Raw genomic sequence first — 144179 nt, forward strand, 5'->3', positions numbered from 1 at the left:
GCTTAACCTGGGACAATCAGAGGCTAAATAGGGGTTCCAGCTACCACTGTTAGGAGAATGGCTTTTATTTCTGATAACCATTGCTAGCAGCCAGATTAGTGAGACTCATTCTAATTTTAAAGTCTTTAACTTTTGTTGACTGAAGCATGGTGCTTTGTGCAAAGCAGTACTTGAAATATAAAAACAGAAGTGCAGGTACTCAGTACACCAGAGTGCATGCTTCCTCCTGGGAAGCGCTGCACTCTTCCATTAAATGTATTCCAATGTACAACCTTTGTTCTATCATAGTGTGACAAACTAGCATGGGCGAAAAATTCAGGACAATGAGTGTAAAAATTCAGGACAAAGGTTCAAAATTCAGGGCAAAAATTCAGGACAGGAGGTCAAATTCAGGACAAAACCTGGGGACAAATGGTAAGTTTTACATCCACATCAGAGGAGGTCAATCAATTGTATAAAGGTAGGTAAATAGACAACCACTTAAGTACAAGTCACAATAAGTTTGTATTAGGTTGAGACAATCATGCACTTCACAGTTACAGTATGTGTGCAGCTTTGAGCAACTGTGCAGGTCTTTTTGTGGTATTTCTTATGATAATAATCTATTTATATGGTTACTGCACTTGATTGTCCAGTCTGATATCATGTTTACAATTCATGGTCATGAGCAAGCATGTTTGGTGAGAGAAATGGTCGGGAAATTCTGCTTGGATAGACATTGTGAGATGTAAAATGGCACGCATAGGATGCAGCTAATTGGGACCTGCAGTGCTGGACTAGAGTGGAGTCGTCCGAGTGACCAGTTTTATGTGTCAAATTGATTCAGGTGTTCCATTTCTGTTCAGCTGGTCATGACTTGTATTGGGGCTGGTACAGTACGGAGTGATAGAGAAGACCCATAGCGCACAGGTCTTGTGTGAGGTTAAGAGCATTAGGCAGGAAAAGGGAGTTATTAACCAGTCTGCAGGAGCAATAATTGGCTGCACACTGCTGAGTGTTATTGGTATTATTGTGGGTCAGAGTGGTTAGATGGGAGTTGACATTACTATATAATGACCTGGCTAGTGGCTAGCCATACACCAGCCCTCCTTATTTTATCTCTATATTGGAAATAGTATACTGCTTGGGCTGTTAGATTTCTGTGAGCTTTACACTGCAGATTCTCACTGATGCACAGAAGTGTGCTACAGACCAGAAACTGTATACATTGTTGAGGCATTATTGTAGGGCAGAAGGAGGCACTGTCTTCTACATACAGAAAATGTTCTATTGAAATGGAAGGAAAATGCCAACATGCAGTTTTACTGATAAAACTATATAGCGCACAAATACTAATGTGTGAAAATGTGGTTTCGGCAAATATGTATAATTCGAACATTACCAAGTAAAGTGCCTTGATTGTTTTGATCCTATTAAAACTATGTTTCCAGCAGACTTCTGAATTACAATTAAGTCGTCCATTTGTGGTTTCCTGTCTGCTGATATGTTTTGAAACATTTGCACAGTTTATTTACAGATATTTAAAAGTTGTTGTGTGTTACAAACAGACTGAAAGCTTTACATCCTTTGTTTTTGCACTCCCAAAAATATTTGGGAAGACATGGTGCATTCTACAACACATTTGTCATTATATGTCAATTACATTAGCTCCTAAAGCATAGTAAATAATGACTTTACTGTGCACGAGAATACAACAATCTTTGATTGGGCTCTTCGATGATTCCCTCACTATCACCAACAGTGCCTCTCATCTCTTCACAGCCCCTCTCTCATATGCATTTCATTTGTTAGGTAGCCCTTCTCGTACCAGTATACAATGTCATATCACTTTACATCACACACACATACAGAGACACATGTGTAAAACATTTTATAGAACATGTTACATATTGCAAAGGGCACTACAAGGTATAAGATGCACATGCCACTTATACTGGTAGGCATTTCTTGGCCAGAAGGACAAACTCAGGATTCAGAACATGACACAGTGTCTAGGATTATCTTTAAAGAAAGGAATGTATTCCTACCCTAACAAACATCAGGATACTGAAAGACTGGGAAGAAAACATTACTTTGTACCCTGTACCATGCAGCTTGCATGCAGCTCTTTGATGGCGGTTCATAGCTGACTGTGCTAGATTACGCAGGTAACTTATGAACTGCACTGTAACAAAAGAATCTCAGTGACAAAAGTAGTAAGACACTGAGTTATTCACATAAAATACTGTTCTTTGATATGCATTGTACACATTCTTTGCAACAGGCATATTAACCTTCTCTGCTACTTTAGATGATTCAAAACTCCCATCTCACTCCAGCAGGTACATTAGTCACCAGACATCAGTGAACCACACCTGAATTTAAGTGAGGCTGCTTTTATTGTTGCCTGAAAACTGCTGGATATAGAAGGAACATTGCAATGCCAGACTCCACTAACAAACTCGCCCCACCCCCTTTCCAGCCTCCCAGGGAAACGCCCGATGCTCTGTCCAGCCAGTCTGACCTTGCTACCACCCTCAATGGTGCCCCTCATCTTCCCAACTACCTTCTCTCATGTGTATTTAATTTCTTTTATAGTGCTATTCATCACAAGTATGTAGGGCAGGGTGTCGGAGTGTGTTTCATCGCACGCATGTGATATAGAGACAATGACTCCTATAAATGCGAAAGTCAATGTATAGGAAATGTTACTTAAGATAATGGGGACTACAAAGTGTAATCATTCTTTCATCCATCATTCAGTCTTTCACCATTCATTCTGTCCTTCCATCTGTGTGCCCACCCATATCTGACCATATTCAACCATTTCCAAACCTATCTATCACGTATCCTTCGATACATCCTATCACTCATCCATCCGTCCATCCACCCTTTCACTCATCCAACATTTATCCATCCATTCGCCCTTTCACCCTATCCACCCATACACTCATCCATCCATTCTTCCATCCATTCATCCATTCAATCATACATCCAGACATTTACCCTTTCACCATTCCAGCCATCCTTTCACTTACTCATCCATTCACCCAGCCACTCATCCGTCCACCCATTCACCCTTTCAGTCATCCATCCATCCTCCCTTTCTCTCTCTATCCCCCTTTCACTTAGCCACCCATCCTTCTATCCTCCCACCCATCCATCTACTCATCCATTCATGAATCCATCCAATGACACTTTCACTCATCCACCCTTTCATTCATCCATCCTTTCTCTCATTCATCCACCCTTTCACTCCTTCATTCATCTAATCATCCTTTTGTCCATTTACCCTCCTTTCACTCACTCATCCATCCATACATCCACCCTTTCACACATCCGTCCATCCATTCACCCTTTCACTTATCAATTATTCAATCCAGCCATCATTTCACACATCCATCCGCTCATTCACTCACCCCTCATCCACTCTTCACTCATTCATCCATCCTTCACTCATTCATCCATCCTTTTACCCATCCATCTAACATTCCACCCATACATCCATCTATTTACCTTTTCTCTCAACCATCCTTCCACTCACTCATCTATTCATCCTTTCTCTCATTGTCGATCTATTCACCATTTCACTAATCCATCCAGCCATCCACACACCCTTTCACTTACTCACTCACCCACCTTTTCACATTAATTATGAGCTGAGCCTTTGTCTGCAGAGCTGCAGACAGAAGAGGCCCATCAAGAACGTCACCCTTTCTGTAGTTCCTAAAGCATGGGGTGGGGTGGAGGGGAGGGTTCACTATGCCCCTGCACATAGGCAGTCTGAAAAAGTGGAAGTCACGAGTCATGCATGATGCACAGAGCGAGGACGTGAGGTGACAGTGACATGGTGTTGTTTCCAGGGCTTTAACTGGGTTGAAAAAACTTGGGAGTCTCGCCAAAGGGGGTGTGCGATGTAATTAAGGGCGTGCTTAAAAATCTGTGAGCTAAAAATCTGTGCTGAGCATAGTGTGCCCCTGAGTGGCATTCTGCTACTTCTCTTATTACATCCAGATATATAATACATTACACCTACAACAAGCAAGGACTATTAGTTTTGTCAATGGTTGTTAGTTGCATGAAATAAAAAAGCAGCAACTATGGCTTTGGTGTATATAATATTGAAAATGCTTCCGTTCTAAAATGATGAGACTGTGAAAGAACTATAACCCCTTCCTTTTGACTTCTTTTGCTGGCTTCTTTTCACAAACTGGACTATCACTTAGCAGCATGGGTGTTTTTGTACATTTCTTCCATCTGACAGAAAGCCCTGCCCAAGGACGAGGCAGGAGGAGGCCCACCACATGCTGTAACTGCTCAGACTGGCCCATTGTCATTCAGTAAGTGACAATCAGCTGGCAGACAGAATGACAGTAGGCGGACGGGACTACTCTTGTGCTCAGAGGATGAGTGTGAGGGGGCCCCATCAGGAGCTGAGGCTTCTTGCAGGGGAACAGTGCGGCGCCCCACAATGTCCAAAATGACAGACAAAAGGCATCCGTAAAAGGAATCATCATGGACAACGAACGTGAGATCCAAATCATGGATGGTCCATGAAATTTACGGACGGTTGGTCACCCTATTCTACCATGATGAACTAGTGCAGACTTATAAAAACATATATAGAAAAGTGCCTTCTCCCTTACATTCAAATTCTGAATCCATCCAAACAGGCTTTGAGACTCAACCCCTGTTATGAGTATAGCTTTATAACATAAATACATTTGGATAACCACCGGTCAGTGCAGGTGCTGAAGTCACATATGAGTAAGGCTTTCTGTTTTCCATTTTTACTGATTTTTACAGATAAATACAGACAGAAAACATTAATTTTCTTGTCTGTATTCATTTTTAAATGTGGATAAAAATGAAAATTGGGTTACTTTTTAAATAATTCTAAATACTGTCTGCCCTGCCTGCCAGGCCAATAGAAGTGTGGATTAACAAATAAGGAAGTTAAAAAAGAATGAACTTTTAGTAAAGAGGCTTTAACTGCAATAGATATGCTTAGGGTTGATACTGAAATGCGCATATTTTCATTTAAGTGCAATGATTTATCTGGGTGTTCACAGCACTGAAACCTGGCAGACATTCAAGCAAAAGTGCATATTTATTGGTAAAATAAATGTGGAAATATACTAATTTCAGCTAAATTTTTCCACAATTCCCAAAATAAATATTGATCAGTAAAAATAAAATTAGCAAAAAATAAATATGGATAAATACAGACGGAAATTGCAAAAAAATAAATACCATAAAACCGGAAGCCCTACATATGAGTTAACTGCAAAACCTAAGATCTCCATTGTTTCCGCTGATGCAAATCAAGCAGAGAAGAAAGGCAGGCTTTGTGCTCTGTTTGCAGCTATTCGTCTCCACGTGAGAGTGCAGAATGTGCTGTTGTGACACGCGCACAATCGAGAAACGTTCTCTGAAAAGAACCACTGCGCTCCTGTAACATTTAGACTGGAATATTACACGGAAGTACATCCTGTCCCTGGGTTCCACATCGAAAGTAAATTAATTGGGTGGGGCCTGTTCACCTCCGCATAACCAATTGAAAACAAAGTAGATTTCACACATTTAATAAGTGAAGTGAGTACTCATGACAATGTCTTCATGGGTGTAGCCAGTGCAATGGGGCACACGCAACATTTATTCAAGGTAGAGGGGCACGATGTGTAAACTGGCAGTTCCAATGTTGCACTATTGATATATATTTTTATGGCAAATCAGTAAAAACTGAAGGTTAAAGTTCAGAAAAACAATAGGAGGAAGAACAGTCACTTACAGTGTAGATGCGCATGTTGTTGCCACTGAGTGCAATAATGTTCGTTCTACTAAGGCCGCAAGCTCAGGTTTCACACAAACACCTTATACAAGCATTTGCAATGCGGGTGCCGTGCTCAAACATAACACTTGGCACCCATGTTGTAAACATAAAAGCGGGCACCATGCTAAAACATAAAGCGCGGCGCCCATGCATATTTAAGTTATGTGCACCGTGGCCCGTGACGCTTGCGCTATGCCGATAAAAAAAACGATACTGGGCACCATACTAGAACACCATTAGCACAACACAAAAGAAGCAGTCCCTAAATAAAACATAATAACACTTGAAGTGTTACAAAATTTGAGTTGGCCAGTGCTCATTGCAATACAACGGAAGTGATGTATCGGGAGCACCAATCAATAAGGAGCCAGGCAAGCAAAAGCAACGGAGGAGTTAACCAATGGCAAGCAGCAGGCGGGATTACACCCTGTATACTGCTTGCACCAGGCCTTGCAAACAGCGCAGGCGCTGCCTACACTCGAACTAACAAGCATTTGCAATGCAATAGGTCTCGCATTAGGAAAGTTTGAGCTATTGGTATTGTAAATGACAATTTTTTTATTTATGTGTTGGTTTTGAAAATAGCAAAATTAATAGCTTTGTCATTTACAATGCCAATAGTTTTAACTTTTGCAAATGTGACACCTATAGAATTTGTAATGCAATATGTGTTTTATTTACGTGACTTAGATGTATCGTTATTACAAATAACAATGACTTTTATTTTTTTAACATAATTAATACTTAAAAGTTATTGTAATTTATAATGCCAATAGCTTAAACTTTTGTAAATAACTTTTGTGAAGATTATGTTCAGTGTACTTTATTGTCACGAAAATACAAAAACAGAAGTGAAATATTCATATCTTTTTTATAAGAAAGCTATGGTAACAGGGAAAGAAAGATAGTATCCAGGCCGAAAGAGACAGACAGAAAACCTGACTAGCCTGTCCCTTAGTGTTCTTTGCATGTGGTGAGATTCTAGTTATGTTACAGGAATCTTAAGTGCACATATGCCAATAAGGTCCCCTGGAGCCAGGAAGATAACAGCATCAGACTGCCAGCCTCTCATAAATAATAATCGGTACATTTTGATCAACATAAGTGTCAGATCTACAGCCTCCTCATAGGTCAGGTTCCAGGCTCCAAGAATATCTGGCACTGGCACCCACCCATCCGACTGGACTCTAGCTGCCCCTTTCTATAAAAATGTACATTGATATCTCCTCAGGGGCCCTGAAGTAATGGCGAGGTAACATGTAGCAGTTTACAAAACTCCTAAAAATTCTAATAGTCAGCTGCGTGCTACTCGCCGAAAAAAGCGCTTCGACGCCTGGTCAGAGTTAGTTAGCGCTATATTAATGCAATTACTATTACTGCAAAACAAATAGTCTTTCCTCTCTCCCACACACACACCACAATGTATCTGTACTGAAGAGCCACCCACACCAAATACCACACGAGCCTGGCAGGCCTCGCTCCGGCCCTGCTCAAGCGGTTGATGGCCTGTCATGGAGGCGGCACAGCCGCCTACGGTACATACGTGGCTTCAAGAAACTCAAAGCACCTCACACTGGGACCCTGTCGGTTACAGTACACAAGGTTGGGTTGATTTCTTTTGGGGGATGAGGGTGGGAGTTACAGGAGATTAAGAGGGTGGCCAAAAATCACAGGACGTTCAGCAGCATTGATCGGTTATTTGAACCCTTTATCAAGCCCTCCTCCGAGAACTTCCTCCCCCTCCTCCACCGATGCAGGCAAGATGAAAGAGGAAAAAAAACAAAAGAAAGCAGGCTTCCTCGTCATGTACTAAGACAGTGGCCCAAAAGTAAACATTTCGGCATTTTCTTCAATTAAGAAAACTAAACAAAAACAAGCAGAACGCCTGCACTGCATTAATCTCTGGAGGAGAGGCTGATGTCACTGAAGTCCTGGAGAGCTGCAGCCAATCCCGGCGCAGCCCTCTGATGACGCGGCGGCAATGGCTGAAACTATTCTTTTTTCAGACAATATTTTTGTTACCCATGTTCTGAAGTACTTCCTTCGTTTTCATATGACTGTGATTGTGTTTGCTATCTGGTTGCTTTAATACTTGCACATGTGGAGTGAGACATTCAGATTCAGGCACCCGATTGTGGAACTTTTGTCTTCACAGCCTGCATTTCATCACAAATAGAACTACCTTTAAAAACGAGTCCTCACCGCCTTCCCTCGGACGGTCCTGGTGGGCAAAATCCAAGTCACAGGGGCAGTCCGAGCCTGGAGAAGCGAGCTCCGTGTGCCGGCGCCGCTGAAAGCTGATCTTGCGGCGACCCGGAAGCTCTTGCCCGGCCGGCCAATCCGCTCGCGGCCGACCGGAAGTCCCGCCTCCCGAGGTCCGCGAGCTGCGAGCTGCCGGCGCATGGAGGGCCCTGCCGTCCGGGGTAGCCTGGGTCCCCAGGAGGGGGCCGGGGAGAAGGAGGAGTGTGGCGCCTGTTGCGGGGCTCCTCTGACCTGAGGGAGCCCCGATTTAGAGGATGAGACGCGCCGCGCCGTGAGGAGCCCCGCCGGAAGAGCGCAGTCGGTGAGTGGGGCCCAGGGCTGATGTGAAGTGCGTGCTTGCCTGTGTGTATGCCTGGGTGGGTGGGGGGTGGGGGGGAGTGTGTGCGCGCGCGCGTGTGTGCGCGAGGGAATGTGTGTGTGCATGCGTGACTGTGTGTGATTGAGAGAGAATGCGAGGTAGGGGATAGTGTGCCTGTATGTGTGCCTGTATGTGTGCCGTATGCCTGCGTGTGCATGCGCGCGCCTGTGTGTGTGTGTGTGCGTGCGTGCGTGCATGCAGAGGGGTGGGGGCTGCATGTGTCTGTGTGAGAGCCAGGGCTTGCACCGCGCATGTGCAGCTATCAGACGCTCGCTCCCGAGGTGAAATCCGACCTCGTCAAAGCGCGCGTCTGGTAGCTGTCCACTCTCCTAAATACGGGCAGCATAAGTTGTCGAGCTGATGCATTCATGCTTCGCATGAATGCCACATCAGCTCGACCTAAAAAGGTAGACTGCACGTTGCACCAAGAAAGAACACCACCTCAAGGTAGGCGTAACATTTGAGAAAGCGTTTTCGTTTCTCAAAACTTTTCTAACTTAGCATGTGCGCTCAACTGAACCACACACATACAAAGTTGGAAAAGTTTTAAATGATGTCTAACAATCATATTTGTAACTGGAAGGGTATCCTTGCAGTACAAAACCTAAGCTGGACATCACACATACACTCCTGCACTATGGTGCAAGGCAGTGTGCGTCGCTTAGGCAGCCAGAAGAACAAAATCACACTGGCAGGGAGCAACAGACCTAAATTAATAGGTATGGCGCTGACTTGCCTCTATATATAATTCCTGCAACCCTCCGCAATGCCCCCTACAGCTTCCAGCCATCACTCTCAAACTATCTTATCCATTCATCTTATGTCCACTAGTCTTCATGAAACTTTACTTAACAATAATCTGAGCTACTTCTGTCCCTTTACTCCATGTGCACGTCTGTGCCTTCAACCGAAACTTAAAGCTTTCTTATCTGGCTTATTCTTCTAAACATTTCACTCTCCCTCTCCCATTTATATCCAGATGTTACTGCCATCCGTGATATCTCTCCCATTCATTTTTTCCCATATATTGCAAAAAAAATTTCAGCCCATTCTAAGCTCTCGCTCATTTTCATTCTTGACTTACATGCACCTTAATTTCTCGTTTTCGTCAATTTGCTTTCCTTCCACACAATTACACATCAGTCGCCATGGTGACGTTTTTATAAAAATTTGTTATTCACCTTGCAGATGTTTGGGGACAAATCTTCCAAGTATAAATTTGTTTCATTACAGTTGTTGCTTCTAAAAAGTATTGCTAGCATGTTTTAAAAAGCCTACTATGTCACAACAATAAAAAGAAAACACAACTATTTACATCTTCAATAGTAAATGTACATTTTTTGCAGTGTTATACAGAGAGAACTCGACCCAAAGGTATTGAGGCGCTGAATATGGACACATTTATTTCTAGGTCGAACCTGGGCATCGCATACGCTGCTCTATAAGGCATGCTGGACATGGGCTTTAAGCACCGCCCATCTTTTCCATTGGCTTCCTCTTACTGTTGTTTGTAAATAACCGCTTGTGATTGGTCAACAGGCTTAGTAGTCCCTCCTTTTGAACTTTCGTATCCTCCAATGAGGACTGCCCCTGTTACATGTGTTTTTACGCTTCACATTATTTCTCAAACTTCAAGCAAACTCTTTTTAGGTTGCCCTGCTTCTGCTCATGTTCCTGCCATGAAACCTTCATGGCTGCTTCATTTTTTGGCTCCCGCTGTGCCGCTCTTACTCTCCCCATGCCCTTCCCCACACCACCTCACCCCTGCCACAACAATGCATCCCGTTCTTCACTCCTGTGGGTTTCGAGGAAAACCCCATGCTTGATTTGTGTTATAATCTGTCTACCATGTATGCATCAACAAGCATGCCACGGGGCACCGGCTTCAGCAGACCTCGTTCATCAATGGAACTCAATCTCCATGAATGAAAGAGCATTGCGTCTATTATCGCGCCAGGATCTTATGACCTCGGATATAGTTTGTCGATACCAGGTAGAATGTCATGAACTCCGCCACAAGGAATCAATTAAACATGCCATTGCGTGTGCCTGTCAAAGACAACATCCAGCGCCGTGCAGGTTTGGCTGGACACAGCAGGGCACTCCACAACCTCCTTTGGAAATAAACTGATTGGGTTTGCGTTACCTTACTCCTGGGCCAGACGTTGGCTGGGACAGCTCCAACACCACTCTGAGGTCACTGCTTCTTCTGACTCATGGGGGTGCTTCTTTGGCTTTGGTGCCTGCTGTGTTGTCTCGCCCATTGCTGCTTTTAAGGCAGCAAAATCCCTAGCATGTGTTTGTTCCCTAGTGCTATGACCCTCCCCTACACGCTTTTGGAGACAGGAGACCGCTACAAACCTCAGTCACGCCATTGGCATTTAACCAGCCAGCTACTGAGAGGAGGGCTTCACCACTGCCTCCTAAAAGGAAATTTGAAAAGCAAGTGCTTTTAAAGCTGGGGTTCTACATAATAAGTAGAATACATTTCCAGTGCAACACCAACAGCTCTAACTCTAAAACAATACGAGATCTATTGCATTGCAAATTTTTGTTTTGTTTAGGTGCAGGGATTGAGTGACTTACCCAGAACCACAGGATGTTGAGCTAATGAAAAGACTCGAACTTGGATCTCCAACTCCAAAGTTGGCATCTCCAGCAGCTAGACCACATCCTCTCTGAAATGTTAACATCTTAAAAAAGTGCATTTGTAAAATAGATACATCACATGCATCAAACATAATATGTCAAACACAATAAAACCCAATGCTGATATTCTATGAAAAAGGCGTTCAGATTGAATAACACAAATTATTACATAATGCACAACATTTTAAGGAAGAAAGTAGTTACGGATAAATGTAGCATTTGTATAGCGCAGATCTAGCTGAAATGCAGTGGAACATATCTCTTCTTGCAGATCCTCTCTTCTCCAGATTTCTAACACTAAAAACACTGCTTGCATCTCATCTAGACCTTATAATCCAAACCTGGCTCAATGACAAGATTCTTGATGGCTTCAAAACCCAGCTTTCGCACAGTAGCAAGTCACTTGGATCCATCTTCTGCGTCAACCTCACCCTCAAGGGACACACTGCCAAGAAAGCAAAGGCATCTTATTGGGCCTTATATCCCTCCCACATATTTCTCCATTTGTACAGTTCACTGTTTTTCAGTAGCCCGAACGATACTCCATGTATTAATTTGTGTTTTGTACGCGCGCTTTCCACTTTAGACATTATCTACCCGCTATGATATGTAAAAAGAAATACATCATTGGCTTATTATTTGAAAATGATAAATAAAGTTTAAAAAAAAAAGAAAGCAAAGGCAGCCAGGGACTGTCTCTCTTGGCTAAAGATAGTGAGCTGTTCCTCTGAGAATGTGATTTCAGAATTAAATTTGAAGCCGTTGAATACTCTCACATATCGATGGGGGAAGCGCCCTATGCTATGGCCTCTCACAACGCACACTGATCCCCTTCAGAGCATCCTTTATACCGTGGCACATCTCGTCAAGTGTATAAAGAAATATTAGCACATTCCCTCCATCCTGATGGAACTCCACTGGCCCCCAATTCAAGCTCAGACCATCTTCAAAACCAAATGTATCATCTACAAAGCCATCACAGCCAGCACCACCATGTAGCTGGTTGATCATCTCACTGTCTCTCAAATGACACACCATTTGATTGTACACAAAAAAGTGTTAAAAAGAGATAAAAACATGGAAGCAGACGTGTACTGTTCATTCACCCAGGATCTGGATCTCTGCATCCTCCAGGATCACCACAACCCTGCTCCAATTAAGGAAAGAGTTGAATAACTATCTCTTTAAAACACTGCATCATGAAGCAGTCATGGTATACTTTTGCTCCCAGATACCAGCTCCTACTCTAATCACTCCCTGGCTGTATCTTTGCAGTTGACCAGTTCTTCCGCCTTTTTGCTGGGTTTGTACTATACAAATAACTCATCTGTCCATACATACTTACCTAGCTACCTAAAGAGAGCACTGTACAGGGCCACTGGCGAAGATGCAGTCAAACAGTGACTGAAGGGATAGGTTCTGAGAGTGGTAGTTGACTGTTACTTCACTGTGACGCAAAACTCTTTAACCACATGTATCATTAGTTCCTTCTTAATTGAATGCAGGGTTGGGATGGTCCTGATGGATATGGAATTTCATCCAAATCTTCAGAGCTTAGATGGAAAAGCCATGCTGCTTTATTTTTCCGTTTGTGCATTTCTTCGTCTCCGGTCTGATGGGGTGTCGAGAGCCACCAGAAGTGGTGATCTTGTCACTCCGATGGGTGACTGATTCTGGTCATTGTGGCCTTGTAGATACTGCTGTTAGTACTGAATAGGGTGCATGTCACTAGGAGAGAAAACAGAGTTCTATCTGGGGCGGGGGTGGGTGTAGTCATATTTCTTCAGACTTTTGATGAGGGACATTGGGATGTCTGGGTGGTCAAGGAGCATGGAGTTGCCACCATCTAAATGCAAAAGCAGGAGGGATAGAATAGCATTTAGGGTGTTGCATTCTTGGAGGAACGGTTTCACTTCCTTTAGTCGAGGAAGATGGAACCAGCCCATCATGGTTTTCTTGGTGAAAAGTTCCTGCAGGGTGAGTTCAGTGCCTAGGGTGAACCTGGGTCCCACGGCACGGGGTGAACGTTTAGATACAAATTCATTAAGGTTCATGTCATCGACTATATTTTGATATAAATGCTCAGTAAAACTTCTCTTTAAGGGATTCTGAGAATCTTTGTACTCAATTGGGAAAGGTATTGGTGTAGGACGCCATAAAGCGATCAATGCAAAATGGTCTTTACTCGAGAGTCAGTTCAGTTCAGTTCAGAAATCTTTATTCGAATTACAGAAATTCATAAAAGCACATATCTTAATACATAATTCATAAAAACCTATGTTCCATAGTAAAAACAATCAATCGGACGAAAATATTATTTTAGGCATTTTCCATCATCTTACGTGCATGAACAGCAATTATTAAAAAGTACGACAGATTATTTCCTCATTATCAAGTGTTAACACCGCCTGATAAGATTGGTCCAAAGTGATAGGTCTATATTTTTTTTAGAAAGGTATTAAAAGCCATTTTGTATATATCCTCGAGAGTCAATGTTAATCCACTAATGCTCTGATGAGCAACCTTGATACATTTCTTGAGGTTTGGATAAATAAGGGTATTTTTGACAAGGACACGAGAACATTTCTATTTATGAAATCTCCGACGGTCTCTACAATCTATTTCCTTTCCAAGATTAAAAAATCCATGTCTAGACCCCGGTGGGGATCTAATGTTAGTAAAATAGTATCCCTCACTGAGAACATATATATTTATTGGTTCAAAACTCTAATGGTATATGTAACATTGCTACCATCGTAAGTGCAGAATTCTGGTGATCTGATCAGGGATTGGAAGGTCTGCAATGGAAGAGGGGTTGTTATTGGTGACACTCGATGTAATATGCACTATATACATCTATAAAACACCTTGGTAAATTGGAAGTATTAAAATACATTTTGCTTGTAGCTCAGTTTTATAATTAGACAATCAATACTAAATGCATCATGAGATGGCCAAGTTCATCACACTGAAAAATTAATTATGTTTACCGGAGAATATTTCCTCCACATTGTCGTACAAATATGACTCTTTGTTCAGACTCCTGCACCAAATTCTAAGTGTCCAGCACGCTATATGAAGCTAGTCACAATTCCACTCCTTATACATTGCAGAACATTTGAAGACTCTAAGACATACATTTATTCAAATACAGGGACTCCAAAGATTCAGAGACAGTCAGATTCTCTGTACATCCTTTTCAGGATAAGCCAGCTCTCTATGGCCAACATTTAGCTCCACTTAATCTCCAAGAGCCTTCAGGAAATAACTTAAGACTCTTTCATTTAACATTACATAAATCAAGCATTTGAAAGCCTATAGCTCAGGCTCATGTAATGGGTGTTTGAAAACAGATGGATGACTTTGTGTTTGTTACCCCAGCTGTCCTAAATTAATTTTTCTTACAATGAAGCACATTTTAAACTGCAACACTTTAGACACTGGAAGAAGTGACCATTTGCTAAGCAGAATTAACATCTGCCTGCAAAGAACGTTTTATGAAAAAAAAGTCAGAAAATGAGTTTTGCATTTCAAGTGGTAGACTTAAAAGTCTTGCACAGCAATATATTAGACAGTAGTTAGTTTTGAGGGTGGGCTAGTTTTTCATGGCATCTGTAAGAAAGACAAGTGCACATATCGTTACTTTGTGAACAAAAAAGTGGTAAATCCAATAAAATGACCGCAAATAAAACATATGCATGCACAAAGGCAACTAGTCAAACGCACTTGATTTAAATTGGGGTGAGCAGTCATCTGACTGTCAAGGGGGCAGAGGTAATGACCTCCGTTGCCCAGGCCGACTACCACCTGCCATATTTACAGACCCTCCTCCCCCACGGCAGCTCCTTTGTAGGCATTCAAAGTTTGAGAAGCAGCCGCCATGTTTCATGCGGTAGCTCAGCAAAAAAGGTTATTTTACCAAAAGCAAAGCGGGAGTTTGTTTTCCTAAAACAACAAAGAAAATAACCTTGACACCCTGACAGTTTTCTTCCAGCGTGTCAGGGAATTTTTCTTTTTCCTTCTTTGTGACCACCAGGTTTTTCCTGGCGTCCCAAAGAAGAAACAAGCATTTGTAAATGCATTCGATTTCATTAATAATAAGCTGTTTTTTGTTGTATGTTTTTGCTTGCTGAGTAGTTGTAGAATATAAGTTACAGAAAGTCTGTTAAAGTCTTTCAACTTGTTTATGTAAAAAAGGCAACATATTGTGCTGTTACTAGTGGTGTAGTGCCGGTAAGTAATAGACTTTTTTTTAATGAAATGAAAGAGGGAAATAATAGAAATACTTATGTAATAGCAATTTTATGTTTTAGACTAGTTCTGACAACTTTTGGGCCTAGTGCGACTGCACCTGTTGCACCATCCAAGTCATGCCCCTAGTCCCTGCAAGATACCTGCATTTGTGACTGCCTGTTATTAGTAAAACATAGCCATGTTTGCAGTTTAGAGGAGTGATAACAACTTTTGCACCTGGTGCCACAGCACCTACTGCACCTGCTGCACCATTCAAATCATTACCCTATTGCTTGTAAGGTAACTGCGCTGGTGACTACCTATTTAGTAGGAAAATATTGCAATGTTTGGTGTTTGGAGGGGTTCCTAGAGCTTTGGGCGCCCATGTCCCTGCACCTGCTGCACCATTGAAAGCATGAACCTATCGCCTGCAAGGTAATTGCACTTGTGACTCCTTAATTAGTAGTTAAAAATAAAAATATTTGGTGTTTAGAGGAGTCCTCACAACTTTTGACCCCTGTGCCACTAGACCTGCAGCACCATTGAAATCATGTCCCTAGTGCCTGCTAGATAACTGCCCTTGTGAATGCCTGTTTACTAATAATGTTTGTCAATATTCTGCATTTACTGGGGGCCCTAGACTTTCTGGCTCCTGCAAACTACAGCTGCTGCACCATTCAAATCAAGCCCCTTTTAACTGCAAGAAAACTGCAATTGTGTTTTCCTGTATAGTAGTAAAACGTAGCAATATTAGTTGTTTCGAGGAGGTAATGACAAATTTTGGACCGAGTGCCACTGCACCTGCTGCAGCATAAAAATCATGGCCCTGTTGTCTGCAAGGTAACTGGACTTGTGACTGCCTGTTTAGTAGAAAAAATATAGCAATATTAGGTGTTGAGTGGGGTGCCCAGAGCCTTTGGTCCTGCTGCTACTGCACGTGCTGCACCGTTCATATCATGACCCTATTGCCTGCTACATCCGCGGTCCGCAGTAGGAGTTCCTGCAGGGCGGTGACGTGGGGAAGGGAAGAGGCAGGGTGGGGGGTAGTAATGTATGGATTATGGAGTTTAACAGGTAAGTAAACATATAAATAAATAAAATTAATTTCGTTGCGTGCACTGCATCACCAAATGCGATGCAGTGCGCGCAATGATATTCGTTTTATTTATTTATATGTTTACTTACCTGTTAAACTCCATAATCCATACATTACTAACTCCCACCCCGCCCCTCCCCACGTCACCGCCCTGCAGGAACTCCTACTGCCGACCGCGGCTGGCCTGCTAGATAAATGCACTTGTGTCTGTCTTGTTGAGCAGTAATATTCTGCAATAATCTGGGTTTTTGGCCCCAGTGCCACTACACCTGGAGCGCAATTGAAACAAGTTTCTTTTAACTGCAAGGTAACTGCAGTTGCGCCTGCCTGTTTAGTAGTCAAATATAGCAATATTATGTCTTTAGAAGAGTTCCGACAACTTTTGGGCACAGCTACTGTACCTGCTGCGCCATTCAAATCAGGACCCTGTTGTCTGCAAGGCACCTGTATTTGTGTTTGCCTGGTTAGGAATAAAATATAGCAACATTAGGTGTTTAGCGAGGTGCCTTGAGCTTTTGGTCCCGGGGCCACTGCACCTCCTGCACTATTGAAATCATGAATCTAGTGCCTGCTAGACAACTGTGCTTATGAGTACCTGTTTAGTTGTAAAATATGGCAACATTTGGTGTTTAGAGGAGTTCTGCCAACTTTTGGGCCCTGTGCCACTGCACCTGCTGCACCATTCAAATCATGACCCTGTTGTATGCAAGGTAACTAACTGCCTGTTTAGTGGAGTTATGACAACTTTTGGCCACAGTGCCACTGCACCTGCTGCACCATTTAAATCAAGCTCCTTTCAACTGCAAGGTAACTGCAATTATGACTGCCTCTTTAGTAGTAAAATATAGCAATATTAGGTATTTAGATGAGTTCTGACAACGTTTTGGCCGTTGCACTGCACCTGCTGCACCACTCAAATCATGACCTAGTGCCTGAAAAATAATTGTACTTGTGACTGCCTGTTTCGTTGTAAAATATAGAAATAATCAATGTTACATGGGGTGCCTGGCACTTTCAGTCCCGGTGCCACTGCACCTGCTGCATTATTGTAATCATGACTTATGACCCTAGTGCCTGCTGGATAACTACTCAAATGACTGCCTGTTTAGTAGTAAAATATGGCAATAAGTGGGGTGTTTACAGGAATTACAACAACTTTTGGCCAAGGTGCCACTGCACCTGCTGCACCATTTAAATCAAGCCTTTTTTAACTGCAAGGTAACTGCAAATGTGACTGCCTATTGAGCAGTCAAATATAGCAATGTTTTGTGTTTAGAGGAGTTCTGACAAATTTTGGGCCCGGTGCAACAGCACCTGTTGCATCATCCAAATCATAACTCTGTTGTCTACAAGGTAACTGCATGTGTGCCTGCCTGTTTAGTAGTACATTATAGCATAACTCTTGTAAATTACCTTTATTTTTAACAAGCAATGTTTATTACAACATTTAGAATTTGATCATAATGACTCAATAAATTAAGTTGAAAAAAATCAATCCGATAATGTCTACAAAGTTAAGAAAGGTACTGAGGCATGCTTAGGAAATGCCACAAGCGTTCTAAGGCTAAAGCATCTGTGTAACACAACTAAGTAATACAAAGCAAGCATACTGTTAGAAGCTGTTTGCCTTTTCCATGGGAAGAGATCTTATCTTGACAGTGAGTGTGGCTTAAACAGTGTGAACAGCTTTAATTGAAGTATCGTAAATGCGTGCAGCCAGGGGAAGTTTAAAAAAAAAGTACAATTCAATCAACAAGAGAGTAAGGGTTGGAATCAACACTCCCATGCCCCTCCTCAAATCAATATTTCAAACAACAAGAGAGTGTTAATACAAAACATCCAACTCAGTAGGCAAGCAAAGAGTTTATTCAGGCACTACTGAACTTGCGGAAGAGAATGTTATTATCAGTGTGAGAAAATAGAGTGCACGTGCTCAAAGAACTAGCTAAAAAAGAACCCTCAGGCCCCAGTGGAACACTGGTAGCCAGTTGTCTTCATTGGGTTCCCATTATTAGCTAGAGAAGGTGAAAGTGAATTAAAAAGAGTGTGGACTACTCCTCGAAATTAGTTTAATAGGAGGGTAGCTCTAACTCTATTAAAAACTGTGTTTAGAAAACGTGACAATTTTCCGGACTAATACAAGGTTGTGCAAGTTAGAACCAATCAGTCCCTTAATAAAGTGAAAAAGACAAAGCTAAAAAATATGGTCAACATGTTTCTGCTTTATGAGCATTACTCCGCTCAGCATTCGTCAGGACCAGGTATGAAAAATAATACCGCTCACTGATCAGAGCACGCTAAAGCGCTCGGACCCAGTGGTGGTTGTAAGGACCAATACGACCTGTAATTGTCGAAGCTCCTTTAGGAAATTCTTCCTCAGTTTGAACACACTCCTTATTGTAGGAGAGACGGTAATAATCTGTATGGGATGGATAAAAAACATCCAAATTGTGACCCCTTGAAAAAATGCATTTACGCAGATAAGCTCTAAACATGTGCACACATCTATATAAGACAATATATATACACAAACTATAGTTATTGCCTGTCCCCTTTCTTTTAGAATTATTTGAAAGGAGCATGCCAGTCATATATGTATTATTCATATTAGAAATACAACCAACATTATTCATTGTCTATGGTGCTTGGATATATATCAGGAGTGAATGATTGTATAAAAACAGTGCTCGATTCACCAAATGAATGGTGAGGGACTCGAAGTATTAACTCCTAAGGACACTTCTATAAGAAGCATATGGGGCGCAGCATACTACAAAAAAGGGGGGAATCCGCCCAGCACCTACTATCTATCATCAAGTGGTGTGCCCCATGGGCATAGCGGCTGGAGGAGCTCTTCACGTTTGGCTCTCTATCGTAAAGACAAAGAGAGCATATCAGTGAAGGTTTCAAATCCCACTATTAGTGCAAAACTGGGCTCTCATAGAGACCAAGACGAGACTTACTTGTCTCCAAACGGCTCCCCGCTGTAAAACCTACACGCGGCCACGTCCGCCGCCCGTAGCAACAAACGCGGAATGGGAGCCGCGTTCGATATAAACAAAAAAGGGGGAGGGTTGCGTGTGACGCGGAGCGTGTAATCACGTGTCTTTGGTCAATCGCGTCAAGATCTTAAAGGCGCCTGTTTGTTTTTTTGTATATGCACGCCACCGGGCACATTTAAGTCGGACTATTAAAGCAACTCAAAGCACCCAATATTTGGTGAATGAATGTAAATAGCAAATTAGAGCAATTCCTTGAAATAAAATAAGCAGATGAAATTCCTTGACTATAAAGGACCGTGTATTAGGAATATGGTCACCTGATTGTCGATCAACCCCTTAGTCCACACATTGGGGGAAAAGATCAGTTTTTGTTGCTGTGTCCCCAAACTATGAGACCACGGACAGTAGAAAGACAATATAACAGATGAAATTCCCTACCTCTAAAGGACATTGTACTAGGAATATGGTCACCTCATTCTCAATCATAACCTTAGTGCACATCTAGGGGAGGGAAAGGAATCAGTTTTTATTTCAGAGTCCCCAGGCTGTGAGGCCAAAGGCTGTAGAAAGACATTTTAACTGGGGTGGTAAGGTTGTCTATCTACGCATGACGGATCCCCATGGGATATCGTCGTTTAGGCCATATTTATGGGTAGAAAGGCGGTATACCCATCGCTGCTCCTTTTCATATAGCGTACCTTCATTGTTAGTGCTCAGCTGTTCAATTATAACCCATTTAACATCATTTGGGCAGTGGCCTTGCTCCAGGAAATGGGTGGTCAGTTTTGTAGTGTTCCTACCACATCGAATATTACTACGATGTTCTCCTATTCTAGTTTAAATTTTTCTGGTGGTCATCCCTACGTACCTGAGACCACACGGACAAGTAATTAAGTAGATGACGTTACATGAATTACAGTTGGTGTGGCCTCGTAGGTGCCATGTTTTGCCCTCTTCTAATTGTAGTGTTTTAGTGGATGACGTGAGATGGCATACACTACATCCCCCACAGGGGAAATGGCCAGTAACTGAAGGCAAACCCCAGGCATTTAGAACAGATGCATCATGTGGTAAATGATTTGTTCTTGGACGAGTATGTACTAGCGCATCATGCAGCCTCCTATCTCTTTTGTACGAAAAGAGTGGCTTCTGCCAATTTCTTCCATTACTAGTCAGGATCTGCCAGTGTTTTCCAATGCAGCGACTTACAGAGTTAGAAATGTTATTATAAGTTGTAACACAGGTCAGGGGGACCTCAGATTCACTTTCTTTTTCATTGTCTTCCAACAGAGCTTCTCTGTTGTTATTTCTCGCTCTCTTACGACTCTTTTTTAGGATTCTTTTGGGATATCCTCTCTGTTCTAATTTGGTTGTTAAGTCATCCGCTTGTTTGTTGAAGTCCGCGGTGTTACTACAATTTCTACGTACACGTAGATATTGGCCGAATGGAAGATTTTCGCGTAATGAGCGCGGGTGAAAACTGGAGAAATGAAGGAGGTTATTCCTACAGGTGGGTTTGTAGTAGGTTTTGCTCGTTAATCGATTCCCAGTTTTAGTAAGTGTGACATCTAGAAAGACAATGGATGTTAAATCATATTGGTGTGTGAATCTTAAATGGGGATCACAAGTATTGACCCAATCAAAAAAGGAAAGTAAACTTTCCTCCGACCCTTTCCAGATTAAAAGCACATCATCAATGTACCTCTGCCACAGGATAACATTGAGAGCATAGGGATTGGAATTTGCTAGGATGTGAGTTTTCTCGAAATTGTAAACATACAACCCCGCTATACTGGGGGCAAAAGTACTGCCCATCGAGGTACCAGTCTTCTGTAAGTAAAACGTATTCTGGTATTGGAAGAAATTCCGTTTTAATGCCAGGGTGGCGCAGTCCATTACAAAGGTCTTGGAGGTGTTGTACGACCAAGTGGTTTGGTCCAGGATATCTGCCAAAACCCCTACTTTTACACTCTTCCCGAAACCCATAAAAATCGTATACCACCTCCGGGAAGACCTATAGTGTCAGGGATTGGGTCCCAGTTGCAACCACTCTCTAAGTATTGTGATTTTTTCTTCAAACCTTTAATTCAATCAACCAGTACCTACATCAAGGATACAAAAAGTCTACTTTCAATGTTGCTTAATGTACAACTGCCTGAGGAACCATGCTACCTAGTGTCCTTTGACATTGAAAGTTTATATACATGTATCCCCCAAGACGCTACTTTAAAGGTTTTGGCAGATATCCTGGACCAAACCACTTGGTCGTACAACACCTCCAAGACCTTTGTAATGGACTGCGCCACCCTGGCATTAAAACGGAATTTCTTCCAATACCAGAATACGTTTTACTTACAGAAGACTGGCACCTCGATGGGCAGTACTTTTGCCCCCAGTATAGCGGGAGTGTATGTTTACAACTTCGAGAAAACTCACATCCTAGCAAATTCCAATCCCTATGATCTCAATGTTATCCTGTGGCAGAGGTACATTGATGATGTTCTTTTAATCTGGAAAGGGTCGGAGGAAAGTTTACTTTCCTTTTTTGATTGGGTCAATACTTGTGATCCCCATTTAAGATTCACACACCAATATGATTTAACATCCATTGTCTTTCTAGATATCACACTTACTAAAACTGGGAATCGATTAACGAGCAAAACCTACTACAAACCCACCTGTAGGAATAACCTCCTTCATTTCTCCAGTTTTCACCCGCGCTCATTACGCGAAAATCTTCCATTCGGCCAATATCTACGTGTACGTAGAAATTGTAGTAACACCGCGGACTTCAACAAACAAGCGGATGACTTAACAACCAAATTAGAACAGAGAGGATATCCCAAAAGAATCCTAAAAAAGAGTCGTAAGAGAGCGAGAAATAACAACAGAGAAGCTCTGTTGGAAGACAATGAAAAAGAAAGTGAATCTGAGGTCCCCCTGACCTGTGTTACAACTTATAATAACATTTCTAACTCTGTAAGTCGCTGCATTGGAAAACACTGGCAGATCCTGACTAGTAATGGAAGAAATTGGCAGAAGCCACTCTTTTCGTACAAAAGAGATAGGAGTCTGCATGATGCGCTAGTACATACTCGTCCAAGAACAAATCATTTACCACATGATGCATCTGTTCTAAATGCCTGGGTTTGCCTTCAGTTACTGGCCATTTCCCCTGTGGGGGATGTAGTGTATGCCATCTCACGTCATCCACTAAAACACTACAATTAGAAGAGGGCAAAACATGGCACCTACGAGGCCACACCAACTGTAATTCATGTAACGTCATCTACTTAATTACTTGTCCGTGTGGTCTCAGGTACGTAGGAATGACCACCAGAAAAATTAAAACTAGAATAGGAGAACATCGTAGTAATATTCGATGTGGTAGGAGCACTACAAAACTGACCACCCATTTCCTGGAGCAAGGCCACTGCCCAAATGATGTTAAATGGGTTATAATTGAACAGCTGAGCACTAACAATGAAGGTACGCTATATGAAAAGGAGCAGCAATGGGTATACCGCCTTTCTACCCATAAATATGGCCTAAACGACGATATCCCATGGGGATCCGTCATGCGTAGATAGACAACCTTACCACCCCAGTTAAAATGTCTTTCTACAGCCTTTGGCCTCACAGCCTGGGGACTCTGAAATAAAAACTGATTCCTTTCCCTCCCCTAGATGTGCACTAAGGTTATGATTGAGAATGAGGTGACCATATTCCTAGTACAATGTCCTTTAGAGGTAGGGAATTTCATCTGTTATATTGTCTTTCTACTGTCCGTGGTCTCATAGTTTGGGGACACAGCAACAAAAACTGATCTTTTCCCCCAATGTGTGGACTAAGGGGTTGATCGACAATCAGGTGACCATATTCCTAATACACGGTCCTTTATAGTCAAGGAATTTCATCTGCTTATTTTATTTCAAGGAATTGCTCTAATTTGCTATTTACATTCATTCACCAAATATTGGGTGCTTTGAGTTGCTTTAATAGTCCGACTTAAATGTGCCCGGTGGCGTGCATATACAAAAAAACAAACAGGCGCCTTTAAGATCTTGACGCGATTGACCAAAGACACGTGATTACACGCTCCGCGTCACACGCAACCCTCCCCCTTTTTTGTTTATATCGAACGCGGCTCCCATTCCGCGTTTGTTGCTACGGGCAGCGGACGTGGCCGCGTGTAGGTTTTACAGCGGGGAGCCGTTTGGAGACAAGTAAGTCTCGTCTTGGTCTCTATGAGAGCCCAGTTTTGCACTAATAGTGGGATTTGAAACCTTCACTGATATGCTCTCTTTGTCTTTACGTTAGAGAGCCAAACGTGAAGAATTCCTCCAGCCGCTATGCCCATGGGGCACACCACTTGATGATAGATAGTAAGTGCTGGGCGGATTCCCCCCTTTTTTGTAGTATGCTGCGCCCCATATGCTTCTTATAGAAGTGTTCTTAGGAGTTAATACTTCGAGTCCCTCACCATTCATTTGGTGAATCGAGCACTGTTTTTATGCAATCATTCACTCCTGATATATATCCAAGCACCATAGACAATGAATAATGTTGGTTGTATTTCTAATATGAATAATACATATATGACTGGCATGCTCCTTTCAAATAATTCTAAAAGAAAGGGGACAGGCAATAACTATAGTTTGTGTATATATATTGTCTTATATAGATGTGTGCACATGTTTAGAGCTTATCTGCGTAAATGCATTTTTTCAAGGGGTCACAATTTGGATGTTTTTTATCCATCCCATACAGATTATTACCGTCTCTCCTACAATAAGGAGTGTGTTCAAACTGAGGAAGAATTTGCTAAAGGAGCTTCGACAATTACAGGTCGTATTGGTCCTTACAACCACCACTGGGTCAGATCGCTTTAGCGTGCTCTGATCAGTGAGCGGTATTATTTTTCATACCTGGTCCTGACGAATGCTGAGTGGAGTAATGCTCATAAAGCAGAAACATGTTGACCATATTTTTTAGCTTTGTCTTTTTCACTTTATTAAGGGACTGATTGGTTCTAACTTGCACAACCTTGTATTAGTCCGGAAAATTGTCACGTTTTCTAAACACAGTTTTTAATAGAGTTAGAGCTACCCTCCTATTAAACTAATTTCGAGGAGTAGTCCACACTCTTTTTAATTCACTTTCACCTTCTCTAGCTAATAATGGGAACCCAATGAAGACAACTGGCTACCAGTGTTCCACTGGGGCCTGAGGGTTCTTTTTTAGCTAGTTCTTTGAGCACGTGCACTCTATTTTCTCCCACTGATAATAACATTCTCTTCCGCAAGTTCAGTAGTGCCTGAATAAACTCTTTGCTTGCCTACTGAGTTGGATGTTTTGTATTAACACTCTCTTGTTGTTTGAAATATAAAAAAATAAAAAAAAAGTACCACACAAAAGCTAATGAACACAGAAATTCGGCTTTTGGGAACTGATAAAAGCCCCCTTTTAAGCCATATCAAATATAAAAGATATTACGCTGAGCAGGTGAAACCTAAAAAGTGCATAAGCCCATCTCCTTTGTGCAAGTTCATCAGGTCATCAGTATGAGGTGCATAGGGAGATCGGTAGTGTTGTATCCAAAATGGATAAAACCGCACATACACAAATGATAGTGAAATGGACAATAAGGCGTCATTATCGTGTGGTGCCATATGTAACATTATAGCCTCTAAACCCTTTCGAGGCGACGCTACAGCAGTTTGCCATCACGCTTGCGCTGTGCTTCATTTGCTATAAATATCCCGATTCAGGACTTGGCTATTCGACCAACTATGGAATATTACTTGTGCACTCCTTACAGGGAGCCTGAATTGTTCACTCCCATTGAAAACACCTCTAAACATATGAGGGGATTGTTTATGATTTGCTGAGCTCGAGTTGGTACTTTGTTCTGCCATATTCCATACTATTACACTCCGGATGATCTTATTGGATGATATGGACCCTTGTTCTTTACTTTGATTCCTGAGTCTTACTGTTACTGTCATATGCATATGACATGAGGTTACATGCGCCGGGATATTCCTTCTTTATAGCCTTGAAAAAGTCTGAGTACTGATTGATAGTACTGACGAAACACGTGTCGGCTGTTTTTCATCAACTCTAAATTTTATGGATCTTCAAATAAAGAAAATGACAATATGAACATGAACTTTATCTGCTCCTTTGTCTTGTCCTAAAATTGAAATTACAGAATATACACAGCTTAAGTATTGTGGATACTATATGACCCATTAGTCTTTCATGTACATGTGTCCCAGGATTGTGCTCTCTTTGACCTCTTCTCGTTGGTTGTATCAATGTGAGGTGTCCGCCAGCAAAAACATCCATGAAACACCATCCAAGCAATGGCAACCCTAGAGAGACAGTGCCAGACGGGGTTGGCCCAAATGCCAGTCTTTCTCTCTACTTATTGTAGTTTTTTGATGATGTGAGGTCCTCCAGATAACTTAAGTGAACTGTTGCCATGCCTAAAAACAAGTATGCATCAACACGTAACTCTATGGCCTTTAATTTATTATCCTTCATAATTGGCCTCAAAATGTCCTCTAATCCATTCTGCCTAAATCACTACATTTCTAAAATTGTTCACAGACATCTTTTCTGTTAGATTCTACGTGTACGGTGGCCTGTGTAAGAAACAGGAGAGGTTCCTTTCTTGTAATACCCTCTTTAAGCTACTCTTCTGATCTCAGGGACTTTAATAGATATAGACAACACTAAATAAATGAAATCCTACCAGTGGCCGGTATCATCCCCATCATGATGTGATGGAAGGAGAACAAACAGCATGTAAAGGTCAATGGAGTGCCTTCATGCTTTTACTTATGGTAAGAATGGTACCCAATCTTAGACAACTCTCTATGTTTGAGCAGCTTTGTTTTTCCCTTCCAGCTTTTTCTATCTTAGAACTCTTTGGGTTTACCTTTCTTAGTGCGCAATTAGATATCATATGTATATCATCACTATAACAGTTTACTAAACTTTTGCTGATACTTTTTTCTGTTAATCTATTTATAAAACTCAATAAAATATTTTGAACTAAAAAAAGGAACTCTTGGGGTTTGCAGCCTCCCCTGTGGTGGGAATGTTACCCTGCCTGTTGCAATTGCAGCAGGCACACACATTTATAAAGTGGTAATAAATCCCATTTTATTAATGTGTTCCAGGCTTGTGCTGTTACAACGCAATGGCAGGGGGCGGGGCTGATTAGTGCAAGTTCACTGTTACTGCAGCCCCCTGACAGTGCGCATGTCAGATTGACCGGTTGCCTACAGCCTACCAATCTGACCTGCGCACTTTAGAGCCTGCAATCCCAAGGCTGAGAATTAGCTGAGGGACTGCAGCTGCAGGCCCAAGCCTCAAAATGAGCGCTGGGTAAGCCTGCTCCAACCAATCTTGGAGCTGCCGTGCAGTGCCAGGATTGGTTGGTTTGGGGTTTTACAAGGAAGGAAGTCGCTCCCTTTCCGCATTCAGACCCTGCCTGTGGCTCATGCCCTGTTGTCGACATATTTGAGACTACATACACACAAAACTTCCCTTATGTTTGATGAACAGCCTTTGATTGTTGCAGGCTCTTTGTGTTGCTGCCACTTGAAAGCTAGGAGGTGATGTTGGTGCGAGCCCATATCTCCCTCCTTCTACAATTTGCAGGTGTCATCTATTACCTTTTTTTTTACTGAAGGTGTGCTCAATATTCCAGAAAGTGGCCCGCTGTGCGGTACACGAGCGGGTCGCACCCAGTCATGGCCTGGGTGAATCCCGTCCAAGAGCGGCCTGTCCGCGCCCATCAGCAGCCAGAGGAGACTGGGCTGAGCCCACTCTCTGTTTTTCGGCAGGCCCCCACCCTCCAAATCTTGTGGGGGCAGGGGTAACAACAGCGGCATATTGTGGCAGCAGGACCCAAAAGAAGTTTCCACAGTAACCACAGTAACTAGCTGTCCTATAGTGCTACGGTCTGACGCCTCTGTCCCCCTGCGACACATTAACTATGGTGAAAAGGAAAGCCATGCCTGCTACAACACCCATGGGGCTAAACTATTGATTCCTTTTTAGCGAAAGTGATGGGGTCCATCTCAAATAAAATTGACCGGTAAGAAAGGAGGCTCTCTGTAGGCCCTGGAGGCTCACTTCTGTCATTGCCACTGGAAGCCCCTCACTCAGCTGTCCTCAATGTTAAGGAGTCAGAGACAGAGGTATCACTGTTAAGATGGCCTCTCCCCTAACAGGCGTACTATCACCTCAACACCAGATGTCTTGCAGTCTCCACAAACGAGTTTCCTCCTCCAGCGCCTGTCAGTATTGCAGATGAGAGGTTAACCCTTCTCCAGCGGCTGGTCATCAAAGTAGAGCCTCGGCGCCAAGGTTGATAGAAGTATATTCAGATAATCTGGCGTTGAGGAGGATAGAGGGGTGGAGTGTGTTGTGAAACGCATTTGCGTTCCAACACTTCGATTTTAAAAAAAACAGGCCGCAACAGACCTTTCTTGCATTCCAGTCAAGTACCTTCTGCTGACGTACTGGCATTGTTTTATATTTGCGGCCATTGAATGCGTTGTTAAGATTGCTGAACCAGTCAACAAGGAAGAGCTTCTCTCTTTCCTTGGTATGGTTGAATTTTACAGTAAATTAATTCCAGACTATGCTGCTAAAACTCATAATTGAGGAAACTCACTGTGAAAAATATAGTATTTCAATGGTCAAGAGAGTGTATGGAAGAATTTGTTTCAATTTAGGATGAACTGAGGAAAGCTCATTCTCTTCAAGCGTTTGTTCGTGGTGATCCTACATACATCATGACTGTTGCCAGTGAAAAAGGATTAGGTGCAGTTTTGCTTCAAAAGAAAGGTGGTATAGCTTGTTTGATTGCTCGTGCCTCCAGATGTCTTAGGGGGTCAGAACTTAACTATTATGTCATAGAGAAGGAGTTGTTAGCCATTTTTTGGGCATCAAGGAAATTTAAGAATTTGATTTGGGGCACAAAGATTTGTGTGTTGTTTGATCATGAGCCACTGAAAGAAGTGTTTTCAAAAAAAGGTCTTAATTCCATTTCGTCTAGAATTAAAAAATGGATCATTTCTCTCCTAGAATTCAATTTTGATGTTGAATATATTCCTGGTGTCGTAAACAAATCTGCTGATTGTCTTCCAAGATTAGTCAATGTAAATGAATGTGTTGAGGATGAAGTAAGTCAGGAGGATGATGTAATCAATGTATGTGAAATTACTGATGGTGTGGTGAGTGAAGTTAATTGGAAGACTGAAATTGAGAAGAATGATGAGATGAAGAAAGTGATGGAGATGTTGACAAACAATAAACGTTTGGAGAAGCCTTGGGCTCTTGTTTGTGAAGAACTTTCAGTTGTTGATGGTATGCTTGCTCGGGGCACAAAATTGGTTCCTCCAGAGGATATTAGGAAGAAATTGTTTAATTTTGCTCACAATGGTCATCTTGGTATTGTAAAGACAAAAGAGTTGCTAAGGTTACAGTTTTGGTGGCCTGGCATGGACTTAGATATTGAGAGGATGGTCCGTGAGTGTGTGGAATGTTGTGCAAGTGATAAAATCTTGAAGACCAAACAAACACCCATGGTTTGCAGGAAATTGTCTCCTTGGGATGAAATTTCCATTGATATAATTGGTCCTCTGCATGGTGTGTGAGACACTCCTTATTTAATTGTTGTTTTGGATCTCTATTCCAGGTGGATAGAGGTAGGTGCTGTTAGGGAAATTTCTACTGAATGTGTTATTACATTTTTAGAAGACATTTTCAAGAGAGAGAGTTTTCACAATAGTATTCGCTCTGACAATGGTCCACAGTTCTGTTCAAATGAATGTAAATGATTTCTAGGTAACTGTGGCATTGTTCATAAGAGGTGTGCCATTTATCACCTAGAACAAATGGAGCAATAGAAAGGGTCAATAAAACTCACAAGGAAAGCATACAACTTGCCAGGGCTAATGGTTTGAGTTGGAAAGACGCACTTCAGGACAGGAGTACGGCTTACCGCTTATCCCCTCATTCGACTACTGGGAGATCTCCCTTTTAACTCTTTAAATGTAGAGTTCCCAATTACATTTTGTGTCCTGGATGGATGAGACTTAATAAAGGCTTTGTTGACAACCAAATAGGAGATTGGGGGAAAAGAGAACTTGATAAGCAGTTAAACAGGAAGTTATATTTTGAGGAAAAGAAAAGTGCCCAATTTCAGGAAGTAAAAGTAGGTGATCTGGTAAAGATTAAAGTTCCTGTTGGTTGTCAACTATGGTCTAAATATACTAATGTTAGACCTGTTATTAAGATTTTTAAGAATGCTGTCAAGACTAGTGACAGGAGGATTTGGAATAAGAGTTGCATGGTTGTGATTAATGCTAATGTCCCAATACATGTGACACATGGTGATAGTACTAATTCTTATTCCAAATTGTCTGGTAATCTTTCTTCTGCCACCGGTTCCACATGTGCTCCAAGTTTTGTTAGAGAAAGGAGTCAAAGGTTGCGCAGACTTACTGTGTATATGAAAGACTATGTATAATTAATTTTCTCTCTCTGTCTACTCTATGCAATGTGATTATCTTGTTATATTTAGGCCTATTTCATTTTTGTTTTTTATTTACTGCATTTATATCATTTGTTATTGTTAAGGAGGAAGATGTGTGATATTAGTTGATGACTGGCTCATAGTCACACATATAGAAATAGAATATAGAACTACACTCTGTATTATTTTAAGAATGCTGTTAATGGAAGACTCTTGTGAGATTCTACGTTAGTCAGTTGCTGCTGACTGTTGGATGATGAGGTGCAATAAATCTACCTGCATAATCCTTGTCATCGTGTTCCTGCTCATTCATTTGATGAGAAACACCACACCCATCTTGTTGCCCTCATACTTTAGTCTTGAGAGGGGTTCCAGGGCTTGCCTCTCCCAACCAAGAAACCACTGACCAATTGATCAACATGGTCTCGCACTGGTTAGGCAAACACATTAGATACAATTCTGCTGTCCACAGGTACATCTTGATGGCCCGGAGGGTTTCTTGGATAGGGCCCTACTGGAAATCTTTTGAGGGAGACTGCATGACCCTTACCATCAGACACCCAGATATAGTACGAAACATCTTGAGGTGTTTTTCCCATAATTATTTCCCTGAATCTGGTTTTAAAGCACTACAGCTGGACTTCTTTTATAGACCCTCTCACAGCATTTCAAATAGGACTCAGCCTACTGCCTGTGGTGGTGTAAAACGCGCACTGGGTGGGCTTCAGGCACCTTTAAGCCGTTATGCCCCTCTGGCGGATCTTAATGATCTGGATTGACTCCCAGAGAGTGACAGCAGAAGCACACGCCAGCTGTAGATATCGAGGTATCGCCCCTTTTAATTTCAGGGCACTAATTTAGCACGGGTCACAGACCCTCTGAAGGCTCTATAATCCCCTTTTTAAGCCACAACCAAGGTACTGAGAAAGATTTAAGCTTTGTCTCATGGAACGTGGAAGGCCTATCAGCAAAGATATCAGATGAAAGGTGGATTTCATTTATTAAGTCCTTTAATATTGTCTTCAGGAAAATTGGGCAGTTGAGAACAATGTCTTTCTCGAGGGATTTAAAACCTTTTCCTGCCCGGCCGTGGGTTCTAGAGCAGCAAGAACTAGCGGGAACTCAATTATTTTTGTAGCCCTCAAGCACTGGGGGTCCACGAAGACAATAAAGTGGGACTCCAAAGTGTTTCAGGGCATTAAACTGGTAGTTGGGAGATCTCTTCGCTTAGCATTTAATTTATTCATTTTTAAAATGCAGAAAGGGGGCAGCAAGGGCCCTCAAACCTCTCAGTCTCAAGTAGCCCTATTGATTCATTAAGACGAGAGGGCCTTACCCAAGAGAATCCTATCCTGGCAGGGGACTTTAATGGCCATTTGTGCCCAAACTCATTACACTCTTTGCATAGCTGCCAAACCTGCATGATCAACGAGGGCACGCATATGGAGCACTCCTTAGAATGTGCTGAACTGAACAGTTTTTTACTTACTTATAATCTTGTATTCACCATAGATAAGATGCCTAACTCTTTTAAGCCTCATATTCCCCTAACCTATGAAGGAAGGGGAACCCCAAGGATTGTTAACATTATTTTTGTTTCGGCCTCTTTGGGATGGCCTTCATTTATTTTGTATATTCTACATAGCCCCTTCAGTGTCCACAACCCCTTGCCCTCGTGCTTGAAGGGGCTGGGAACCAGGCGGAGCATCCTCGCATGCCACCAGGCACATTATCTTTAAAAGACCAGGGGAAGCGTCTACGCTGGTCGCAGATAGACGTCAAGGTTTTTAATCACTCCCTATTTAAAGGTCGACAGCAGGAGATACTACCCTGCTGAAGAAAGCCCTTAAGCAGTCCCCTCGAGACAGAGCATTGGTGGCAAATTGCTTTAATACTTACAAGGGGGTACAGAAAGAACAGAGGCATCTGCTACAAAGACAGGCGTGGGACGAGCTAGCCTAAGCGAGTGAGCAGCGGGATAGCACACTTTTCTGGCAGGCCATAAATAGGCCTTGTTTTGCAGAACCATTAAGGCCTGTCAGCTATGCCATCATATTACTGTGGAACAATGGATTGATCACTTTGAAAGAGTGAAAAACTTCAGACATAGTGAAGGGCACTCCAATGAGATAGAACTCTGCCCGGGTGATACACCAGTTACTTTCTCCCCCGAGGAAGTAGCCCTTATCATGGAGGGATTGTCCCGGAATAAGACACAAAGGACCTGATGGGATCCCTCAGAATATTTTCCGGGACAACATAGATGTGTGGGCCACGGTTTTGACCAGGGTGTTAAACTCAGCAGCAAGGAAAGGGATGCTGCCTTCTTGGTGGTCAATTGCCACCATTATTCCGGTTCTTAAGAAGAGAGATAAGGATAATCCCTATTGTTACCACCTCATATCCCTCATTGACTTCACAGTTAAGGTTCTGGGTCATGTTATATTGGCTAGGCTTTCTGCTTTAGCTGACATGAATCGAATAATCTCTGAAGTGCAGATTGGCTTCTGTTTGGGAAAATCAACCACAGAGCAATGTCTTAACCTCTACTTATTAGCGCCCAAATACATGGGAGCTCAACCTGGTGCCCTCTTTTATGTTTTATGTACCTTATGTCCGCCTTTGACCGGGTGAACCACAAGAAGCTGTGGGGCCTACTTAGTTCCTTGAAAGTTGAGCCAGCTATCGTAACTTTACTAATGAACCTTCATGCCCACACTACGGCAGCAGTCAGATAGTCACAGCAGGCGGGCCTTACAGATTATTTTAACTGCAGTAGGGGGTCCGCCAAGGTTGCTTTCTAGACCCTTTCTTTTTTACCATCTATATTTATGGCTTGGAAGCCACCCTGTCCTAATTACAGTCTGATTGCTCTTGAGTGTGCAGGAAAGCATTGCCAATTCTTTTATATGCCAACAATGCGTTGCTGATGGCACGCACGCCTATGGGACTCCAAGTTGTGATAAATTAGTTTGATTCTTTTAAGGATGGGCTGGACCTGACAGCCAACTTCACAAATTCGTACATTTTGGAAGTTGGCCCTCGGGCGACTCAGTCTAAAACTTTTAAGGTAGGAGTCCACACCTTAGCGAAGGTCCTGGCCTTCCCCTACCTGGGAATCTTGTTTGATGCAAAACTTAAGTGAAAACAACTGATGGAGGGAAAGTTGAGCAACATGCATAAATCTATGGGAACTAATTCCAGCTATGCTCACAGATTGGGTTCTTGGTCCCCCGGGGTGATTTTAAAGTTATACCAGTCTATATGTATCCAAGGTCCTGTACGATAGCGAGGCTTGGGGGAGCAACCAATATGCTACAGCTCGTTCAAATCAAGTTTTTGATTTGAATTTTGAAAGTCCCACAGAGCACCCCCTCGTTTACCATACACAAAGAACTAGGGGCCCGATGTAGGTAAACTCCAAATTGCCAGTTCTTAAATACCGAATCATACCGATTCGGTATTTGAGAAGTGGTAAATTGGAGGGGGGGAGATGTGGGTATTTCAGAATCGGTAAATACCGAATCTGTAAGAATCGGTATTTACCGATTCTGTAAATACCGAATCGGTATCCCCCATTGATTCCTATGGGCCTTGAAGCCCATAGGAATCAAAGGGCATTACCGAATCGGTATTTACCGATTCGGTAATTACCGATTTCTGCAAGGGTGCAGGTGGTGTCACTTTGACACCCCCTAGCACCCCCAATACAGGCTTGGGTGCCATGTGGCAGGCATACATGCCCTAGGGGCAGGTCTGCCTGCCACATGGCATAGGTGTGCATGCACACATGTGCATGCACACCGGAATCGGTATTTTACCATGAAGTTGTATTTCATGGTAAAATACCGATTCGGTAACACCTGTGGGACTCAGAAGAGTCCCACCTACATTAGGAATTTACCGAATCGGTAGAATTACCGAATCGGTATTTTACCGATTAGGTAATTTTACCGATTTGGTAAATGTGCAGTTACCTACATATGCCCTTGGAAATGGGCACCTACATACCAAATGGCCATTTACCGGTCGGAAACGGCCGAAATCGGCCGTTGTCAACCGGTATTAAGGCTCCTACATCGGGCCCTAGGTGTCAATTACATAGCTGATTTGGTGGCAGTGAAGCCCTTGTGTTGGGTGAAGATATGGTCTAGGGAGGAGGCCGAGTTAAACTGCTCGATTATTTTAGACTGCCACTAGCGTATGCACTTAAAATCCCCTGGCTACAGTATGTAAAGGAGTGCTTTCTTAAACATGCACGGTGAGGTCTCAGGATCTGAGAACAGTTAAGGAGATATTCTTTAAACATGCTGCTGCTCACTGCAAAAATATTGAGCTTAGGAAACCATCTGTGAGAGGCATGTCTTGCTAAAATCAGTGCAGGGCATGGAGAAATACCTATCTACCTTTACAAGCGCTTTAGATTTAGATTCAATCAGCTCCATCATCTCCTGGTGTACCTGTCTGGTTTCCTACCTGTAAACATGAGAGGGGCCTGTGTCTGCAAAGCTAGGTCTCCACAGGACACCTTACACTTTGTCCTCTTATGTAAATATTTTAGCTACCTCAGTATATTGTTTCTTAGGTCCCTTTAAAAAGCTATGAAATTTAAGCAAGCGCATGTTGCAATTATATATTGTCAGCTTTTGCCCTTATTGTTGTCACGAATTGCCGGAGGGCTGCTTTTAGATCAAGAAACTCAAGATGCAACTGACGGCAACTTGGACCTTTTTGTTTTTAACTAATTAATTGGCATTCTAGGTTTCATATACATCATGACAGTAGCGCAAGAGCTGGTACACTTTCATTTTACATATTTTAAAACATCTGGGTTAACGAAGACCCAGTCTACATGCTGATGATATTATGCCTTAACAAACAATAAACCCCTTCCACCCCTCTCCGTGTTGTGTGTTAGAATGCATAGTAAAGTCACATTGTGCTAGTTCACATGAACTTTTGGATGACACGTAGTATTACCCATCTATACTCTCCTCTTGGTCCTAGTGGGGTCTAGGGGATTCAGGATCAGCCCACCCATTAACGGAGGCATTCAACATGTCCAAGGTCTGTTCTTCCTTTACCTCTGCGATCATATGAGACTATGGACCAGATGTACGACCTAGCAAATAGCGCCTCGCAAATTGTATCGTATTTGCGACTCGCAAATTGCCAGTCGCTATTTGTCATGTACAACAGTGTGTTTAACACTGTTTGTGATTCCCAATGGGGTCGCAAATTGCGAGGCTCATGAATATTAATTAGTCTGTCACAATTTGCGACCCCATTGGGAATGGCTGGCCCTCCCATGGATGGTGGCCTGCTGCGCTCAGCAGACCTCCATTTCTGGGATTGCCTTTCAATAAAGTATATACTTTTTTTAAATGCAGTCCGTTTTTCTTAAAGGAAAACGGGATGCATTTAAAAAGTGAAAATTAAACGTTTTCGTTTCATATTTTAAGGGCAGGTAGTGGTCCCAGGGACCACTGCCTGCCCTTAAAAAATATTATTAGAGACAGTCACATAGTGGAAGGGGTCCCCTGTCATCCTAATCCTACAATTGACGCCTGAGGCTTGAGCCGGGCAGTCACTCTTACTCCTTTCTCTAGGCCTGTTTTAAAAATATTATTTTTTGTGTGCACTGCCCTCTGTGTCCTTTCCCCCCTGCACTAAGCGCGCGGATTCATCGCGACGCTGTTGTCTTTGCCGATTTTCGGGTGAAGACTTCATTTAATTGTAAAATTTAAATTCTGACTGGTCTGTACTCACCCCATCTAGCGCTACCTCCCCTAGAGGGTCCGGCCGATTTTGGGGCTGTTCGACCTGGGGCTCGGGCTGAGTTAGTGCGGCCTCCATCTTGGGTAGGGCTTCCTCCCTTGGGGCGAGAGGAAACAGTATAAAAACAATAGAAGGACCATATTCGCGAGAATCCTGCAATTGACGCCTGAGGCTTGAGCCGGGCAGTCACTCTTACTCGTTTCTCTAGGCCTGTTTTAAAAATATTATTTTTGTGTGCACTGCCCTCTGTGTCCTTTCCCCCCTGCACTAAGCGCGCGGATTTATCGCGACGCTGTTGTCTTTGCCGATTTTCGGGTGAAGACTTCATTTAATTTTAAAATTTAAATTCTGACTGGTCTGTACTCACCCCATCTAGCGCTACCTCCCCCAGAGGGTCCGGCCGATTTTGGGGCTGTTCGACCTGGGGCTCGGGCTGAGTTAGTGCGGCCGCCATCTTGGGTAGGGCTTCCTCCCTTGGGGCGAGAGGAAACAGTATAAAAACAATAGAAGGACCATATTCGCGAGAATCCTGCAATTGACGCCTGAGGCTTGAGCCGGGCAGTCACTCTTACTCCTTTCTCTAGGCCTGTTTTAAAAATATTATTTTTTGTGTGCACTGCCCTCTGTGTCCTTTCCCCCCTGCACTAAGCGCGTGGATTTATCGCGACGCTGTTGTCTTTGCCGATTTTCGGGTGAAGACTTCATTTAATTTTAAAATTTAAATTCTGACTGGCCTGTACTCACCCCATCTAGCGCTACCCCCCCCCAGAGGGTCCGGACGATTTTGGGGCTGTTCGACTTGGGGCTCGGGCTGAGTTAGTTCGGCCGAAATCTTGGGTAGGGCTTCTTCCCTTGGGGCGAGAGGAAACAGTATAAAAACAAACGGCTATGGCTCCGCGCAGCGGACGCGTTCAGCGGGCGCGCCGTATCCGCGCCGGAGTCAAGCCAGAGTCCAGCCCGTCTGCGCCCATCCGCGACAGTCCGGGGTGCGGGGCGACTCCTCTTAGTCCTTTGACTCCACCTGATATCCCGGAACCGGTAAGGCACCTCATGCAATACACGAAACAGGAGCTTCTTTTTCTACGCTCTAAAGTGGCCAATGGCTGTGATCACAGTTATCCAGCCGACATATTACCTACCACCTGCGACTTTTGTAACCATATTTTTTCATCACCTAAAAGCAACAGACTGCCTATGGCTAAACCTAACATGCTATTACTCAACTGCAGATCGATGAAAAAACACAAAATGGAAATATACGATCTAATTACCAGCAATAAGCCCGAAGTGCTATTTCTAACTGAGACGTGGTTGGATGAGGAGTCTGCCCCGGAAGCGTTGGAAGCTACCCCCCCTGGCTACTGTCTACTGCGTTTAGACAGACACAAACAAAGAGGGGGAGGGATAGCCCTCATTCATAAAGCTGAGTTAGAATGCACCCTAACAAAAGCCACTATATTGCACAGTGAAAGCGGCTTATTTACCATCAAATTTGGACCGAGAAATATCATTAACGGTCTGTTGATGTATCGTCCTCCTGGAGTAGCTGGACAATTCGTTAGTCATCTTCTAGATTATATCATGCAGCCAGCTCTCCGTTACAAAAAGTTTATAATTTTAGGTGATTTAAACCTCCACTTTAAGGATAGGGAGTGCAAGGAGGCACAGGAGGTGGCCACGGCATTGGCGTTGTTAGGACTGAATCTACAATCTACCGCCCCATCACACCATCATGGCCATCTCCTGGACCCCATCTTTGCCAACCGGGAGGGCATTACTGCCTTCCCTCCGGTGAAAATAATTTGGTCAGACCATTTTGTCATCCCGTTCCTGGTTGATAATACATCCACAGATAATAGAATCCTTAAAGCCCCTTCCCTTAAACGAAGAAACTGGAAGAAGTTTGACCAAGAAGCCTTCAGACATGCTCTCCAAAAAAATCCACCTTCGCTAAGTAACTCTCTTCAAGAGGCCTACGAAAACTATGAAAATTGGCTGTCCAATGCCCTGGATGAGATAGCCCCTTGGACATCCAAGCCCCCCGCCAGGCAGTCCAAAACCGCTCCATGGTTCTCTGAAAAATTAAAACTAGCCAGCAGGCTATAGCAATATTGTACCTTTTCAGATAGGCGAACACTCTCCTACACTTTTTGGAGCTGCTTTGCCGCGGGTATTCCATGTGATCATTTTAGTCTTGGTGGCTGCCATTACGCTCTGTCTCCACGCACACCACCAATCTTTGGCGTCATTTTCTCAGAGAAAGAATACACTAGTAAAACTTTTAGCTTCATTTGAAGCATTGCATCACAACACACATGTTGAAGTACCCACCCTACCCTTCCTCAAACCTTAGACAACCACACCTCCCCCTGGGCAATGCCAACCCCACCTACCACCCCACAAGAGACAGGAAGAAGGGATACCAACTTCACCCTATTCCCCAATAAATCCCATAACACAGAAGAACAAAGAACCAACCTTTCATATCTCGATAAATAGTGATTCTCGTGACCGGTCAGCCAGCAGAGTGCGAGGCTGTGCCTCGAGATCCCCTCCCGGGTACCGGTCACCTGGGGCGCTAATCCCCCGTCAACTGATATCTGGAACGTAGAGATGCCCCTCCTCTTATTTCTCATCACAACTCCTATATGCATGGGAGAAGAGTCCCAAATCAGTCCATATCAATTACATTTTGACACTTCTAAATTCTAAGCCAAGCTCTGAACCTTTATAGGCATGCGTGCGCACTTCGCTTAAACATTAATGTCTTCTTTCGAATTACTACTCGTAATGTGTGTCAGGGACGCCTCTCCTGAGTCTGGGACGGCATCAGAGATTTGTAGTGTTCCATCTGGGCATACTTTGACCTGGCCCGTGCTGCGATTCCTACCACCAGTAAGCCAGGGGTCCTGTTTTTTCTATGCTCTTGGCGGTATAGTCGAGCCTGTCGACCCGGGCGAATCCGTCAGAGGCAGCCACCCCACTCCAAGTGGACCTCGAGAATCCAGCCAGTTGCTTGCCTCCGCTGCAGAAAAGAAAAACAATGTTTCCCATTACTCTGCATCCTCATTTTGGCCAGGAAGAAAAGGCTGTACTTTAAGTTTAAGTCTCGCAGACGCAATTTTATTGCCACAAACATTTTTTGCTGGTCCTGTACTCGTTGCGTATAGTTGGGAAAAATTGAACTCTGATGTCCCCCAAATAATAGTTGGCCTTTTGCATATGTGATTTGCAGGATGGCATCTTGATCATCGAAAGTGAATAGTCTGGCTATAATTGCTCTTGGGGTGCACCAGGTCGTGGTGGGGGAACAGGAGCCCTGTGCGCCCTCTCGATGGTGAAAAACTTGGAAAGGTTCTTGGGGGCGAGGGCTGTGTTGATCCAATTTTCAAGGAACAATTCGGTTGATGGCCCTTTTGAATTTTCAGGAAAACCTACGAAGCGTAAGTTGTTCCTTCGTGACCTCTCCTCAGAATCCTCCACCCGCTTATACAAGTGCACCACGCGCTTCTGGAGAGTCATAACTGTATTTTGCAAGGCGCATACCTCTGCTTGTAGAGTGTTCATTGTTTGCTCAGTGGTTGTCACTCTGTCTGAGACCTTACATAAGTCACAGCAGAGCAGGTTGAGGTCAATTAGCTATAGAGTCGATTTTATGTATCATTTCACCCCTGGTAGTGTGGATCGCTGCCAATATATCGGCTATAGATGGGGTTTGTTCTATCTCTTGTGGTGGTCATGTTCACTACACTCTCTTCTGCCAAGTTCTGGTTCGTAGGCAGGGGCTGTGCATAGTTAAGTATTTTGTTGGACTGGGCCGTACGATTTCCTCTGTCTTTCACCATTGTGCCTGTCTGCATGAACTCCAGCAACACAAGGAGAGCAGCCTGTACCACTTAGCACCCCTGACCAGCTCCGCCACTGAATATGCCTGATTCCAAGGTATACTGTTGTCAGAGGCTGGCCCTAAACAGCAATCAGCTCTACCGTGCTATAGGCCTGAGTGGTGGCTCATCACGGAATAGGAATTGGCGCCATCTACAAAGCTACTTCACTTCTAGAATTGGGTCTGGTGTTGTCTTGTCCTTTTTACTTGTGTTACACACTCTGGGTGCCCAGCTATTCAGACTACTTAGACCCCCAGCTGGAGCTTTCTTGCATGAGTTTCTCCTTCTAAGCTTTGACAGGAGCAATCCCCTCCTCCCCGCTGCTATGAAAGACCAGTTAATGGGTTCCCTCACTTTTTACCTTCTGCGCTATTACTGATTAGGCCTGCAGTTCTGGCCTCCCGACCAGTGCTCAATACTTTACTGTTTGGCCTGCTGTCGACACTCGCCACTTTGCAGCGCCATGACAGCTCTATGTGCCAGGCTGATACTCGCTACTCCAGTCCGGTCATTCACCGCCTGTGCCCCTGCTGGCTCAATCCGGTTGTGGCAGGTTCTGCTGCACTTAAGAACAGAGATGAGCAGATTTTGTCTCCCCTGAAGTGGCCAGCGCAAGCCCGCTCCCGATACCCATATACCCAATACCAATTTTAAGTCCTGGATGGGAGCTCGCAGCACATTTTGGAAAAAACAGGACTAGAATAAGCTAATTTTTGGAAACCAGAACAGTAGTGAACACAATTTACAAGCCAAAACCCAGGGGAAACACACACAAAATAATCAATTAAATATTGTGACATGTAAACATTATTGATAGAGACCAGACATGTTATTTGAATACAAAATAGTGTTTATAATTTATTTATATTATTTTCTTCATTTTTGTTGGTAATTTCTTTTATATTCTCAACGTGACATAACTTCGGTAAGTGAACCCATTATGATTCCTCTTGTAATTGTCCCTTCATATGCACCCCTTATGTGCTACTAAAATGACATGCCTACATAGACGTACTACCTGTTTTTAAATAGACGTATTGACCCTGACTTGCAGTCTTTCTTGTTTCCTTTTTTACCCTTCTTCCCTACTACCTTTCCCCTTTTTATCCGCATCTGTTCTCTACTATACCTAATAATGGTTCTCTCTGTCTGCAAACAATATTAGGATTTAAAGACACTTTTGTTTTGCAATTATAACAAGAATATAATAACCTTGTCTGAACAGCAACCATGTAGTTGATGAAAGTTTTTCAAATCAAATATATGCATATAGAATCAATGAAGCATATACCAGACTTGACTATCGTTAATGAATTTAAACGTTTTTTATGGAATATAGCTGCTCTATTTACATCAAAATTGTTTATTATTTAAACATCAAATGTGGTATCTCTTTCTCCCTTTTTTTGTCTTCATAAAAACTAGACCATTACCCAGGGTTTATTGTAAAGAGTTTTGAAAACTGTACATTAGAACAATATTATAGACTGCGACATGGCCCTTTTATATGTTTTTCAGTGTAGTGTTTTATGTTCTGTTGCAAATGACGGACTCCTGAAGAAGGCAATAGCCGAAACGCGCGTAGAGTTCCCATCCACCGCTTTGCTAACTCCACTAGCCCAACCCAAGAACTTAATCATTTGTGGTTTCTTTTTCTTTCCCCTTCTTGTTTTTTGACTTGTCTTCACACTTTTTTGTATTATAAAATGTATGTTATTGATCTTTTTATTGAACATATATATTTTTATAAAAGAAATTACCAACAAAAATGAAGAAAATAATATAAATAAATTATAATCACTATTTTGTATACAAATAACATGTCTGGTCTCTATCAATAATGTTTACATGTCACAATATTTAATTGATTATTTTGTGTGTGTTTCCCCTGGGTTTTGGCTTGAAAATTGTGTTCACTACTGTTCTGGGAGCTCGCAGCAGCCAGCCGCCCCCAAGGCCTCACGGAGACACCAGGCCACTCACCAGCTCCGCCATGGCACTCTTGTGCTTTCCACAGCCATGGGCCACCACTTGCCTCTCCAACTTCTTTCCCTCCGGCAGACAGGATCAGGGGGCCCCACCAAGCGGGGCTCCATTCCACGACCATTTGGTCTCACTGGTTCACCAGTTCCCAGTGGCAGTGATCCACGTCAGGGAGATGCGGAGGAAATGGCTGCCAACCATCTTGCGGTGTAATTTTAGCCTGCTAACAATGGTGTTGAACAGCTCACCCGATGTCCGGGCTGTGCCAGATGGTCATCCCTGCTTCGTTAATGGGGTTTTATCTCACCAAGGGGTGCAGAATTATGCCAGATTGTGATAGTTGAGGGGAGCTTCAGTAACAAACATCTATTCAGCCATTTTGTCAGGTGACGACCCCACTTGCACCTTGTGACTTTGCACAATATTTTTAATGAATTATAACTGTGATGATGTTCTTTTTCTAGTATGTTTTTATCTTTTATGGTTGTGACTACATCCGAATAAAGATTTTTTTATAAAGATTTATTTAGAAGAATGGTACCCAATCTTAGTGTTCTCTGACATAGACAACTCTCTATGTTTGAGCTGCTTTGTTGTTCCCTTCCAGCATTTTCTATCTTGGAACTCTTGTGGTTTACATTTCTTAGTGCGCAGTTAGACATCATATGTATATCATTACTGTAACCGATTTCTACGTTTGTCTGTTTCATGTTCATTATTTATAGATCTCAATAAAATGGCTTTGCTATGACAAGAAAAAACTAAAATTGGTATGTAATGCTCCCGGTTACTAAATTCACCTATTTGTAAATAATACACATATAAATAGCGTTTAACTAGCTCCCAAGTTTTAATCACACAGGTACCACAAGTCCTCCTTGAAAAAGATTTACCCTGATAAAGACCTTTGCTAGAAGAAGTGCCACCTAGAAGGTCGAAACGCGTTGGTTACATATTTTCAAGAGGCTCGCTCAAGAACCTAGCACAAATTTTGGTCCCGGACTCGGACACAATAGAGCCTACAGTGTACGGCCCTATATCTAGGTTCAAGATATTAGTGCGACCTCTCATTGGCATAAAACACTAGTGTACCTTGAGGACATAAATGAAAATAGTCCCTGTACTTTATCCATCAAAAAAGGAGTAGGACTATTATTTGCCTGGTGAAAGGTACAGTCCTTGGTGCTTGGTAGTACAGACATGTTTTATGTTTGTAAATTGTATAGATGTTTGTCTATTGTAAATATTGTTTAGATGTTAATAGTATATTTTTATGTTTATAATTCATACAGAAAATAAAGGCAAGAAGGTAATTGTCTAGTTTGTCCTGCATAGGGCGAATGTGTTTTGGGAAAAGTAACAAAAAACGTTTCATATATTTAATTATAATCCAGGGATAAATAAAAAATCCAACTGAAGAAAAAGAAAGTTTGGATCTATGGTGTCAGAGGTAATTTGTTTTTGAACATATGCAGTGTAGGCACATTAAAGGCAGCTGTAGTGGGCAGGGAGGGCTATGGCTGTAAAGCAGTCCCCTTTGCTGTTCATTGCAAGTTATCAAGGAGAGGATGTAACCTTACGGCGAGAGCGGTTGACCTCGAAGCTGGGGAACTGGGTTCGAGCCTCGGCAACGACGCTCAACATCCTGTGATTCTGGGCAAATCACTCAATCTCCCCGTGCCTAACAAAAATGAATGTGTCCTTCTGTAACAAAACTGGTGCTCATGTAAAGCGCTCTGATACCCGATGTCTCGGGTCTAGTTTGCGCTATATAAAACTCTACAACAACAACAAAAACTGTAGGATACACCCAAACAACCACTAGCGTTAGGCGAGAGTAAACTAATCCACTAGGCTGAGCCAAGACATGGTTGACAAAGTCTCCGGCCAATGGTTGAAAGAGGGTGAATCTTACAACTTGCTGTATAAAATTTCTAAATGAATTGTTTTTAAAAAAAATTGTCTTTTATGGTAAATTTTTACCGAAATAAAGATTTTGAACTGGAACTGAAAGAGGGTGGTTGAACAAAGCCAATGATAGAAATGGGCGGACCCAAAGCCTGCTCTATGTGCATTGTAAGAAATAAATCTGATTACTGCACTGTAAAAACCCAGACCTAAAAGGCCCCATTCACCTATCCTTTCGGGATATTGACACATCATCACTTGTAAATACAAAAGAGTAACTGTGGGTCTTAGGCGCAAAGGCCGTATAGTATGTCTCATGTGTTATGACTTATTACCATCATCACTTGTACCACTGAACCATTAGGAATCATCAGTAAACACTTTTGAAACAGACTAAGCCTCACTCACTGATTGCACACAGTGGCTCCAAACCACCATGAGTGCAAGCCTTCAGAAGTCCTAGGAGGAAGTTCTAAAAGGCCATCCAACAGGCAGAAGAGCCCTGCACTGCATAATACCAGCTCCGTGCTTTTAAATGCAGCACTGAGGTAGGGACTTACAGCCAACCAGAGATGGTTGATCATCGCTATGGGAGCGCATATATCCACCCACAAACATATTGCACCCACCACATCGCCTACTTTAGTGGCTGGCATTTTTAAATAAATGTAGTGATGAGGAATTCTGTCCTCGCTGTATCCGCAGCTGCTTCCCTTGCAGTCTCCCAAACCTGCCAATGACACCAGCAGCTGATCGGTCACCATCCATTCCATGGTGGGCTAACCCGCCTTGAAAACATTGCATTGGCTCCCAGTGCGGGAGAGAGTTAAGTTCAAAGCTCTCTGCACAGCTCATAAAATCCTCCAGGGGAAAGGACCCCCCACCCTAAGTAAATTAGTGGTGCCCTATAAAGCGAACAGAGCCCTACGCTCTGATCAGAAACATCTGCTCCAGGTTCCTAGAGTTTATAAGGCCCGTACTGGTGGCAGAAGATTTTCGGTTCACACAGCCACTCTCTGGAATGCGCTTCCGTTGAGAATGCGTTTAGAGACCTGCACTCTTCGTTTTCGGAAGCTTCTGAAGACACATCTTTTTCCGTCTTAATGTATTAGATCTAGCTCTGTGGTTTGTTGGTTGTTGCCTTTCCAAACGCTGGGATGCCCGAGGGTAACTACGTGCTATATAGAACTCCAAATAATAATTTAGGATGAAATGTAAAAATTGGCAATACCAAGGGGCAGATTTACAAGCCCCTTGCGCCTCTTTTATGCTGCAGTTGCGTCACTTTTGTGACGCAGTGGGAGATGCGTCACGTTGTAAAGCCCTGTGCCAGAAGTAGGCGTTCCGGCGCAGGGGGGGGCATTCTGGCGCAGGAACACCACCTAAGAGTGGCAGAGTGAAATCTACAAGATTTTACTCAGACACTTTTAAGCCCATGCTGCGTCAAAACCCTCCGTCTGCTTGAAGCAGGCGTATGGATTGACGCAGCATTGTACATATAGGGCACCCTGGAGCCTTGCTGGAGCTGCGTCGCGACTCAACTCCAGCAATGCGCCGCCTTTACGGCAGCAGATGCGTCACGCATCTGTCAGTTTTTGCCCCACGGTGCGCTGCATTGTAAATGTGGCGCATCCATGAGGGCGGAGCCGTGACGCACACTAACTGGCGCATCCCTGCTGATATGCAGGGATGCGCCAGTTATTGTAAATCTGCCCCCAAGTGTCGCAGGTTTGCACAACAAGCTCATGCACCTCTTGTTTCTTCTCACTCTGCAAAACCTCTGTTCATCTGGGTCACCAGCTGTATGGAGTAACTTTATTTATTTATTTTTTGCTCTTGGAAACCTTTTTGTTTCTCTCACCTGGAGGGTGTGGCCAGCAGGTTTAAGAGCTTTGCAAATAGGAGCCAAGTCAGCTAGGGAGGTACCCGGCGCAGCGAGGATAAGAAAACCAAGCAGGGTGGTGTCCAGGCGGCTCTGGGTTGCAATCTGCCCGGATCCGCGGAGGGAGGCGCCCACTGATGCAGCCAGCGCATAGGGCGCTATAAAGGCTCAGGCACCCTCCGCCCTTCATTCCGGTCTCCCCGCCGCTGGCTGAACAAGGTGAGTGCAGAGCAAGGCGTATGCAAGGGTGGCAGCATGTGCAGGGGCGCACCCCGTTAATAAGGTGGAAGAGTTGGAAGAGTGTGAGCGGCGAGCGCGCGTTAAGGCTCGGCACTACTATTTGTGCACAGGTGAAGCAGCATTCCACATATGTCACGTTCATGCATCGTCCTTAAGGCACTTTTATTTGTATGCAGTTTTTTATAGCGTGAACTGGACCCCAAGGTATTGGGGCGCTTTACATGAGCACCAGTGAGGTTTCACAACGACACATTCATTTTTGGTAGGCACGGGGAGGTAGAGTGATTTGCCCAGAATCACAGGATATTGAGCCGACGCCGGGACTCGAACCTGGTTCCCCAGCTTCAAAGTCAGCAGCTCTGGCCGTTAGGTGTGCCTGAGAACGACTGCTCTTAACCGGTTGATTGATTAGACTGCGTGCGTTTGCACCTCGCAAATTGCAATCCCAGATTAAAGCCTCATGTAACTGATGCTATGTAAAGCGCTCTGATACCCGATTTAGATTCGTGTCAAGTTCGCGCCATATAAAACTCAGAAAAAAGATATATATATATATATATAAATTGTTCTGTGGTTATACAATCTGAAAAACATTATTCTTAGGCTGAAATTGTGGACCAAGATTGCTGGATTACTTAAATTGTACCACTATCATTGCAATTTTGCAAAAATGTTTATGGATGACATACATTGTACGGTGCCACTGTAATAATGCACCACATTTTCCGCCTTACGTAGATTGTGCCTGTGCATTGCAATTGTGCTCTAAATGATACAGATTACAGCGATTGCACCTGCGCCGGTGCAATTTTACACGCACATTTGCCAGAGCCATTGCACATTTTCGTACCGAATGGATCGGACTGGTGCCAATTAGAAGGTTTACTGACATTTGCAAAGGATAGAAACAAAACTGACAGTTCCACAGAATGACTAGTGCAAAAATGAGATTTTACACTTAGTTCTTGATACGATGACTTGGGACATGTGCGTGAACACTGCACAAGTACAATCTGCATAATCCTGAAATATTGGTGTAAAAAAAATCAAAGTCTTGGATCTGTGCTTTTCACATTTGTTCCCCCCAAAAGGCAGATATGATGGATCATCGGCAGGTGGATTTATTGCATGGGTGTACACATTTAGAATCTGGAGTTTTGTGAAATTGGAAGTCATTTGGCACAAGTCCGGATGTGTGTTCAAATTCGAAACAGATATAATATTTTTCTGCCCTGGTCCCTGAGAACTCCCCAGTAGCATATTAAGACTCGTCAACTGCACTCAGGATTACTGCTACCCGGTCAATGCTACCAGTCTCTACATTGTGGTGACGCCCCCCTTATCTGGGGTGTCGTCTGATCCCAGACTGTTCTATATTACAACATTATGATGATTGCTCGCTTGCTACGTTATTGCTTTTTCTGATCTAGCTGCATTAACATTATGGTGTCACCACCCTCATCTGGGGTGTTGCCTTAACCTGTGCTGTGCCAGTTGTTTTTGTAATTATTATGATTGCTCACGTGTCATGATATTGTCTTTTTTTACCTCCCTTTGTTAACGTTGATGGGTCAACACCCTCTTCTGGGGTGTTGCCACATCATCTTCCTGTTTATGAAACTATGGGTTCTCTACGTCTCTCTCTGCCCCAGATCATTTGTAAAGTGCTCTGATACCCGCCAGGGTCTTGTTCGCGCTATATGAAACTTTTCAAATAAATAAATAGAGTTTGTGGGCACCTCTGAGCGAAACGTATCTCAGTGGCCTTCGTGGCACACTCAGGTGGTGATCTCAGGTCAATGCTATGTCTCATAGCATCATGCCCACACTTATGAGTGTCGTTGGTGCAAACGGTCACTCTACGGTCTTGGGTCGGCCACAGAGAGCGGGTTAAGAGCACCCAAGATTTAACTCTTCTTTCGACTCTACAGACAAATCTCAATGAGAGAATGGGCGTGGGAGCCTGATCATCAAGAAAGAACCAATGGTGCAGCCAAGAAAGAGACTCCTCCCTCCTTGTGCAGTGTTGAAACATTTAGACCAGGGTGTTGGAGCAAGGGTGTAGCTGTGTGAGGAATCTGTGCCCTGCCCCACCGCTCTTGGGAAATGTTGGTTGGTGTTGTGTTATACTGTGGTGTTGTTATTTGTACATCAAGTAATGCACCTCTAGGGTGGCTCCAAAGTTCTGATATGCTGACAGGAGCTATTGTAAAGAAGGACCAGGAGAAAGGAGGTGTATAATACGGAGCGACCCGTGTGGGTGGAGAGTGTCTTATACAATACATTAGAGTCACACTGGTTAGAAAACTAATGCGCAGTGGGTAGCAAGCCGTAGGCATTTGGCCTTTGGTTGGCGAGGTTGACAGCCGGGGAGGTTGAGAGCAGGAGATGGAATGGAAAAGGGGAGGAGGAAATGGCGGGAGGTGATCAATGGAAATCTCATCGTGGCCCAGTTACCATGGTAGGCCCAGCCTTCTACCAGCAATGCACCCTAATTCCGATCTCAGGGTGTATGGACCCTCATGAGCACTCTTTTCTTCTTTATTTAAACTCTTGTGGACGCCTGGTGTCGGTATATGGCAATGCGTAGCGGCACACCAGGTGGGTGCTGCGTGGAGCAGTAAAGGAGGGACCCGAGGAGGGAAGGAGGTAGATGCGAGTATGTGAGGGGAGACAGTGAAATCTGGGCAAGGAAGTCCACTATCAAGGTATACTGTTCTAGCTGGCAAGAGAGAAACCCTATGAGGCAAGAGATGCCTCCTAGCTACCGTATAGACACGATAATACCTACTATTCAAAATTCATCAAAGCCATACCCTTACAAATGTGGCCACAGATAAAGATGGAGTTGTGGGAAGAGCTATGGAGGCTACTGATTCTAAACTAACTTTTGCTTTCGGAAAGACAGATGGCTCAGGGTTAAGGTGCTGAAATCTTGACCCTAGAACTGGCCTGGCCAAGCACTGCTCATAAAGGGCCTTCAGTGCTCAACACCCCGCCCTTGGTTCAAAAGAAGAGGGACAGTGCACCAGGATGAAGTCAAAGCATTTTGTGTATATTCCAAAATGAACTCTTTATTAGATTTCAATTAAAAGTATGGATATCAGCCAACGCGTTTCGTTCCAGATGGAACTTCGTCAGGGCAAAAATGTCTGTGTCTCGGTCCGACAATCAAGTGGTTTCACAATTGAAATATATTTCGTAAAGGACCGGGTTCTAAACAAGATTTCTAAGCACGTACAGCATTCCACAGTCTTCCAAGGTGATCAGTTCGTCTGGACAGAACCCACAATTGTCCTTGCGTAATAACTTTGACTTTATACTTCAAAATATATAAAGGAGAAAAGAAGAATCCAAGGGCCAAAGCAACAGCCAATGTTCCTTATCCGTATTAAAAGCCGCGGTCTCAGTACCAGTCCCTCATTCGTACTCCCAACCCCGCCCTTGGTTGCTCACTTGGGCGTCTCTTTGAGTCCTGCCCAGGTGCTCTTAGTTTTAGGACTGGAGCAGAAATCCAGGGTGCTCCCTACTAGGAGTATCTTGTGTGCTAAGCATGGCTGTGGCGGCTGAAAGCCAGGAAATGGCAAAATGATGATTTCCGGTTCCTCCCATATGAACGCTTCAGCCCATCAAAGCTGACCTAGAAGGCAGACAAGGTAGGGCTTCAGCTAGGTTTTCTTGGAGGGGGTGCTGGTCAATAGCTGGCAGGTGGGTGGGTGGTAGTGACAGAGATCATGACCATCATCAAGACAGTTTCCTGCTCCAAATTACTTCACATGCATGAAACATGCAAAGTGGGAAATGTTGGCCACCCCCAGCATTGAGGCAGCCTGGAAGAGCTAGTGATCAGAACCCTGCACATTTCACTCTAGAACTTCAGGAGAATTATCTGAAGCAATGGCAGAGGGCAGATCCACAGATGTGCAGGTTCCGCCCTGTGACTATCTCGCTGCCACGACTAGAGTTAGCAATGGCTAAGCTTTAACCCACAATGCAATGGAAAATACGCACTATCGTAGTAAGTAAGGGGTCGACAATGTGGGTCATGGGGTACCCGAAATGTCCAAGCATGATGGTGTTGTGCTTTTGATTTTCTGACTATTATATGCAAAATCTTCTTTTTTTCAATTGGTAACCGGTTGAGTTGGCGTGCACAAACTGGCAAGGCTGCAGAGCGCTAAAACACATATGTTGCACATGTCCAACATGGCCGCCTTTCCACAGCACATATGCACTCACAGCCCTGTACAGATAGCGTCCCACTCCCACATTTTCTTTCTCTCAGAGCTCAAAACACTTCGGGTCAGATGTACGACCCGTTTTTGCATGCGCCAACAGGTTTGCGAACCCGTTTGCGCATGCAAAAACATCATGGGCCATGTACAAAGCCTATTTAGTCAGTCACAATTTATTTGCGACTCTCTAAGTAGGTATTGCGACTCGCTATTTGGTGGGGGCGTTCCCTTCCAAATAGCGAGTCTCAAACCCATGGACTAATATTTTGCGACCTCAATTGCGGTCTCAAAACACTTGCAATTACCACCTAATTCAAGTAGGTGGCAATGCATTCGCAAATTGAAAGGAGTCCCTAGGGGACCCCTACCCCTTTGCAAATGCATGCAAAATTATTTTTAAGGGCAGGCTGTGAAACGTTGATTTTGTGTTTTTTTTATGCATCCCGTTTTCCTTTAAGGAAAACGGGCTGCATTAAAAAAAATAGTGCTTTATTTAAAAGCAGTCCCAGACATGGTGGTCTGCTGAGCCCAGCAGGCCACCATCCCTGGGAGGGCCTGTCATTCCCAATGGGCTTGTAAATTGCGAGAGGTACATTAATATTAATGAGGCTCGCAATTGGCGAACCCATTGGGAATAGCAAACATTGTTAAACACACTGTTGTACATTTGATTTTGCACCTCCCAATTTGCAACACGCAATTTGTCGCAAATTGTGAGGAGCAAAAACAAATGGACGTACATCTGGCCCATGGTTCCTGAGAGTCTTCACCTCAATTTCTCTTGCTTTGCCATCTTTGTACACCAAGCACCTGTGCCCATTCTCCAGTGGTGTCTCTTAACCTGTCGGCCTTGGAGGGGTTGAAGTGCAGATGCTGAGAACACAACAAGATGGCCAGTGTACATTAATGGACAGCTTTGTATAGTGGCTTGGGCAACTCCCTGTGTTCTCTGCAGATGAGCGGTCCATAGGAATGGTGTACAACTATAGAACGGCAGGGGTTGAGGGAGAGGCCTCACTTGGTCAGGGGAGTTGTCATAATTAGACGAAAAGGAGGCCCAAGGAATATGACAGAACTGAAGGCAGATCAGTATAGGGAAGGCTCACAACACTAACTGGCCAGCCTACAGACACACCCAAGCACCTACACATAGTTAGCATTCATCTAAATGTCACTTCTTCAGGGTATGATGGAACTAGTGAAAGGGCAGAGTCAGACACAAGGAGGTTTCTAATTATGCATGAAAAAATGTATATACTACTGGACACGCAGGCAGTTCTGAGAGGTCAGAAGGCAGTGGCGGCTCGCAGAGGGAGTGCTGCAGACCGGTGGGCGGGGCAGGGTGAGGGAGTAGTGGAGTCGGACTTACAACGGGAAGGAGTAAAGTCAGTAAAAAGTAAATAGTTTTATTTATTTATTTACTTACTTTGCTCCTTCCTGTTGTAAGTCCGACTCCACTACCCCCCAACCTGCCCTGCCCTGCCCCGCCCCGCCCCCCGCCCCACTTCCTCTGCGAGCCGCCACTGTCAGAAAGACTGGCACATGGTCAACAAATGTGTGGTTAGAAGGAAATGAAGACATATCAGGACAAGATTGGTCTTCCGAAAGGCTGAGAAGGCTTGGTCAACATCAAGCACAATAGGAATAGCAGTGATTTTAGAACCTGGCATGTCTACTGTATGTTGGTAGGTCTGGGGCGTGAAACATTGTTTACAAAGCATGCGATACATTGCTTGCCATTACAACGCAAGTTATTACTACAACGACGCGTTGTTTCATCGCATGGCATTACAACGCAAGTTGTTACAACGACTTGCTGTAGGGGGCAGAAGGTGTTGGATTTGTTTGATTTTCAATCCAGCACCTTCCCTACTGTTACACACACTGGAGTTGGAATAGTAAATTATACTATTCCAAACTCCAGCACCCCCCTACAGCAAGTCGTTGTAACGCCTTGCGTTGTAATGGCATGCGATGTAACGACGTGTCATAATGACTTGCGCTGTAATGGCATCCGTAAAAAACCCATGCTTTGTAGAGAGTGCTATTCGTCTAGAACAGAGTCTGACACAGTGGGGCCTATTCACAAACTGCACTTTGTGGTACGTTTAATTGTACTGCTGTGGTAGTGCTCACATACTTAAAAATGCTATTTACAAACCAACATGAGGAGACCTCTGTCGTCGCCTCTCCTATCTTTTTTATGTGCAGGTCTCTGCACATCTGGGTTTATGTTTTAGTAGTAAATGTAGGCGGACCATGGGGAAGCCGGAAAAATAGAGAATACTCACAACCAGATTGGGGTGGTACTAGTGAGGTGTAAGGTGGAGCTAAGAAATGTGTAAGGAGGGGCTTATGGAGGAACAGGCAAACACACACATCCAAACACAAGGAGATGATCGACGGAGCGCTGAAACTTTTCAGACACTCACCCCCGGTGACAGATCTTGGTTGAACCCATCATCGTTCTTTAGTTCACTTTGCCACCTCTGATCAGAGCCAGCCATGTGCAAATCAGTCTTGGCCATGTGCCTCATGGGAACAGTCCAGCCCGAACTGCCAAGCCAGGTCTTCCCTTACAAACATCCACCCACAAAAGAGTAAGCCCATTGATATTCACAAACTGCACTTTCTAAAATTACTACAGCCAAAAAAGGAACCAAAAAAAATTGTTGTAAATGTACTCCTGCCCAGCCTTGGAGTTAGGCCAGCACCACAAATGGCTACTCACGGGTACTGCAAACTATTTCTATAGAAAACAACGGAGGCAGGCACTAAAAGAATACCCCATTGAAAATAATGTTAATTAAAATGATTGATTTCAAGTTTTAGTTTACATATGGATAGATAGACAGACAGACGGATGGATGGGCGAGCAGATGGATGGATGGATAGATAGATAGATAGATAGATAGATAGATAGATAGATAGATAGATAGATATGTTGAAATTAAAATTATTTTATTTAAAATTAAATACATTAATATGCAATTAAAATATTAAATGCAAATTTTAAACTACAAGCAAAAAGGTTAAAATACTATACAATTAAACAAATATGTTTTAAAAATAATTAAATATTAAATGATAGAGTAGGATTATTTTAATCATTTAATGAATTATTATAAATTGAATTATTAAGTTTTATTCATTTAATTGTTATGAACAATCGATTGAATAATTTAATGTGTTGTAACCGTTTTATTTATTTCTAAAATAATAGTTAGTTTATGTTAATTTAAATGTTTATTTTGCATTAATATAATTTAATATTCTTTTAATAAAAAGTTTGAAATCTAATGTATTCTAAATTTCACCTGGTGCTTGATTGGCAGCCATTGTAGAGACTTCAGATGCTGGCATACTGGTCAGATTTATGCACAGCTTCCAATGGATGGACAGCCGCATTCTAGACTAGCATGGCGCTGTTAAGGGCTTGTGCGCCCAGATGAATGGTAGATGAATTTATTGAAAGTTGAAATATAACATCAACCGCTCCCAGAGCAGCCAGGGAGAAATCCTTTGATGATCTTAACTTCAAATGAGGGGATGATACAAATTTCTTCTTCCTCCTGACAGAAGGATGAATGCTCTGTTTGACATCTTAATTCCTTTTTAATCGGTTGTGTTTCGAATTTGAGAAGGCCGCCAGAAGGCAGAGATCCAGGTGTTCTTAGCAATCCCTTTTAATTCAACCTTATCGGCGATTGATTGACATGTCTGCCCATTCTCTGCCTGGAATGCAATCAACACTGTCTGAGTTTCACAGTGGAGACGCCAAGTCCGCTTCCAAATCTGAGGTAGACCTGACCGTGATGGGTGAAAATGTAGGAAAGAGGACCCTGAGAGCAGGGAAGACGTATCAAAGGCTGGACATAAACACTGAAGAAGATGGGTAACACCAAGGAGCCATGGGGTACCCAACAAGTTATAGAGTAGGCATGTAAGAAACATCTATACCACAAGAAAGCTACAGGAAACATGTCTGATTTCACAGCTAGGACCTCCTTTGGCCAATGGTGGCCCATAAAGGGTGGATCACAGGTTATTTTTAAACAGATCCAAATTGGATGTATTTCCCAACAACCCAAGTGGGAAATTTTGCCAGTCATGTTATTCAGGGGGTGTGGCGTGAATATCAACATATTTTGGGCATTGCTGCTTCAATCAGTAGAGAGTTTCCAGTTATTATAGAGAAACCCAGCCAGCTGTGGCAGGCTCAGGGTTTGTGAATGAGAGTGAACTTGTCCAGTGTCATCAAGGAGGTGGAATGAGTGACGTAGAAAGGTAGCTATGATCAGTGGGTGGCGCTGCAGGATCATGATTCTTGGTAATTAGTGATTACTGTGCCTTTGATGTGAACACACCTTATATTTTGGAAATACGAAATAGTGTTGTGGCAGTGAATTGGTATTCAGTCAGGGCTTTATTTGAGCCAGTGGTGTCTGGTGCTCAGCACTTAATTGTCAACGCGGGGACTAATGGCAGTCTGCCACATGGTGGCACTGTTTGTCTAATTTAGGGAGGGGCACACTTGCAGTTGTTTATTTATTCAACGTACATTCAAAATGACTATAACCTGCCACCCAAGCCATTGCTATCGCTTTGGGTGCCTGGGATAGTCTCATTTGTCACTCTTGTATGAGAGTGGCAATTAATTGTTGTGTTGGTACAGACATTAGCAGCGCTAATTGGGGAAATTGGTGGTGAAAGCTGCAGTGGTCTCCTGGCAAAGGCCCTGGCAGTTATTTTTTTTTTTACTAATAAAGCACTGGTTCTCTATCAGATGGTTCTGAAATGTAATCTTAACAAGTGCTTGGAATGTTGCTTTGAGTGCAATAGAACTGGGCTCATCTCCATATCCCATTATCACTCCCTGAATATGCAGAGAACACTGCAGCAAATACTGCATGGATGCAACAGAATCAGTGGCGGCTGCCTTGTACCGAGTGTGGTGGCGCAGGGGTGTGGGGGGGGGCACAAAAAATAAATTCACTTACCTCAGTGGCACTATGTCCTCCGCCCTCGGGTGTCTTCCAGGCCACTCCCGATGCAGGAAACTGCACTACCCAATCATGACACAGCTTTCACAGCATGAAAGTAGCTCCAGGACTGGGTAGGTCTCTCCAGCATTCCTAAGTGCACTGGAGGCCTTCGCTTTCTGTAACCTAGCTGTCCAAGACAGCTTGGTTAGAGAACTTTAAAATGTTCATGTCTGGCTGGCCGGCCCAACATTTGTGCATTTTAAAGCACACAGCTCCTTGCCGCTTCCTCTTGGCTGCACCGGCCCGCCCCATCCAGACACATACTTAGGGGTCTATTAAGATGGCGGGTGGACTCCAGTCCACCCGCCACCCTAGCGTTGCTGGGTCCGGCCATCAGTGGTGCGGCGGTCCCGCACCTCCAATTAGGAAGCGACCGCCACCATGGCAGTCGCATCCTCTATATTTAACATTGTGGCAGGCAGTGCTGTATCCAGCACCCGCCACAATGTTAAAAGGGCACGCTGTGCATTTGCATGCACCACGTGACAGACACTGCGTGATGCCTGCCACCTTGTGCATGCAAATGTTGGGGGGTACCATGGGTACCCCCCAAGTGCAGCCAACCACCCTCCAAACCCCTGGGGGCCCGCAACAGGCCCCCACAGGCATTCCCCGCATGCCTTTCCATGGCAGAGTCTTCGCACTGGAAACGCATGGGACCGCCATAATCGTAATATTGCATGTCTTTTCTGCATGGTAGGCAATCAGGCGGGTTGCCTACCGGTGAAAAACTGGCGGATGGTCTTCCCGTCCGCCGGGGTCTCCCCCGCCATCCTAAAATGGGGGGGGGGGGGAAATGGGATGCGAGTGGAGGTTATTGTCGGGCGGATTGCCACTGCCATGCAGGCAGTGGCGATCCGCTTGAATACTAATAGGCCCCTCAGTTCGGGACGGAGTGCTGATAAATAAAATGGTAATGAAATAAACTTTATGACCGTTTTGTTTTCCAGCTCTGGGGCTTATGGGGCAACGCTCCACCGCTCAAATGGAGGAGCCATGCCTGCACAGAATATATTCCTGACCAAATGTATGGAACACAAAATACCAATTTCTAACATCATTTCAAGATCTCTCATTCTTTGAAACATAGGGAAATTCTGGGAAGTTGAGATGCAGTGATTGGGATGGACAGTAATGTAACCACAGTAATTGATATCTCCATAAATACAACATAAGGTAACTCTGTAGCTTCGATTTATGACAGAAAGTGACGCAAAGTCTTGCAAAGGTATCGAGTGCAAAATAAGTTTTGTGCTGGAATGGTGCCCTCTTCTGAAAGCTAAAACCCCCTTTGTGCTGCTTTGCTTTACAGGAGCGTTACTGAGACAGGTCAGCTCAAATAAGCAACGTTTTTGAGGCAATGTCCAATCTATTAAGTTAACCATCCTGGGGTTGCATCAACAACTAACAACTCCTTCAAGCAGGCTTCAACAAGAGGGAAAGTGTTTTATTCCTCAGAGGATCCCACACTCCAACACTCAACCAATGTATGGGGTTGTTCTGAATGTATCTAGGCATACTTTGCACTGAATGGTTATGCTTCCAGTACAAATCCTGCCCTATACAGGGTACACTCACCTTTGCACCATGATGCGAGACTGTGCATCGCACAAGGCAGTCTGTGCACCAGCAGAGGGGACCCCACCTGCAGCAGCCCAAGCTTATTGCATTGCATGACAGGTTAGTAAATCTGACCTCGCGAGTTGTACTCTGTGGGGATTTGCTTTCTGATGTGGAGACATCATTTCGTGGTTAGGGTGATGAATTTTTAAACTGAAAGACCTAAACAATAATCAATAATTTGCTAAAATTGACTTATGCATGTTGCATTTCCTTATCTCCCTGCAGCTCAGTTTATTCGTCTGCAGAAAGGGGCAGGTCGTTCCTCTGCAAAGAAAGGGCACGTTGTAGGGACCTGGGCTCTTGAAATGAACCCTGGGCAAAGCACTATGCTACACTCGCATAGTTTGCGAAGTTTGCGGAACTTCGCACTATGCGAACTGCACGTAGCACAGTGCAAGCACGCTTTGCATAGCGTAGTCCAGAGGTCATTTTTTGCTTGCTCGCGGTCCTCAACGTCAAGTTGGCAACCGCGAGCAAGCGAAATGACATTCCGGCGAGACTTTTTCCTCGTTCTCGATCAGCAACATTAAGTTGCTGATCGCGAGCGTGTAAAATAAACCTCCCGGCGCGATCGTCAACGCGGGGAGGTCAGATTTCTCATTGCGAGTGGTCGCGTATGCTCGCGACAACTCGCAATGAGAAACTACCAGTCCACATTGAGAAAGCTGCTGCTCGAGTAAAAATCTACTCGAGCGGCAGAAATCTGCAGCTCGCACTGTGCAAGATGCCGTTTTCAATGATTGCACAGGGCAGGATGCTTGTCCGCACTGTGCAATCATTGAAAACGGCATCTTGCACAGTGCGAACAGGGTACTACGCAGTTAGCGTAGTGCTGCGCGTAGCTCGCGTAGTGCGAAGTGCACTTTGCGTAGCTTCGCGTTGCGCTACTTCGTGAACTACGCCCAGCCCTACTTGAAACATGACCTTTATGTGCCAAATAATCGGCCAGGATTCTTTTGGTAGACAATTCAAAACATATGTGGTGATGTTTTAATAGTAAAAAAGGACAGCGACTTTCAGGAAATATCAGTGGTGTCAGGGATGCACGTTGACGTTTCCAGGAAAAAGCTTGGCAGCTTTTAGGAATAAGGAGGAGCTAGTGGAATCCCAGAAAACATGGTAAATACACAGGCCAGATCATGTACTTTCATTTGAGTTGAGTGCAAGTGTGTGTCATCATGCCGATTCAGTTAAAAAAACGTTATTCGGCACAAGGCCATAAAAGGATTAACATCAGGCATACATGTTGTTAAAATAAATAGAACATCTCAGTGGAATCTCAAGCCACTCACAATACCGTTATCAAATTCCCTCAACAATACGAAGTGTGTCATGCCTGTCCCTCCTAAATATGAAACCCTAGCTACAGATACCTTCATTCTTTGGCACAAGACAAATTGGGACAATTGTCTGCATGGATCATCAGAGGCGTATTTCCTAATCCCAGTAAACACGGTGTGGTCTGCTTTGTTGCCAAAAGCAGATGGAGGTCTGAAAGTGTTGATACCTGTCCTTCGTCTGTGACCTCCCTGCCCGCAGGCTCTGACTTCGTCACACGTGATTGCTAGGGTTGCCAATCAGATTTCACAGAAACTTTAAGCGCAGAACCGAGAAGTGTAAAATGTCAGAAAGACCTTGAAGCCATGAAAAGTTCAGAATTTGACTCAACCTGGCCATCGTTCATGAGCCTGAAGGACAACTTTGAAGGCTGACTTTGACCGGGTTCGAGTCCCGGCAACGACGCTCAAACATCCTGTGATTCTGGGCAAATCAATTAATCTCCCCGTGCCTGAAAAATGAATGCGTCCGTCCGTTGTGCAATTGGTGCACATGTAAAGCGCTTTGATACCTTCGGGTCGAGTTCACGCTATATAAAACTGCAAAAAGTAAAAGTATTTATATATATATATATATTGAATATTGGACATGGATGTGTCCTCGCACTTAACGTATGCTTTAGGCTTACTCGAAGAACTTATTTAGAACTAGAATGTTCAATTCAAGACCTCAGCACTGGCTATTCAACTTGTAACATTATTGCAAGCGTGTCTGTCACAAAATGGACGGTGTTCGGCCGTCATTTTGCTGAAAACTTTTTAAAACAAATGCCTCATATCCTGTGGCAAATGGCTTAATGGTGATTTCTTGACAATTCTGTAGGCTTCAGAAAATGCCAAGGCAGGGGATTTTATTTACTGCTTGCTTTGTGATAGAGATCTGAAGTTGAGGGTTGTGGCAGGCAGGGGCAAGTTGTGCTTAATCTGAACAGTGGGTAGAATTGGGGCCCACCCACAATCATTTTTGGGGATTGGCACATATTTCTCCTTATTACACTTTCACCCAGAGCAAGACAGAGGAAACCACAAAAGGGTGAAAGAATTAGGAAGAGCAGGATGGTCAAACAATGACAATGGGAGAGAGCATTAATGAAAAAGAACCTGCTAGAGTGTGAAATAAAGGGGGAGGGAGTGCCTGGTGATGGATGAAAAACGCATGAGGTGGAATCAAGACTAGCCAGCTAAAGTATTTGGCACCCGAAATTCCTTAGTGCCAGCAGAGAGCATCTGAGAAAATCTTTGGGTCACTGCACTAAACAGCTCTCTTCCTGGACACCTCACGTCCTCGACGGTATTAAAGGGGACGTCAGATATAGAGAACACCTCCCCAGCCCCCTCCAGAGTACTATAGTCTGGGAAGGTGGGAGGGTGGGCGGCTAATCTCCTCAATTTTTTTTTGTGGCAGCAGCAGCAACGCCACAAAATAGTTGTACACCCATCCAAACTGCTTGAAATGGTTTGAATTTTTGCTACAAAATGGTATCTTGCATTGTGGACACAGCCAGAGGCGCAACTAGAGTCAACTTTACTTTTTTTGGGTGGGGGGGACTAAAAAAAAAATCGGGGGTGGGGCTGATTCTTTAAGCAAAAGGCAGAGTGGAACTCCAGGGGCTCTAAGAAGGGGTGAAAAACATCAAAGCCTCATTAACAAGTAAAAGGTCTTTTAAAGACCTGTGAAGTAGTCGGGTGTGGCTGTGTGTGTGCCCGGGAAGCTGTCTCATCCCGGGCTGCCACACACGACGGGGGGGGGGGGGGGGCTGAAGCCCTTTGAGTCCAATGGGCGTTATGCGCCTGGGCACAGTTGAGTTCTAACAATTGAACCACGTCTCGTTGCCCGTCCTGGAAGAACAGTGTTCCTTGTCACGCCCCAGTGTCACGTTGCTATTTCATCCTTGGCAACGGCGGAGGCTTGCTCCTGACAGGAGCTCTTCTGCACTCCCCTCGCGTGCATACATCTTAAAGACCGTCGAGAACCCGGTGCTGGGAAACTTAAAGCTTGACGTCTTTCTCACTTTACCATGGTTGGCTTGTTAAGTTTAACCATTGAATATTTTTCAAGCTAATTTGGCAGCTCCTGTGCAACTCTGTAACAGAAAGGGTCATATCGTCTCACATAGAACAGATTTAAAAAACTCGTTCACTTGGACTTCATCCATCCATTCATTAAAATGATTTATTTCTGTATTTACAAACAGTATCGATGGGAACAGAGGTCAGATTTTAAAGTCCTACAAAGAGGTCCTAAAAATCACCTATTTACACGAACGTGTTTTATTGTTGTAAAATAATTTACAGCTTTAAGGAAAACTGTTTGCTGGCGCTTCATTGGGGAGCGGCGACGTATTGATTTCATAATAGGCTGGACGTAATACATCCAGATTAACCACAAAGAACGTCCACTCTCGTACGACATCAAAAATTTAATACAACAAATCTTCAACTGCAAAGTGACGAAAGCTGTCTTGCCTTGCCGATAATACAGAATCTTCCACACAGTGGCTCAAACAAAACAAAGCAGGAGACATAACACAGCAACACCGTTAGAAAAGGATTTTATTTTACAAAATGCAAAGACTCTCTTTTTAGAATAAGGATAGGGGTTTCTATTTTACACAATGCTATCTAACAGAAAGTGCTTTCCCAGATGCCAAAATGAATCACATTCAAATATATATATGCATGCATCTAGTTCACACCCACCGCATCTAATACACAGCATCGAATTAGGCGGATCTGTAGTGAAGAAAAGGACATACAGCAAAGTCAGATGGAGTGCAAGAAGAGATTCCTCCAGAGAGGCTATAATTCGACAACTATAGATGCAGCTATATCTAAATCAAGGAGTAGAGCCAGACAAGACCTACTACAATACATACCTAAACCCCAGGGAGCCGCAAAGATTACACCAGATGAGCTAACTAGACTAATTTTGGCTTATTATATACAAGGAGGGCAGATTAGGTCTATATTAAGACGTAACTGGCAAACAGTACTTGGAGACCCAGTCATAGGAGGGTCATTAACTAAGAAACCTGCAATAACATTTAGGAGAACTGCGACAATGAGAAACAGTGTGGTCAAAAATAGTCCAGAAGACATAGAATCAGGCACCTGGCTCACAACCAGGAAGGGCTTTTACAAATGCTCCAACTGTAAAGCCTGCCAGTATGGAAACAACACCAAGTCCTACAAAACAGCATTTAGTGACAATACCCAACTTATTAACCAATACTTGTCGTGTAAAACTGAATTCGCGATATATGTCCTGTCTGCAGTTGCAATCTGTACTACATTGACAGTACAAAATTGATGGTCCATAAAAGGATTTTGCAACATAAGCTCGCCATTTTAAACAATGATTCAAGCTATCCCGTTGCCAGGCATTTTAAGAACAACACAGTAGCAGTCTTAAACATTTTAATTACTTTGTTTTAGACGTAGTACTGATAAGCAAAAGAGGCGGCAACAGGGAGGCAAAGCTCAGGCGCTTAGAGACATGGTATATCATTGAAATGGATACCAGGCAACCTGGAGGACTGAATACCAGTGAAGACATGTACACTTACTTACCTATAAGAAATCAAAGCGGAATTTCTCAGATATACTATTTCCACTTTCCATCATCTGATATATTGTGGCTGCCACCTGTATAGTGCACCCTAACATACCTAATACACTTAATATATTAATATTGAAATTTGTATTCATTTTTTATTTATATATTTATATATTTTAGGTGAATATCAGGGTAGCTCTTACTTAACTTAGTACATTGCATCATCACTCTAGGAATGAATTTGATCTTATGAATTTTACAATGATATATCAGCACTGTTCCAGCCTACTTATCTGATTTTATAAGGTTGTAATGATTTTATATACATTACCTTCAAAAGTATATATTATACGCGGTGAAACGTGTAGTTATAGTGCCTTCAAGAGGAAAACAGAAAGATTGCGATATAAGGAGAGAGAGGAAAAAGTACTGGAGGCAGAAGAACAACTTAATAAATGTGTAATAAGGGGAGAGCCGACTGAACAATTTGTAATCGAATTACTGAAGGTGAAAAGCGAAGCAGAGGAAGAACTTGCTAATAGAGCCGCAAAGCAATATACAATTAGAAGGGAGAGATGCTATGAGTTCAGTGAGAAAATAGGGCGAGTCCTCGCTATACGAACCAGGCAAATAGCGGCGGCAGGGATGATTAAGGAAATAAAGGATGAAAAGGGACAACTACACTCAGATCCAGAAGAAATTCGGGAGGTTTTTAGGAAGTTTTATCAATCTTTATATGATGAGAAAGACCCCAGCAATATTGAAAGAATAAATGAATATCTCCAGAATATCGAGGTTAAAACTATCTCCCCTGAAGATGCAGATGAATTAGAGACCGTGTTGGATGAAACTGAGATTAAAGAAGCGATGACTGCTCTACCCTCGGGGAAGGCTGCTGGACCTGATCAGCTGCCGATTGAGTTTTATAAAACTTTCTGGGGATGTTTAGGTAATAATTTAACTCAAACATTTCAAGCTGCACAAAATGGGGTGTCCATTCCCAAATCCTGGAGCGGGGCAGATATAGTGTTAATTTTAAAAAAAGAGAAACCTCCGAGTGAACCAGGGTCGTACCGCCCAATAACATTGATGAATAATGACACCAAAATTTATTCAAAGGCACTGGCTGTAAGATTTGCAAGAATTATAAGTACCCTGGTCAGTGATAACCAACATGGTTTTATCCCTGGTAGAGGGACAACTCACCATATCAGAAAAGTTATAACTTTATTTGATGTGGCGGAGGTAGCAGGAGACCCGATGGCAGTTATGCTTTTGGATGCGGAAAAAGCATTCGATCGGGTCTCCTGGCAGTATTTGTGGCAGACCCTAGTCAGAGTTGGGATTAGAGGAGGGTATCTGAAAGCAATCCAGACTCTATATAAGGACCCAGGCGCGGCTTTAAGGATAAACGGGGGTATAACAGGTCAATTTAAAATTAAGAGAGGAACTCGCCAGGGCTGTCCTTTTTCTCCCCTGTTATTTGCCATGTATATGGATCCCTTAATACGTAAGATAGAATCAGCACCAGAGATCACTCCAGTCAATACAGTCCTTGGGCCATGCAAGATATTAGCCTATGCTGACGACGTTGCAGTGATAACATCTTGCCCTACGGAAGCAACTACGTTTGTAGAGGCTGAGGCCTTAAGATTTGGTCAAGTCTCAGGGTACTCATTGAACGCGTCAAAAACTCAGATTATTAAAAACTCATTGACACCTTGTGATGATAGAAGAGTAGTGCCGACAGGGAAATACTTGGGAATTAACATTATGTCTAATTTAGATAGTTTGGTGGATAATAATATTGCCCCAGTAATAGAAAAAGCAAGAAAAGATCTGGATCGTTACGAGAACTTACATTTATCATTAGTTGGGCGAGTGAATATTATTAAAATGCTGATTTTACCCAAACTGCTGTATCTTTTTAGGGCAATACCCCTTCTAATTGAAAATAAGTGGTTTAAAACTTGCGAAAGTATGGTGAATCGGTTTATTTGGGCTAGAGGTAAAACCCGGAGAGCATTGAGATATATGTCCCTTCCTAGGGAGAAAGGGGGGTGGTCATTGCCGGACCTAAAGGTATATTATTGGGCTGCAGCATTGCAAGGAATGGCTGGATTAATTGGGGGGGCTGAGAAGGATGGATGGGATAAGACAGGTTCGCTTGCTATATATGGTTTAGCTTTGGGTACAAATGCCGAAAATATTTTTTTGAGATTTACTGATGGAAGTTACTTTAAAAGAACACGTTTTAAGATAATTATGGCGGCCTATAATATATGGAAAGGATTTTCCAAAAAGGTTGGAATAGGGAAATATAGTGTATACACTAGATTCAAAAATAATCCCTCACTACCTAGGGCTGTGTTCTCAGGAATGGTATATGAAGAATGGGAGAGCCGAGGTATAAGCATGAATGGTGATATGTGGGATGATAATGGTATGTTACAATTTATAGATCTGAAAAATAAGTATATGTTAAACACAAATCATTTCTTTAAATACCTTCAAATAAGGAGTTGTATATTAAATAAAAAAGGGGGAGCTTTAGGCTTTGGGAGGAGTATAATGATGGATCTCATACAAAAAGGTAATGACTGTACTATAAAAAGATTTTATTTAGAAATGACAAAGTTAAAAAAGGATGATCTTGAGAAATGGATAGTTAAATGGTCCTCAGATTTAGATATAGCTAGAGAAAGAGATATTTTCTCTGAATCACTTGAGATGGGATGTAAACTATTATGCTCATCGTCTCTTCAGGCCCAGCACTACAAGAGTTTGTATCACTTGTATTATACGCCATGGAAAATTGCTCAATGGGGGGCTGTGTCGGGCATCACGTGTTTTAGATGTGGTAGCATGGAGGCCAACTTGTTACATATCTTCTCTACTTGTCCACATTTAGATAAGATAAAACAAGATATTGGGAATTTTTTCCGGAATGCTCTAGACACAATAATAGAGCTGGATTCAGCAACTATCTTGTTGGGAATCTCCCCCAACGGGCAAATTAATTGTAAATATTTTTTGTTTGTAGCAATGGCGATTTTTAGACTGCTTGTGGCCTCAACTTGGTTAGATCCAAATCCTCCCACGTATCATCAATGGCTTGGAAAAACCTTGTCAATACAAAAATTGGAAACAGCTATTTACTCTAGGAAAGGGAGAAAGGGCAAAAAGCTGGGGATACAAATCTGGGGTCCTCTGATTCAATGGAAGTCTGGAATTGAATAAGGTGTTTTGAGGAATATATGTATTATGGAAAGTAAATATATATGATTTTGTATGTGTATATATTATGATAGGATCTGTATGTAGTATGTATATTGTAATATTTTTTTTTTCTCCCTTTTCTCTTGAATATGTGGTTGAGTATGTGGCTGCCTTAAGAATTTTATTGTGCCTTGTCCATGTAATGGGGGAGGGGGGGGGGGAAATAAAATGAGGGGAAAAATTTATCAATAAAAATATTTAAAAAAAAAAAAGTATATATTTTCATTTGTGGGAAGCAACCATCTATAACAGATAGTTATCTGTCAATTTTTGGCTACTAACTCATTGAGGATTCATAATATTCCAAATAGTTGTCAGATGTAGACCATGGTAAGGTATTGGACAAGAAATATGAATGTTGCATTATTTAAGATTTAAAGCTGCAAGATGTTCTATAATTGCACTGTAATTTTTGCACTATTAAGACACAAGTTGCACAAATATAAATATACTCATTTTGACTTGCACTTAGGGAGGGTGGGATTTTTTGCACTAGTTACTTTGGCTAAAAACACTGGACTAAAACTTTTTCCAGATATATCAACATGTGAGGTAAAGGGTGATATTTTATGTATTTATACAAAGATTTTACCAAAAAAGACCTGGATTTTAACCATGACAATATTAACATTGTACATCCCAGGATGGGATATCTAACAGAAATAATATCTGTGGAATAATGCATTTATGCTGCGATTAAGGCAAACAATTAAGTGTTTTTACTATGTCCATTGCCGCCAATACTAAGCACTAGCACTTTAAAAGGGGAATCTCCACCCCAAGGCGCTGACATGTGATCAAGGCCGTAGGACGGCCGAAACGCGTTATGGCAACATGGTGATTGCTAAAATAAAATAATCAGCACAATACCGGATCTGCTCTTGTCTTCTTCAAGATATTGGAAAACATTGGACGAGTTCTAGCAATATATATATGGATACATCTTATCATTACTTTAGATATGCACCTCACTCAGTCACACATCTCAAAGAAAACACCTCAAATGATCAAAGCCTCCGGCCACACATCAGAATGGCAATAATCAAAACGCAAACACCTCAAATGATCAAAGCCACTGGCCAAACATCACAATGACAATAATTAAAACTCAAACAGCTCAAATGATCAAAGCCACTGGCCAAACATCACAATGGCAATAATCAAAACTTAACACTTCACCTGGTGCAAACACTGCATCTTAGCCCACTCCTGAACGGGGAATTAACAGCCGTGGATAAGACCCTCAGCAACCGGGGTCCTGCTGTACCGAAGTAGACGCGCCCGTCCCCATTCAGATTCCACAATCCCGGTTTCTAAATCAACAACCCTCAGCTTTATAATCTCAAAACACACTAGAAGGTTCAAGAGACCTTCCCCCCCGGAGCCAAAGGAATCTTACTGAAACTGGCCAGCTTCCAGGCAAGCATTCCATGGCAGGAAGGAGTTCCCACGTTCCCTCTCCAGTCTTGCATGTTCCAGCCTTTATCTTGACAAAGGTCACGAAAGCCTTCCAGGGTACATTAAACAATCTCTCGCAAAAACAATCCTTGAACGTGATTATCCCAAACAACTTGCAAGCTTGGCTGTGCATGCAGATAAAGCTCAAGCCAGGCAGTGTCAGAAAACAGGACTACATGAGGCCATGTCAAAGCCAATAGTAAGAACTTCATAATACTTCCAATGTACAACACAATGCACATTTGTGCACCACTGCTTATAGCATCACATACTTCGTCTCTCAATGTACAACACAGTGCACATTTGTGCACCACTGCTCACAACGCTGCACTTCGAGACCAAAAAGTACATTCAACACCTCTCTCTCTCATGCTTACAAATGAACATCCCACATGTTCTGTTCTTGGCAAGGCTGTTCTACTTCGTGACAGCTCCCACTAAAAGACAGCGAGATTACAAGAAAGAAACTTTTAAGAGAAGCACGGCATATGCAGGACGTCATACATTCAGGCTAGGGTAAAATAACACACTAAAGTCAATTAAAATAATGGTAGTCAAAGGTTGTCACAGGGTGTCAGACCACAAGAGTGCCTCTAGCACTAGAGAAGCGCAAACCGGACAAGTCATTCAGGACGCTAGCACACCTCGTAGGTTGGAGCAAACTGGGCCGCTGGAGGACAGGGGTCTTATCCCACACATAACGCAACCATGAGGGTCCTACATTTACACACATGCTGCGCGGAGACAGTGCTATAAAATGCCATGTCTCAGGAACTTTTTTACCTTCAGAATTGATAAATGTTTAAAAAATTTTAATGTATTTATTTACTGGTGTGGGTACCTATATCTATTTCCTCCAACCCCAAAAGACATTGTTATTTACAACAACACTAGCTCTAACTCTAACAAATGCTATACCTATTGCATTGCAAATGCTTACTTGAAATGTTGCGTCTGTCCTGTTCTATGGAAAGAGGGGGCAGAATGCGACCCATCCCTCCTTTTTCACTTCATTCCACCTCTACACCTTTGTACCAACTAATCTAGGCTGAAGAAGGGTCTGCCATGCCTAATGTGCAACATCCTCCATAGCCCACAAGGCCTATTCTAAGACTCGCAGGCAGGGTACCCAAACTACTGCGGTTTCCACATTCCTTCATGTGTGGTCCTCTCCCTTGAGGCCCACAGGAGGGGTCCCCAGGATCCAACACTCTAGGATGCTCCTGCAATACCTTCTGTGCTCCCTCCATGGCCCGAGGCAGGGTAAGCGATGTGAATATGGGTTGCGGTGCATGAGGGTAACAACTCTAGGATGGGCCTGTCTACGTGGAGCCTACCCTTCAACCCAGGCATAGTGTTGACTCTGACAAAAGCTCCAATACCTAAAGGTATAGGGAGCATCTTAGACTGCAGGTACTTGACAATGTCTCGGCTACGACCCACAAAATATACGACGTGGGAGACAAAGCAGGGAAAATGTTAGCCTGGTTAGATAAGAAAGGAGGGAGTGGTAGAGGCATTCAGCAGTTGTATACTAGTGAGGGTAATTTGCAGACACACCCTGAGGAGATCGTAGACACATTAGCGGACCACTTTGAGAGGGTATACACCCCCGATTGGGAAATCACAGAAAATGCAGCCCTGGATTCTTTGACTCACATAATGATCCAGACACTTCCACAAGAGGCGGTCCAAGATTTGGAAGCAGACCTCACAATTGAGGAAATACAACTGGTAATACAAGCGATACAGTCAGGGAAAGCAGTGGGCCCGAACGGGATCCCCATAGAATGGTACAAACTCATGTTGGAAGTGCTCAGCCCGCCTATGCTGGCTATGTACACTGAGAGTCAAGAGAAAGCGGAACTCCCACTGGATCAGCAGACAGCCAGCATAGTGGCGATTCCAAAACCTGGCAAGCCGCCGACAGCTTGCACATCCTATCGCTCAATCTCTCTCCTTAACTCTGAAGCCAAAATCCTTGCGAAACTGTTAGCCACGAGATTAGTGGCCCATCTCCCATAGTTGGTGCACCCTGATCAGTCTGGCTTCATGCCGAACAGGAGCACAGCCTTCAATCTTAGGCGAGTGCATGGAGTGATAGCGCGAGCTGCGTCGTTAACGGAACCAGCCGTGATCCTTGCACTGGATGCCAGAATGGCACTTGACATGGTAGAATGGGGGCACCTCTTTGCAGTCCTGTAGCATATGGGTTTTGGCCCCAAGTTCATAGCTTGGGTGCGTCTCCTCTACGCCAACCCGGTCGCACACATTACAGCTAACGGTCACATTTCGCGTATGATCCACCTGGCGAGGGGGACCCGGCAGGGATGTCCCCTTTCCCCCTTGTTGTTTGCCCTGGTCCTAGAACCACTGGCGACACTGATTAGGGCTACACCGTTATTGAAGGGCATTAGTTGGAAAGAGGGATGGGAGGATCGTGTGTCCTTATATGCTGACGATATGTTGGTATATTTGTCAGATCCAAACAGAAGTATACCAACCCTACTTGCTGTGTGTGACGACTACGGGACATCGTCGGGATACACTCTCAACTGGTCAAAATCGGTAATATACGTTCTGAGGGGGCCTGCGCCCCTGCTTGACGTAAACTGCCCACTATTGCTGACCACGTCCTCCTTTAAGTACCTTGGTATCCACATCACTGATAACCAAACAGAATTCTTCGACAAAAACCTGACTCCACCTCTGGCCCGGCTCCAGACCGATGTGAAACATTGGGCTTCGTTGCCCCTGACGCTTCTCGGACGAGCTGCACTCTATAAAATTATGGCTCTCCCAAGGTTCCTTTACGCCCTGGAAAACTCACCCTACCCTGTCCCGCCAAGATACTTCCGACAGGTGACAACATTAGTGTCCAACCTGTTATGGAGTAACAAGCCGGCATGTATTGCTCATGTCAAACTGAACAGAAGTTGGTACGAGGGAGGGATTGCATTACCAAACCTACAATTGTATTACTGGGCCGCCCAACTCAAAATCATCAACCAATGGGTTCATGCGTCTCGAGAAGACCCAGCATACAGGGCGGATAGGACTCAATTAGGCACAGACAGTATGCTTTCAGTGCTCTACAACAGAGGTCAGGCGGCAAAGCTGATAGGCCCCACAAAGCATACAGCCATGCTGTGGCATGCGGCGCAGGCGAGGCTGGGCTGGGCTGGAAGGGTGTAATTACTAAGCTTACCCCGCTCTGGGACACTAAGGCGCTGGGACAACTGAGACGAAGTAAAGGGTTTACACAGTGGGACAACATTGGAATATCTGCGTGGGAGACTTGTGGGACAGGGGAACGGTAGTTCCAATCTCCCTCCTTCAGCAACAGTACGAATTGGGACCAAACGAAACCTATAGGTATGTGCAGATACGGCATGCACTGCTGCAGGCAATACCACCGGAAACCGAAGTCCCGGACTCCTCCCCGCCAGAGGATAGACTACTCACGGATTACATGCAGCATAGTGCCACTTCCCTTACCTACAAAAAACTGCTAAACAACCAGTCAGACCCTACACTAAAATTGCACGAAAAGTGGGTGGATGAATTGGGTGACATGGATGAGACGGAGTGGAACGAGGCACTGGCGTCCCCGAGGGAGGTGGGCATTTCGGCTAAGTTTAGGCTAGTACAATTAAAAATCCTGCATCGTATATATTATACGAGAACCACACTACATAAGTTACAGAGAGCTCCACATCCCTACTGTCTTCGGGGCTGTGGGAAGGAAGGTACATTATTCCATACCCTCTGGGACTGTCCCTTCATATCGGCCTATTGGAGTCAGGTGATGCGCACAATGTCACAGACACTGAAGGTATCGCTAACTCCTGACCACGCAAATGCCTTTTAAATATTTGGGATCAAATGATCTATCCAGGTACGGACTGATATGGGGCACATTGGCCATCATGGGGGCGAAACGCGACATAGCGCAAAATGGGGCGCTCCAGAACTGCCCACATTGGCACAATGGAGTAGGAACATGGATTTGTTAATGTTTACGGAACGGACGGTATATGTGAATAGGGGTTGCCCGCGTAAGTGGAATAAAGTCTGGGCCTTCTGGAATGTCTATAGAGGGGACCTGTGTGATCCATTACCGGAAGATGAAGATGCCAGCTCCGATGAAGAGGTAGAAGGGGAGTGGATCTGAAATTGTTGGACTGTTAATCACAATAGAGTGCATAGTGGGATTTCACACTGGATGATATATTTGTAATTCCTGATTACATGTAATTGTATATTCAAAACTTTTCTAGGATTATTGTCGTATTGATTGTCCACATGTATGTTTGTTGCAGTTACAAAACAAAAAATAATAGACCTGTAGGTTCTCCGAAATATGACCTGATTGATCTAAGTACACCTTATTTTGCCGCTGAAGGGCTGTGTTACTCAGAAAGTGTTGAAGAGCAATTTTGAACAACGCGGCTGGCACTCGGGGTTGTAGGCCTTACGCTGTGTCCTTGCGGAATTGTACAATAAAGGTCTTTAAAAGAAAAAAAAAGCTCCAATACCTGGCAAAACAAGCCCAACTGAAACCATGCCCTCACATTGATGTAGGCAGGCACAAAGAAGTTTGAAAATCCTAAGGTGACACTCAGACAGCAATTAGCACCCGGAATCTGTCTACCAAAGATGCAGCGATAGTGTTGTTTTGGGGACATCTGTTTGCCGTGAGATCATCACATAATTTTGCTACTGGCAAAATTAGGCCTTCCGTGCCAGCATGGCGTCCATCAAAGATTACTGCTACACTTGCATGGTTCTTTAACGTTGTGTTGATTGAAGTGTAATTAAAGCACACAGTCAGCACTTCATGATACTACTTCCACCCATACTGCTACTGGCTTGTGTGAACTGTTGCGGGGGAAACCTTTTCAACCAATACTATTATTGTAAGGTGAAGCATTTTCCCCTTGCAAGCCATCGTGTCATTACACTTGGGTGGCCATGTTGGGCGAGGGAACACTACTCATGAAATTATAAGAATGTAGCAAGCACTTTTTTCAGAGTAAGCACACAATATTTCCCAATCAAATGCTGTACTGAAGCTAAGCAACATGAGAGTGAAGTTAAAGTCCCTCTTAGTAGAGCTTCTTAAAGCTCTTTTTCTATTGATCACGTATGGTCTGACGACAGCTGCCTTCACAAGTGAGACATACAAATTATTGCTTTCTAAATATAATGCATCTATGAGATAAAGAATTTAATATGGCATGTTTCAGTGTACCTTTCAGATGTAAAATAGTGCTTCATGCACTACAGTGAAAGTACTCAAAAGGAGGTGAAATGATACACCATCAATAGTATGAAGTGAGAAAGAAATATCCTTCTTTTGGAGCCAAAGCCTACCAGGTGCATATTTTAAATAATTGGCAGCAATAGGTAATGCAAATAGCTGAACTGCCAAGCCAAACTTAACCAAATCTGCTCTGCCCATAACTTGGGGTGGGCGGTGAACTCTACTCGGCCGGCGGGGTTCACAGAGTGTTGGGCACTCTGTGCTCCGCTTGAAGTGCGGAGTTTGGCAAAAACTCCACTCCTGCCACGTAGCCGAGTTTACCTGCACCGATCCCCTTATACTAAAGCAGTCTTGTCAACCAGCATGACACCCAGCGCTGGGACAGTCACTTTGACGTGTTAGTGCTCTAGCTCTTATTAGAGCTTTTGACTATCACATGTTTGTTTTGTGACGCACTTGAGACCTCCCTGCCTCCAAGACTGCACAGCATCACAGGGTATAGGATCAGGCTGCATGAGCTTGTAAGGCATGGAAATGCAATTGAGGCTGGGTTACTACTTGATGCTTCAAGGAAAAGGGTGAGTAGCGCATAACACACATGCTAAGGCTTTCCGTTTCTTTCGACTGAGTGGTACAGTTAAGTGTTGCAAAAGGCCATTCTTGCACCTTGCAGCGTGTACAACAAACACCGCAAACACCAGCAATCCACAGCACCAGGTCTTTGCTTTAGGTTCGAGGAAATTTGCAGGTTTTGTGTTTTTCTTTTATCGCATGCTTGCCAGTGAATTTTCTGTTAAATGTTACAGAGGACGTTTTTTTTAACCAATCAGCTCAGTACTGTGCAGTGTAGCGCATACTTGTCGACCTGCCCTCATTTGGAGATTGTCGCTATAATCTCTATGTCAAAAGCCAAACAGCAAAATGTCTCTCATAGATTTCAGTTACTAGAAAACCTCTTATCCTACAAAATGCTTATTACTTGTTTATTACTTTCCTAAGCAATCACGCCCCAAAACAATTCATTGTTATGTGTTGCTTGCATTTCATTCTCACTTCCTTGATCACTTTGAGAAGTATGGTAGCATTGAGGAGGAATGAGAACAAGATATGCTTGAGAGTTGGGATGCTCGGGCCAGCGTACACCGTGTTACTCAGGAGAGCTCCTTCTTGTGCATGGGCGACGCTGGACAAATGTTTGTTTGTTGTGTTGTTGTAGGGTAATACCACCATGTCCTTGGTAGTAGTTGAGCCACAGCAGGTGAGACCAGTCCACTGACATGATTAATGATCATTATACACCTTACCTATGGCTATGACGAGCTCATTGTCAGTTATCCCAAAGAGCAGAAGTAATCAATGGCAGTATTATTGGGGTGACTGAAGATGACGGGTCCACTTAAAGGAGAGAGGTACAGCGCCTGCCTCATGGCTGTGGTGAGATCAGCATTCATTTCCTAATAGTGCCATTAGTACAGAATTGTCAGCCTTTTTAATCCGCTACACCTCGGAGGAGGCAATAATCAGCCTGCTCTCAGTGATGATGCTCAGAGGTGCTTCGAAGCAGCGCACGTCTCCCTAAAAAGAATAGTGTTTTCCGAGGAACGGGATTTGCTGCCAGCCTGCCTCTCTGATTTGATAGCATTACCTTACTCCTTCATTAATGATGTAAATTGGGCGATTTATATCCACTGAACATGTGGCAAGAATTGCCTCACAAGGCTGTTTAAGAGGACTTTTCACAACCCAGTACTAAGGATATTTGAGTGGAAAAATCGATAGCCTTGTCCCCTTTTCGATAGTTGTGCAGCCTTGTCGTTCAACATCACCCTTTTTGATAGTTGTGCAGCCTTGTCGTTCAGCATCACCCTTTTCGATAGTTGTGCAGCCTTGTCGTTCAGTAGCACCCTTTTCGATAGTTGTGCAGCCTTGTCGTTCAGCATCACCCTTTTCGATAGTTGTGCAGCCTCGTCGTTCAGCAGCACCCTTTTCAATAGTTGTGCAGCCTTGTCGTTCAGCATCACCCTTTTCGATAGTTGTGCAGCCTTGTCGTTCAGCAGCACCCTTTTCGATAGTTGTGCAGCCTTGTCGTTCAGCAGCACCCTTTTCGATAGTTGTGCAGCCTTGTCGTTCAGCAGCACCCTTTTCAATAGTTGTGCAGCTTTGTCGTTCAGCGGTACAAAAGGGGGTAGTGATGGACGGAGCATCTGAGTCAATCAAACACTCACACCCAGTCAAAAGATCTGGGTATAATCCATCACCGTTCTTTAGCCCACTCTGCCACCCTAGTTCAGACATGGCTATATGCTAATCAGTCTGACCCTGTGCCTCATGGGAACAGTCCAGCCCAAACTGCCAAGCCATGTCTTCCCTGGACTGGAAACAAGCTTCCGAGGACCGGTTTCTGGCATTCCAGCCGTCTTCAGCCCGGCTTGCTGGAATCCAGTGGCAAAGTGAGCAAGGGACTCACGTCTGAGCATACCCTGCCACACTTATGGCGGCCAAAAGCGGTACAAAAGGGGGTAGTGATGGACGGAGCATCTGAGTCAATCAAACACTCACACCCAGTCAAAAGATCTGGGTTTAATCCATCACCGTTCTTTAGCCCACTCTGCCACCTCAGTTCAGACATGGCTATATGCAAATCAGTCTGACCCTATGCCTCATGGGAACAGTCCAGCCCGAAATGCCAAGCCATGTCTTCCCTGGACCGGAAACAAGCTTCCGAGGACCAGTTTCTGGCATTCCAGCTGTCTTCAGCCCGGCTTGCTTGAATCCAGTGGCAAAGTGAGCAAGGGACTCACGTCTGAGCATACCCTGCCACACTTATGGCGGCCAAAAGCGGTACAAAAGGGGGTAGTGATGGACGGAGCATCTGAGTCAATCAAACACTCACACCCAGTCAAAAGATCTGGGTTTAATCCATCACCGTTCTTTAGCCCACTCTGCCACCCCAGTTCAGACATGGCTATATGACCGGACTCTCTGATTTGATAGAATTAACTTACTCCTTCATTAATGATGTAAATTGGGCGATTTATATCCACTGAACATGTGGCAAGAATTGCCTCACAAAGCTGTTTAAGATGACTTTTCACAACCCAGTACTTAGGATATTTGAATGGAAAAATGGATAGCCTTGTCCCCTTTTCGATAGTTGTGCAGCCTTGTCGTTCAGCATCACCCTTTTTGATAGTTGTGCAGCCTTGTCATTTAGCAGCACCCTTTTCGATAGTTGTGCAGCCTTGTCGTTCAGCAACACCCTTTTCGATAGTTGTGCAGCCTCGTCGTTCAGCAGCACCCTTTTCGATAGTTGTGCAGCCTTGTCGTTCAGCAGCACCCTTTTCGATAGTTGTGCAGCTTTGTCGTTCAGCAGCACCTCGTGGAATTCGGCAGTGTTTTTTGTTAACTCCACAGAATTCCATGGGGTGAAACTCTGCGAGATCTGCCCAGGCCTACCCATAACATAAACAAATGCACAACTGACAGATCTATTGCCGGACTAATGTTTAGCCTATGGGTGTGAAACATTTTGAGTGCTTCTCTTGCAAACTGGGTCATGCCTGTCTGGACTATGATACACAGACAGTCCTCTTCCGACCTCACAGTACTGAAATAGGAGGGAGACACCGATATATGGAGGGCAGTTACAAAGAGGAATATCTGTTTTGAGGGCTGGAAGAGTGGAATGTCAGAGGGACCTGCTAGAAAGTATCAGGGCCACACACAGAACAAGGGAACCCTACCCACTAAGGAACTAGGGCACATATTTTATATCAAAAAACAATGGTTCCAGTGGACAAGTAAAAGTATATTTGATAAATACTGAACAATGTCTAATAATAATGTGAAGGTTACCGAGGATGTAGGAAGGAAAAACAAAACTCATAACACCGATTGAATTACCATCAGTTGTTATTTTTTCAAGAATACAAAGAGTATACAGTTAAATACACTTAGTGCACATATATCAATGTGAAGACTTTCGAAAAAGGCATCCCAAGTGTAAAGTACACTGAGCTCAAACCCCCCCCCCCCCTTTTCACCCCCCACAGATGTCCCACATCGTCCCTGTCCTGACGAGACCCTCCATCCTGTAAAGGGTTGAATATTGTTTATATGGTCGTTTTCCCACTCCCTTGTAAATATACCCCTGTTGAAACCAAGCACATAATTGTCACTTGCTGTTCACCTCAGTGTGCTTTAACCACTCCTTCGGTTCACACTTTACACTCGGTAACCTTCACATTATTATTAGACATTGTTCAGTATTTATCAAATATACTTTTACTTGTTCCTCTGGAACCATTGTTTTTTTATATAAAAAAAAGGGTATACAACGTTCACAACGCGAGCGTTACAACGAAGTACCATTACCACGCGGTTATAACAACGAAAGTTGTTACAACGAATTGCGCTAGGTGGCGCTCAAGGATAATAAATCATTTAATTTACTATCCCAACACCTTCCCTACTATCCACGGGGACTGGTCTTGGAATAGTAAATTATATTTTTTTAATTTGCGCCCCCCCCCAACGCAAGTCGTTGTAACGACTTGCGTTGTTACAACCGCGTTGTAATGGTACGCGTTGTAAAAGTGTGCGTGGTAGTGACATACATCCAAAAGAAAGTATCAGGGAGCAACAGGAAAATTATGCATGGAAAGAGGAACTGATTAATGAATTTTTGGGCAGTACAATTGAGGGGAGACAATATGTGAGAATAGAAATTCTAGTGATGTAACTTTTCACAGTGAGACATATTGAGGAAGCAGTCTACAGAGACAGCAGGGGAATATCAGGAGCTGACACTTTCCAGATTGACTTGAGTTGCTTCTGTAGACTCTTTTCTGTCATAACTGCTGGCTAATTACAGTCAGTGCTACTAGGGAGAAACGTAGTCCAGTGATATAGTTAAGCTATTGTCTCGTAGTTTTGTAGCGTTCAGTTAATAATTTAAGTGCGATGTGGATGAACGGTGTGGCTGAGAAGCAGTCTTGCAGTTTGATTTAGATGTGTTTGAGTAGCGTAGTTCAGATTCAATCCTGTGGTATGGATGAGATGTGGTCTTGTGTTTTAGTGCAGCTGTGGTCTGATGGTTTAGTTAAGATATGGTGTAAAGATATAGTTCAGGTGAGGGCAGCCACGGCCCGTATAGGGCGTGCCACCGGGCGGTGATGTGGGGCGGGGGAGGGAGGTTGTAAAATGCGGCAAACGGACAATTTCAGGTAAGTAAAGAAAAAAATAAATGAAACAAATTTTTTTGCGCGCGCTGCATCACATTTGGCGATGCAGCGCGCACTTCGTAATTCATTTTTTTGTTTGTTACTTACCTAAAATCGTCCGTTTGCTGCATTTTACAATCCCCCCACCCTGCACCTCCCCCGCCCCACGTCACCACCTGGTGGCACGCCCTATACGGGCCGTGGCTGGGTATGGGCTTATGGTTCAGTTGAGAGGTGGTAGAGTTGTTCATGAGATGTGGCTCAGTTGACATGTCCTCAACTGTGGATCTAGGAAATATGACTTCTTATACCAGTTTAACCTCTTTAGTAATTTTACACAAATCAAATGGCAGTAGCGATTCTCAAAGACCACACAGGTTGTTATTCCCAATTGTTGTACCTTTGTGCACACTCCCACAGTTTTGACTGCCAACAAAACCAAATCTATTTGTAAGATACTCACTGTACAACAGGGCAACACTTATCACATAATTTTTGCAAAACGTCCAAGAAGTCAAAGCTGCAATCACTTGTGATCAGATGGTCAAAGGCTCAAGCCTATTTCTGTCAGAAACATTGTACTCCAAGCGCTGGATTATTCAAATATTCTTTATTTTCAAACCCGTTTTCCAATTTTGGACAGAGCCAGCCAATGCGTTTCGTTCCAATGAAGGGACTTCATCAGGGCAAAGTGTAATTTCACATACAATTTCAGTAATTTACATATCCTTAATTCCAAAATATGTATACTCATTCAGGGTTCTTTGTATGTTGGGCAAAGCAACAACCCCACTTCTTGTTGACATCTTATCGAATTAAGGGTATGCAAATTAACAGAATTGTATATGAGATCCAAATTCAAATGATTACATGGGAACAGGACCACTCGTAAAAATGTATTCATGGGAAATGAGACTGCGACCAACCATGCTGTGCATGAAAATTGGAAAATGATACAATGCTTCTATTTCAGATCGGTAGCAGCAGACGAGAAAAATGGCGCGGTTACTCCGGGCAGTTAAGCTCATCATTGACACCTACAGCAGCTACAGTCGCCAAGAAGGTCACCAAGACAAGCTAAACAAGGACGAGTTCAATCTTCTGATCCAGAATGAGTTTGCTGATATTATCGAGGTATGTTTAGGACAAGACTTAGTTCCAGATTTGGCTCTGGCCTCAAGCTGATGCCCTGCTCCTGGCATAGTTAAGCACACACATTCATGAACATGGAAACAGAGACCCATCCCTACAGCTAGGCATGAGTATGCTTTTGATGCAGGGCAATGGTTCATTGACAGAAGCATAGTACAGGACCAGCTGCTTTGAAGGTTAAAGCTGTGGTACAGTTACTGATGAGGAAAAAACTACCATTTGAATCAGATTTTATACTTCCTTTAACTTTTTTATGCTTGGATACTTGTTCATAGAGCTGCATTTAAATGGAAACTGCAGAGAGGTACCTATATTAGAACAAATCTATTGCACCCTTTTAAAATTCTTACATGACTCATATTCAAACACTGAACCACTTAAATGTTATGTTAGAGTAGCCAGTAGACCAAGCAAAAAAAATCATTTCCTAGAGACACCCTTTGTGCTGCAGTACTACATGGTTTCAACCCACATTTTCCTTTGCTTTCACCCTGGCGTCTCACGACTCCCCTGCTGTCTCACCTCCTCCTACCCATGAAACACCTCTTTCCCGTGCCCATATAATCTCACCCCTTGTTGTTTATCTGTCTAACATATCTAAACCTTCCCAGTGTCAATTCCTCCTTCCTGTCACTCACATCATGGACCTGTTTCCCTCCTTCCATATAGTTGTCCCTCTTACTCTCCTTTGCCGTGTCCAGATTAGGGCTCTTCTCACATCTTACACCCCAATAGAACTCTAAGGTCATCTAATACTGGTCTTTTAAAGGTCCCTCGCACTCAGAAGGCCAGATGGGGCGGAAAGTAATTTTCCTACATATCCCCCAGCCTTTGGAATTCACTGCCTATCGGCTTGAGAACTGCGCCCGATCAACTCAAATTTAGAAAGTTCCTCAAAACTGGCTCTACTCCAAATAACTTCTCTACCACATTGATAGATTAGAATAATGCTTCCTCTCCCAGTGCTGGGAAGCCTTCGGGTAGCCACGCGCTCGACAAATCTTCAAAGGAGAAGTCTTACTCCCTCCTGTCCTGTCTCTTCTTCTCCTAGTTTTCTCTCTCTTTCTCTTAGTTGCTGTTCTTAATTCTCTTCCTCTTGTCTTTCTAGAGTTTCTTTCATCTCTATCTCATGCTTCTGCTTTACTCTATCTCCCCCCTTCCCCAATGCGAGATTATCTGAGTCTGCTTTTTCATGACTACAATGAACACAATCTTGTTTCTGTTCCATTTTCAATACCGTTTGCAATGTCTTCTCTACCTCTTTTGTGTGCGATAGCAGGTCATACATTTCCCAATCTGTTTTTAATGCATTTGTACACTAATGTATGGATTATGTGAAGTAGCCTAACTTGAGACTGCTTGTGAAACAAATCATGACATATACACAGACAAAAGTAGCCAAAAAAGGCAACAAATAATACATTCATGTCGAATTCTGGAGAACACAATATGGCCTTACATTTAGTAATGATCTATTCTTTTTTAATAAGAGGCTGGTCTTTAAACTCTTTTTGTAATGGCCAACATTTGATTGACCTCATCAAAGGACCTTTACACTTGCTCAACTCATGTTGAGCAACCCAACTCATAACACAGAGGTCTCAGTTGCCATGCAAGAGGCTTGAGTAACTTTTCAGATCCAATTTATTCTTTCTGGTCTTTTATTTATGGATGCTGGCCTATCATGCCATTTATGGAGTGTTCTTCTTCAGGCAGGGTCCAAGCATAACTCACAATGCATCAATTCTGAGCCAGCTTGTCATAGGGAGAACTTGCAGCTCGTCTATCTAGGTGACATATCATTCTGGGAAACCTCCAGGCTGGATCTGGGAGATGAAACTGTTATGGAACCCGCACATATAGAATGATATCACCCCAGTGAGGCGAAGCAATACTTTACGGTGCATGCGACAGATGAAGCAGTTGGGGGGATGTGGAATAAGCTGTCACATTCTCTCAGTAGAGGCAGGCAGTGTTTTCCAGCTGCACTCTGTGTTTCAGGAGCAGTGGAATAGTTTAGGGTTTTAAAACAAATAAACTTCATTCAAGGAACTGTGATCAACAATATCAAAAATCACCTGCAGTGACCAGAATCTCAACTGGTGAAGTAGAAAAAAACTTCCCAGTCTGAGGATGGTAAAACAAGGCGAGGAAGGGAACAGGCTTCTGTTATTCATGTAATATGGCCGATGAGAACCAGTATCCCAGAGTTCACATGTTTGCATCCAATAGGCCACCGTACAAGTTGACCACAAATAGCATTCCTACTTTTAACATGATGGCTATAGCAACCCATCTTACCAGTGTCACACAAATTAAGGAGTAGATGAACGAACAGGGCAACACGTCCCACTAGCAAAAGCCTGTAAGTGCACTAACAGAAACACCTGGGGGCTTAATTACAAGGGAATGGCAAAGAGTGGTTTTAAGCAAACATTTGGAAAATGCAGGGATGTGCCATATTCACAAGAATGTGGCGCACCCCTGCGTTTCCCCTAGCGCTGGTGCTAAATCTAGCTGCATAGCGCCAATGCAGGAACCCTTGCAGCATAGTGCAAGGGTGTCTGCGTTGCAGGGAATCATTGATTATGTGCAGGGAGGTGTCTCTTCCTGCACATGAACAATCCAGAATGACGAATTGTAACTTTTTTGTGCGCTGCAAAGTGCAGCACACATAGAAGTTGCAAATCGTCATTTTGTTAATTGATTGTTTATGTGCAGGAAGGGACACCTCCCTGCACATGAAAAATCATTCAAGGCTATTTGCTGTTTCTATGTGTGCTGTACAATGCAGCACACACAGATAAAGCAAAAACGAGGACAAATGAAGTATTTTCCCTGTTCCTAATTTTGGCACTGCCTCCTATTTCCACCACCCTTGCAAATAGGGGGAAGTGTAAAAATCAATGGCTGTTGCGGTGGAACGCCCACAACAACACCCATTGTTAGCCCCTTTCCTTGCTAAGTGTAGTTTGAAAGGGGGCCTTATTTACAAGGCGGCGTTAAGCCACTTTAAGTGGCTTAGCGCTGCCTTGTAAATAAGAAGGGTTTTTCGCCACAGGAACGTCATAAAAAGGTACGTTGCTGTGGCGATAAGGGCTTGCAAATATGCCCTCTGGTGTATGCATGGTAGAGTGTATAGCACAGAGATGCACAATGGTGGTTCACTGGCTCCTCCAAGCTTCAATGCAGGTGCTTCCCCAGCCTGAAAGGGGGCCTTGGTAGCAACCTACAGGACTCTTCTCAAGGAGCAAGGTGCCTCTGATCATGCCCTCACATAGCAAACCCTGCTCTACCCCAGGGCAGTGGTTCTAAACCTGCAGTCGTTGAATCCCAGAGGGTCTACAATCCATACTGAGGGTGTCCGGGACTGCTTTGAAAATTAAATAATATTAGCAGATTAATAGTATGTATTTAAATAAAGAAGCAACATTGAAAATGGTGAAATGTTCTGTAAATGTGAATCTGAAATTGGAGGCTAAACATAAGTTGGCATCCTCAGGCTGATTGGTGGGAGCAGTGCAAGTGCATCAAACACACTGCAGTATGGACAGTGGTGGCATAAACTGAATTTAGAAACTCCAACCATCTCATTAAAATCAAAACTTTGATTTTTGTGTCTTTGTTTGCGAATTAAATAAAATAAGTCATCATTTGTGTATTAGTCTGACAGATGCTTGTTTCTGTATTTTTGTGTACTGTTTTGCAGTTCAAATGATCGAAGTTGCTTAGGCTGGGGTACCCCGGCTCTAAGTGGTGATTCAATAATGATTCTGTGGGGGTCCCCCGATTCCAGTAAAGATTAAGTAGGTCCACGGAAGTCAATGGGTTAAAATCGCTGTTTTGAGGCCCTATATATCAGTTGTGTGGAGCAGTATTCCCAAGCGAGATATGGGCCTGCCAGATTCTGAGGATTACCCAGTGTTAGAACATACCTAGCCAGATCAAAATGAGTTTTTGTCAACATTTTCTGACTTCTTTCAGCAGACTAAAAATCTATGTAGAAACAGTCCCTGAATTAGGATTTGCATTCAGAATTGGCCCTGACAATTGAATTGCGGGTCCAGCAATTTAGTCCCAATTCTGGGCCCAACATTATATGTAATGACACTAACAAAAGGGACCGGAAATGGAGTTACCTGTTCCAAACACCTAATATGTATGGCCCCATGCTTTGTAAATGGCCGAATGATGTATCCTGTGGCGTCCTTACATTGTGCTTTTCATCCTTGGCAGGCTCTAGCCAGGGTACAAGTCCTATAAAAAGAAGTGGGGGGACTAGCAATATGGTACTGAGACAGAGCATGGACCTGATGGCCTTTCGGAAAAGTCTTAAAACGTGGCTTTTTAATCACTAGGCAGGAGGCTTGAAACCAACGGGAGCTATCACTACAGCGCCAGGACACCGGTTGGTAACAGCGCACTCTATAAATGATATAAATAAATAAATAAATATGCAAATAATCTCATGACGTCACGTGGTCAACGTGTCCCGATGTCTGAAAATTACACAGGGACACGTTCAGCTTATTTCTGTGGGGCCCAGGTTCTTGGCAGGGGCTAGGGCGTCCACCCTGTGAAAAAAAAGAGGGGGGGACACCGTTCACCTGCGTGTACCCCCGACTCGAGCCCTGGCTGTAGCAGATCACAAACGTTTGCTGATTTGCTCAGTGATCCATTTACCAGAACAGAAAAAAATGGTTTCACTCACCCCTACTACTGATTGTGGAATTCTGAGTCCTTACGTTGCCATTGTCCGAACGCCCACCTGGATGCTTGCCCTGCAGGATCTGTAGCTCGGGCATCCAGAAACGGCACTGCAACAACAGTATTTCCTTATTTGCATGGGCCATGGCCACATTCATATGAGGGCATCTTTCTGCCCATGCAAATGGTCTATTTTACTGATGCAAAAGTGTCCTCTGGCAGTGGCTTCACCCTGGAAGCAGTGACCGTGTACCATGCCCCCCAAATGCCGTTTGAGGGAGACTAAGCAGCCTATATCCTCATTCGTCTTTGCGGGTGGACCAAACGCAGGCTTTTGCCCTGGCCTGCACACACATTTAGGCCCAAGTCCTGACATGGCCGGTAACCGCAGGATGAGAGACCCAAGCCGGAGTTGCCACCTCTCGCGTGTTACTTTTAGCGAAATGAAGCTTCAAAATGATTCAAAACAGGCATGTGCAAACATTAATGAGATCATAAAACCGGATGTGCAAAGCATTCAGGGCCAGACTGGCCATAGCGGGCACCGGGCGTTTCCCTGGTGGGCAGCAATACATGCTGTAAAACGCGAACTTGGTATTTTGATTCACTGAGTCCTAAATCACAGCTATTACCAATCATCTTCTGTACGAGCAACACGAAGGAGATCAGTATTAAAGTGCAGGCAGGAATCACTGTTTTAATAGGCAAAGAAAACTCCAATAAAACCAAACATGTCCAACTCACAGAGTAACATTTAGAGCCAACAAATATCACTCCTTTCAACAAGTCAATAGAAGCACCTTCAGTGAAAAGGGGCAACATTAGCAAGCTGTTACAAGGAATATTTTATGAATATTCCTTCAAAAATGCAAAGCTGAGGTGACGAATGAATGTCAGGTGGTGGTGAAAATCTTCATAGCCTTGTCACCTCGGAATGTGTCCTAGCAGTCCCGCTAGATGACTGACTTTTTAGTCAGAATTAAATCCTATAATCCTGTTTGCCAGGGGAACCGGTTTCAAATGCATGCTGGGCTTGGTTGTGGAAGGCTTTCCACTTAAAACCAGAATTGTTCAATGTGACAGTCATGTCACCCAGCCCTGTTATGGTATTCCTTTGATGCACAAACTACACAGAATGGAAATGTGGTAGCTGTGACCTGTGAAGAAGCTACTTCGGCAAATTGAACTATGGACTGGGCTAGAAATTAAGCCAGCTACTGCCTCAGTCCCCCTGTGTAAGGCCTTTGGGCAAGTCCTGTGCAAAGTACCCATTTGGCACAGTTGTGCCCTTCAGCTGTGTTCCATGCCTGTTGACTAGTACACCTCCTTTTTTCCCATTAATTTGTTTTAACAATTTGTGAATTTAGATGCTAATTGGTGGATCCCGAAAAACCTTTGGGCACTAGAGCGCTATATCGGTGTCCACATAATTGCATACAGAAGCTCATTGCAGTAGCCATGTGCCCAAATTTTTACTTTTTTTGGTAGGGGCAGGAGGGCATTAAAACAGAGACTTTCTAAATATCCTCCAAGAATCAGAACCCTATTGGCAATCTAACGCAGAGACAGATTTAGCACACACAACATTGGCGGACAGGAGAGGTTTAAATACCTCCCCTAATAAGTGCTTCAAAGGCTTCCACTATGTCTGTAAGTCTTTGTGTCGATCCACTAGCATGGTCCATTCTGCTGTAGAAGTAAGGCTCTTCTTCGTCCACTCTGGTGCAGGTGTTATATCCAGGGCCAGCTTTAGCGTTGGTGGAACTCAGTGCGATAATCTTTTTTGGTGCCCACCTATGACTTCTTACTCAGATTCCCTCACTACAACCAAGGCAAAAGTGCCACACATCTCTCCATAACCCCGCTTTGCAATACTTTTGATTTGTTTTAAAGTGTGTGTAAAGACAGGCGTTTTTATTCCACTCAGATATCCACATAAAATACAGCTATGTTCTTTGGTTCAGACATATTAACACTCTGCACTAATTTATGGCGAGTCAAAACTGCCATTAGACAAAACTCGATCTCTCTCGCTGGAAGGAACTTTAATCACAAGAGCCGTAATGACATTTTATTGCTGCCTGAAAGCTGAGCTCACAAGGAACTCTGCAGGAGGTGCTTTTAAATTGTACATTATTGAGGAACACTGCGCCCCCCAGAGTTCAGTGGCAGTGCCTCCCTTTCAGGTCAGCGCCCAGTGCGGCCTCACCGGTCGCGCTGACCTAAAGCCGGCCCTGGTTATGTCTGCACCCTCTAGAGAGCTTTTCATAAGAAAGATAGGTGCCTGGGTTAGCCTACTCAAGTGTGGGGGCTCACCCTAAACGTCAATGGTTTGGAGACACGTGGAAAGATGCAGGGCGTAAAATCCTGCGCATTTCGCTCCAAGATTTTAGGATCTTGGACTGTAATAGAAGAGCGACCAGGCAGTTAAGAGGGGGGAGTGCAGTGCCATGCAGTGTAGTGCAGTGTGGATGTTTAGTATTCCCATCTATGTTTATAGTCATATATTTTTAATGTTAATGTTTCCGGTGAAAGCACTTTGAGGTTGCCAACTATTGTACACCTGAACACAAACACAGGTGCTCAATCAGAGATCTCCTGCAAGCGAGGGTGTAGCCCTCCCGTCGGTCTCTCCCCTTCTTAATCACTGTAGACAGTAAAACAAAAAATGAAAAAGGTTGTTAAAAGCACAGACGGACAGGGTAGGGCTGGGCGATGCCCAGGAAAGGTTTTATAATTAATCCTGGACTGATGCAGTTTTGGGAGGGGTGAATCCTGTGCAAGAGACATCACGCTTTCGAAGTCAGAACATTTACCTGGACTAAATGCTCTGAATCACATTCCGAAAGGGAGTGTACAGCGACTTGGAACATACCAAGTGATAGTACTGTGTAAACAGCCGCCACAAGCAAGAACTAGGACACGACTTTGTCCAACGTTTATTACTTTGTACATGCACAGAAATAACTCTACAGAGGCTTGGGTACTGGGGCGCAATGCTCAGAGAACCAAATTAAATGTTTATTGGATACAACATTTGAAAATCACTCACTCGGATGTACTAAACTCACTATGTAGATGGTTCATTGCAGTGCCATGGTTCTCACACTGATGTTGACTCAGTCATACTTTGCACATTCAATGGGGACAGAGTCATTCGCCATTGTGTGTGGTACACACTCTCTCTCTCTCTCTCTCTCTCTCTCAAGAGGGGAGGGGTTTTAAAAAGACTCCTCTCCTCAAACAAAATCCAAAAGTAACTTTCAGCCTCTCCTTATTGTGAGAACATGCCATATTTTCTAGGCAACCCACGGTCAAAATCGCGAGGAAGGGTTTTGAGGTATTAAACATATCATGGGAACTGTGGGGTGAGGTGCCCAAAATATAGCGCATGGTTTGGGACTCACAGCTCATGGGCAAACAAAAATGGACCATATTGATCTGGTAAACCTAGAATAATGGGAGGCTAGAGTGTTATCCATCTTATGACCTCCCCCCCTCGATCCAGAAAGTAAGGTGGTGAAATTTGGCATGTTGTATTGTTAAAAGGGGTTCAAAGACAACCAGTAACCAAAGACCCTTTTATGTTGCCCGGCGGTGTCGCCTCTATGACCCACCAATATTAATCAATGAAGAAGCAGGCGCTGGAGACTGGAAGGCAGGAAACGAGGATTTTATTCTCTCCGGAGGAGAACACATCAATTCAGACAGCAAGTATCGTCACGAGGTGCTCTAACCACATCTCTGAGGCCTGGCCTCTTATACTAGGGTTTATGACCTTTATTACATGTAACACATTCTCGCAACACTTTGATATTTGAAAGAACATCCTCGGAATCTCCCCTTCAGGCCCGTTCCCACATACATTTACAGTTGAATTCCCCACCCCGGTCACAAGGTGATGAGTGTCGCGCAGCAGGGCATTCCGCCGATTCACGGAATGCGTGGGGTTGATCGGATCTCATAGGGTGGGGGCTTTGATCGGCTCGAGGGTCTTTTGATGGGGAGGGGAAGCTTCCTACTGTACGGGGTAATAAACAGTATCCGCAGGGCCAGGTGGCGGCCTGGGAACAAGGAAGACAAACGGGGACACAGGAAAAGGGGGTTTGCATCAAAAGGGTCTGAGACCATGAAAGGAATGAAGGGAGGTGTCGCGCTGGGAACAGGATGGGATTCTGTGGCGGAGCTGCGCTGAAGAGGGGTTTATGACCCAAGGCATGAGAGAGCGGGGGTTGTCAGCGTGCGGGGGATGCTTGCGAGGTTAGGAGAGAGAGAGAGAGACGCGCTGGCTATCAGCGAGGGGCAGGGAGGCCATGGTGCTCAAAATGGCTGCCGCTTACGCGCACGAATGGGCTCGAAAGGGGCAAGATGGCGCCGATAATGTTCACCAAACTGTATTAATTTTCCACAGTCCTCCCTTTAACATTTCCAAGACATCTTGCTGGCCTGTTTCCTATCTATACCTATTGCAGCGGTCATAAGTAAGGGAGAGGGGACTTAGGCAAAAGAACTGTACAAAAACATCACATTATAAACATCACATTGAAAAATCTCATCATCTAGTAGGCGGGTTCATCGTTAAGTTGGTTGCAGAAAAAGTCATCGTAATGCAATATCAGACTAGAATTATGTAGCGAGGGCGTTGGGTACAGATCATAGATACTTATTGTCATTTGGAATAAGAACTGGTAAGTTATCATATAAGTAAGTCCCTTTAGTACTCGGTGGGAGCATAGTCAGTCCAATGGTGGTTGGGAGAGAAATGAGGTATAGTAAAAATAAAAATCAGAGTTCTCAGTGTCTTTGTCGTCTTCTGTTGGCACTGTTAAGCACCTGGATTACAATTCGTTCTGTCAACAGGAATGTCCATGTGGATTGAGTCGTTGGAGGTCTGCGGGCAGGGGTACATTTTGTTTGGTTTCGCCAGACCTCATAGGAGAAATGCGTTACGGTTTTGGAGCAGGTGCATTTTCTTCCGTAACCCAGAGCATAGTTATTAGGAGGCAGAAAAAGGATTGTGATGAAAAGTGCAATTGTCTTTGAGTTGTGGGGTCTGTTTGTTTCTTGAGTCTCTGTGGTGGGTTTTTCCTGTTGTTTCCATCATCATCGAGGCGTTCAGCAGCGGGTAGAACCACATACTTCGTTCATTTTCTCTTTTAGAGGCGACCCTTGGTGGAGTTCTTGGTCACCGTTCTGGGATTAACATAGTTCGTGGTCTACTTAGTCGGAGCTCCCTCCCTTTTGACGCAGGGAGCACCCTTCTCTGGGTAGCTCAGTAGGATTTGGAGGAACTTGGAAGTTCAGGTGGAAAGGTGTGTGTGTGAACAGTCCTTATGGTAGGTCGGAGGAGGAGGGGATGGAGCAGGGCCAAGTCGGGAACAGATCAGGGGGACGGAGAATTTGAGACAGGCGGGTCCGTAACCAGGTTCAGAGAGCGGGGACTTTTTGGCACACGTCGATCATAGAGCAGGGGCTTCAGGTCAGCCCTTTCCTTAGCTTTGTCTGAAACAGTGCCTCATCCTGCGACTCCTTACTGCTGTGGTCTCGCCTTGGCCTCCGTCGCTGAGGTTCCGCGATCCGCAGTCAGGCCGCGTGCTCCCACATCCGGTCTCTTTCTCCTCCGACAGTGGTACCCTTAAATGAGTTCGAAAAGACAGTCTTTAGAGATTTTGCAGAAGAAGGTAATTACATAAACCTATTTCTCTCCCAACACCAAGCAACTGGGGTAAACATCCGCTACATTGAGATTTGCAGCTAACGTATAAACAATTTGATGATGGGTTTGCTGGATTTCCTACAACTTCCCTTTGTGGCTAATTCTTTGGCGTTTTGTTGGTTATTACATTCATTTGTCGTGGTACGAGGTCTGGTACCCATTCATTGCATTCGTCTATTACAGTAGATGTCAGTTCTTCTGGCAGAGACCCATTTCCCTAGTACGAGTCTTGCAAGGCTAGGCCGGTCTACAGGGCTTTGTATCTTACGGAAAAGTGCAACGTGCTATTCACCATAGTCTGATAGGCATCCTTCTGAGGGATGAACATAGGCTAAACGACTCTCCATTACATCAATGCGTCCTATCTTTTAGCTAAACATCCTATTTTCAACAGGGTTTACTGCAACAAGTTCTTTCAGTTTTCGATCTAATTCTAACTTTGCACACATCTTTCTAACTTTCTATATAGTTTCTCGCAACCTGACTACTACAAAAACTCGGGGGGGGGGGGGCTCGCGATAATTATTAAACTTATCCTTGGGGTGGGTGGGATCTTATGGAAAACAATTAGGAACACAGCGAATTAGAGCAAGGGGCGTTTTTCAGATTCTCGTTCAGGGCAGCTGATACCGAACTGGGGGCATTTTGGGAAGACGGGGGTGTCTCGATCATTTCTTACTGTTTGGGGTATGGAATCAATTTGGAATGGGGAAGGTCGCATTACCACAGACATTTTTTTTTTTTTATCATAGAAGCCACTGACAAATAGTTCCCTGACTGTGGGTCAAATTTAGGGAACCTTAGTCGTCTTACCTGTCCCTTTCCTTTTGGTCAATTTAATTTTCATCCATATTTAGCAGAAAAGGAGAGGTAGTAACGTGGTATCGATACAATTTTATTTAGGACGAATTTGTGCAAATACTTGTGGTATTTGGGGCCAATCAGGAGGTGCACCAGGTTCGCCAATTAGGTGCCAGTCGCTAGGAAGAGGGAAAGTGTGGAGGGGTGAAAGAGAGAGAGAGAGAGAGAGAGAGAGAGAGAGAGAGAGAGAGAGAGAGAGAGAGAGAGAGAGAGAGAGAGTAACAATAGGCCAAATAGTACACGTGTGGCATGGAGAATGACCGTGTATTGTTTGGGCTATTCAGTGCATTACCCAACGTTAGACGTTTCGGGTCTGTGTTAGGATGTAGAAAGCATGCAGTTTTGGGACGGAAGAGCGTTAGGTCAGGTACAAAAAGGTCGCGCATTGAGTAGGGCGTCTTTTTTTGTGTCGTCTTGCAGCGTTAGTCCGTTTTCATGCATCGGGCGTGACGTGGCTCCAGATCCTTTACGATACCCTAATCGGGACTCCAATGTAACCTGCAGAGGGAAAAAGGGAGGAAAAGGGAGGGGGAACAACATTCGAGCACATCAAATGTACGGGCACGAAAGTCCTTTACTTACCACATACTCGTACTTATCTCCTCGGGATATAATCCCTAGGTTCTTGGTTTCTGAAGTCAAGGGGGCGGGCAGTGTGATAGGTGGTTCATGGGGGGTTCGAGGGTGGCACTATGGATCGTGTGTAGGGAAACGCTAAAAAGAGGAATCAGAGGTGCCTAGCGCGAGGTACCTAGTTTTGTAGATGTATCTGGTCATCGGGATCCTTAAATCATTCCCGAAGCTGTGATGTTCTAAGGCATATCAGTTCTTTGGTCAACCCTGTCCCTTAGTACCTTCGACCACCATACCTTTATAACGTTCTATCAATCACACCGCTTTACTTTACCCATTCTCAGAAGTCGAGGTCCTTCTTCATACGTTAGTTCCTGAGCTTAGTCGCATATTTTGGAGGCAGCGTATCATATCTTTGATTCAATTCATCAATCCAGGGCCGAACAACCATTTTTCAGATAACCTTAAAAAAAGAGCAGAACGGTTGCGCACAGAAAAAGCCCTCCCACCAATTCCCACATTTACAAAAGTATGTGATGCCTATTCATAGTTTGGAAAACCCTTATTTGCATAATCGTCCAGTACGTAAAATGTGAGAGTGCAATCATATTTTGGCCGGACATGTCGACAATGGAAGCACATACAGTAGGGGGGTTATTTTGCAGCACAAGAACATGTTAAAAAAAGGCCTAATTAATTATTTGCAAGTAACTAAAAACGTTTCATTGCGTGATGAGGGATCAGGGGCATTTCAGTTCATAAATGGAAACACAGTCAAGCTCATTGTAATCACATTTCCTAGATGTGTACCGTGGGCGTGCATCATAAGCGACGTTATGTACCAGTTACAATAAATATCAAAATAAATCGTTCATTGAAATCAACATTTTTACGGGACCCCTTTCAAATGTTCGTCAAGTGAACCCTCCTCCCTTTTTCATCAAGTGCGCAAAGGTTCGTATATAAATCTTAGTACATCAAGTTTCATTAGCCAAGGAACACCACGAGGCATCCGTTAGTTCTTATTGATACCGGCGCCATTTTGGGCAAGGCCGGTTTAGTCCGGAAGTAGCATCAGGGGCAAAAAATGTCTCAGACGATTGGCGGTTGGACCAGGGTCCCTTTCGGCAGTTCAAAAAAACCTGTGCTAACAGAGGGGCTGGTGGTGTGGACCGCCAATCAAGAGAGGGAGGGAGATAGAGTCTTTCTTACCGGGTCATGTTGATGTTCAGTCGGAACTTACTCGAGTTCGTTAGCCCATAATGTTCCTGGGTGGTTCAGACGGAAGCTGATGCAGACACGAGAGCACCGCCATCTTGTTGCCGTGCCGTGGTTATTCCATAGTGATCAATGCAGCTGTTCCTCACCGGAAGCCTGAAGGGGCTGAGGGCTCTTGGGACTTTGGTAGAATCTTCAAAGTCGAGGGGATGTTTGTCGATGGTGGGGGCTTGCGCCCAGGTGGGCAAGTGCCCGAGTTGCAATTTCGGACAAAGTTACTCCAGCGGCCTAGACCCGCCTTCCGAGGGCCTCAGACGCCATTTTGAGACCCTGCGGCAGCCGCCCTTCGTCGTATCTATCAGGAGTGGAAGAAACTTCTTGTGGTGATGAAAGACAGAACATCATGCTGTTGGAGCAGGACATTTTGGTTCGGGGCGCCAGGGTGCAGCAGTGGAGCCTTCATCTGGGGAGGTGAGGGAGGCTCGTCTGTGCCGCCTCCCTCTCCCGGCGCATCCCACGCCGTCCCTTTGAATCAGGGGTGCACATGATGACCACCCTACACCCCTGATTCCGACTCTTGGGGGACCATTGTACGTCCGGTGCTGTTCAAGTATGCCCGTCGGACATTGTATGTCCTGTGCTGCGGAAATATATGTGCGTCGGACATTGTATGTCCTGTGCTGCGCAAATATATGTGCGTCGGACATTGTAAGTTCTGTGCTGCGCAAGTATATGGCCGTCGCCCGGCTGGAGGACATCGGCGCCGGGCCAGGGCAGGGAAGCCTCCTACCTGCGGAGGCGGGAGAGGCTCGTCCGCGTCGCCTCTCCCTCCCTGCCCACCCTGCATCCGTTCGATGGAGGAATTCGTGATGGCCGGACCAGGAGATACGAGGGAGGGGGTCATTTGCATCCGTCCCCTCCCTACTCGTGCCCCGGGGGACGCCATCCCTGGAAGGGTAGCATGGGAAGACCATTTCATTGCCTGCTTTGTGGAGCCTCCGATACCTTCTCGCCGGCGATCTCTTTTGGTCCATGGCTACTGGCAGGCCCCGCCCCACACGTGCTATGTGTTTCGGGTGGGCGGGACCATCGAACTGTTACATCTCGAGGACTTCCGGAGTGAGCGTAATATGTTTTGTATTTCTCCTATTAGTACAGTTTGCTTTTGAGAGTGTTCTACTAGTTATTCTATTTACCGTTGGTTGTGTGTTTTCTTTACCGTAATTAAATCCTAAATTATATAATAGATGTTTGGCTTCCTTGAGTCCTTTCTCTAACGGGGGTTGTTTACACTGGCCTGTAATTGTGTTTGTTTTTCAGAGTGGGGGAGCAACAGAGAGCAATCAGTCCCAGAACTCTAACATGTCGTTAAAATTGGTCTGACGAAATCTGTGCCATCGAGCATAATCAAACGGGGTGGTTCTATCTGTTCTGTCTGCACTAGTCTGATTGGTTTTTATCTCGCGCCTTTTCCCTTTCTGTCGGCCTGTTCTTTCTGTCGGCCCTCCGTTCTTACCTATGCTCTGTAGAGTCGGGCATTGGGCTTTCCAGTGCCCGAGACATCTACAGAAAGCACATTGGTTTTGTTTTAAATCTGTTCGTCCTGTGCATAGTGTCGGGGGATTACTTTTGGGTCGTTGTGTCCCGGGGTTGTCCTGTCGGCACATCCCTTTACACTGTTCCCTTCTCATGTCTACTCCTCGGAACTGTGCCATCACTGGCCCTTCCCTTTGCCTACTAGACGTTTGGAGGGTTGTCCGTCGTGTCTCTTCACCCTTTCTGACTTCATCGCTTTCCTTTCGTCGTGTGGCTTCTTTGCGCCACATACCGAGACTATCGAGCATAATAGGTGTTGTTTCATTCCTACGAAGGGCTATTTCTACCGTTTCTATTTTGTCAAGATCGAAGGATCCTCTCAGTGGCCACTGACTTTCTCGATCCCTTTTCGTATATTTATGCCACAGCTTACTATAGGCTATAGCGATCAATCCATGCTTCATGAACATGTCCTTATTAGGGGTGCCTTCCAGCGGAGCCGGATGGTTCATCTCTAATAAGCGGTCCGGGCTAAACAGGCTACTAACCAGTGGGGAGAAGACAGGCATGACGGATCACAATGGGGATAATAGTCAGCACTACCTATCTTATCACTGCGTGCAAAGACTAGACAGAATATTTCTAATCTACGTTGTTTGTAGGCAGTGAATACCTCATGAACCAATCTTGAGCAATCAATGTTAGGTCAAAAATAAAAAATCAATATGGTCAATGGGGAGAATAAGTAGGCTCGCAAAGGTCCGCGTCACCTACCCTTTCACTATCTGCAAAGAGGGGACCTATTCTTCCCTGTTTGCAGACAGAGAATCTCCAGAAAACAATCTATAACAGTTAATCAATGGGTGGGGGGGGGCAATTGTTCAGTGGGGGAGAAAGATAGGTCCGACGGATGCGTACCTAACCTTCACTGTTTATAAAGGGAGAGCCTGTTGTTTCTCCGTTTGCAGACAGCGAATCTCCAAATAAATTAACAAAAAGTAATACTAGTATTTTCTCATCAATTATCAATCACTTTCAATTATCAATCACTTTCAATTATCAATCACTTTCGCAATTCGTCGTGTTTACACGACCTTACCCGGACCGCATGGACAGTTTCTTGTCTTCCGAATCCAGCGCCCGATCGTCCTCTTCTCTTCGTACTTCTTGTGGCACTCCTGATGGTTCCCAGTCAGGACCGCAGATCACTCGAGAGAGGTCTGTTCGGAACCAGTGAAGTTCGGATGATCGGCTGTCAGACGAGGGTCTATCGGACAGGGTACCTCCCGATCGTTGCAGTCGTTCACTCTGTCGTCAGGACCTCTCCCACTGGATCCACGAGTCGCTGATGGGCCCTACGTTGGGCGCCAATTGTTAAAAGGGGTTCAAAGACAACCAGTAACCAAAGACCCTTTTATGTTGCCCGGCGGTGTCGCCTCTATGACCCACCAATATTAATCAATGAAGAAGCAGGCGCTGGAGACTGGAAGGCAGGAAACGAGGATTTTATTCTCTCCGGAGGAGAACACATCAATTCAGACAGCAAGTATCGTCACGAGGTGCTCTAACCACATCTCTGAGGCCTGGCCTCTTATACTAGGGTTTATGACCTTTATTACACGTAACACATTCTCGCAACACTTTGATATTTGAAAGAACATCCTCGGAATCTCCCCTTCAGGCCCGTTCCCACATACATTTACAGTTGAATTCCCCACCCCGGTCACAACAGGTGATGAGTGTCGCGCAGCAGGGCATTCCGCCGATTCACGGAATGCGTGGGGTTGATCGGATCTCATAGGGTGGGGGCTTTGATCGGCTCGAGGGTCTTTTGATGGGGAGGGGAAGCTTCCTACTGTACGGGGTAATAAACAGTATCCGCAGGGCCAGGTGGCGGCCTGGGAACAAGGAAGACAAACGGGGACACAGGAAAAGGGGGTTTGCATCAAAAGGGTCTGAGACCATGAAAGGAATGAAGGGAGGTGTCGCGCTGGGAACAGGATGGGATTCTGTGGCGGAGCTGCGCTGAAGAGGGGTTTATGACCCAAGGCATGAGAGAGTGGGGGTTGTCAGCGTACGGGGGATGCTTGCGAGGTTAGGAGAGAGAGAGAGAGACGCGCTGGCTATCAGCGAGGGGCAGGGAGGCCATGGTGCTCAAAATGGCTGCCGCTTACGCGCACGAATGGGCTCGAAAGGGGCAAGATGGCGCCGATAATGTTCACCAAACTGTATTAATTTTCCACAGCATGGTGCATTGCGTATGGTGAATTTCATGAAGACCCATGTCAGGTTTGGGAGTTTTAACCAGTCCTTGCAGTTTAGTGTACTTTGCTTGAATTTCTGGTGTTGCAGTTATGCAATTTCTGTAATTAGGGCAGGGCTGAAAGTACCACAATACAGAGGCCTAGTCGCAAATGTAAATTCAGTCGCAAAGTATGTATAAAACAAAGTTTATCTTAATGACACCCATGAGGACTTCACTAGTGATTCCTGGCAGATGTAGGCCATTTATATGCGTGGCGATATCCGCCAGGAGTGTGGAGCTCTTCACACCAGTAAATACCACTAAAGAGCTGGGGCAGTGGGCATTCCAAGGAAAGGTTACCCTTGGAAGTGTGTGAATGTTAACAAATATGGATATTTTTGTCAGCATTCATTCACTGACTTCTTTCCTTCCCTTTCCACCCTAGAAAGAGTTGGATTTTTACTCCCACCAAGTGCCTGCATATATTATTTTGCTGGGTAAAAAGGCAAATGGATCACTCCCAGATTCAGAGTGGATGTAGGAAAATATCCTTCAGGCAGAAATTATTTTCCACATATAGAAAAAAGGGAAAAAGTTTGAGTTTAAGCATGGGATATTGGGCCAGAAGTACGATCACTCGCAAATTGCGGTTTACAAAACGGAATGTACTAATGTGTCTCAGACACATTTGACGATTTCCTATAGGGTTGCAAATGACCTGCCTCATCAATATTCATGAGGCAGGTCGCAATTTGCAAACCATTAGGAATGGGCTACAATCACAGAGATGGTGGCCTGCTGGGGACAGCAGACCACCATGTTTGCGTTTGCTTTTTGAATAAAACAACATTTCTTTTCAAATCCGCCCGTTTTCCTTACAGGTAAACGGGATGCATTTAAAAAAAAAAAAAAGTTTTCAATTAATTTAGTTTCTCCTGCACAACACTTGTGCTTGTGAAATCTATTGTTTTTAATATAAACTTAAACCAGGTTTACATTTGCCGCTCCTTCCTGGCTTTTCATTGGTTTCTGTGCTTGCCACTTACTTTTCCTCCTTTTCTATTGGCTGTAGCATATGTTCCTGCATTTACCAATCTGTGTTCTTCGTTGACTTCTCTTATCAATTTCCGGAGCTGAAATACCGTTATCATCCTCTTTGGTGGAGCTATTTTTAATAAAGTGTTGCCTCTTTGCTTTTCTATCTTGCAGCAGATTTATATAGCAACTTATGGAGAGATGAAGTGATTTGTCCAGAATCACAGGATGTTGCGCTGCCAAGACTTGAACTGGGATCCCAGCTCTTGAGTCAGCAGCTCTGGCTGCTGCACCACATCCTCTCCACTCCAGCATTGCTTGTCAGGGAGCTCTTTACTTCGTCCCAGATGATGATTGATAAAACCAATGTTTTATTCATCACATAGCAGAAACCGATGCATTGCCAATGCTTGTTTGCAAATTTTTGAACACCGTTTTAAAAGTGTCTTTTCAGAATCGTGGCGTCATTTACAACCCACCTCACATTCAGCCTCACGGCGAATACCCTGACCCTCGGTGGTATTACAGACCATCGCTCACTGTGCAAATAGAGCCACATCTCCTCATCTGATCTCTTCCTAGCATGGCTTGCGATAGCTGTTCCAGGAGAAAAGCCCACTCATGCCATGTGGGTGCCCTAACAGCTGCCAATAAATCAGGTATAATTCCCCTTTGACAAGCTGAGATGAGAAACTGGACCTTTAAAGCCTGAGATATTTACTCATTAGATAGCTGCAGCATTACAGTCATTTTTTGTAATTTTTCTTACAAAAATAAGAAAGTTGCTCTTCAAATGTGATTTGCAGCAGCGTGATTCGCTATGGGTCACGCAAGCTTCTTTTTTCACCTCTTTATTTGATCAAAAAGATACAATAAAGGGGTTTTCATCCACCTCAATTAGATTATGTTCGTAGGGCTTCAGCTGAGCAGTGGTGGCTGCCCCGGAACAAGGTTGGTGAGGCGAGGGGTGGATTAAAAATAAACGTACCTTCTCCGCTGCCCCACCGCACCGCCATACGCCTATCTTGCCACAGGCCTCTCCTCCGTCTGTTTTGCTGGAAGCCCCAGAAGCACCCAGGATTCTGGACTCTCCCAGCCAATCACAATTAGTCTTGGCGTCTTGTTTGGACGCTAAGGCAGTGCCTGGGGAGGCTGGGCACGTACTCCACTGGGCTGTGCAACGTAACCCAATGGAGAACATGCCAAGTGCGCATGACGGTTTGGCTGGCCCTAGAGGACAGCCAAACCGTCATGTTCACTTAGAGGAGTGCAAACCACTCCTCCCGTGCTCTAGCCTCACAGAGCCCAGCCGGCACCAACTCCCGCAAATAAAAAAAATTATAATAACGCCCTGTTATTATCATTTTCTTTTTTTGCACTGCAAATAGCAGTGGGGCGACGCTCCTCCGCCACTGCAGTTGAGGTCATTTATTCCTCTTACTCAACTTTCTGCTCTGCTTATATGTTACAGACAACGGCGTCACACGTGTACTTTACTCTTTGGGCCCTATGCTTGTAATATTTGGGCTCCAAGCATGGCCAGAGATGAGCCAATGCAGAGATGTCTCCAGGTATGTTAAGGCAGCACTTCCCTGCATTCCATGCTTCTGGCACAGCCATATCGAGGGGGTGCTTGCGCTTCAGTGACAGGTTTGTGACAGATCAGGCATTAAAATAGAGGAATTTACTTTAATCCACAGCCAACCCAAGGTGAGCGCTTGTACTGCAAAGACATGATTATGCCACGGTGCACCAATAAATGCCAAGGTAATCTCACTGCAAAGCATCTCCAGGTGCCAGAGTGTGCACTCTACACCCATTTGATGCAACAAGATACAGCTTGAACACAGCTACGGCAGTCTACAAGTGTGTAAGACAGACAGTACTGGTTCAAGCGTGACAAGATGAGAATAACATCTCTCAATGCACAGCCATCTGCAAAGGAGTCCATTTCCTCATTGTAAGACTCATGTCTTTGAGAGCTCAGATTTATTTAGCACAACTTATCACCCGGAGAGATGAAGTGATTTGCCCAGAATCACAGGATGTTGCACCACAGAGACTCAAACCAGGATTACCAGCTCTAGAGTCAGCAGCTCTGGCCGCTGCACCACTTCCTCTCCACTCCCATGATACTTGTCAGGGAGCTCTTTCCTTTGTCCCAGATGGTGATTGATTAAAACACCTCATTATTTATTACAGGCGAAACCGATCCCTTACCAATGCTTGTTTTTCAAGAGCAGGCAGGGGTCCGTGGGACCACTGCCTGCTTTTAAAAATACAATTTCGCTATCAAATACAAAGGGGAAGGGGTCCCCTAGAGACCCCTTCCCGTTTGCGACCACCAATTTGAAAGTGGAGGTAACTGCAATTGTTTTGCGACAGCATTTGGGATCACAAAACAATAATACCTCCCCCTGAGACTCGCTTTTAGGAATGGACACCCTTGGTACGGCCCTTACTAATAGCTACTCTCAAACTCTATTTTGTGAGTCTGTAATTGTGTACTGACTCGCAAACTAGGGTTTGTACATGCTGCAACCATTTTAGCTGTCGCAACCGGGCTGATTTTCTGTCTGTGTCATGCATCTGGTTCCTTATTCTCTGCCATGGACACATCTTCTGATGGGACTGTCACATATCTTCACCACTAGTATGCCTGGAAACCTGTGCCTAGTGCAGCTTTCCAGGGTACTCTTGGGAATGTGTGAATTTCAGAAAGTATGAAAAGTACATGTAGGTGGCGATCTCTAACCATTGTGAATGAGGCCCACTGAGAGTGTAAGTTAAAATACGAGGACCGATATGGCTTCCCTTTCAAAGGGCACTTTGCGAGTTAGCAGGGAGTCATGGGCCTGAAGGGGGGCAGCAGGATAGCTCTTCACTTCCAGTATAACCCCTGGGGCAATTGGTTAGGTTAGGTTAGTTCTTCTTTGACTGCATACATCATATCATTGGAACATCTAGGTTATAAGGATCATGGGATCAAAGATTTAATGATATGTAGAATAACTGCCTGTCATCTTGCCAGAAGGTTAGTATTGAAGAGTGGGCAAGATTATATGTTATTCCCTTTTACGTAGGCCCCTGAGCATATTTCTGTGGCATCAATTATACAGGTGCACTTGATAAATACTGTTAGTTGCTAGCATTACCTTGAGATGCCATTATTTCAGAATGCTCCTGAGGATAAAGAAGGTCTCTTTGGAGTGCACATCAGCCATATTATGTAGTAACACTTTCCTAAGTGTGAGACCTTTGAATAAGTAACTTAGAGCAGATCATGTCACTTTGATAATCCCCAGAGAGCACTTGTGTGATAGACCCTTCCTGGTACTAATTCTCTGAGTACAACCTCCACAAGCTTTACTCCCTGTGATTGATAAATGAAACTGATTAACTAACAATGTTGGGAGAGGTGAGGACCACAGGACAGTTTCTAGGTGTTTAAGTCATGTAAAGAGTATATAGAAATGAAGACAGTTTGTTTGTAAGATAGTCCTCATATAGGATTCTATGACAAGCCACATATTGTAAAGCAAAATGTAAAAACTAGATATAATGCATCTACAAAACATACAGTATAAAAATTAATTATGGTACCCAACAGAAGATAGACAGAATGTATTATGATGCGTTTTACTAATTTGTTAGTGAAAAATAACCTATAACTATCCCCCAAAACATGCTTGGTAGTACATGTATTATGACATAAGTTCCTTTTCCAAAGCCTTCTTCAAAATGTGTCTGTACATTAGCTATTACAATTCGATTACCGAGGTGTAAAGAACATTTCAGAAAATATGCAAAATAAAAGAAGGCAATCTAACAAAGATGTGATTTTTTTGACAGGATTCAGACAATCCACAGACTATTGCAAAAATAATGAAAGCATTGGATGAAAATGAAGATGGAGAAGTCGATTTCAAAGAGTTCATGGCTCTGCTGTTCAAAGTCGCCTTGGCGTACTATGAGGCAGAGCAGGCAGAACAACCACAAGGAGCACAAAAGCAGAAAAAAGAAGAGAAACAATACTCAGCGAAATCAGATAAATCTCAAAAGGAAGATCTAACTAAAGTACATGAAAAAAAACCTGCGAAAGAAGACCCATCGCAAAAAAAGGAGGAGTTAAATGTGAAACAAACCACATCACAAGAGCAGACATGTCTATCAAAAAAAAAGGATGAAGATAAACAGGGAGCTCTGATCTCCAAAACAGGCCCATTGCAAAAACAGACTCCACTTGAAAAGGAACAGGAATCTCTGGCATTGGAGTCTCCTTGGAAGCAAGAGTTGCCTAAACAAGAAAAACCAATAAAGCAGTTAGAAAAGGGTGTGCCAAAGACACAAAAGGAAGAATCACTGCCAGAACTCAAAGAACAGTGTTCATCACCCGAGCATAAACAAAAGCTACCAACAAAAATGGAAACCTCTAAAAAGTCAGATGAACCAAAGCAAGTTCCATCCAAAAAACAAGATGATTCAACCCACAAGCCAGCATCATTCATTTCCAAAAAGGATGAAATATCAAAAAAGGATGAGGTACAGTTGAAGCAAGAGCAAGTTACACTAAAAACCCAGGAACCTTTAAAACAGGACCCTTCTCAAAAGGAGCATGAGACATTGCTGAAAGGCCAACCAAAACACGAAGCATCGCAAAAGCTAACAGATCTGCCACACAAGGAGAAAAAGGTTCCCTCAAAAGAAAACTTTACAGATGATGTGTCCACCAAACAAGATTTATCAAAAAAGGGCCTCACTCAAAAACCTGAGTTGCCAGGTGAGAAAAAAGACCTTCTTCAGAAAGGACTACAGAAACAAGATTCCACAAAGACCCAAGAGGTACAGAAAAAACAAAAAGATCTATTGGAACAGCAAGCACCTTGCCTAAAGGAAGATCCCTTGCAGAAGCAGCAAGTACCTTCACAAAAACAAGATCCATCCCAAACAACTGAATGTAAAGGTCTAGCAAAGGTGCAGGAACAACAGACATCTCAAAAGCAAAATGTTTTAGCCGAGAAGGAAAATTCATCACAAAGCCTACAAGGTAAACTGCAAATACAAGATCAAGAAAAGCACACATCTTCCCAAAAGAAACAAGATGCACTCAAAAAGGACGATTCAATAAAGCTAGAGCAAAAAGATGATAAATCACTAAAGCAACAAGATTCAATACAAGCAGACAACAAGTTAAATAAAATAGATCAATTGGCACAAGGTCCTTTTGAAAAGTATGATTCGGCACAGTGGCAGCCATTATCTCTCCAAAGTGATCCTGTTTCATCTTGTAAGCAAAAAGAGCCATCTCCATCACAAGAACCATCACAGAAGGAGAAACAACAAAAACAAAAAACGGAACCTGAGAAACAATCAGAGTCAACCACTGAAAAAGGCAATGATTGGAAATCCCATGGTTTACCATCAAAACAAGGTGCACATGAAACAGCAACAGCACATGAGCATTCATTACAAAAGCAAGATATTTTGCAGAAACAATTAGCATCACAAAAAGATCAGACAAAAAATCAAGCACTTTTAACAAAAACAGACGTATCAGAAAATGTGGCAAGCCAAAACAAAATGGCAGAAATGTCACAGAAACAGCATGCTTTACCCCCGAAGAAAGGTTCTTCTGAGAAACTAGATGTATCAGATAAAAAAGAACCTGCTAAAAAGGAGGATGAACTTAAAACACAAGGTCCAACTGCAGTGCAAAAAAGTTTAAGTCAAATGCAAGACTCCACAAAACAATTAAATCCATCACAAGAAGATAACCAATCACCAAAAGCAGGTTCATTACCTAAACAAGATCTGCATGATGTGCATGGCTCTTCCCTGAAACAAGACAATAAACCAAAAAAACAAGATCCATCAGCAAAACAACATTCACCAGAGAAGGTTCCATCACCAAAAGTACTGCCAACTGAAAAACAACAAGACAAACATCATGTATTGCCAGATCCATTACAAAAGAGGGATCAATGGCAGAAAGCAGACCTTTCACAAAACAAGGACCTAAACCCACAAGAATTATCTCATAAACAAGATTTTCCAAAAGACAAAGAAACATTGCCTGCACAGAAAGGAGTACATAAAAAGCAAGGGTCTCTAAAGAAACATCGATCATCAGAAAAAGAAGACCCATCCACTAAACAGAAAAACCAGTCAGAAAAGAATGAGCCCTCACAGAAACATGAATTGTTGCAAACACAGGAGCTGGGTCAAAAGCCAGAAGACCTATCAAAGTCCTTACACAGCCCAGACCAAAAAGCAGATCTACCGCAAAAGAAGGATTTACAACAGAAAACAGAAAGAAGTGATATTTTCACAAAACAGGATCCATCAGAAAAACAAGATGCATCTCACAAACCTCAAGACTCATCCCCAAAACAGCTGCCAGACAAAAAAACATCAGAAAAGCATGACCATGTACAAAAAGTAGAGAGCCCATCTCCTTTATTTCCTAACCCAATTCATGCAGTAGATAACAGCAAAACTAAAGAGTTATCACAAAAACCAGATCTAAAACAAAAGTCAGATGTATCAAAGGATCAAAAGATTCCAGAGGGAAAACACGACACAACAAAACAACCATATGATATTGTAACACCACAGTTTGAGAGCCAAAAACTAGATACATTACTGAAGGTTCAGCCGTCTATAGTAATGCCTCATACAGAATTAGAGAAACAAAATCAAACAACGAAGGATGACATTCTTAAAACACAAGATTTATCTAAAAAACAAGGGCAACCTATCAAAATACAAGACCAAACAACAACAAAAGAAACACCAAAGCATGCATTGGAAAGTTCAACCTCAAAAGATGAACCCATCCAATTAGCAGCCCCAATGCAAAAACAAGATCAATCCAAAAAGGCAGACCCACATCATACACCAAAGGAAACAAATAAGAAAGATGAGCTGCTAAAAAAGGACACTGCCCAAAAGTTGGATCAATTACAAAATAAACCCTCATCCCCAAAACAAAAAGATTTTTGGGGGGAGAATTTTCTGAAAACTCAACAAGAACCCACTAAAATACAAGATGTATTAGAAAAGCAACAAAAGGAGTCATCTGCAGAAAAACAAGTCCCTGAGGCAAAACCATATCTTTCCATTAAACAAGATATACCAAACCCATATGGTATGTTCCAAAAACAGGACCCACAAGGGAAGAATCAAGACTCACTGAAGAAACAAGACACATTTCAAAAAGATGATCCAAATAAAAATAAAATTCCTTCAGAAAAGAAAGATTTGTCAAAAGAAGTATTGAAAGAAAGTCAATCTAAAAATACAGGTCCAGAAAAATGTCAGGATGTCACGTCGAAATATGAACCAGGCATAGAAATTAGTCAATTTGAACAAGATCTATCTAAAAAGCAAGCTACGTCAGAAAAACAACTACCTTTATGCTCCAATCAATCCATCTCACCAAAAGAAGAGCAAATTAAAAATGAAAAGGAAGTGAAGCATGGGTTTACACAAAAGCATGGTCTGTCTCAAAAGCATGAAGCTGGACTTAAGGAGGAGTCAATCAATAAGCAAGACCCACTGTTGCCAGATCCCTCAAAAAAAGATGATCTGCTGAAGAAAGTAACACAAGACCAGAAAATAGACTTCCCCCCGAAGCAGCAAGACCCATCTTTAAAACAAGAGGTATTCCCAAAAATGGATATGTCCTCAAAAAAAGAAGAAACAACTCAAAAACCATGTGATACATTGCACAAGTCAGGCAGCAAGCAAGAAGGTAAGGAAGATGATCTAACAAAACAATGTTTTTCTTTCCGTCAACCCTCTCCTCCACCTCCTTATCAACAAGTTATGGGCTCTAAGGAGGATTCAACCAAAAAACAAGTTGAGTCAAAGAAACATGATTTGCCTGGGAGAAAAGGTGAATTATCTGAAATTCAAGAACCCTCAAAACAAGACAGTGAGAAAAAACGTGATTTACAACAAAAGCAACAAGATCTATTACAAAAACAAGACACAAACAAACAAGAAGTAGGAAAACAGTCTTCTTTAGAAATAAAGAAGGAGCCAACAAGTCCACATGCTTCCACACAAGTGGTATCTCCTAAACAAGACCCAGCCAAGAAAAGAAAGTCTTTCAAGAAAGCTCAGTCTGAAGATTATTCCCTATTTCAACGGCACAATATCATACAAAAGCAAGAACCATTAAAAGAAGATCTTTCGCCTGATCACGGCAATGCACCAAAAATAGACACATCTTTCAAGAACTTGGACCTCTCTAAAAAAGATGAAAAAGAAAAAGGAAACATATTAGAAACACAAGACCAACCTAAAAAAATAGATTCAGTTGAAAAAAATGCAAACCAAAAGCAAGAGCAATATCAGAAGGAGGATGAGTCACAAAAAGGAAAGTTAAAACAAAGCCCAATTCAAACAACACATTTGGAAGATGTATCTTCTGAAAAGCAAGATACAGTGAAACAAGATTCCTCACAAAAAAATGACCTATTTGAGAAACAGGATGTAACCAAAAGTGTGTTACAAAAAGATCAATCACAAAATCAAGGTCCATTGAAAGAGGATCCAAGTCAAAAGACTCCAGAGAGAGAAAGCCCACATCCAAAACAAGACAAACATGAACAAGTTAAAATTGAAGATCTAGCTAAACTAGACACGTTTAAAAAACAAGATCTAGTGAAAGATGGCTCTGGCCAGAAGAAGGATTCAGGTAAAAAACAAGATCCATTTTGGAAACAAGAACCTATAACAGAAGATTCATCTAAAAACAAAGAACCAGTTCAGAAATGGGATCAAGCTAACATAAAGGATCCTGTAAAGCAAGAACTACATACAAAATTAGATTCGAAGGAAAAGGATCTGAACAGTAAACCAGATGAAAAGAAACAAGGCCCAGACCAAAGTTCAGATAAAGGGAAAGAAAATCAATCTAAAGAAATCGATAAAATGGAAAAAGATGTTTCCCAGAAGCAAAGCTTTTCTCAAAAGCAAGATGCTCATGTACAATCACAGCCATCTCAAACAAAGCATCCAGAAAAACAAGACCAATCACAGAAGTTAGAGTTAAGTACACAAGAACTGGCAAAAGAAGATCTGTCTAAAAAGAAACACCTACTCTCAGATCAGCATCAAACAAAAGATACACTGAAGCAAGATCCATCTCAAATTAAAGATACACAGAAACAAGAATTATCTCAAAAACAAGATAACTTAAAAAAGGAGCATTCTCAAATACAAGATCTGGAAAAAGAAGACCCACGTGAAAGAAATGATCAAATGAAGCAAGAGGCATCTCAAAAACAAACTATATCCCAAAAACAATCTACAGCCCCAAAACAGGGAGAAATTAAGCAAGAGGCTTCTAAAAAACCAGATCAAATTAAACATGGTGTTCCTGAAAAACAAGATTCAAGTACTGAATCAGCAATTAAAAAAGAAGTGTCTGTGACACAGGACTCTGCAAACATATCTGACTCAGCAAAAAAAGACTCTATTCAAATTAAGGATTCATCTCAAATTCAAGATCCATTAACACATGACACTTCACTCCAGAAAGATGAAGCTAAAACACAACCTAAAAAGAAACCAGAGTCACCTATAAAACATGATCAAAAGCATGATCCATTCAAAACAGATTCATCACCAAAAAAGGAGCCACTGCAACAAGATGCGTCTAAAGAAAAAGATCAACACAAACAAGATTCATCTGAAAAACCACATAATTTAAAACAAGATCAATCTCAAAAAGATCTAAAAGATGACTCTGACCAAAAACATGACCAGAAACAAAATCGCTATGAACCACAATATCAATTAAAACAGGATTCCTCTGAAAAACAAGATCCACTGAAACAAGATCCTTTACAGAAAAAAGATGAAATGAAACAACAGCCATTGAAAAAGCAAGAACTTTTTAAGACAAGCTCCCAACAGACAAAAGAAGATCTAAAACAAGGTCCATCAGAAGTAAAAGATGGAACAGAAAAAGGTGTGTCTCAAAAACATGATCTAGTGAGAGAAGATCCATCTCAAAAACACCTGCTAAAGCAAGATCAGTCTGTAAAACAAGAACCGCTGACACAAGATTCACTAAAAATAAAAGAGCCACTGAATCAAGATCCACTTCAGAAACAAAATTACACTTGGAAGCAGCAAGATGGAATAAAAAAACATGATTCAATTGAAAAACCCGATCAATCCCAAAAAACTAGCATGACTTTTGATAAAGATCTTCAAAATTCTGCTGCATTACTAAAACAAGATCCATCTAAGAAACAGCCAGACCCTTCCAAACAACCACAGGATGCATCAAACATATTGCAGGATGCAATCCAAAAGCAAAACAGACAGCTCAAGGAATATCCAATCAAAACACAAGATGTCTCTGAACAAGCACTGCAGAAAACATCATATGGGTATAAGGAAGGTTCATTTCCTAAACAAGGCCAATCTCATGACTTTGGTGATACAAAGCAAATGCACCAGGAAAAGCCAGAACAGTCATATGGTTGGCGGTTGGAGCTTCTATACCCACCAGCAGATCCTGAAGGTAAACCAAAAGAACTTGATTCATCTCAAGCAAAAACGCACAAAACTATACCAGCCATGCATGAGAAGTCGCTCAATCCACCACCATATGAGGCAGAAATATCTAAACAATTTACACATCAGATTATCGGGCCCCAGCAAAACGATCAACCATTATATTCACTCTCAATGCAGCAAGTTCCATTGCCACAGCAAATACCATCCCCAAAATACCCTTTATCACCAGAGCCAAAAGAACATCATCAAGAATGGCTAGGGAATCAACAGTCTTTAAATAAACTTGCACAGCAAAACCCTTTAAACCAGCATGATACAGCAAAGCCACATTTCCCTACATCTCCACATCATGTGCTGCCCCAACAGCCACAAGCACCCTTACCCTACCTTGGGCCACCTCAACACAAGCAACAACCATCTCCACACACAGGTTTACCACAACAGAAACAACCACCATCATCGCTGCTTGGGCCAACCCAAACAAAGGAAGCAGCTTCAGCAAATCATGGACTTGCACAACTGAACAAGCCATCATCCATACATCCTGAGTCACCTCAGCAAAAGCAACCACCATCTCCAATTGTTGAGCCAGCCCAGGCCAATAAAATGCCATCTCAAAAGCTAGGGCTAGCCAAACAAACAGAAACATCATCTCTAAATCTAGGGTCAACCCAAACAAAGAAAACATCAACTTCAACTAGTGGGTCATCCCAAACTGCGCAAACAGCATCTTCAGATCTTGTCCTCGCCCAACTAAAAGAAACACCATATCCAACTGCTGGGCCAGCTCAGTTGAAGGAAACATCAACATCAAGTCTTGGATCGGCACGACCTATAGAAACACCACCGTCAACTCTTGGCCTAGCCCCACCAAAAGAAATGCCATCTTTAAACCTTGGGTCAGACCAGCCTAAGGAATCAGCATCTAAAGATCTTGGACAATCCCAACCTAAGGAGCCACCAACTTCTCTAAATCTTGCGTTTAGCCAACCAAAGGAAACACTACCTTCAAATATTGTGCTGGTCCCATCAGTCGAAGCCACATCTCAAAATCCTGGGTCAACTTTGGCATGTGAACAGAAGCAACCATCACCTCTGCAACCCCCTAAGTCACCACAAAGTCAGCCCCAAAGTCAGCCCCAGCAACAGCAGGAAAAATCAAAGCAATTTAGATGGCCATGGCAGTCATAAAAAATATCCCACTGGGAAACAAAATGGGACAGCAGAGCAGGACTAACTAAAACCAATGGAATGGAACTTCAGTGATACTATAAATACACCAGTTGCTAATCACAATTATTATGCCGAGGGTTTAATCTGTCAATGTTAAATATTGCTATATACACATGCATAGAAAATATGTTATTGGTATTGGACATGTTATGTCTGTTTTATTTTTCACGATTAATTAAGAAGAGGAGTCTAGGGGGCATATTACCAACGTTTAGTGATATTTATCGCTAACAATGCTTAGCAACAAATTTTTTAACGCTAAGCATCGCCGGAAATTATCGCATAGATAACTTGCTATTAGCAAGGTTTATCTCAGAAGTGATAAAAATCCTCGCGCTAACTGCCAATCGAGAGATTATCGCTGGAAAACCAACGATAATCTCTCAAAGTTTGGCGTTAGCTTGATACTAGGGGCTCACAAACTTAGCCATGATATCCACCTTCCATAGGATATCATGGCTAAGTCAGGAAAATACCAGGTGTAAAAAAAGGAGTGCTATCCGCGGTTAGCGCTGCTTTTTTTTATCACTAACAGGGTTAGCGAAATCCTTGATAATAGGAGAAATGTCACTTAACAACATTTCTCCTATTATTTTTCTTTAGAACGCCCCCTTTGCATCTCATTAGAGATGCAAGGGGAAGCGTAGAGAAAAAGGGTGCTAACATGCGAATTTGCGTGTTAGCACCCTGTTGCTGATAGGGAGATAATTTTATCTCCGCTTTAAAAGCCAAGAAAGCGGAGATAAATCCCTTGATAATGTGCCCCTAGATCTCCACAAGATACGTTACATTTTGTATTATTGTGTAAATTCTTTTCATTGCCAAGAAGATAATATCTCCGTCCCCTTTTAAGGAGCTTGAAGTTTAGGCATGCCAGGGTGGCATTCTTGTATTTACAGCTGTTGCCAAATGATTTTACCTTATGACCAGCAACAAGCTTTTTGCGAGCGGCCTATAGATCTAGACTTTCTAGACCTGATTGAATTTTGCTCGGTTTGTGCCTATGTAGTACGTTTTATATCTATAGTATATCCTGTTTATGAACCTATGAGGGTTTTATTGATTTACTCTTCACTTTTTTTACAGGTTGTGTAATAGTCTTTTCTATTATCTTAACTTATGTTGTGTCTTTTGAAGGTCCTTTGAATGTATGATTGTATCTTTTATGGTGGCATTTGCTTCCGAATAAAGAAATAATTATTAAGAAGTGGAGTCAACAATATATGAAAAATTCAACAATGTATGAGGTTTGCAGTGTACTCTGCCAGACCAGCGGTTATAATGCTTTGGTCTTAGTTTTGAAATGAATGTTTTGTAGCAGCACTACAAAGGCAAAAACCCTCTGTGAAAATAAAATACTCCCAGAACATGTGTTATACAAACCTCAGGTGACAGCTGCAAATGTTTCAGGTGGAAATGTGTGCTTTTTTGGACACAGAACCTTGCAGTCTGAATCACCAAAGACTGCCAGAGAGAATGAAGCGAAGTTCATGGATCTGTGCATGAATGACTCTAAACACAAACGTTTCGATGAATAACAGAGGGAATGTGCTAGGGTAGGACAAAGATCTACTAAAGAGTTGCCAATATTAAAACTAATTGAGAAGTTTAGCAATTGCACACAGTGGGGCATATTAGCAAGAACCTCGTTAAAATTATCGTAGTTTTAGCGGCAGGAAACTGCGGCTAAAAGATCGATAATGGGCTTGCTAATATGTCCTGCACATCTAACCTGGCCTTCTATTGGAATTCTATAACGCATATTAGCAAGCCCATTATCGATAAAAAGGCAATCATTTTAATGAGGTTCTTGCTAATATGCCCCTTTAGTTTTGTCGTCGTTCAGAAAAGGAACTCTAAAGAAATATGCTGCTTTGGCCACCTCAGGAAGGCAAGTTGTAAATTGAGAAACTGATAAAGTGAGATCTAAGGCGATGCAGGGTATTGTAAATATTGCATCCTGTCTAGACATTTTCCAAAGTGTTTTTATCCAGATTACAATCTGTAAATCGCAGTCTATCCTCGTCAGCCCTCCAAAGGTGATTGCTTCTGAACTTCAAAAAGCCACAAATTTGCAACCAGCCATTCTCAAGATCAGGCTGATGCTGACACCCTTCTTCTGGCGTGCTTGCACGTGAGAAGTCTCAACGGGTTTGCAGTTACAGGGAGAAGAAATGTTTCATACAATTTATTTCGTAAGCTGCCTTCAAGGAACAGTTTTTATAGGTTTGTATCTTGTGCTTATTATGCGGGCTTGCTGTGTCCCTGTTAACTAAAGTTTTTGTTTCCTCTCTAATATGTAGGTGTTATATGGACATGGTTAAACATGTTTCCTGAGCTGTACAGTATATATATGACGGAGCTGTGAAGGAAAATATATATATATATATATATATACATATATATATATATATATATATATATATATATATATATATATATATGTGTGTGTGTGTGTGTGTGTGTGTGTGTGTGTGTGTGTGTGTGTGTGTGTGTGTGTGTGTGTGTGTGTGTGTGTGTGTGTGTAATTCTCCTAATATTTGACCAGAAGTGCACACAGCTTTGAATGTTATGCTCTTTTAAGAAATAGATAGAAAACACAAATCTCTTTTCCCAAATAGACAGCATTCAGGTACTCTTGACCCCTTTCATTTGTTTTCCACTATTTATGTTACACATATTAAACCTTCTTTAATATGACCATAGGGTCGTACTCACCTAAAAAACAAAAACTGCCTCTTATGTAACTCGAACAATATTAATTTATAGGTTTTCTTTTATCAACAACTTCTCAGGCGAGCCACAACTGGCTGGGGAAACCCAAAGTTGTTTCTTTGAAGGCTGTTTACATGAAATAAATAGGGGCCTATTTACAGGCCCCTTGTGCCACTTTTGTGTCACTTTTAACATGTGAAAAGTGGCTCAAAAGTGGCGCAAGGGGCTTGTAAATAGGCCCCTAGGTAATGTAAACTGCATATCTCTCTCTCTCTCTTTCCTTTCTCTCTCTCTCTCTGCATGCACTTTTGTCCATCCTATCGCATCCAGCCTACCTACCGCAGTTCCCGGATGTTCATTCATAAAGTATTCAAGGGTATAATTAATTTGCCTCCTGGCGCCCTATTCAGAGATGGCCAGCACTAGGAAGAGGAGGTACAGGCCCATGATTGTTAGCTATTCCACCGGGATCCCCACAAGATGTTGGTCACCACAAGTTTAAGGGAAAGGAATGGGGATTAACTCGGAGCACTAGAAATTACCAGGGACCTCATTTATGAGAAGTCGATGCGTCACTTGTCAATGCACCCTCCTTGCGACATGATGGGTGCATCATATTTACTGTATGACGCATCATGTCGCGAAGAGTTACAGATACGTCACTTTGTAAATAGGGCGCGCCAGGAGGCATGTTTTACGCCGCCAATGCGTCACAAAAAGTGAAGCAACGGAAGCACAAAACTGTCGCAAGACCTCATAAATAAGGCCCCGGGTCTTTCACTGTAGGCCGTTTTCTCTGTACCTTTTCCATCTGTTTAACAAGTGCATTACCACACCAGGTAAATTCGGCATAATGCGGGACTTGGAATGCATCCCTGGGGCAGAGCACTGGTGCAAAGAAAGTAGGAGCTTAAAGTACGGGAGGGACAAATATTGTAATATTTGCTTATAGGGAGGACAATTTGTGGGAGAACGGTCTCTAAAAAAACCTTTACATGAGGTGTGCTTTTATCCAATAGCAGGGTGTAGTAATACATAGGAACTAGATTCCATGCTTAAAAATATAAACTTCTCCCATAAGAATAACAGAAATCATTTGGGCAAGGCTATGTGTTTAATCATTTTGCTGCACACTGACCCTTGGTCGTTACATTTGAAGAGTAACGTGTAAAATCTAAAGAGCGCAATGCATTTAGGGCCTTATTTAGCGCAAATAATGCACCACATTGCGCCACATTTACAAAGTGATGCATCTAAGCAGATGCGTCACTTTGTAAAGGCCTGCGCTACAGTATACATGTGTCAGGTATAATGTATGAAGGGCCAGCGTTCCCCCACAAAAAGGGTCGTAGAAGTGGCACAGTGAACTCTATGAGATTTCACTGCAACACTTCTAGGATGCCACTGCGTCAGCATCTTAAGCATGCTCACAGCAGGCATAAGACTAACGCAGGCCCTTTGACATGTGGCTTGACCCATGTGGAAGGACACATTGCAGGAGTTGTGTCTGTTTTCAGACACACCCCAGCAATGCGTCACTTTTGCGTGACATATACGTCAGTAATACTGACATATGTCATTCCTTGCAACATGATGCGTCGTACATTAAATACAGAGAATCCATTGTGTCGCAAGTAGGGCGAAGTGAAAAGTGTTGCATCGCTGTTTCACCCCAGCGATGCAACAGTTTTCATAAATGAGGCCCTCATCTTCTTAACATGCACTGGCTGTGAGCCCCCTCTGAAGTCTTTGCTGTCCCTGGCGCGGCCGTCTGGTCCACTAGACTCACCTTGCGTAACCAAATGCAGTGGATAAGGATGCTCAGTGCATCACAGCACCTTGTTCCTCCAGTGTCTTTTTCAGAAAAGATATTTAAGCCCTTCCAAAGCAGCAGAATAATGGACTTCTTAGTAGACGTGCTATTCTCATTGACAACCAGGGAGGCACAGTTTGCACACAGACTGGTTTGCGAATGGGAATGCAATTTGTGATATGACCTGTACTAGTATGTCACGTTGCAATTTTAGACTTGCAGAGGATCGTAAAACAACCTGGCTTATGTCAGAGGGGTGTAATGCAAGCCCATGCAGCCCCTGCAGAACAGGGGGTCTTAACCCTTCAATGGGGGCCCCATTCAGCCCAAGTTTGAATAAATATTTGTAAGCTATGGGAGGCCCAGGGGCCACCATCGCATTCTGCATGGGGCCCATCATTTTGTGTTGAACCACTGCCTCATGAAAATTATTTAGGGAGGTCGCAATTTGCGACGCCCGCTGTGATTGGCGTTTTTAAAGCAGCCCATGTCCGTTAAAGAGACACGTGCTTCCTTAAATAATGCTTCTCATTAGGGAATACATCAGCAGTCATTAGCCGCGGTCTTGTGGATCACTGCCTGATCATTTTCCACCCCAACTTGGGGGACCTTAACTGATCGATTTGTAGGAGCACAACCGCAGTGACCAACCATTGATGTATTGATTTCAAACCCCACATCGGAGGAGAATGCCTATTTCATGTTCCCTCCTGTTAGCGATTTTTAATAGATCGCCCAAAGGGGAACATCCATAACAACGCGGTCAAAAGACCACGCTGCCATTACCACGCGTCTTTTACAACGCAAGTCGTTACCACGACTTGCGCTGGAGGGCGCTGTAGACTAAGGAATAGTAGATTTACTATTCCAACACCTTCCCTACTGTACGTAGGCTGGAGTTGGAATAGTAAATCTTACTATTCCTAAGTCCTGCACCCTACAGCGCAAGTCGTGGTAACGACTTGCGTTGTAAAAGATGCGTTGTGATGTACCGCGATCTAAAAGATCGCGTTATAACATCACACAACCATCCCAAAAGCTCTTTTACAAGACGTGCAAAGGACCTGGATACCTTTTAAATAGGTATTTTGCAGTCATAAACCTGGTGTCTTTGTGAATCACAGGCTTTGCGACCACAAAACACCAGCTTAGGTAAGGTCCTCTGAGCTTTATATAAGCCATGTACCTCGATAGAGGGCTGACATACTTGAGCTTCTTTTAGTCTAAATCTGGGTGCTCGATCCATCTCATGCTGTAAGGCTTCTGCGCAAAACACGGGAAAATGTAGTGCTTGGTATGTATCAGCCTGTTGCTCTTCTGTGTTCTAACACACATATTCCTGTGTATGTCATGTGATCTCCACCATACATCCCAGCAGGGATGCCTGCACCCCATTCCCTGCAAGATGTAAAGATTCACTGCGTGACCGGACTGAATCTTCAATAAATGAACACCCCTGAAAGACACCTGCCTCTATTTTTTATATAATGATGTAGCTCAAAATATTAACTTGCTACCCAGTCCAACGAGCTTTGGGCCACATGTACGTAGATTTGGATTTACGATTTCCTAATAGCACTTTTTTTGCAATTCGCTATTAGAAAATCGCAAACAGCTATGCACTGTGTTTAACACTGTTTGTGATTCCCAATGGGTCCGAAATGACCAACCTCATTAATATTCAAGAGGTAGGTTTCAATTTGCGACACATTGGGATTAGCAAAAAAACAGATGGATAGTGGCCTGCTGGGGACAGCAGACCACCATGTCTGCATATGCTTTTTAATAGAGCAAAGTTTTTTTTTCTAAATGCAGCCCGTTTCAACACGTTTCAAAAATAAAAATTAAAAGCATTCTTTTCATTTTTTTAAGAGTAGACAGTGGTCCCAAATTACAAATCGCTACCCATTTTGCGATTTGGTGATAGGTTATCGAATCGCAACATAGGATTTTGTACATTGGAAAATGCTTTTTTTTGGTCTAACAGGCCCAATTCTGTGAATCGGGCTGCTTGCAAAGAAAGACACGTAAATGTGGACTTTCATTTTGAAGAATGCCGCTTCACCTGTATTTTGCTTACCTGTGCTGTGCAAGAGGATGACCAGGGCATGTATGCCAAAAGCTAGTGAATGGATCCCTCCCACTGGTAGTGTCCGGCAAGGAAAAAATGAGGAAAGAGAGCGGCGTCTCAAACCAGACCTCTAGCAGTTATGCTGACTAGCCAAGCCCAACCACCTCTGCGGTGTCCAGGTGGTACTGATTTGAGATACATATCACTAATATGTAAAACTATACAACCTGGAGGATGCTATGGAACAGAGCAATGAAAGCATGAGTTTCAAATAAGGGCTGCCAGTGTCTCTAATACTGTTGTGAACATATATCTGCACACCTATCCTTTTAAAAATACAAAGATTAGGGCATATTATCAAGGGGGTTTATCTCCGCTTTTTTGGCTTTAAAAGCCAAGAAAGCGGAGATAAAATTATCTCCGTATTACCTAGCTGTCGCTAACACCAGTTAGCGACAGCTAGTAGGAGATAGCGACCATCTTGGGCCCCACTTTGCATGTCAGTGATATTTATCACTAATGACATGCAAAGTGGGCGTGCCAAGATGTTAGCGACTGGAAACAGTCGCTAACATCGCTAACTCCTATTACCAACTTTTGGAGATATTCGCGCTAAGCGCGAATATCCCCAAAAGCTAACACCTGCCCTGAGCAGTTCTTAGCCATGTTATCCAATGGGAGGTGGATAACATGGCTAAGAGCATTAGCTCGGTAATGCATGAATATCGCGGACTTTTCAGCGATATTCATGCATTGCAGCCGTTTTTTATCGCATTTGCGATAAACCTTGGTAATACCAAGGTTTATCTGCGTTAAAAATCGGCGCAGCTCAGCAGTAAATTTTTGTCTCTAACCAAGCAATAGTGATAATTATCGCTATTGCTTGGTAATATGCCCCATTATCCGGTAATAAATGACGAATACCAAAGAACCCTTATTATGAAGTCCCAATGCTTGATGTGTGTACAATGGCTACAGGCTGATTACAAGTCGCCCATTAAATTGCGATCCCTTTGTGAACACGTTTGCACAGCGATGACAATTGATGTTTATCGCTTGCCGTAATTACCATGCAGGAGAAAGATCACACTCTTGTTAAATTTCGACCTGCAACACTTGTTGGTATTTAACAGCGGGAACAGGCTCAGCATTTACCAAGACATGAATATCTTGATGCAGTAAGAAACAAAATCTGCATATGATTTCCGAAAAAGTCAGAATAGTCGATAATTCCCTGCTGCAAATATATTGTGACAACCTCAGAGTCAGATTTTATCACATGCAATGACCGTTGCAATACTGTGATCCGGTCCTTAATGTCTGTTCATTAAGCGTCTCCAATCATTTAACATGCAATTGTTTGTTTTTCAATTATCAGAGTTAGTTTTCTGTATCATGAAGCTCTTTAGTAGTTTCTCAGGTTTTTTTGGGCAGTGCCTGAAGATAATCTTGAGGTTCGCTGCTTTCATAAAGGATTGTAATATCCTGCCTATTTATAGCTCTTGGGGAAAACAGAAAAGTGGGATACTGGTTTTCTTGCCTATCTTCACCAGGAAGAGATTATCTCTATCTATTGAAATGAAAATGTGTTTCTCCTGCACTAGAATATAGTACAAACATAGCTACGTGAGCAAAACAAATACAGCGCAACCATACATGTGGAGAAGTGTGGCTCACTGGTTAGAGCAGGCAGACCCTGAAGCAGAGGTCAGACCCGACGCGGCAGGGTCTTGAGCTCAAATGTCCACGGACTCGATAATTCTGGCTTCGGTGCCTGACCTAATCATGGGTTCACACTCTGCAACTCTGGGCATTAAGCTTGCTTAATCTCCACAACGGCCCCCGCGGCGGGATGCCTGGCTTTCACCTTGGGGATGCCCTGTAGGGGCTATCTCACAGGGAAAAGCCAGGACGGGTTCCCAAGGCAAGCGCTTAGAGACCCCTGGGTGATAAGCGCTGATATAAAGCCAATATACAATACAATACAATGAGGCAAAAGGTATTACTCTCTGTAGGGTTCATTATCAGTTGCCACTTTTTGGGTTCGGGGTTAACTTGTGAATCAGGAAAGTCGGTATGTCCTAATGTAGACTTCCAAGCATAAGGCGAGGTCCCAATTCGGCCTTCCCATCCTATCATAACCTCGTACCATGATCTGTCTGTCTAAATTAGTTACGATGGGTTTCATCTTAAAGCGGACTGTAGCAGACCATCTACCAAGAATTGGAACAAGGTCCCTTCCACTCACCTTTCACTTCCTCAGCTTAATGTAAAGTGGAAGAAACACCCTATTTCAGACGGAAGAGACTTGGCGAGCTCAAAAATAAGAAACACCTTTATGTCACGGCAGTCACTGTGGGACTGCCTCTCCGTGGTGTCTGAAGGTGTATCCAACTTACGACGTGGCTTCAGCAGTGTGTTACCAGCTAATAGAATGACCATGGTGCATATGGAGAGTTCTTTCAAAGCAACGGGGACATTAGGTTTTTGTTTTTCAAAAGTAACCCTTCTACTAAGGGTTGGTCTTTCAAAAACAAAAAAATGAAGACCTGACCTGCCTGCCCTTCCACCAGAGCAAGATGGGTTCACCAGCGTTGAGTATCTTTGCCAGAAGTGCTCTTGCTTTCTTAGTGGAAGCACTTTTGGGGCTAAGACCCAGGGTGATTTTTAAATATCGCGGGCAGGTCACGCAAGGATGGCAAAGGCCAATGCACATGGCGGCCCATCCGCTCCGAGCTAAATGATGACCAAAGTCACTTTATCTAGGGTCTTTGAGTTTGATAAAGTGCTATGAAGAAAATCATATAAAACATCCAAAATGTCCTGGGATCCTACCTATGAAGGATGTCCCAGGTATCCTCTTCCTCAATACTGAATATTGGTTTAAACAAACATTCTCTCTTGATGGCAACTTTAGAGATCCCTCCAGAGAAATGAAAAATGGTACTAGCAAAAAGGATAAAAACACCACCAAGGAAATCATCTACAGCCAAATTCCTCTCAAACGCAGCTCAATAGTCACAGCCACAGACAAGAAAAAATTGAGTGATTAAGTCAAAGAGAAACATCGTGGCTATCAGTCATTATCAGTGCTCTTGTTCTTCACCAAATGAAAGAAAGCCTGCAGAACCAGCATGATCAGTTATTGGTCCAATATGGTGGAATTCATTTTTTGATCAAAGGTCACTGATCAGGGAGAGGATGTGGTTTAATGGCTGAGTACCCGACTTTGAAGCTGGGTACCAGGTTCGATTCTTTCGGGAAGCTCAAACATCCTGTAATTCTAGACAGATCACTTAATTTCCCTATGCCTAGAAATGAATGTGTTCATCTGTAATGCAACCGATGCTCATGTAAAGTGCTTCAATACCTTTGGATTGAGTTTGTGCTATGAAAAACTGCCCAAAAAAAGGATCGAAAAATTCTCAGGATTGGCATGACACCTATAGCGGAGAGTAGCGGTATCAAAACCAGTCGCGCTCCTGCAAGTAACCATGGCGGGGCGTGACGGGGGGGGGGGGGGGGAGGGGGAGGAGGGAGTAGACAGAATAGGATATATTTATTTATTTTATTTTCCGTATTTTGTCGTCTGTCGACTCCCCACCGCACCCTGCCCCGCCTTGCCCCACAGCGCTTGCCTGCAGGAGCCGCGACTGATCAAAACACACAGCTGCAGCAGCTGTTAGGCTGATCCTGTGCAAGAAGTGCCATCTGATAGAATGAGAGGAGTATCAATGTCACACATAACTGACTGCTTTACTGATATTTAAAAGTGAGGGCTGGCACTAGTAGATGGATCTTTGTTTGGCAGAGGGCGATACCATGGCCGGAGGATCTAGGGGCGCGCCAGAACTTTTGTAGGGTAGACTAAGCCCAATTGTCCAAATACATATTCACATTAACCCACAACCATCTCAGGGGTGAACTGCAGACATCACAGCAAACACTGGACAGTCTTGAGCTTGTACTGAAATATAAAACAAGCTTCAACTAAAAATACTCCAAACGTTCTATGCAATAACTTTGCTGGAATGTAAATATGGGTATCTTTTAAAGTGAATTCAAGCAAGCAGCCTCCAATTTTGCATTGGTTATGGATATATTGAAACCACATGCTCTTACTCAAATTGCTCACTATGAATCTTTCCTTTTTCATTCACTTATTTGGATTCTGCAAACCTAATCTGGATAAAGGTTTCTTGATGTTTTTTGTTTTGGATCAGGAAGATGAATACTTTATTGTGATAACCATGTACTATATCCATTCACGTACCATGGATGTGAAATTTGCAGACAAACTGCTTTGCAAATGCAATTTGCAATGTGATCTATGTACATCAAGGTTGCATCACAAATTGTCCACACGCATCCACAATGTAACTTACTTTCAGCAATATATTTTAGACTTTGGAGTGAGCAAGGATGACTAAGACATTTCTCTCAACAAAGTGTTAGTGATTTTAAAAGAGTGAGATGGCCATAAAAAAGCAAAATGCAAACTTGGAGTGGGAGTGGACAATATAGGACACTGATTGGTCAGGAGTGGGATTTCACCTAAACCAAACATGGTAAGGGCGACTGAGTGTGCTCTATCACCTCAACGTAAGGACCAACTTTATTATTTTTGGGGTTGGCAGAGTACTATTCTCACTTTATTCCAAGCTGTGCTATCTAAACTAAAACCAGGATGAGATTAATGAAGAAAAATTAAAATCTAGCTCCTGTACAGAGCATGAGGGAGAATCCAAGAGTTACCGAAAGTCATTGTTTCTACGCCACATTGATGTCGTTTGACACTAGGGATGAGCATAGTAGAGATGCCAGCAGTAGGCCTGGGCGGAATTTTAATTACACAGGAGCAATCAGAGTAATTTCAGTCATGTTGTCTCGAAAGAGATTAAGGGATTACGCCTATTCAAGTAATTATGAGCAATTTGGCACAAAAATTCTACTGCTTGAGCACAGGAACCACAATCTCAGCGAGCAACTGCTGCAGTTCATGTTATGTTGCATTAGCACTATTTTCTTAGCAGATGATACATCCTCAAATGCAAAAACAACAGTTGATGGACATGCCACTGGAATCAAGCTATCTTGACGATGAGGGCTGAAAACCCAAAACCGGTCCTAGCATGCTTGTTTCCAGTCTAGGGAGGACCTGGTTTGGCAGTTTGGGCTGGACTGTTCCCATGGGGCACAGGGTCAAGACTGATTTGCATATGGCTGGGTTCAAACTGGAATGGCATGGTGAGCAAAAGAATGATGGATTTAGGGCTAGATCTCTGTACTCGGGTGAATGTATGACATTGTTCTGCATTCTGTCCATCACCTGTTGTTTTTGCATTTGTGACCCCGAGTGGGACGGGTATGCTCAGCCGTGAGTCCCATGCTCTCCATTCCACTGGAATCAAGCTTTCCTGGCTGTTGAGTGCTGAAAGCCCGAAACCGGTCCTCGGATGCTTGTTTCCAGTCCAAGGAGGACCTGGCTTGGCAGTTCGGGCTGGACTGTTCCCAGGAGGCACAGGGTCAAGACTGATTTGCATATGGCTGGCTTCAAACTGGAATGGCATGGTGAGCAAAAAAAACAATGGATTTAGGCCCAGATCTCTGTACCGGGGTGAATGTATGACATTGTTCTGCATTATGTCCATCAACTGTTGTTTTTGCAGATGATAAATCCTCGGCCCATAGCAGTAAATGCTGGGTTCTGCTCATTGCGTAATCTTGCTTAATTTTGCCATAATTTTGCATAATTACTCTAAAGCAAATTACGCAACTAATGCCCACCTCAACCCAGCAGTACGGGTGTAGGACAGTTCTGTTGCAGCACAGGGAAGGCAGCGAAGCCCCCACTTCCTATGCATCAAGACCCCTGAGAGAAGTTAAGATGGACAATTTAATGATAGAGTAGGAGGCATGGGCCTGTTGGTAGGGGTTGAAATATTTCATAAAGTATGATTGGGGAACGGAGTTTGTGGTGAGGATAGATTATCTTCCATTGGTAGATGTACTCTCAACCCAGGGGGCCAGACAGTTCTCTTAAGGATTTCTGTATAGAGGCTGAGATTACAAGAGTACAGTTTTCATTTAGAGAACGCACCCGGAGATTGCTCCTCAAGCTTGCTGGTTTCTAATGGGCTAGAATTGCTGCAAGAAATGAATGAAGGTAGTGTCTCTCATGAATCATTGTTGAATGCTGTCAGGCATGATTGTGTTTTAGAAGAGGTTCAGGTATATGTGGTGTGTGGGTGTTAGAGCAAAGGGGGAATCTTGTTTAGAAACAAGTTGTTAGGGATACCAAAGTGTTGAGTTCACCACAATATTCTTGGGGTCAAACCAGGTAGATCCACTTAGCCCTGAATAAAATATATACTTTGTTGCAGAAAAGTGGAACTGGTAAGTGCCTCTGATTTCACCTCCAATGAGTTATGATCTGTTGGACAGGAAATGTTGGGAGTCAGAAAAATGTGTCAGAGGATTTCTGACTTGGAGTGCTGCCCTGGTACTCCTAGATCAGTATGCACATATAATGGTTGGCATTTTACAACTATATGGTAATCTATTTCATAACATTAGTGTACAACTCATGTGAACCAGAATGATTGCAATTATTACAAACAACTCAGCAGATAATATGCAAATGATGACAAATGTTAGATAGGCCCTGAGATATGTCCGAACAACTCTTATCGGCAGTAATGATAGGCGGTGTGCTGCCCTGGTACTCCAGCATCAGTATGCACGCATACTCGGTATCATACAACTGTATGATTATTTATTTCATAATACTAATCTACAACACATGCGAAACAGAATGATTGTAATCCTTACAAACAACTCAGCAGATAATATGCATATCATGACAAATATTAGGTAGGCCCTGATTGTAGTTCATCACACGTCGCTAACCTGTTAGTCTATTAAATAACGTATGTTTAATTATGCCAAGCCATGCTTACTTTCGCCATATTTATGCTGAAATTCGGTCAGCAATCTGAATTAAGCCTTTCAGCAGCTGATTCATTTGTCTTACTCTGCCCTGGTACCTTATATACCTTTATTACTAATGGTGTCTAACAGTGCACGGAGGGGGTCACTCGGTCTTAGCTCCTCTTTTGCTCCACAAATGTGCAAACACTGCCCCTTTGAAAAATCATATGGAAGCAAATGCTCCTCCTCTTGTTTGATTCCAAGTCGAATATTTATCTAAAAGATTGTCCTCTTGCTTGCGGGCACAGTTACAACAGGAACACCGGAGAAGTGAAAGTACTACTACTCTGTCCTGTTAGTTTCAGCAGTATCAGAAAATATGGTGATCAAACGCATACTTTTAGAATTATAATTTATTATGCAAACAATTAGGGCCATATGTATCATCATCACCATTTGCGATTTCTAAATAGCGATTTTTAAGGAATTGCGATTTAGAAATGGCAAAATGGTATGTATGTAGAAAATCGCTATTTTTTAGCGATTTCCAATTATTCCTTAATTGCGAATTCGCAATTTGCGAATTTGCAAATAAGGAATAATTTCCCATTCATTTCAATGGGCCAGGAGGCCCATAGAAATGACTGTGAAATAATTCTAAATTTGCGAATTCGCAATTTGCTAATCGCAATTTGAGAATCATTTCAAGGGTGCAGGGGTGTCTCAAGGACACCCTGCTGCACCCCTGAAAATTACATGTGTGTGCATATGGCGCACATACATGCCCAATGGGCATGTATGTGCATCATATGCCACCCTCACAAATGCACAATTGTGCATATTTTCAAGAAATCGCAAATTACCACCAACTACAAGTTGGTGGTAATTTGCGATTTCTAAACCTGAATTCGCAATTTTGAAAAGCTTCATACATAGCATTTAAGGAATCGCAAAATTACGATTCCTTAAATGCTGAAGCAAAATAAGGAATCGCAATTTTTCGCGATTCCTTATTTTGCTAATTTTTCATACATTTCAAAATCGGAAAAAAGGCTGTTTGCGATTCGCTAAGGCCGAAATTCTGCGAATTTCGGCATTAACGAATCGCAAAAGGCTTGATACATATGGCCCTTAATGAGCTTTTCCATGCCCTATTCTCTCAATACTAAATACAGTCAGGTTTTCATGCGATCAGGCCTGTCTTGCAAATAAATTGTGTTATTGTAACACCAAACTCAGCCACACACAAGAGTGACTAAAGGAGAAGGTTCTAGCTTTAGCCCATGAAGGCCACATAGGCATAAGCGCACCAAATGATGTATCAGGGAAGAATTCTCGTGAACAGGGTTAGTTTTTGATGTGAATGGAAACTCGCAAACTGAATGTGTTGCCCAAGACGTGACAAATCTCAGAGAACCGTGAGCTACACCCCTTACCCACCCCCACCAGACAGAGATAAAGCAGAGGGTGCCTTGAATAAAGATAGTTCTTGTCATTTTTGCCCCTTCTAGCATGTTGGGTAGATCTAACAGGTATGCCACAGTAGTGGTGGATTTTTTCCTCAGTTAAAATGTTTCAGTCAGGTCCCCATGAAGGAAGCTATAGAGTTTCTGGAGGGTCTGTTAGGGATGGACTTCCAATGGTTATTTGTTATTGACAAAGGGGTGCAGTTGGTTTCAAACCAAATGAACACATTTTTGAATGGGAGAGAAATAAAACACATTAGGTCTTCAGGTTATTACCCCTAAGATACAGGCCTAATCAAGAGTTTGAATTAAGTTGTTAAAGACTAGTAGCAACTAACACATTATGAAGCTGGCTATAGGAAATCCGGCATCAAAAAGTTGCCGTCAGTCTATAGCACCACTCCATTGCTGACAAGGGCAAAAAGCCCTATGCCTTGATGCAAGAAAGGGAAATGAGAACCATGGGGTAGAAAAAGTGGATGGATCAAAGTGAAGTGAGTGCTGGCAATGATTCAACAGGTGACAAAGGGAGTGGGACTGGAGGTGAATCTTGTGAGGTGACTGAGGTAGAGTGAAGATATGAAAAAGACCCATTTTTTTACAACCACTCACAATCATGAGAGTTGGTATGTACACCTTGTTGAGAAACAGTAAAGTATTGAGCCAAAGAAGGCAGTAAAGTTGTGACCGTGCTTGATGGAGGAAGGTGTAACTGATGCTTCCTGGACAAGAGCATGGTGAAAGGGGAAAATAAGTCAGTGGGAGCTCGAGAGGATGTAGATGACAGATTACCAAATGGAGGAATAGGTTTTGAGTTTTTTTTTGTGCTTTTGATCTTCAGGATTTAGGACAATTCTAGTACAAATCCACACAGGTTGCATTGATTTCTGCTTACTCTGCTCTGTTAATTCGGTCGGTCAGTAAGCACATGTTCACTGTTGGGTTTAACAACAGAGAAGTGTTATTAATGAAGACTGCAGGCTAGCTTGTAAATAAAAATCTAGAAACGTGTCGTGGAATATTCTGATAACATCCTACTGTTGTGTTTTATTCCATATATTATTGCCCAGGTTATAAACCACTTCACATAACAATTATTTCTCCCCAGAGTTTTATATAGCACAAACTTTACCCGAAAGTATCAGAGCGCTTTACATAGCACCAGTTGCCTTACACAAGAACACATTAATTGTTATTAAGCACAGTGAGATTAAGTGATTTGCACAGAATCACAGGATGTTGAGCGTCATTGCCGAGACTCGAACCGGTTCCCCGGGTTTGACATCAACAACCCTAGCCATTAACCACATCCTCTCCCCAATTAAACCTGAGAGAGCAAAGACCTAAAGCTGTGGAGGTGATAACAGTACATACTGTGGCTCCTGCAGTAAATTGTACAGATGTGTTCAAAACTTGACATTTATTGGCATTTATTCTGTGCAAGCAAAGGGGTCAAGGAAGAATGCTTCTTCTCCTCCATCTATACATTTTGTGCGGCTCGAAGTCAAAACTTGAAATATTAAGAACTGCTAGGGAACCTTTTGAAAACCATGATTCGGTAGTAGCTAATGGATATGGAGCAAACCTTTAAATATAAAATATTATTTATCCACGCATTAGTTGATTTGTTGTCGGTCTGGGGCCGTATTACATGAGGTGCCCCAGGGGCACAGCGGGCCTTTGCGCTGGCTTTGGACGCCCCCGGTGCACTTTGGTATTACAGAAGGGACCGCAGACGCTTGTGCGGCCCCTTCTGTAACACAGATAGGGCTGTCGCACATAAAGTGCCAAATGCAAAAACAACAGTTGATGGACAGAATGCAGAACAATGTCATACATTCACCCCAGCATTGACTCCAGTGGTGTGGAGAGCACAGGACTCACGTCTGAGCATACCCATCCAACTCGGGGTGACAAATGCAAAAACAACAATTGATGGACAGAATGCAGAACAATGTCATACATTCACCCCAGTACAGAGATCTGGGCCTAAATCCATCGTTTTTTTGCACTCCACACTACCCTGGGTTAGACACTGGCTATATGCAAATCAGCCTTGACCCTGTGCCTCATGGGAACAGTCCAGCCCGAACTGCCAAGCCATGTCTTCCCTGGACCAGAACCAAGCATCCTAGGACCGGTTTCTGGCTATCAGCCGTCAACAGCCAGGATAGCTTGACTCCAGTGGTGTGGAGAGCACGGGACTCACGTCTGAGCATACCCGTCCCACTCGGGGGGGACAAATGCAAAAACAACAGTTGATGGACAGAATGCAGAACAATGTTATACATTCACCCCAGTACAGTACATAAAGTGCGAGCATTATTTGCAGGGGGCGTTCCTTCATTTGCATGGGGGTGTAACCCATGCAAATGAAGGATTTCCTTTGCCTTTGCACCCGTGCCATATTACAGATGCGGATGCAGAGGCAAAGAAGCCCTCAGAAAGTGCACTCATCTAAAAGGTGGCTAACTGTGATGGCAGCCCTCTGGCGGGGGGAAAGGGGGACATGTAATGTAATGTAATGTATAGGCATTTATATAGCGCACTACTTACCCGGAGGGTCCCAAGGCGCTTCGACCGCTGCGAAACCCTTCCTGGCTTCCCTGAGAGATGGTCCCTTAATGGGTATCTCCAGGGTGAGACCAGGCATCCCCAGCGGTCTGGTGGGGCCGTTAGTGAAGATGAGGCAAGCTAATGCCCAGAGTTGCCGAGTGTGATCGCTGATCAGAGTGGGCACCGAGGCGAGAGAATTGTCAAGTCCGCTGACCCTGGTCCAGAAACCTGCCGCGCCGGGATTCGAACCCTGGTCCCGGGCCGTCCTCTGCTCTCGGGTCTGCCGCCTCTAACCAGTGAGCCACACTACTTCACTCATGGACTCAAGAAATCTGTTCCGCGTGCTGTACTGGAAAAGCTTGACCTTAAAACTGTCTTAAATTCTACTCTTCGAGCTTACCGTTCAACCCCTCATGTGACCACAGGGCAAAGCTCTGCAACCTTGATGTTCGGGAGAGCCTTGACGACCAAGTTACCTCAATGGACAACCAGAAGATCAAGTACTGTAGAAGAAATCCATGTAAAAAACTTGAGTCATAAAAGAAAATTGAAGGCCTATGTAGACAAGCGCCGACAAGCAAGACAATACATTCACTAGAGGAGATTGAGTGTTTGACCATCAATCTAGAAAACGGAAATCTGATGCTCCTTTTGATGCTGAGCCCGTTCACTTTGTGAGCAGTAAAGGACACATGGTGACTGTCCAACATCCTGAAAAGTCCATTACGCAAGATTCCTCACATTTTCAACATGTGGCTCATCACTCGTCAGACACAGATGACAATATAGAGACTGGGTCTGAAAGGACAAACGGAGACCCCCCTGACTGTTGTTGCTACTACATCACCAATACAAATCATGGGTGCTTCAACTGCTTATCCCCAGTTTCTGAAGTCACAGGCGGGAATTGTGATCCCAGCACCACAAAGACTCCTTGTATATATTTGTAAAAAAAAATTAAAAAGATTGGAGGAGCCTAGCTCGCAACCGCGATGGCCGCCTGACTCCTCGGCTCCGCTGACCCTTTTGCCATCCTCCCGGTTTCCGCACCATCTTGCCTCCTATCCGAGCACTGTGCCACAACAGCGGAACCGGGAGGCGAACCCGGTCACGCCGATGTGTTTCTTTCCCCGATCCCGGCAGTAGAAGCCCCGGGACACCCTCACCCTTCCGGACGCCGATCAGCGCAGCCCGAGCCTTTGTCCTGTGGAGACGGCCGGCCCTGTACACGAAGACGGCGGCCATGACAGGTCGGACAGAGCCGGCTGCTGTACCCCGTCGGCAGCGCCTGAATTTCTGCACCTGGCTCCGCTGATTTTGATCCTGGGCGCCGCCGCTACCAGAGCTACAAAGTATCTGCTCTCCAGCCCCGGGACGGCTCCTCCGCAACATTGTTTCCCCTGACGCCGCTGCGAGCGCCATCTTCTTGCCTGCCCTCGGCTCCTACAGTTGTAAACCCAGAGCTGCCGGTGAGGACGCGGGCGTCGGCCCGAGCCATTTCACGACTGTGCCGGGATGGAAAATACTGCCCCTGTGCTCCCAGACTGCTTCCATCGTGCCTCGACCCGGCAGGGCGCTCGGAGGATTGCTGAGGGTGATGACGAACGACCAGTGGGACTGCCTCTCGTCAGCCATACTCGAGTGCTGGAAGGGGCTGCGTCCCTGCCCTTTGAGGCGCCTTTACAACTTGGTGACATACTGAGCGCCCTAGACGACCTCAGGTCCGCCATGCGTACTGTTGCTTGTGAATTGGGGGCTCGGATGGATGCTACTCTGCTTGCTGCCCCCCAGTCTGTCCGCATGCGGGACACTGCGCCACACCCTATAGCTGATTTCCATGGTTCCCTCGCCAACGTCGCCATTGAACCGCTGCGGTCGCGAGACCCAGTCATTGCTGAGGTGCTGGCGGAAGCACCCCCAAAGGAATGCAAGCTCTCTGGGGTGACGAACTGGCTTGGGAGACGCCGCGAGACACCACGCCTGGGGGCTTCCTCGAGGACTACTGGCAGACCTCCGTTTCTCATCCTGAAGCGGCCATTACCGTGTGGACTAGCTGCCGCTGGTGGACCATTGTCGCGCTATGGATCGTCTGTTATGTTTGTGGACCACATGGCTACGTCTTGGATGGACTTTGGTGATCGTCCCCTCATTCAGCTGTGGTCCCTTTGTTTGCTCCCACCTTCCAAGAGGTCTATCGTGCAGCTGGATTGTATCGTTACACCGCACCGTAGGGGACAGGGTTGAGGATGCCCCCTCCTGAATCAGGACTGTCTCTCTTGTACTGCTGGGTTGCTGACGGACTGCCGGGGATATTGAATATTGGTATTGTACTGGTCTTGGGGTCGGGGTAAGGGCGGCCAGGGAACTGTATGTTAATTGTGTTGGATATATTTCATTGGCCCTCCTCCGGTCTTATGTGAATTGTATTCTTTTTTCTTTCTCCTTTTTTCCTTTTCTTTTTCTCCTTCTCAATTTTCTCTTCTCTCGCTATATTTCGGGTTATGGGGAGACAAACACTCTGCTGGGGGGGGGGGGGTAGGCCGTAGCCTCTGCATGTGTGTAGGGTGGGGGGGTAAATTTAAGTTCGTGTTTCTTTCTATGGTGCCTTTTTGCTATTATATAATTTCTTCTTTTTCTCTTGGCCCATGTTAGGCATACTGGGGGATGGGTGGTAGCGCGGTATTAGTTGGGATGTTGCGTCCTCTCTAGGGGTGTGCATAATTTGTGCCCATCCTCTGGCTGGAACCTGCATGTTGCGAACTGTACTGATTGGCAAGGATGTCTATTGTCGGGTCCCACCTACATGGACCTTGTTTCTTTTTCTTATCGTATAAGTACGGAGTAATATGACCTGCTCTTAATGGTTGCGATGAAAACTTTTAAAATTAACCTTCACTGATTCTGGGACAGGGTAATATGGTAATTACAGTGTAACCTTTTTACTGCTTGCTTACAAAGAGTGATATTACTGTGTCGCCGTAACGCTGCATTGGTGCTTAACTGTTTTCGTGGCCGGCCGGCAGGTTGTAGGCCCGTATTTGTTCTGATTCGATGCACAGTAAAGGTTTTCAAAAATTAAAAAAAAAAAAAAAAATTAAAAAGATTTATTTAACAGAGGGGAGATGTGGTGTAGTGTAACTTTGCAATGACGGAACCCTTTTGGCTCCTGATGGACTCCGTAGAACTGTGATGCAAGCATTAGAGCGTAGTGAAGTGAATGCAGGTTTAGAATGTTGATTTTACAGTTACACACAGAAGAATAAAGACGTGTTATGCTAAGCTCCGTGTGTGGCGTAGACATTAGCAGGTTCCCAGGCCGGGGAAGACGCTGCACAAACCAATCAGGGCTCCAAGGATAACAATTGGAGTCTTTTACTCTGCGGTCCTGGGATCAGCTTTCTGTTGGACCCAAAACTGTACACCTAGAGCACCACCTCAATAGCACATGACCCTCAGTGTAGTGAGGGAGAGCAGCCACAGCTCACTCACGGAGGTGGTGTGAGCTAGAGACTCAGAACTCAGCACACTGCTAATAACATTAAATAAATCGCTATCCAACATGTACTTAGGGCCTTATTTAGAGTTTGCCACACTGGATACTCCATCAAGACGCGGAGGATATGCCGTCCGCCATATTAAATGTGCGAAAGGATACAATGCTTTTGTAATGAAGTGGACAGGATATCTACCACATTTGTAACAGAGACCCATCCTGCAAACTTTAAACCAGGCTCTTAGCCTTTTATACCGAAGTACTTCATACCACCCACAGCTAAATTCCTTCACATGAACAGTAACAATATATTTGGAAGTAAGTAAAGCAGGCGGTACAGTTACAATGTTGTGATACTAAGATGGACGTTGGGTTTCAGCACTAAATAAAGGGTAGGCCAACCTTTCTTCTCTCACTCCAGGGCTCAGCACTCGAATCTCTTCCCAGTGAAGATGTATCTCTAGAATCTTTTGTGTCTGGTAAGCAATATGTAGGAGTCACCGGTAAACAACAGTCTCTTTCTTTCATAGGGTCTCTGTTGTATTCCCTGCAGCAGGCAGGGTTCTCGACTGGTGACGCTGAGGGGCAGGGAGAGGAACAGAGCTTTCTTGATTGGTGGCACACCGATGTGTGCTCCCCACAACACCCCCAACCCAAACCAGGTAGAACTCAGCCTTGCAAGATCAGACATTTTGCGGGATGTACAGATAAGTAGGTATCCTCGAAAGGGTACAAATACCCACTGGTTCTGAGGTTCAAGGATGCTGGTGTTGGCAGTGAGGGACATCCACGTGGGCATACACATTGGCACACATGTTCTTTGTGGGAAGGTGAACTTTGAAAGTCAAGTGGAAAAATAGTGCAGCATCTCACAATGTTGGTCATGTTTTGGGGTTAGGTGCTGTAGCCTGCCAAGAACGATGACTCTTGCACCTTTGCCATTGTGAGACCTGCACCTGGTCTCTCAATGGGGTCTGTCAAAGTGGGTTGTGCTAAGAGCAGAACTCCACAACCACTGGCCATCTTTTAGCTTATGGGAAGTTCAACCTTAGGCCAATCTTGTGACCCCTCCTAGTCACCTAGTCCATGGAGTAGAGGTGATCTGAAATCATCCTCAAATCACTTTGCACAGCTCTATGGCAATTAAGGTTGCTTGTTGTAGTCTTTCTTTTATGGACAGCTCTCCTCTGCCAGGGGCCATTCCTTGCGCCTTCTCCATGCACTAGTTGACTTCCTATCTAAAATAAGGGTCCGACAGCACTTCCAGCAGATGGGCGCTGATGCACTAATACCTCAGGTATCTCCATACACACTACGGTGTGTTCGGTGGCGTAACACAGGGCCCTGCAGCAGAGTGGTGCCCCAAGCCGACCAGGGGCCCCTAACCCATCAGGGAGCCCCCGTTCAGCTGAAGGCCAATGAATATCTGTGAGATATGGGAGACTCAAGGGTCCCTGTTCACACTCTGCAGGGGGGCCATCAAGTTTGCGTCACGCCACTGTGTGCGTTTCCTCCTGGGTGTAGAGTATCTTGACCCTGGCACACTGCCCTGGAGCTCTACCCAGTATTTATCCTGGCTAGCAGAAGCAACCTCAGCTCCAGAGCCGTGCTTTGTTTTGGGTGATGTCTGGTTTCAGGGAGTTGGTTTATGTTCGCAGAGACTGCCCAGCCGCGTCTCTTTGATCTGCAGCCTGGCAAGAAAGAGAGGTTGTAGCATTCCCAGTGGGCAGGCTCTCCCCTCCTCCATCATATTAGCTTTTCAACCACAGAAGGACCAAAATTGATTCCTGTTAGTGTAGCGAAGCACAGCAACTTCTCTGCTAAGAGAGGTTGATGTAGTCATTGAGGGAAATGAATGGGACACATGATAGGCCCCTCTAAACAAAAGAGTCCAGCTTCTGGTCTCAGCTATTTTCACTATGTGTCATCAGTGGGCCTGCATGACGGTTGCATGTGCTGAGGCAATAAAAATCAAAAATACACAGAAATGTGGACAGGTGTGCACACTCCCTAGCAATACCCAAGCTCTTTGTGAGTTTAAGCAGTGACTTTTTAAGGCATGGGCAACGTGGGCTTTCAGGGGGGGCCCTGATAGAGCCAGCTCTGTTCTGCTGATAGTCTTTGTCCTGATGACCTTGACTAATTCTTAAACAGATTCTTGCAAATAGTATTTTCCTTTAATTTATTTTTTATGTAGGTGATGTGTGAGAGTGTATTATAGACATTTTGCAGACAAAAGTTGTGTTTATGTGTCATGCAACATTCATAAAAAGTTCCTTTCAAAACCAAACAGGCTTTTACATATGAGAAATGGGGGAGGGGCATAAAGATTATTTGCAGTAATATTAGCGAGCTGCTGCTGTGTTACAACATTGAAAAGACACTTCCTTCTCCCTATAAACACATTTAGAATTTGAACCGGTGTGCTTTTGCACTGTTAGTGACCTGTCCAAAGAGACATGAATGAGCTGAAACTGGATCATAAATCAAAGCTGACCAGAACAGGGGCCCCAAAATACATTTGGCCCAGGGCCCCCAAAAGCCTTGGGATGTCCCTGGGTTTAAGGGTGCTCAAAGGGACTCTTGGGGGGGAATAAAATCAGAGTTCATGCCTGCCTGCCCTTCCCTAGTTGTGTAGAGCTGGAATACCTGTGTTTTGCTTTGCAATCCTATCTGAGGTCAACAAAAATGTATTAGCCAAGTTGGCACTTTGGTAACTGGTGATCGTGGCTACCTCTGAACGCTGCTCTAGTGCTAGATAAAAGAAATTGGCACGGACAGAATCGTGAAATGATATTGGTTATGTCTAGCAAAATATTCTTCCTGTCCTGCTTACTGATTAGGGTGTGCTAACAGGCATCAACAGGTTTGAGGGAGAAAGCATTTCTCTTGATTTAAAGAGGCCATTCACTTGCATGTAGCATTTCCAGTCCTCCTTCCCTCATTACTGGTCTAGAGACCCTACCATGCCATTCTTGGTGGAACTAGACATGATGACTCTTTTATTTGTTTTAGTTTTATATAGCGCTATGGTATCAGAGCACTTTACATGAGCACCAGTTGCGTTACAGAGGGACACATTCATTTTTAGTAGGCACAGGGAGATTGAAGGCCTCATTTATGAGGTTTTGCAATAGTGCAGTCCACCAGACCTTCCTGCTGCGCTAACCTACGGCAAAAGAAAAGGGCAGGAATGAGCTGTATCCATAAGATATGGAGCATTCCTGTCCTTTTCCCCTGCGCCAACGCACAATGGGCTGCCGTGCGCCCACGCAGGCACCTTTGCACAATGGTGCAAGGGTGCCTGCGTTGCGGGATGATTCTTTTTGTACAGGAAGAGAAACCTTTCTGTACAAAAATAATCACAAGAGGCTTTTTCCTCTTTCTATGTGTCCTGTAGAATGCAGCACACATAGAAAAAGGAAATACGAGGAGAAATAAAGATATTTCTCCTCGTTGCGCCTCAAGGCGTAGTTTCTGGCACTGCCTCAGATTTACGATTTCTTGTAAAACTGAGGCAGTGTCATAATGCCATGGATGTTGCTGGGAACGCCCCCAGCAACACCCATTGCACGCCCCTTTAACGCAGAACACTGCGTTAAAGGGACTGATATTTATCAGGCAGCAGTACGCCACAAAAAGTGGCTTAGTGCTGCCTGATAAATATCGCGCAGGCTTCTGCGCCACGGAACGTCACAAAAAGTGACATTCCAGAGCCGCAAGGAGTCTCATAAATGAGGTCCTAATGGGATTATTTACAAGCCTCTTGCGCCACTTTTGCGTCATTTTTAGCATGGGAAAATTGACGTACGAGTGGCTCATAGGGCTTGTAAATCTGCCCCTAAGAGCGTCCGTCCCTTCCGAGAATCGAACCCGGTACCTCAGCTTCGAGGTCGACCGCTCTGTTAGGCTGCCTCCTCTCCCCGTTTCCTAAGTGAGAAATGTTAATGGTGCTAATGAGGGCGCTCTGCTGCATGAATGGCTTCGCCCATCTTCCTGCCTCCCAGCACTGCCTTGCCATACCTTGTTCTTCTTCAGCTTGGGCCTGAATTATCTACTTTCCCACATACATTGCAATCTGACAACACGCCTGGGATTAGCTGCTGACATTTACAGAATCAGACACACCCCCCTCGCTGGTGCACCACAGGCACATGGAGAAGCATCCCTCATCATCGATATGCCTGGTGCCTCCACCTGGGAACAGTGGTCCATGGAACCCCATTCCCATCAATCACTCCAATGTCCAAGAACAACCTGCAGATGAATAACTACACGGGATGTTCCACATCTGCTACAACACCCCGTGTAACAAGATACTCTCCATTAAAGAATTTAGGAGCATATTACCAACGAGTAGTTATATTTATCGCTAACTAGGCTTAGCAACGATTTTTTTATCGCTAAGCATCGCCGGAAATTATCGCTGAGATAACGTGCTATTAGCAACGTTTATCTCCAAAGCGATAATTTTTCCGGTGATAGCGTGACAATCGCTGAGAATACAGCGATATTCAGGCATTAGCGAAGAAATGCTCTTAGCCATGTTATCCACCTCCAATTGGATAACATGGCTAAGAACTGGTCTGAGCAGGCGTTAGTTTTTGGCGATAGCGGCAATATTCCCATCGCTACGCCCGCCTTGCTAATAGGCAATAGCTGTGTTAGCGACTGCTTTCAGTCGCTAACAGGTTGGGGACGCCCACTTTGCATGTCATTAGCGATAAATATCGCTGACATTCAAAGCAGGCCCCAAACCGCTCGCTATCGCCTAAGAGCTGTCGCTAACATCAGTTAGCGACAGCTTGCTAATAAAGCGATAGAATTATCGCCGCTTAGCGGCCGAAAAAGGCAGCTAAACAGGCGATAATTGCCTATTGCCCCCCTCGGTAATATGGCCCTTAATGTGCTTATCACTGGCAAAAGCATCTCCTCCTTCAACAGTATATTCCCTGGGATGTTCACGTTCAATACATTTTCCACAGCCTTTCAGTGACCAGCATTATTACTCAATAATTGCCTGGCCCAAAACTTTTCATTCCTTATACACATTCCAATCTGAATCTAATTTCTGCCACTGACAGGATAATGAAGGATGATGCAACAGTCCCGGCTGATTGGACACATCCATTTCTAATCCCTTTCTCTCTTTTTCTGCCAATGGTTCAGTGACATAAAAACCATCTGCCTGACAACAGTTTCCTGCACAGAACAGAACAGAACGAACTGATGTGTAACTGAGGAGTCAGAGACCACGGCAGAAATTGTCGCAAAATCTTTTTGTCCGATTTTCTTTCCTCCGCAAAACTTGTTTAGCGCTGGAAATAACGTGAAAGTAACGTGAAGCAGCGCATAGCGCTGTTTTGCATTACTTAACGCTAAAGGGGCGTACCAAGGGAGTAGCATGGGCGTTCCCAGGCAACCAGCCAAGGTTTCTGATGCTAAACCCTGTTTACTAAATAAAGTAGCCAGGATTTAGCGTCAGAAAATAGCGCACCCTTCAACCAGGTCCTGTAAAGCAGAAATGTTTTCTTTCTCCTAAGTTTTCTAACTTCAAAGGGTGCTGCACCATACAGTACACATACAAAGTGGAAACATGTTTAAAATTAGTCTATGCATAGTATTTTGTACCGGAAGAGAACCCTTCCCGTACAAAACCTATGCTAGACCCACAGAGGCACCATTGCACTAGGGCGCAAAGGTATCTCCGTGGCACACAGCAGCTGATTTCATCTCCGGCGCTAAGGAGTGGGGAGGAGAGTGCCATATTTCGGTAAATTTTGCGCTCTCCTGCACTCTCCTTCTCACGCAGGGCAGCATTTGTGGCTGCTGCACTGCGCTGCCTGAGAAATTGGTAAATCTGGCCCTAAGAGCGCAGTGCACTGCCTCTCAAACAAACTTTGAGACATAAAATTATTGAGAGTCAACACACACATTTGGTGCCAAAATCAATATCCTGGCTGTTGTTATAATTTCTTACACAACAGTAGACAGTGTTTTTTCATTGCAAGAGGGCAAGTACTTAGGAACAGATTTACAAGCCCTTTGCACCTCTTTTGCGTCACTTTTTCCATGTTAAAAGTAACTCAGAAGTGGCGCAAGTGGCTTGTAAATCTGCCCCATAGATTGAGACCCCCGTCTGACACAGTGTGTGAAAATATACAATTTCCTGAATTCCAGGGATGTTAAGCCATGCATTGATCACTCATATCTCTGTATTTTACTCTGCAATTTATTGAAATGTGTTGATTTGTACTGGCATTTATTTAGAGCTCTCCTACTTCTTTAGAGACCCAAAGCACTTTTGGGCAAATGTACTATTATTTTGCGCAAAGCAGCACAGCAGCCAAAGATGCCAAGCTGCGTAAGGTGAAAGAAAGCAAGTAGGACAGCACCATATCTACAAAGGTATGACACTGCTGATCTCTTCCCAAGCACTGGTGCAAAATCAGTCTGCTTTGCACCATGTGCACACATTTGCACCATATTGAAAAGGTGTGCGCATGAGTCTGGCACAGCTTCTGTACTGTGTAAATGTATGTATGTAAATGTATAGGCATTTATATAGCGCACTACTTACCCGGAGGGTCCCAAGGCGCTTCGACCGCTGCGAAACCCTTCCTGGCTTCCCTGAGAGATGGTCCCTTAATGGGTATCTCTAAGGTGCGACCAGGCATCCCCGGCCGTCTGGTGGGGCCGTTAGTGAAGATGAGGCAATGAGCTTTCCAGTACAAAACACTATGCTTAGATTAACTTTAAAACTTTTCCCCCTTTTTTATATGTGTGGTGCAGTGCAGCACTTGAGCAAAGTTTAAAGAAAAAGAAATCCAAGTTTGTGCCTGCCTTGAGGTGTATTTTTTGGTGCAAAGCTCTGTCTACTGTTGTTAGTAGATAGCCCTGGGTATCAAAAATAATTGGCGGTACAGTGGGAACGCCCACATACCACCCATGGGACACCCCCCACACCCGAAACAAATAAACGCAAAGTATTGCTCTACATTACTCTTAGGCAACTTGGCGAAGCAAAACGTATTGCACCTAAAGAAAAAAAAGAATCAATGCTTTGTACCCGTTTGCACTTATGGTGACTTTTTATTGGTGCAAAGCGTTGATAAATCTGGCCCTTGGCATTTATGATGTGAGCATTGACCCATTACTGAACAATGTGCTAAAAGAGAATGGCATGTTGATGACTTTAGCCCAAATTTCTAAGCTGAAGCACAAAACACAAAACACAAACCTACACATGCCATTCCTCGTATTCTAGAAGGCCCTTTTGACAATCTAATAAGGGTGTGAGTAGATTGCCATGAAGTCCTTTTCTAGATATTCAAGACAAAGGCTTCTTACTAGTCAGAGCAACCATTATGTGGGGATGTTAAAGAAATCTGGGCTCTTGCTTCCTCCTGGTTACAATTCTTTTAAGAATCCATTTTGGAAACAAACGATTATGTGTGATTCAAATACACTATAGTATACACCAAGTTAACTATAATTTTTTTACTACAATTAACAGAGCATTAACTAATAAACAGCTGGTTTGTTTAAAGTTGGCATATTTTTAATGATATTCTACCAATGCTTCCAATAAGAATCTTTTCTTTATGCCAGGTGCACCGGAATCCCAGGAACGTGATGGTTGGCGAATACCAAGGTCGCGACATGGGCCGCGCCCTAGTTCAACGGAGGCCCAGACGAAAGACCAGGCAGAATCCGAAAGTGTGAAAGTGGTAGTGGCGGTACTGTAAGACTGCGATGGTGTGAGTCCTGGCATACAGGGCTTGGAAGCATGGGTGGTGATTTAGGCATATTATGGAGAAAAGGACACGTGAGCCCAAGCCGAGGCCTAACCCTGAAGATTCTCTCCTGGAACGCGAATGGTCTGGGGGATAAATTTAAGAAAGGGGTGGTAAGAAAATACCTGTTGGGACTCGACCCGACGTGATTCTGCTGCAGGAGACACATATTGCGGATAGCAACTGCGGCTTCTTGGGACGAGGTAGATCCGTCCTGCTGACACATGCAGGATTCTCCAGGGGCTCCTGGGGAGTGGGAATCCTGGCCCGCAGATCTCTCACGCTGGAGGCCCACAAAGCATGGGTCAATAAGAACAGATGTCAAGTGGCAGTATATGGGTGGTGCTATGGTGAGGATCTGGTCTTGAGTTATTGGTACTTTCCCCCTGGTGTGCAGTCTGACAGCCTAGAACACCTGGGTGTGTGGGTGGCGGGACCCCCGGATGCAGTGACAATAATTGGAGGCAATCTTAATTTGACGCTACAAGGGGACCTAAATATTGTTACGAAATAGGGAGAGTTAGCCAAGACAGATTTACGACTGGCCACATTCACAGAGGCATTGGGACTGGGCGGCCTCTGGAGAGAAACGCATCCAGGACAATGCCAATAATCCTATGCCGCCAACTCTCTCGGTACCTTCCCAGGGTTTGACTATCTCCTGGTGCCCGGGCACTAGAAGGGCAGAACCAGGTACATGACCTTTCTCCCACGAGGGATCTCGGATCACTCACCCCTAACCACAGTGGTTCAAATGGGCCTCCCAGAGTTGAGGGGGGCATGTAGGTCAGACCCCTGGGAGATCACTGACGACAACACTAAGCGACTGATGGTTACAGCCACAGAACAGCATTTCATGGAATACGAGGGTTCTGTACAATCCGAAATGGACTTGTGGGAGGCCTACAAAACCATCCTTAGGAGACAAATAATAACACACGTAGTGGGCAAGAGGTAAAAGATGGAGGAAGAGTGAAAGTTGATTGAGGAGACATTGGTACAACTTGAAGGCGACTACATCACTTCGCCATTAAAGGAACTTGCACCCAGAATAGAGAAGGTGAGGCACGAATATGTACACCTGACTCACCAGGGGTCACCAGGGCCCAGTTTCGAGCTATGCAGTGCAGACTCTACATGGTCAGCAACAAAGCAGTGAACCTCCTGGCCTGGCTGGCAAAAATGGAGGAGGGACAAAGGTGGGTACGGGGTTAAGGTCGGGAGGGAAGGACCTGTGGGAGTGCCCCTACGGAGTTGCAGAAGCATTTGCTGATTACTTGGAGGGATTGTACAGGGTGCGAACCACGGCTGACAAGGGGGAGTTGGAGGCCTTCATTGCTGACCACCCAACCCCTCGCCTGAGCCTGACGAGAGGGACCTACTAGATGCAAAGTTCACTAAGGGAGAGGTAGCGGAAGCCATATCCCAGCTTAGTAGTGGTAGCCCTAATGACTTTCTTCCAGAATTCTTCAAATGCGTAAAATCCAAAGTAACAAAATCAATGATTAAAATGTTCTCCAAGCTGAGGGATCAGGGAGCACTCCAGCCAGATCTTACAGAGGCAACGATTGCCGTAACCCACGAGGAGGGTAAGCTGTAGACTGTGCCTCCTACAGGTTGATCTCCCTAATCAACGTGGAGACAACGGTTATGGAAATATTGTGGCACACCACCTCACCCATGAGGTGGACTCCCTGGTCGCCTCAGACCAGTCTTTGTACATGCCGTACAGGGCCACACGACACAACTTACAGTGATTGGTGGGCTGCTTGATGCGCAGGACTGGACTTGAGCAAACAGGGATACTACTGGCTCTCAACCCCCAAAAGTCCTTCAATTCGTTGGCATGGCCAAATATGCTGGTGATGCTTCATAAAATGGATTTTGGTGCATACTTCTACTCCTGGGTGCGGCTGATGTATTAGGAAATAGTGGTGAGAGTCCGGGTCAATGGGGCACTGTCTAGTGTCTTTAAACTAGGTCTCACATACCCGGAGAACCCACGGACTACATTTCACTTCCATAAGACGGCAACAAGCCTACAAGTAAGGGCAAGCGGATTGGCTTCCCTGCTCTGTCCGACCGCATACCCGGCGGCGGAACATTCTACCCTTAACACGCTTCCCTGACGCTTTTGAAGCACTTCCTTCGCGCGTCTGCTATTTGTTTACACCCGATTAGGACCGGGTTGGAATTATCACCGGTCCCACGATACTGCCTTCAGCCTAACTTCCACAGCCCTGAAGAGTCACGGGTCTACCCCGTTATTGACGAAACACGTGTCGGCTGGTTTCTTGTGAAACAAATACTCACACCGGATGAATAAAAAATAAATAAGACAACAACATTTGAGTTTGATCTTATCCTTTCATTGAATGATACAAGACTTCACCTATGAACTAACTTAGGTTGTGTGCGCTTGACTTTGCTTGCTAGTGTCTTTAAACTGTCCAGGGGCACCAGACAAGGATGCCCATTGTCACAACTATTGTTTGCGGTAGCCCTGGAGCTGCTGGCAGCCTGGCTTTGCAAGGATGCACAAATCAGAGGCCTCTGCAGGGCCTCGGTATAGGAAGATGTAATCTCCCTGTAATCAGATGACATTCTTTTATATCTGGCATACCCACTAAACTCCACGCCGAGAATCCTGCAGATTCTAGAATTTTTTGGCTCATTTCGGAACTCCAGATTAAGTGGTCCAAATCAGTAGGGTTTCCAATAAGGAGGGATGTCCCAGCCAAAACACAAGAGTACCTGGTTTGGTGGGTGACTTAAGGGTTGTGATACCCAAGTATTTTTGTGACTCCAGATCGCAACCTGTTCTCTAAACAAATCTGATGAGGATCCTTGAGGATTACCATCAAGATGTAAAGAGGTGGCAAAAGTTCCCCCTGTCCCTGCTGGGCAGGGCAGCCATTTACAGGATGATTTATCTGCCCAAATTTTTATGTGTGTTGCAGAACACCCACCTCCCGAACTCAGATAAATTATTTCAGACAGTTGATGGAATCACAAGGGGGTTATTATGGGATGGTGGGGACCCCCGAATTGCGTTCAGGTGGACGGGGGTGTTGCTCTACTGAACCTCTGAGTTAACTACTGGGCAACCCAGCTGTTGGTAATAAATGACTGGACCTTCTCGGTCCAGTGGGAGCCATCTGTGTAGGCGAACAGGGTAGCAATGGCCCTCGAACACTATCTGTGGAGACTTTATGGAGGAAGAGGGTAGCCCCCCTTGCCCTAACCCACGAAAACAGTGGTGACCGTGTATAAGTGAGCTACATGGAGGCTTGGATGGTGGGGGGGACTGACGCTGGAGCCCCTCCTGGGCAGGCTGCATAGGGTAGAGGGCCATGGGAAGTGGGACCTCCTGGGCATCTCCAAGCTGGGTGATGTTTGGAAAGATGGGACACCAGTCTCATTCGCTGAACTTCAGAAAGAATATAAACTCATGGGGAGCCAGGTACTGAGGTATCAGCAAATTAAATACATCCTGGAATAGGGTGGGGCCCTCCAAGGCACCATAGAGGAGGAAACCCTGCTGGACACAGGGTGCTTGGTGCTACTCTGACGGATCATGAGCTATCTCAAATTTAATCCACCCGACTTTGTAATAGTCTTCCACCACTGGATCCACTCAGGGAAAAATGGTAGCAGGACCTGGGCAGACTTGAGGATGATGGTTGGAGTCAGGATACAGGCATCCGTGTGAAGTGGCAATTAGAGCAGGAATTGAACTGATTCAGTTAAAAATATTGCATGGGTCATATTACATGCAGACCCAAATGTTCCGGATGGGTAGGGTGACTGATGACTTCTGCCTGTGATGCTTGGGGAGGAGGGGCACCCTGATTCACACACTGTGGAATGTCTGGGGATCCAGGCCCATTGGGAGCCCATTGGCCAACGATTATCAGAGACACTGGTCCATGAGATACAGCTCACACCACAGCTGATCGCCCTGAGCACCTGGGGGGAGACATCCTTGGATAGATTTTTAGGAACTAAGGGGCCCATTAGGATGACGGGCGGACTTTGTCCGCCCGTCATCCTACCGGTGATTTGGACCGCCCGCCATAAGGGCGGGGGTCCCGTGGGGGCTATTAGGATGTTCCCGCCACAGTGGTGGGCACATCCTGTGGTTGTAGCATTGTGGCGGGCGGTGCACTCTGCACCGCCCGCCACAATGCAAAAAATGCATTTTCACATATGCATATGCAAAGCGGCAGGCACCACTCGGTGCCTGCCGCTTTGTATATGCAAATGAAGGAGGGTACCATAGGTACCCCCCCTGTGCACCCCCACCTCGGCCTTCAACATGGGGGCCCGCAGGGGCCCCCAATGGCAACGACCGCCTGCCTTTCCGTGGCGGGATCGCCAGTGCGGAAAGGCACCTATAGCCACACATGCAAATATGGCTGGCGGTGTCTGATAGACACCGCCACCATATGAACCCTTTTCCGCCCCGGCCGCAAGGCGACCGGGGCGGAAAAGTGTCAGGCGGTGTTTGCCAACGCTGCGGTCCCCCCCGCCATTGTAATGTGGCGGGGGGGGAAAAGGGTGGCAGGCGGGCATTTCTGTTGGGCGGATTGCCACCGCCACCATGGCGGTGGTGATCCGCCCGACATCATAATGGAGCCCTTGGCCTTGATGATGGGAGTCGAGATCTCCTGAAATATTGGGAAGCGAATACGTTGCCAACTAGGCAGGAATAGGACAGTGGCGGCTGGTGAAATTTGAGAGTGGTGGGCTGGAGTTGGGCCGGGGGGGGTCTCACGTTAGGGGGCATGCATTTTTGGGACCCCAGTCACAATTCCCTATGCAAATCTTTTGGTAATTATTTGTTTATAAAATAGGTGAGGTTTTTTATCTTAGTTGTTTCCAACTTAATGGAAGCCATTCATTTGTCATATTTATGCACTGCAGAGTAAAAATGTCATAGGAAATCAGCTAAGAATTGAGCACAATAATAGTGGTGATGAGCAGAAGCAAACAAACTCTGTTGAAGTAAAAGGCTTTTGAGAGACAACAAACAGCCAGGTACCATGCTGCTGAGAAAGCATGGCTGTGCAAAAGAAAATTATCACGCTCGCTTGGCACTTTATACAGCAAAAGCTTCAACAGAGGATGTGTAAATTATTTTCATGGTTAATCAAAGAAATCAAACAAAATAGTTATTTGATCAAAGCAAATTGATTAAGAGTTAGCCTTCTCGAGTATACATCTAGTTATATAACCCAAAATCAGTTTTTAAGTACTAGCTGGATGTGTCCTATGATAAATGAATAGTAAATGCACTTTGAATAAAGTTACCTGCCACCATCTGGACCCTCAAACAATGGGCAGATTGTGTCTTATAACTGCATTATAAGAGCTGTTGTGGAGTTGGCAAACGCATGTAATATGTTAATCTGAAGGACACAGTACAGCAAAAAGAAAGCAATTCACATTCAACGCACAGCTTTAATATCAAAATAAGTGAAAGCTTAGCGAGCCTCTCACACAGACTGTAGTAGCCAAGTGTGCAGCTATGGGACAGCTTAATAGAGAGCTAGTACCACAACTTACTGACAACTCCATGCACAGCCTATACAGATAACTCTTCAACACCAGGTAGGTTAATAGCAATGAGCACGTGCAGGCAAGGCTGTTTATATTATTAGCAATCAGACAAAATCAGAAATCTAAAATCCATTCTCTCTGAGTGTCTATTTATTCCATTTGTTGAAATGGGGCACTGTGCTCTAACCAGGGTGTGTTTACTCAACAGTCTTTCAATTAAAGTGCCAGAAAGCACGTTACCCACCAGCTCAGGGATGCTTATCACGGGATTAATTACAGCTATTATATTTCAAAAGACTTCAGCTATCACATAAATCTTCCTTCTGCAGAAGTGTGTTGCACTCTAAAAGTATCAACAGTTAACTTACCCTGCCCATCCACTCACAAGTTGTTGGCATTTGGTTTATGAATGAGGTTCTGCTGCAAAATGCAGTCACGATATCTGTAAAATAAACAGTGCTTGTTTTAATTCCTACCTTATGATTCCAACAGGGAAAGTGTATTGAAGCTCTAAATCAGCCACTTGCCTTTATAATCAGAAGGCCTTTGAAAATTACGAGTAAACAGCTTTCATGGAAAGTGGGTGTAATAGAATTAGTTTAGGCGACTGTACAGTTTGTTAAATGTACTAAGACACAAAATACATCTTAATGTTTTCACCACCACGGGTGTGACAACGCATAGAAAATGCGATATTCGTTATACAATAAATTTACACTTCTATCAATGTCACTGCCAGAAATCTTAAATGCATCAGTAAATCGCCATGTCTGAGGAGGACCGGAAATCTGGAATACTAAAGTATTAGTGAATCCATGAATAACCAGTCCGTGAGGTTTCACCAAATATATTGGTGCATGAGAATTAGTCCCTTCGTTAGCATACTGAGCACTGCGGAGGACGGTATGGACTGGTGTATGGGAGCAGAGCAGCAAATACATAAGGCACAGGAATGCCACCGGAAACTCGACAGAATCTGGAGCCCATGGATGGAACTGAAGGAACGTTTGGGGTAAAATGGCAGGTGAGGATCGAGGAGCGCTGGGATGGGGATCTGCCTCGGACTCTGCACACAATATCAAGGAGGTGGAGACCCGTCGAGAGACTGGGGAGGTTTTGCAGTAAGCAGTGGTACAGTCTTGTAAAAATGAGAAGCAATGTATGTTGGTGGGGGCACACCTGTCCACATGCCTTCTGTATTGGGGAGGTCTGTTATTGTTTCATATTTTGTCTAAAACACAATAAAAAGATTTTAAAAAAGCATATTCTCCTTAGACATTTCCTCGTTGATATAATTGCTGAATAAAAAATCTCTGTCTCTCTGACATTACTTCTGTTATTTCCTGAATCCTCTGTTACAAAAAAACAAGGGAACCCAAAAGGTATACCATAGGGACCTTGGGCAGTATCATATTCTAGAGAACAGTGGTCCCTATTTTGGAAAGAAAAAATATATCCAGACGATAATCATACACTAAATAGTTAGTATGTCTTTTGTCCAGCCGGACAAGAATTTATTTTCCATATAGGTGCAGATTTAAGGAGTTGTTTGAAACAATTGATGACAAGTGGGCACAGCCGTGACCCACAGAACACTAGACAAAACAACGATGGCCATTCTGTTTTCGTTATAGGAAAATAAATTCTTGTCCGGCTGGACAAAAGACATACTAACTATTTAGTGTATGATTATTTCCTGAATCCTCGTCACAGTGATTTGTTTGGCCTTCCTACGCTTCTAATAGATTGCAGGGAATAACGCAACAAACATCTTTAAAGAAAAAAACCTTTATTTCATGTTCATGGCTAGTGATATCACATCCAGCATGACACTCTATGTGCTACTTGTGTACAGGGCAGCAATAAAAAATAAAGCAACTTTAGCACATCCATGTTGGAAAAACATATTCATTGTCAAAAACTCAAAGGTGGTTACAACCCCGGCAGATGACAATATTCTTGGGTTCCATCTGGCCTTCCACCGTATTGTGTCCCTGGATCACAAGTAGGACAAGCAACTCTGGGACATAAGAACCAGTAGAATGAGATGATCTCAGTATCAGCGCTGGTGTGCAACAGAATCAGATGTGAAATTCTACTCCAATGCTAGGAGAAGACCCTCAGAGCATAATCATGCCATGCCTTCACACAAGTGGCCTAATGGCCCTGCATTATTACTTCAGCCAGCCCAGAGCAGGAAATTCTATGCACTTCATGGCTACTGTCTAGAAGCTTCTCCCAACTTCCAGAATCAGGGCACCAGGCTTCAAAAGAAGGACCGCAGACATCA

The 144179-nt window shown here is 43.9% G+C and overlaps 1 protein-coding gene across 1 annotated transcript; it reads left to right on the plus strand.

The window, feature by feature from the left end:
• The first annotated feature begins 45457 nt into the window (after positions 1–45457).
• On the plus strand, positions 45458–108694 carry LOC147673708 (uncharacterized). Its single transcript, XM_086947627.1, has 3 exons — positions 45458–45630; positions 77646–77806; positions 99568–108694. Exons 2-3 carry the CDS (start codon positions 77669–77671, stop codon positions 107443–107445), a joined length of 8016 nt encoding a protein of 2671 aa, XP_086803753.1. The 5' UTR covers positions 45458–45630; positions 77646–77668; the 3' UTR covers positions 107446–108694.
• Positions 108695–144179: the final 35485 nt, after the last annotated feature.

This window comes from Lissotriton vulgaris, chromosome 12, assembly GCF_964263255.1.
Source record: "Lissotriton vulgaris chromosome 12, aLisVul1.2, whole genome shotgun sequence".
NCBI classification, from domain to species: Eukaryota; Metazoa; Chordata; class Amphibia; order Caudata; family Salamandridae; genus Lissotriton; species Lissotriton vulgaris.

Excerpts from the sequence above, each read along its gene's own strand:
- LOC147673708 (XM_086947627.1), top strand. The coding sequence starts at position 77,669 with ATGGCGCGGTTACTCCGGGCAGTTAAGCTCATCATTGACACCTACAGC. Across the intron at positions 77,807-99,567 it reads AGTTTGCTGATATTATCGAG|GATTCAGACAATCCACAGAC; the intron begins GTATGTTTAGGA and ends TTTTTTTGACAG.